A 119619-nucleotide genomic window follows, 5' to 3' on the forward strand; every position below is an offset into this window, starting at 1 on the left:
CATTTGAATTTTAAAAGCGCTTCGATTCTCTTTGTCTAACAAGCGCACTAAAATTGAAGAAGTTCGAAATGTTTTGCGTTCTACTAAGCTGCGGGCTGTGCCGTTGCGAGCGAGAAGGCAATTTTTACGGCTCATCGCCTATGCTCGCGTGATGAGCAAGCGAAATGGGATCGGAGGGTCGACGGCTGGCTAACCCCTTATATCCAACAGCGCGAAACGAAGCGTTTTTAATAAGCTTTAAGTATAAACTCCGAGTAAACGTAAAATAAAGTTTATATCGTTAAATTATCCGACACTAAATTAGTTGTGTTTTGGTAGTGCACTCCGTTAACTCAACATTAGCTGATTAGAACCTTGTGTATATTTCGATCCGTACAAGCAAATCAAACGAAGACTTCTATATTGGCCACCGATTTGATCGACAGTACGTTTTAAAATATTTTGTGGTTCAGTTAAGCTTAGCTGCGAAGGAATTAAGTAAAGCCGATAATTGGACTAACGTTGACTTTTCTCCCCAGAGGAGAAATGAAATATCTTGTTTGTTTATTTCGCGTGAAATAATATAAAGAAACAAAATGATAACTGTGAAGATACGCGAACGGTTTTCAAGGATTTTATCTGTCATTAGCCTGCTTTTAAATATGTTACATGGAAACTAGTCTATGCTCAAAGGGCGTGGATTTAAAATTACTTTCTGACTTGACGAGACAGTAAATAAGTCATCAAAAACTTGTATCACGAAAATCACCACTTATCATTCCAAAAAGAGAACATCATCCGATATCAGACACACTCGATGAAAAACATCGAAAATGATTTTCTACTTAGAAACTGAAGTTTAAATCCAATTTTAAAAGTCGTTTGTTTAATATATTATCATGAATGACCGTTCAAGTATAAACAATTTACTGATTTTCTTAACAGCTAGTGCTGTAACACGTCCAAGTTGACCGCGCTGCCATGAATAAAACTTTCAACAAATTTAATAAGTTAATAAAATATCGAATTACGCCCGTTGTCGACATTATAACATGGCGTATCCTCTCCCACGCACAGATAGAATAAATATGCCCATGGGGTTTAGATGATTGGATCAAAAAGCGTCATCTTCGAAATATAAAACTTAATAATTTAATAGTATCAGTGCGCTTCTAAAGTGTGAAGTAATCTGTTTGTTTGGCTAATGCAATTTGTAGCCAAGCTTCCCCTCTGTGGATTATTATGTCTTTTATAAGTGATTACAGCTTCCGATATGTGATGCACAAACTTGGATGGCCTTTTGGTTGATAACCTTTATGCTCGCTATGTTTTAATTTAATTGGAGGCCTCAATCGTCAACTAAAATATATCATGTGATAAGTAGGCAAGTACTTATTACTTACAAATTACTTATGGGAGGATCAAAAATTTGTAAAAGATTGTGCTGTACAATATCATCATGCATTTTTTATAATGCGCAATATAAATTTAATAAACATAGCGCTATATCGCATTTATCAAACTTGAATGTTTAAAGAGTGCAGCTACCTGTGCCAAATAGTTTACTTGATCGAGCGACTTAACGAATAAACAGGGCGGTTTGAGAACCGGTTACAACCAGTATTTTCTTGCGCCGTTGAGAATTGAGAGATTTCCTGTATGGTTTTCAACGTTGCATTCCGCGTGAATAAGCGCGCGAGATGGCTAGCCAATAATCGTCACACATTTTAGAGGAGATTACGCACAATACGGCTTTTGTTCGCTACACTTAATCCCAGTCCTCTCAAAGTTGGCGGTAACCAAAACCACGGAATAGTCTGGTCTCTTTGTGAAATTTTCTTCGAGTTTATTTATAAAAGGAACGCCCATAACTTTATTCCGGCCTAAGGAAACTTGTTTATTCGCTCGATTACGCTTTCGCGATTAACCATGAAAATTTTCTCAAATTGAAATAGCTAGAACCCAAGTCGAGCGAGGGCCAAAAATACAGACAGCACGCGGAAGACATTTTAACACGTTTTGGGCCTGGCTAACTGTGATTTACAAAACAAATCTGCGGGAAGGTTTATCGCTTGATAGTAATGGAAATTCCAAATCGAGTTCGCTGGAGTGCGATTTTATTCCGGCAACCAAAACACAACTTTACATGGAAGCTAATTTCGAGGTATTTCTACTGGGTTTCGCCTAAATTCATTAAAATAAACAAAGTAAAGCTGATTTTACGAGTTTATTTTAGATAGCAAGTCAAGCGATTTTTGGTACATCCGGTATTAGACTAATCCTATTTTGTTGTCACGCAAAAACTTCTTCTTAGTTTTAATTAATTGAAGAAATGTGATGAGATAAAGCGTGGAATGTTTCGGTGTCGGATTATCAACTGAAAAACGGCCAAGACCGCTGATACCAACAAAGACGTTAATACTGTCATTAGGTAAAACGAGTATCGCATCAACACGGGTCACTGATATCAATTTTCACCCATTACGAAGAAAATTCTTAACCCCAGACCAAAATTTTATACTTCAAACCTTGAAGCGATCGGTTATTCAAAGGAATATGACGTAGACGTTCAGCAAGGGGTCAAAAAATATAAAAAAAAATTCAAGTAACCAGACCCTGTGGCTTATGCTAATGCCTGGTGCTAATCCGAATATAGCGTGCAAAGCACTTGTGATGTAATAATGAACTATACGTACATTAAAAACGAGGCCGTCATACGTGGATAAAAAGTTTGCTCCCAATGGCAACAGGTGTAACTCCACTAATCACTTCTTATAACACAAAACACATACCTTCAAAATGGATGAACAATTACTTCACATATTATCACTATATGGCCATTCTATGCTGGGTTAGTATACGGGTATACACACAACATATATACATCAAAAAGTAAAAAAAAAATGCGTCGGCCCGGACGCGGGAGCAATTTTACCCTTCCAGAGGGGAGTTCTATATAATTTGTAAAAAAGGGATAAAAAACGCGACAATCAATGCCGGTGGGACAAAAGAAAAATATCATAATAAGTATTAATATTGTGCCTTACGACTTGCGTATAGACAATGCTAATGGGATAAAAGGTTACAGAGTTATGGTGAGTGGAATCGCCGACCCCAAAGTGTACGACACATGGAAAGTAACGCGAACAGGACAAAATACAAATAAGGGATCGACGAAGTGGCAGTATGCGAGCTATTTACAATGAAAAGAGAGAAAAAACAACGCAAATTGGGAAAACGATAATTTTGGCAATTAGGGAATGCGAGATATCATTCTGTTTTGAACTTTTTAAATGTATCTCAGTGCCTCACATAATATGTAGCTTTGAATTACAATATTTATACTAGCAAAGAAGCAGTTATTGTTCGATCATTTTTGCGAGGTCTAAAATTTGGAAACGCTATAACGTAATAGTGATAATTTAATTTGGTCCTGTTTCGAGCCAGTCACAATTTGCACCATTTTCTCACTCTTTATTTCATTTCCTCCTGCCTTCTATCTTCTTTTATCCTCCTCTGCTCGTTTATTCTGCGACGCGAAGTTCGGGCGCAGATACGATGACGGATCTACCAGTATGGCCATGTGCCAAGTATTCCAACTCGTCGGCGCTGCAAACGCTACTCGGGGTGTTGTAGCGTGGTCCGGGACTAACGCTGTTGTCGGATCGACTGGAGGGTGAATGACACCTGCAAATTATAAAATCAAATTCTAAGTCCATTTGCTAAGTACCACCTAACCTAGCCTAGTATTTAAAAGATAATTTATTCCGATACAACTGAATTGGTATTCGGGAAATGGGGGAAGAGTGAGACAGTAGGTTATTTTGAATTCATACCTCTTTTCTGCATCTTCCGGACTGGAAGGTGGATGATCATTAGCGGCAGATCCACTGCTGGCTGTTTCTGCTGACATCAATTCCCGCTCGCGTTTCTGCTTGCGCCATTTTGCACGACGATTTTTGAACCAAACCTGTAAAACATTCGAATATTATGATATGGAATCTTGGAAGATATAATTGATACGATATAAAAATACAAACGTATTAAAGTTTTTGAGAACTTCGATTACTCTTACAGACATCGGATTTCAGCGACAATTTTATACGTAAGCAACCAATTCGCCCTGTTATTTCCTGCAGCACAAAAATATCAATTAACCCTTATAGCACCTACCTCAACTCGTTCCTCTTTCAAATCCACTTTTTCAGCCAATTGTTCTCTCATGACCACATCGGGGTAATGGGTTTTCTGAAACATGTTTTCGAGGGATTCCAGTTGCTCTTCGGTAAAGATTGTGCGATGACGGCGCTTGCGTTTGGCCGGAAGTCGGTAGAAAAATCCCGGCGGGCCAGCTGGCAGAGGTCCAACTCCAGAAGGAGCAACGTGGCTTCCGGTGGCGGCGGCTGCGGCCGCGGCAAAAGCGTACGGGGAGAGGAAAGTTGCAGGTACAACTGTAAACAGAATAATTTTTGTTTATATACATTAGAATGAAAACCGTATATAACTAATTCACGTTGTTCGTGGCCATGAGCCACGAACGTTGTACGTTTCATAGGCAACTACACTGGGAAATCCCTTTAGTTAAAACACGAACTAAACATTTCAAAAACATGAATACATACATGATTCAAATATCATGTCATTTGAAAGGGATAAAATTTTTTCAATATGAGTTGGCAAAGTCAACACTAAAATCTAAACACTCCAATGGAGGTAAATTTAAGTCAGCAGTATTAAGACAGAGACAATATTTCACAGCGATGGTGCAATTCTATTCGCTTTCGCCTTCTAAAAATGACTCGGACTAAAAGTTATCCCGCGAAAAATGCGAGAATCAGTAGATAAAATTTTGAAGAATCTGAATCTTGAATTGGACTAAAAATGGCGACCGTTCACCACTGATTCTGAAAAAACTTTTTCATTAGATATGATCCACATATCGAAATTTTAATTTAATTATATGGCGATAAGATCAAATCAAAAAATGTATAAAACAACATTAAAAAATTGATATTCGGATAAGCTATCAAATTGTCGATTCCAGCGCCAGACCGCAGAGAGGCGAATGAGATCTTAAATAACGATTTAAGTATTTAAACTTCAATAAACATAGGAAAAAAACGTTTTTTTCGTTGACCGAATGCAATCTTTCGCTAAACCAGACGTAATCAATCCTCAATATGAGAGAAAAACATCCAAAACGGAAACCAAGTTCAATCATCGTTGAAAAACGGCAGACAAGTTTGAAGACCACAACGAGACAAAAAGATTATAAACAAGACTGGGCATGCTTATTCTGATTTATAGTTTATCATTTTGGAACAAAAACTATAACACAAATTTACTTATTTTCAATATTTATTGTGTAATATTTTATATTGATTGCGATTGACTTAAAGTTTGTGAAAATTACAATATATCGCAGGATGAAATCTAGAGTTCAAATCCCATGCCCCACTTCCTCACCCAGGTGTGATAATTGGGTAAGCAATACGGAACGGGGGTAAATTCCGAGCCTTCTAATCTATAGTAGCTCCTTACTCAGCAGTGACGGCTTTTATAGAATCTTGTTGGAAACGAAAGCAGTTCAAATGCGTAGTATAAAAAAGGACTCATAATGTAACGTTACGATTTCTAGCAAGCTAGCGCGTTGGTTGGACTGCGCTTCTAACACGGATCGACAAAAGCATTGTAGCTATAGATTTATGAAAAATTTTAAATTTTGCGAACACTGTCGAAACAATACATTCATTTTTTTTGCTACGTAGTAGAATCAAATATCCTCTGTAAGCACGAAAATTCCCATTGATTATGGTGGAAATATTATGAGCTACCTGAAATTAACCTTTTCCGATATTCGCTTATTTCAATGGTAGTTACTGAGGGTAAATTGAGGAGAAAAATTTCCGTCTTATTGGTATATTCAAATTGCAAGGTTAAGTTTTTCTTTTCCTAGCTAAATTCGATTCTTCATCAGTTTTTATTTATAAAATTAATAAAAGTATTTTCCAAATTTTCATTGTCATTTTTCATTGTCTTATTTCCACAGTCCTCTACATAGACGCTATTTAAATGTATTGTTTATCATACACCCCACCGATGGTCATGTTTAAATGATCATTTCCAATTTTGACATTAACATTGAAGGTAAACTTTTTCAATGATAAAAATATGATTTTATCTTCAGCGTATCTGACGTCATTGGCAGACGACGATCGCCAAATTATACTTCTATTACAAGTAGTTGAGGAAAAATCGTTACGATAAATCCTTCATGCAATCTGGATAATGTCAGGTCACTGAAAGCTCAACTTCTTGCTCAAAAAGTAATGTACTTTTGAGATATAATACCAAGTTTTGGCCATGGATAAAAGACAGAAACAATTTGAAATGTCGCGATTTTAGTACAAGCAGGACAGACTAAAACGACTTTAATTTTAAATATGCCCTTGGAAATCAAATTCGACAACAACTGAATACCCACTCCAGTTTATACTCTTTTTTCAAAACTTAATGCATTAAATAGCGTAATGAAACTTTTAATTGAGTAAGCCCTAATAGTAGTCAATAAGTAACGGATTTTTTTCGGAATTGTTAGATTTTACGGTAACACGCTTCCATACAAACTTCGCTTTCACGTGCAAAAATACGTCATGATGTTCCGGATAAGGCGTTGTCTATTGAATACAATTAGTCCATGTACATAATAGGGTGATTAGCCACGACTTGATTATAATTTTGACAATATGTCCATCTTTAATTTTCGATTACCGAACGATTATCAAATAAATTTTGTAATTAGTATTGTGTAGAAGGGATTGGTGGATCATTTCTATAACAGTCCAATTCATAGCTAGGAATAAACGGTGATTGTACACGCATTTGGGGTCCTTTCTTATTCGGAATTGGAATAAAATAGTATTGTGTTTCATCATCCGGTCGTTTTGAATAATTTTTAATTATCGCTTAATTAGGCCGTGTGAATAAATCGTTTTTCATGTAAATAGTATATACAATAGCAGAAGGATGCAACTATACAATAAAAAAATTAAAATGTCGTCCAATTTCATTGAAAGTTCAACTTTTTTAGCAGACAAGAACATTGCACGGGATCCTATGATTCAGTACACGTTTTATTATTCTGTTAATGATATTAACTAATATAAAATCAATCTCGCATATAGTGAAATGACTCTTTCGACATTGTTCAAAATAGATACTGATTGTAATTTAAGTTTTAGGATGTAATACTAATCAAACTATACCACATAAAAGTTTTGTCTTCATCATTTAAATTTCGATTAACTTTCAACTTTCGATGACTTTCACTTCCATGCTGAGCAATAGTGATATACAGCACGTTATAACAGTAATATTGTTATGTCCGACGCTATTAGCAACTTGGGAAATTTACTGATTTTAGTCCATGCGGAAATGAATTTTTTATGGCTTAATCTTGCGGTAATTCCATTGAAAAAGTCCAATTTGAAACCCGCTTCAAGTCATATTAATAATACCATAATCGAGATAGTTGGTTTTTTGAAAACTGAAAACTAGTTGAATTACCTAGAATCGGTATTACTAATATATTAAAAGCTTTTAATTAGTCAAAACCGAAAATCCTAACAATGCCTCACGCTAACATTTCCATTGTTGATCATGATTTCACAAATACTGATATAATTTCGATCTTAGCTCATCCAAACCTGCTGATGACGGCGTCGGGAATGCCACGATAAGACGAAGCTCTAACTCGGAATAGATTTAGCTCTGGGTAATGGATTTCAACGCGTCTTAAAATGACTTTTATAATACCGCAGGTTCGTTATATTAATTAAACAGTTATATCGTGCTTAGTGTTTATATTTAAGCGTCGTACTGTTACGCTACTGTTAATTCAGAATTTACTCAAACGTCGAGCTGAATTTTGAGCTGACCCCAATGGGTTAATAAAAACGTAATAACACCTGTCAGCTTTACGTTACGCTTATTGAAAATACTTTCAAAAATTTTTATACACAAAAATCATAATCCATCCTTGAAGAATTCTCTTTTATCGCCAAGAATAAGCTTCCGGGTATTGTCATTTGGGGGTAGCAGTGTCACTGGGGGTTGGGATAAAGAACCAAAAGGGCGCCACGGCGTCTACGTGTCACGCTAGATTGCTAATAAGAAGCGGATTGAACCGCGATATCGAAGGAAAAATATCGTGATTTTTTTTTAAATTGGGACCATTTTTAGTTTTAAAAATTGTTGAACAAAGAATCCTTGAAAACATTTTTTTGCGAGTACAGTGCCGTTAAACTAAATTGTTGAGAATAGATCAAAAATGTGTATGATTTTATTACGTTTATAATAGTTATCCAAATAATGACCAAGTATACGCTATAAAAACGCTGATGATAGAGATTAAAATTTAATTTCGGATAAAATAACTTTAAAGTTAGCGAAGTAAGTGAAAGGTATCATCATCTAAATAAATGTCGGTATCTATAAAGTACTCTAAGCACAGTCATTTCCAATAAAAATAAATGAAGTCGGCATTTCGACAAATAAACCAATGATTAAAAAATGCTTCAGAAAAATGTACGGACCAAGCAAGAAACTTGCTTATATTACGTCTATTAACCTACGTTCATGTTTGGCCGAAATATGAAAAACACATCGGAATGAGATTTTGTTATTACGGTTCGTTTCTATATTGAACTTATCTACTATTTACTTAGGGTAGATGGATACGTAAAGTGGACAGCCGTAAGCCCTAAATCGCCCGTAACAGTTCACGAATTAGCTCGCTATCACGGATCCATCAGCGAATGCATTACCGCTCCTTCAATCGAAGATTATATACGAAAAGCAATTTTATTCTATTTAATATTATTTTTTAAAATGGGTTCCGTTCTATTTTAAAACGGATTTCAACATTTTGTTTTGTTTCTGATAGATTGTACATTGAAGATTGTTTAAAGACAGCATCGCCATTATTGTCTGATGATATGCATTCGCGCGATGCTTACAAAATAAAAGCATTTCATTTTGAATATTTATTGTATCCGCCTTGACTTGAATTTTTAAACTAGAGTTATTTTGAGTTTTATTCACACTTAATATTTATGCCGAATCGACAAAACGAAACTGATAAATGCAACAAAACAAAATGGCGGCATGATGTTTTTTTCAAATTAAACGTGTATAACGGAACTCCAGAGAAATAACTTTTAAAAGCGCTTATTATCCACATTACACAGTGTTGTAAACAGTGTGTATTTCATGCATACATTATTAAATAATTTATATATTTTAAACTACAAAAATAAAGCGGTAAATGGGCAAAATATTATTAAATGGTCTTTCCATCCACTTATTCCGCCACAAACTTGTTTTGCGTAAATCGCGTTCCTTTGGTTTTTGAATTAGATCTACGTGTGGTCGAAAATCATCGATCATATTTATATACTACAAATTGGAGTAGAGAAATCGATGTTTTTTCGAAATTTTACAACACGATGTAACGAAACCATTATCAAATGACGTAATGGTTACATATTTCCAAGGTAGTTACACAAAAAAAAAATGAAAAAAAACACGCATAAACTTCTCAAAAAGAAATCGGATTTTTTTTGAAAAACACAACTTGGATAAGATCAAGTTTCATATTACCGAAATACTTAAAAAGATAAATAGAAAAAACATTATGAAAATATTATCATTAAAAAGTTACACAAAAAATTAAAAGTGGAACAGCAATAAATAGGCGGCGAATCACAAAGACGATTTACGTCCATTTTCAGGATTTAGCAAAATGGATTAAGATTAAAAAATAAATTTAATGACGGTATTTACGCTTTTGATCTTTCGCCGCGTTCCCATTCTCTAATAAATTTTCACTTTTTAGCGCTTAGTCAGTTTACAATTCTCACGCAAAAATCTCGTCTTATCGGATAATAAATCAACACTTTTAAGATGTAATCGTCCGGAGAGACTTAAAGTTAGAAGAAAGCCCCGTCACGAAAATTCTTTTCAAATTTTGAAGTGGGAGAAAAAACGAAAACAAAAAAGAAAAGCAAAGAGACAGGTTGAATCAAAAAACGATATTAAATATAAACATGAATGGGCCACATATACAGTAAATACTATTAAAGTAAGTTTACGTGTCTCGCACACTCGAAAAGCCAACTCTGGCTATTGTGAAATAAGTTGCGATCTCGCGATCGGATTTCTTACAATTATAGAGGAGGGTATTATACATGATTTGTTAGAACATAAAGGATCATTTGTTTATACATTTTTATTTGAATGACAGAATCGATTAATTCCTTGTTTACGTTCGCACTATAATTCATTCATTATTATTCCTTCGACCGCTTGTGTGGTATAAACAGTTAATAGATTTTAATAGGATTATACCTAAAACAACTATATATACGTGCAAAATTGCTATGTAAATGAACACACATGAACTAAGCGATAATGAGGCGGGATGTACCTTCAGCAAAAAACCCTGTTCGTAGAATTTTTCACAAAAAAATCAAAATTTACAAAAAAATCGCTTCATTGCACATCTAAAACAGCGTGGGCGGGGAGAAGCGATTTGCTTTCTTTTTTCTTCTTTTATTTTTTAACATCTCCCTCCATGAACCATACAATCAAGGGTATTATTTAACCTCTTAAAGCTCGGAGAAACGGTACTTCGTGATTCAAAATTGTAAACGGATTAAAATGATTCATAAGCTAAGACCAAGTTGCTAAAAAATAGGCACTCAGTTAATAGGTTAAACCGTCGTCTGCTATTTTTCTTTAAAATTTAAATTTCGATAATTTATTATAAAACGACAACGTGTCCTTGACAAATTAAATCGCGAAGTACAAATATACAGAACAAGTTTTCCGACCCGAAGCGCAATTAATTCATTTTACCTCCATCCAAAATATAAAGTTACATAACATATAGTACAAGATTTTAATTTTGTTAAAAATTCAAACTTATAAAAATTATTTTTGCTTAATTTGTGATCATTATAAGACAATAATACTTAAAATCAACAAACACCAGCAAAAATGAATTTCTTTCAAAGAGATTGTGGTTGGCACGAATTTGCCGTGAAGCGCTAAATTTTTTTTCCAAGAAAAATAACCAAAACTTAGAACTAGTTAGACAGCCCGAGGCGAGATTTCTGCTGTGATCAAAACAAAATTTTCATAAATCGCGGAGAAAGCTGGTAGGATTAGAGAGGGTCAAAGTTAAAAATAGCAAAAAATGACTTTATAAAAAATGAATAAAACGATGTTTATCACGGTATGAAATTGTAACCACAGAAAAATAGCAAAAAATGACTGTATGTAAAAAATGAATAAGACGATAATCGTAACTTTATAAATTTGTAACCACAGAAAATAAGATTTATTATTGGCAACTTATTATAACGTAGCGAAACATTCTAATTACTGGGTTTCAAGTTTTTTCTGTGAATCATTATTTACTTTTTCGGTCGTTAATTTAGTTTTTTTTAAACGGAAACCAGGCGTATGTAATACCCAACTCATCTCTCATATACATATAACATTGATAAAATATTCATCATACGACATGATAAAATGAGGTATTTTATATTACGCCATTAATATGTGTGGAAAGGTCTGTCGTCACGTTATCTCACTATGATGTGGTAGAAAGGTATGCGCTCAGTCGATTTATTTATCGTCTCAAGTTTTCCTAACACTTCTTGCGCACAGCGACTGTTATGCGCTCTAGTACATCGGTTGCTCGACAAATAGCGAACATAAGATACTTCTCAAGTTACACGAAACAGTTAATCTTGTTTAAAAGCATCACATTACGCCCATTCAAACATGATTTGTGATAGAACTCAATTTAAAATGGGTAGTCCGTTGTTTGTTATTTGTCTACGAAAAACGTTCAACAAAATTAGAAGCGCTGGCTACGATAAAAAGATAAAACGTTGGTGGAAATTTTGTGAGAACTCATTTTTGTTTAGCTTGCCAATCATCATAGCTAATGTTGTTCAAAGTATTAAATCGTTAACGTGATTCGCCATTTTCATACTTTTCGAAAAAAAAAATAAAACCAAAAAGAAATTTATACGTTTTATACGTGAAATAATTTTTTAATTTGACGATATGTGTAATAATATGATAAAAACTCACCATTTGATGAGTACAATCCTGCTGTGTAAGGATATAAGTAGGAATAGCAGGCTGCAGCGGCTGCTGAACTTTGATAAGGCGCGCAGGCAGCGGCGGCGGCAGCTGTCAGAGTGGCACGCAAGTATGGAGCCATGGGTGCAGTGGTCGCAGCATGGACGACTGGATCCGGGTTCACTATGGTTGGGGCCTGCTTGGCCAGAATGTTGTCAATGCTGAATTGTAGCGACATAACTTTCTTTTTTAATTGGCAGTGTTCGGAGTTGAAAATAATCTTTGGTCGTTTTCGCTGCTACGTTTCACAGTAGAAATTTCAGCTTATTCGAAAATCGGATAAAATACGACAACCAGGTCGACAAAAACAAGACGCCGGGTCTTGAAAATAAAGTTTTTCTTGAATGAGTAAAAAATCGGCTTGAGGGTTGATTTACAACTTTATAAGTTTTCGGCCAGCCGTTGATAATATTCGTCTCAGACGATTGACAATAATGTTCTTCTTTCAAATGTAGAAGTAGAAAATGTAGTTCGAATGATGATACCCGCTGTCAGTGTACCAGCCACTGAACTTAAATCTATGCGGGGAGAGTCCTGCTCTGATAATGTACAAAAAGGGCGAAACGCGCTTCCTTCACTAGCCTGCTATCTTGAGCTCATCTCTTCGTAGAATGAATCCCGTAGCGCGTTCTTCGCATTGAAATCGTCCACGAGGAGAACTCAACGGACCACGAAGCGCAATCGAGCGCAACCGGATAGGGGAGAATTTCTCTCCCGCGTTAGTTGTTTTTGTTCTCGTTGAAAATTTCTCCAATATTTTAGTCAATGAGTATTACATACTCGCGCATGGGACAGTGTTCCTTTACACCGAGAAATCGGCCCATGCTCAACAAGTTATCTTGGACGAAAAGCAATGTGATACGAGAGCACTTCAAATCTTTTTCAACAACTTCCTTGAGGTAGAACTTTCCTAAGTCTTCTGTTTTACATTTTCGTTCAATTTTGACCCAAATTCTGTGCGTCATTAGCAGTTCGCATTCCTTAACTTGCCCAAATATAGTAAACGATCGAACGGGGGCAGTTTTGGGGCTTCATGTGGGTACAAAGTGCGCATATTGATGTGGCCATAAAATAGAAGAAAATAACAAAACTTGTATTTTGATAACCGATTGAAATAAATTATAGTGTGGGCAATAAAGTCAGAAAGACCCACACACAACTTTAGGTATAAATTACATCTATTCTTCGTATACAGTTTTTCAATCATCGTCTGCTAAAAAGTGGACAGGGTCAAAATGTTGCCAAATATAACCCCAAATATAGTCAATAATATGGTCACAAAAAGTGTGTGTTAAAGATGGTATTCTGATCACATTTATTTCATAAGACAAAAATTGATTGTTCTACATTTTATTTCACTAAAATTATCAAGAACCTAGTTTATAATTTGTAATGTTATATAAAAAATTAAGTGCGGCTAACATGTTTTTGAAATAAAATAAAATAATAGGTAAATAAAACAATTTAAACTCGAAGCTTTCCTCTTAAAGCCATCTTTTCTCAAAATGCTTTTTTTATTTCGTTTTTTTAGGATTTACACATATTTGCAAATACGGACAATATGAGAAAACAATGAACAATGATCTTGTTTTATTTTTGTTTGATTTTGTTGTTTCACACAAAAGCAGGAATGTGATTTTAAAAAACCTCTAAATTTAATTTTCAGCTTTATAGTTATAACTAGCAATTTATATGCATTCCTAATCGTTTCCAGACAGAGTAAAGTACAAATTTACATGCAGCTTAACATTATGATTGTCGGTTGCTATGTTAAGCACGGAGCTCCGGTTTAAACTTCTAAAGGTCAAGAATAAGTTTTGTAACAAAATTACTTCTTTATGTTTCAAAATTCAGGAAATCAAGTTAAAATATGTAAGGATTAGTTCATGTCTTGTTTTTTCTTATCTTCCCAACCTGCAATTTTCAGATAATTTGTAAAAGACAATATATAAAGATTATAAGTGAATTCCGGTGTTTATGTTCATTTTAAAAGATTTAAATCAGAAAATGCGGATGCCCACTTGACAGAAACAACTTGGGAACAGCCGTGAAGTGAATTCCTACGTGGTATAGACAAAGCTTTTTGGCCGCAAAGTCTGGCTATCTGCTGTAGTCTAACTAGCGTTTATTGGATTAAATCCATAAGATACAAGTGGATGTACGAAAACGTTACAGGTGCCTAATTCGATAATTAGACCTTTAGTGATCTAAATAATTCGCGATGGCGTTCTAGGCTTGGTTTGAAGCTCACTTGGTAGGTGTGTCAGAATTTTGGAAACGTCAACCTCGTAATTTGGCCACCTCTTGTCAATAACAGGATTCAAACTCTACAAATTACACCTAAATTTTCGTAACTCGATATAGCTCGTCTTGTAACAAGAGAACTATACCTCTAATCCGTGAGATTTGGACCCGAAATTCTTCAAATCCATGCTATTTGATCAGGATGACGTAATTACACTCGAAAAAACAAAACAAAAAAATTCACATAGTATAATAAGATTTCAAACAATTTTCTCATTTTTCTAACCTTTTGCTCTTTGCCAGTATATCGGGCATCTCGCTGAATCAATCAATAAACTACATTTAACATGGGATATTGTCCGGGCGGGAACGGGTTATGTTCTTTGGATCTCAGATCACTCTGAAACTCATTTAACTTTTGTATCATCATTAAATGTATAAGAAGTAATCATTATTTGAGTATAATTTCCTAGATCAAAACGTCGACAATCGTTAACTACCTGAAATTTGTCGAAAATATTTGGATTTGTAATAAAGTGTATAATTTTAATTTGGCATTCGTTCTAATTTTAAATTGTGTTTACTCGTGATATGAAACTCTAATTATACATCTTCAGATTGAATCCCTGTTGTAATCTCCCCACATATACGTAATTTTATTACATCGTAATAAGTAGTAATGAACGAGTAATTTCAACTTCTTATTTGCTTAAGTATAAGTCTCTTCCTTTCCGGACACATTGTTAATATAATTATATATTATATATATTTTGGGATTCTCATGCTTTGTTATATCTAATTTCACAAAATATATATATTATTTCAAATAACAAAACGAGCATACAGATGAAATTGGATCTTTGGATAGTAAAATACATCTAAGCCGTGTCGTTATGCAGTATTATAATGAGATGTAGGCTGTGTAGATTGAACCAAAACAATTTTAAATTCGTGATCACGCGAAGCTCAGCATCAACTATTTTAATTTTGAGTGATACATGTGTAAACAGCTTGAGTGGAATTATAAGTTTTAAATAAATAATTATGAGTTGCATTATGTTCTTACTTGGACCATGGTCCCAACGGGCAAAGACTTAATCAAATTTGCAGGTGTCACTATAGTACAAATAGATATATATAATAGATATAAACAACGATACATTCCAACGAAATTGAATTGCTTGCTATTTTTGAATGTTGCACTAAAGTTGCACCTGTTCTAGTCGATGGTCATAAATTGTCTACCGCATATCATGCATAAATTTTGTTGTATTGCCTCAAATTAATTTCATTATTTCGATGTAACATCATGTTATATACTCATCAATGTGGTAATTTATTGCCAACCACCGTTTATCAGCTTTCATAAATGGCGGGACTTTCTGGTAGATGAAGATATCGTGCGAAGTAATAATATTGCGTGGGTGAATGTTTACGAGATATATCTGCCTATCATCCGCATGTGACATCTTGGTAGTCAATTGTTTTCTGAAAAAGATAGACCTTGGTAAGATTTGCTCATGACTGACAGAGTATTGTGGCATGTGGGACGTTTATATAAGTAATTATAAATTGTTTAGAAATATTGTTAAGCATGAAACTATATTCTTTACATGCAACAATGCTTATGAATGGATTTTGTGTAAAACAGATCTGAGCAACATGGACGCTTCCTCATTCCTCGCTTTTTTATAAGAAGATAATTGTCACAGCTGATATTATTAACTAATTTTGTGAGAAATTAGCCCCGGACCCTTCCCACTTTCCGTGAAAAGGCCATTCTACTCAGCACTGACGTTAAACATCAAAATTCAGTTAATATATCTGTTGGTAAATATTTCTAGTACTGTGTGACTTTGTGATGACGTACTAAGTAAATCCACTGAGCCAATTCAAATTGTCGCGACAGATTGCTGAAACGCGTATCAAACTGTAAATCGCGTGCGTGTGGATAACAATTCCACCCCATATTTTCACAATGAATATAAGAAATAGATAGAAAAAGATAATGTAACATCATTTTACTCATAAGTGGTGATTTGAGATTATGGCACGAGTCAAAACTAGACTATTTCACTAATTTACTCTCATGAGTCAACCCTCGACACAAAAGCTGTGAATCATTTGATAAAGATAAACATTGCTTACACAGAACGCAACTTGAGACTAGGATCATCATTATATTACTAAATGTTGGGGGAAATTCTATCCCAAAGGCTTTATTAAGCGAAAAGAATAAAAAGTGAAAAGTATTGACAATATTGTTAAACAATCCCTTGTTCACTGTTCAGTGAATTTAGATAGAAAGCTGGATATCGAATATTTTGATTTTATCGCCACAAAGTAAATTACAAAACTTCAAAATTTCGTAAATTTTAACAGTATTCAATAGTTTTCAACAGGGAAAAAATCTTGAGATTTTTAAAAGTTATTACGAATATTTGTATTTACGAAATTGAACAAACTTTATTGTAATTTATCATATTTCAATATTGAGAAAAATCAAATTGAATGTATTTCGGTGACTATTTTTTTACAACTGAGAAGAGATCGAAGTTGAAATAATCTTCTTGAAATAAAGGAGGTAGCTATTTCTTATTTGGTCAGGAACTGTTATGAATACCACAGCGTGGGCCACCTGGAATATTTCGCTATTGTATAAATTTACGTATCCATCTCACTTCTCGCAGAATATACTCAAGTGGTACTACCGTATTGTTGAAGTTATTATTCCCAAGCGCAATGATCTGATGGTACTTTCCTAATTTTACGAAAAAAATTAGCTGTTGACTAGACATGAGTTGCAGATGAATCGTGTCTTAGGGCGAACTCTATCAGCAAACCATGCCTCGTCAAATCTACTTAACCATCGTAAACTTCTCATTGTGGGATACCGGAACCTCAGCTATTGTTAGTGTTTGTATTACTAGTAAAAAGCCCTTAAAGTCATAAATAAATAATCGAAAACTAGATCGTAAAATTTAACAGTTCGTTTACCGACAAAACGGGGGCATATGACCACTTGAATTCGCCACTTGACCACTTATACATCCACCAATGAGTTAGTACAACAGGCCTAGATAAACGACACGAAATTATGGTGTGTATTTAGGGTTTTATTGTCAACTTTCTCAAATAATTATTTTCAAATTTTTCTAAATTAATAAATATGGAAAGCAAAAAAGAATCAATTACTTTACTTTCGTTTCTCATATTCGAGACGCCTTTGGATCAAGTTCAAACTTATGAGGAAAAAGGAAGATCCCAATGAAATATTTTTTATTCAGTGTTAAGTAATCATCATTGTATAGCAGGAAGAGTTTATAGTCCCATTGAAATTTTAATAAAATGATAAAGTTATTCAAATTCCAATCACTTCGCAGCGTCAAAAAAGAAAAAAGAAAATCTCGAGCTTGGCCATTGGTGCACTTTCGGATTTTTGTGGACTCTTTTTTAAATACGTGCACCGTCTTACAATTATTACATAAACGCTTATTTAGTATAATTTGATCTGGTCTTGGAGAATTTGTCGATTACGTTATTAAAAGATTTCAAGACTGTTCCCAACTACGAGATGAGACAAAATTCATTCGTTGTCGATTGTTTGGTTTCAAGATCACATCGTGAATATTTGTGATATTTTGGTCATTTGCGTAAAAGATCAGGGTTTGGGTTATCACCTAATTTGCAATTGAACACTTTGGCAAATAAATATCTTGAGACAAACCCAATATAAAATTTGTTTTGCTGATTTAACACGAAATATTCAATGGATATGACGTTTTTACTTTTGTGTGGTCTACAAATCTAGTTATTTTGACGGAACTCGATAAGAAATCTTAGGATAGGAGAGATTTACGAGCAGATAATGGGATAAATCATGCGGTAATTTGCACTAAAGTTTATTTATTTAATTGCTAATGCTGTTTTCGAAGAGAGTGATTCATTCATATTCGAATTACTGCGGCTTTGAGACGTTGGTTCTTGAGATGACTGTTTGAAAAAAATTGGAAGGTGCATACATTTTGGATATGAGAAAAGGACAGTGACTTGTTGGTAAAATTTGAAAAATAATTAGCAATGACGAAGAAAATTAATGAGTTGTCGAAAATTGTTGAATCTTTAGAATATTGTCCATTTTAAAAACCATTTATTGTGCCCAAAATTGACGATTTTTATAATCTGTTGTTTTGGTTCAACCAGATAATTCGTATTTAATATTATAATCTAATTATAATCAGATTAACGGTCAAAACCATAAAAAAGTTCATTAATCAAAAGATTCAGTAAAAGGTTTTGAGTTATAAATTGAGTGTTATTTAAATTTTACTCTTCTTCCTATGATCCGTATATCGTCGAATAGAGCACGCAGTACATCTCCATTTATCATCGTTTAAAAGTTGTCATTTTTAGTCTCTTTATCATTCTCATAATGTATTTTTATATTTTTTCCAGAGAAAATAAGCGTAATTTATTGGTAAATACAATCAATGTCTAACGCTCATAATTCAAATGTTAGTCTTGATTCACAAAAGTACAAGATATGATGTAATGCGGCAAGAAATTTATTGAGCAAATAAGGGTAAAATTCCTCCCGTCAGCGTCCAATAAACTGTCGAACTATCTATCTAATATGCGGAACCCAGGGATGGCTTAGATGGATTTAGACATAACGTTAGAGTGTAAATATGTGATTCTATCTATCATAAAAGAGAAATACATGTGTCTCATGAATATATTATACATAGGCAGTTGTTTGGTAAGTATGATTTGTGAGTAAGATAAACTCTGGTCTGAATTATAAAACTTTATAGACTGTTCAATCGTTTATTATCTGTAATCTTTAGGCTTAGGACTTAATCCGGAAATTCTTTACCTACTTGCACCTGCAGGTTATACGATAGATAATCCGGGCTCCGGATTCGGGCGGCGTAAACCGGATTACATGTTACAAGTTGAGGAAAGAATTTGACCGAATGTCCTTTTTATCGTAGTTAAAATCTTCTGTATAAATTGTTCAAAATAAACAATTGTTTAGTTGATTGATACATTCCGATTCCACGATAAGTACACTCTCAAATTTAAACAAAATTAGATACAAATCATGCTATACTCTTAGATGATATTCTATTGATAGATAAGGGTGGAGGTAAGCAATATCAATACAGCATTTTCTGATTTATTTATTATGTTCGTCATATATGTTTTAAATTGTAATTCGGAAAGCTTGCATTACCTACACGCTTATATCAATGGAATTTAATGTCTTTATGGTAATCTAATTCATTTTAAATATGAATAAATTATGAATTCCCTTTAAATGAAAGTATTTAAAATAATGACCCTGTTATAATTCTATTATCCGGAAATATTGCTCTTGTACTTCGGGCATATTTGTAGCATATGAATAAATAAACTAATGTCTGAACTTTTATTAAATCTCACATATATATATATTACTGTAAGTATCCTTCTTAAACTACTTCCTCGGTAATAATTCAGTATCTTTAGGTTAGTTTAACACAAAACTTAAGGAGATCCTAATCCCTTTCGAATATTTATGTAGATTGTTCATTGATCTACAATTAAATACTAAATTTGATATGTATGAGAAGTTGCTACATTTAATCAAGTACCCTTTTCTTGAAATAAACGGACGGAAATGATGGGAAGGATAGTAAATAAATATTTAGCTGCCGTAGCTTTTAAAATTTTGGGACCAGCAGCATAATTTAAAAACGGTTCCATTACATTTGAACCCACGTACATTTGAACCCATGACAATTGCACCTATGGAATTTTTTTTGTTTCACGGATAGTTAAACCCATACTAACCCTAACCCATGGGTTTTAGCACCCGCATATAGATTGAACCCGTGGATATACGCATGGGTTCAAATGTACGGTCACTTTTAAAAACTTGTGCGAAATGGACGCAAGTCCAAAATTTACAGTAATCACTTTAATATTTTATAATTCAAATACATTTGTCCTTCTTAATTTTATTTACTTGTATGCTGCATGTAATGTCACTTCATCAAAGATTACGGATGCCAGGTTCTCAGTCTTGGAACAGAAAATGATGCCATTCTCCCAATCGCTACTTTTAGGTTGAATTTTGGTAATGCATCATCAAGTACATAATTCAAATACATTCGTCCTTTTTAGTTTTATTTACTTGTATGCTGCAATGTAATGTCACTTCATCAAAGATTACGGATGCCAGGTTCTCAGTCTTGGAACAGAAAATGATGCCATTCTCCCAATCGCTACTTTATGGGTTGAATTTTGGTAATACTCATTATGTACACTCAAGTATTTTTAATATTTTACAAATCTAGTTTTATTTTTTGAATTTGATTAGGTACATTTATACTATTACACGAGAGATTAGTATAATCGACTCTTGAACTTTCGGTCTGATGCTGTTTTTTCTAAGCACCACTTGACCGAGCAATGACCGTCTTACAGTAAATAGACTAGGAGAAAATCCACCATTTGATGACCATTTTCATATGCAATCAGTCATGAACTAAATCAAGCCCAGCCTCGTAAAATATAATTTTCAACGTAATAAGCAGAGTATTTTTATAACGCAATGAAGAAACGGCGCCAGCCAAATCGGTGTCTTACCAACGTCGTGCTCCCATGTATCCAGTTAGTTATATACTGTGGGGCAAATGGTTAAAGTAAGCATATGGAATGATATTCATGCTAAGTTCTGAATGATAGATGTGTATTTTACAGTATTTATATAATTGTGAGACCGGACGTTTTCGAGTCATTCCTGGAAGCCCGAATTCAAATCCGATACTCTTAGTGAATAAATAACTGATGTAAAACACGGTACGTTTTATCGGCTCAATTAATGTAGTCTGATAACAACATATGTCAACGATCAAAATCATGACAAACCTGATAGCAGCCAATACTCCGAATATCAACCTTTCAATCTCCCTAATTCCCATCATATTACCTCAGGATTTCCCACAACACTATAATAACTGTACGCGTTTGCACGACTCTGAAAAGATGGTAATCTAACCTATATTATCCCGCATACCCACTTCAAGTAGAAATGCACATTCCATCTGGAATAACTTTTTACTCTTTATTAAAATGTAATAATATTGGCAGTGATGTATCAGTGATTAATGGCACCTTTAGGTATCATAATTTAAATGTTTAAAGGCAGTGTGTAAAATTTTCAATATCATAGAAGTTATAAATTTACAGACAATGATTGGCAAACAAAAATTTCGAGGGCAGTTCAATACAGTCTATTGGATTCAAGTTACGGTATTTTTTCGAGTATAGAGAGTAGTAATAGGACGATCGAACGAGCTCCATTAGATGCCGATTTTTTATACCAATAACGTAACAAAAAACTCGGCGTGTGTTCCAATGATAAAGGCGTTATGACAAAACCATTACATAAGCAAATATTAATATGGCCAAGAAAACACCCAAGTGATGTATTTCCTTAATCTTAACTTTCAAATGCGAATGCTGCTAGTTTTGATTTCGAAGATTGGCTGGAGATGGTATCAGTTTTTCTCATTTTGGTATTTGGAAGATCACAAACGCCATTTTCAATATCCTGTGTGTTTTCGTTCTCTTCGTCTTGGTCGTCGTCGAGTTTCCGTTTCGCTCCGGTAGTGGCCGGAGTCGATGAATCACCACCAGATTTAGCTTTTTCATTCCATTCCTGAAAAGAACAACGGTTTGAAATACGTACACATAGAAAACTGTCTCAGACTGAGTGTATCACTGAGTGAAATCTCGGAGATTGAGACCAAAGACACGAGTTAGCATTCGATGGTTGGAAGCGTCTTCCGCAGCGCCGGTTATTTGTGATTTCAAAAAAAATTTGACAACTTGAAGAAGAACTAAATTTTTGACCATTTTTTGGGGAGATTTTCTAAATGGAAGGTCACGCGCACTCATTCAGAAGTTAAGCGGATTCATCTCTGAGCAAAGTTAAACAAGAACAAAGAAAGTATATAGGCCAGTGGTACGGTACGTTAGGTGTTACACAAGAGCAATTTGGGTTCTTATCGTTGACTCACGCAAAAAGCTATGCAACTGACAATATGCAATGTTGAAATATTTGCAAATATATCGCCGATAAAGAGTGTGTAATGACTAGTTTCACGAATAGATCACAATATGTTTTACTAGTTTCGTAATGCCATTATGCCACGATACATAAATATTAAGCTCAATATTGGAAGTGGTAATATCCGCTAAACGTCCACAAATACTGCGAAAATTCGAAAATTGCGGCATCCTAACGCATCAAATTCCTGTAATTTTTATAAAGAAAGTATCAACATTGCGTGACTAGCATCAACAAAATGCCTTGAACACAGTTCATCGATTCCAAAATGAACGTTCAAAAAAAATTTCATGAAACATAATCCTTTATATTTTCCACTTCAATATCCGGTGTTTGCTTGTTAGTTCGTGTAAAATTACCATAATGGAGTTGGTCTACCAGGCACGGTTCATGAATAAATCATGTCTGAATAGTCGCAAATAAGCATTTGAAAAATTTGACACAATACAATGTAATAACTGACACAAAGACCAAACAAGTTTCGCATTAAAAGTATTGTTGTAACGCAGGAACAACATGGACAATTTTCGCATAAACCAGAATAAAATTGTTGAAATTGCTTTGCGTTTACAGCTTTTGGTGCCAAATTGTCGAACTACAAACGATTTAATAACAATTGAACGAAAAGCGATTACCGATTGAAATTGAGCTTAGGTAATAAAATCGACATTCACTGAGTTTATTTCAAATTCTAAATCATTTCATATGATTTACTACATTTATGGAAATAACAACCGGAAATAATCATTGTGACCTATGAACCCAGTCAAATGCATTATGAATACAAGTTAAACCCAAAGGGACCAGATCATCGAAAAGGGTAGAAAATTGCATGATTTTGACAGGCGAGACTTGTGGTATCATTTAAAATGGAATTGAAACAATATAAAGACAGTGCGAGTCCCCTACGTGGATTAGTTTGCGTTAGCATGAGTTCTTGGCAAAATTACACAACCGTTGTATCTTGGACTGTCACTCTAAAAAGACATCGCGTTTGGAATGAATTGCATAGAATGATATTTACAAACACTTTACTTTAACACTTTACGATATTGTATAAGAATTATTTTATAATTAATCGGGATTGCAGTGTGAAAATTATATTAACAAATACAATGCCTGATTTTCAATATAAAATAAGTGATATAAGATGTTTTTGTTCTCATACCATATATTTGTACGGACTTTCATTTTCCTATTTGTTTTTCCATGCTTTATTAAATCTAATTTGAAAAAAACTTAAAAAAAATATTGTTCAAGTTGCGAAATTTGGATTGAGAACTTAATGTTGTAAAAAAAATTTCAAACCAATAATATCAATGTTATTTCGTCCAATTTAGCTAAAAACATTGCTGATTCGCTGATTCTATTTTCAGTTAAAACAACCAATAAATGCTTATTTCCAATGTCATTTTTGAACACGTAGACCTGCGTCATAATACTCCTAAAAATCAAAAAATAACTTGTTTCGAAAATTTTATAATATCCGGAATATTAAAATTAACCCTGTATTAACAAAATTTTACAAATCGCATTAAAGTACGTTTCAGAGCGGTTAACGGGTCACGGCGTTCAGCAATTCTATCCAGAACGAGACTGCGAGTGAGAAAATCGACGCGGGACGCTTTTAATGTGGCTGTAAACTGATTTTGCGATAAAGTTAGTCTAATCCGGTATCGGCGCGAGTCTTTGATACCTTTCTGGGCAAACAAAATGATCGAAGTTTGTCCGGACCTCAAGCGTAGATCAGTCGATAATATTGGCGATATTAATACCATTAATCCTATTACATTCAGATTTAGTCCGTGTGAATCTTACTCAGTCCCAAACTGTTTCTTTAGTTAGATTATACATGGCCTTAGAAACTTACGCTTCGCAAAAAGCGATTTATAACTAGATTACCAATTTTATCATCGAAATACGAGACTCAATAAATCTTTTAAGCGTAAGATTTTTATAAAGATATAACTGAAACGCAGACAATAAACATTGTTTAAATCATCTCTGAGAATAGATTCATACATTGAAGTATTTTTATAATTCTATTTCTAGCTTTGTTATTTTTAATGTCTACGAAGATTGAATGCAAATTTTAGTCAACACTTAAATACGACTGAACATAAAAATGTAACTGTTCTTATGATGGATATTACACAATTTTCGAAATTTCTAAATATAATTTGACCAAAGTCGGGTTTATCTGTCTGGTGATGTTGAAAATGAATGTTATAGATCTGGAGCTAACACATTGGTAATCGCAGAGATCCATAGAAAATTACATATTCACCAAGGGTGAGGGCTGAGGATACACATAATCGTGCAGGCCAGTGAAAATATGCCAATCAAAAGATGTGAAACATTAATCTGACGCGGAAAACCCGAATATCATCACTGAAACACACTCATTATATGATTATATTATGACTGTACATATGATTATATACATATATTAATACAGAATCTCGGTTTCAAATGTGAACTTGCGGAACCTCTGGACGGTTGATTGAATCCGATTGAAAACCACTGGTGTAGGCTAAGTGGTAAGGTAGATTTTAAACTTCAGTATTTACCCAAATTTATATAAACAAACATACATACTAGTCTAAGAAAGCCTTGTTCGAGCGCCGCTATAAAAACACACAGTTTTGACAAAGCTGCCACAGCAGTCAGTATTTTTTTTACAAGTACGATATTACAAAAAATAAAATAAAATTATAGGATAGGATTTTTCATATTTTTCACAGAAACGACGGTTTAATCATATGACAGCGTATAGCGTCTTGTTCGGTTACGATTCCATGTCGGGTATGGGAATCATTAATCAGTAATTTGTTCAGATGTATGGACTTGACGGTGTGGAGTAAGCCGTAATCGATGAGACTCTACGGCGGCAAGTCCAGCAATCGTCTCTCACTGGGTTAATCAAGGTGGCAATGGCAAGCGTATTCCTAACGCTTAGCAAGATGCGCCAACTACCAACCGCACTCCCGTGTGTCCTATCGGATAATCTAATTATGAATGATGACAGAGAATATAATGGAGGAACTGGAATTCTTATTATTCTTGGACGATCTCGTTATGTTTTTTTCGTAATATGCGCAAAAAATCGACATTGCAAATAGTCATAAACCAAATTATAATGCTTTATAAATAAACAGGCTATCATTATGAGAAAATAAAGCCCATTATCGATGAATTGATTTAGTATACCTATAGTTAAATTCAGAATTATCTGTAAATCGAATGTGTTTTGAATATGATTAGTACATCTGCACTGTATCATCTCGACTCTGAAATGACTGACAGTTCTGATTACAATAGTATTTATTATGACCCTCTATCGTACAAAAGGACATTTAGGGATGTTCTAAAAGAAACCGAATGGTCAAACTGATTTGGTATTCAGTATACTGAATAACATAAATTTTAACTTGAGCCCTAATTTATTTTGAAGACTTATCATTGGGAAATTATTGCATCACAGTCAGAACAAACTGTCTTGGATTACATTCTGAAAACTTTTGAAAATATATAACAATAAATCATTGTAGTAAAGAATTTTCTGAATAATCAAATTCAAACCGCCGAATATAAATATACACATTTTTTAATGACTTCTTGTTGGAGACGGCCCAATTTAGAATATGCTCGATGTTTCATGGTCGAGAATATCATTGCTGACTGACGATATCGTAGATTATTCAATTTTGGCAATCTGTGGGGATATATATTTGCAACTACCGTAATATTAATATGTACTAATAAAAACGTCAAGTACATCCATTGCACATGGGAGACAAGGATCTCCAGACATCTGTATAGTCATCAGTATTAGATGCTCGGATAAGGTGAAAAAAATAGGTAAGGTCTCGACACACACCCTTGTGGTGTTCCATTCTGAAAGTATGTTACAAGTGTCATCAGTAGTAGATGCTCGAATAAGGTAAAAAGAAAAGAGTTGAGAACCTAAAACACATCCTTGTGGTGATCAATTCTGAATGTATGCTACTAGTTTCAAAGTGTACCTTTATCTCTTCAGCAGAAAGTTTCCTGAAATCCTGAATTGCAATTTTTCTTATTTCAACTCCATCCAAACCAGGATTAGCTTCAGATATTTTTTGTCTTACTTCAGACACAAATAACTGGACCCCTGAGGTGCATTCATTTCTGTCAGAATGAAAAAGTAATTTTTCAAACCACTAATTGGTTTGCATTGCAGATCCACATGCAATAGGTTAGAAAAAATAAGAAAGATAAAAAATTTGTTTAAGTTTCAGAACTTTTTTTTATATATGTGCGAATTAATTATAAATATAGTTAAACTATGTACAGTGAACTTTTGGCAAAAATTGTTGAAGAATAAACCTACACTTCGAGCAAATTTCCTACAAAGTCTTTGCTCAGAAATAGAAGTCTACGTCAGACCAACTTGAATTAACCCTATCGCTGTTTGAATATTTATACAAAGTTTTCTTTTCCCCATATTCAATAAAAGATATTTTATCAATTTATGTTCAGGAGAATTCACTCAAATCAAAGCCACACGCACTCATTGTGGAACAAAGCAAACCTGCCTTTGGGCAAAGTCAGGGGCGACCACAGAAATGATAAGAGCTACTAAAACCATATAGCAAATATTGCAATATGTATAAATGTTTTATGATTTCTTGTCAGAAATGATTGAACTTACCTAACATCCTTCAGTATCTGCTTACTAACCGCAGATTGCTGTTCATCATTATCATCATCAACATTTTGCTGTCTGATGTTTGTTGATGATTGCTGCTGTTTTTTACCTTTTGGTGTTGATGTAAGTTGAAATTTTGAGCCAGTGGCACCAAACAATGTCTGAAATAAAGAAGAAGATGTGTACGATTAGAATCATCGTGATTTTATTCAAAAATATCTTTCATTATCCAACATTTATTATTTTAATAAAGACAAAAAATTAATTTACCCTCGTGGAACAGACCCATTTCAGAATATACTTGATTTTTCATATTCGAAAAGATTATTTGAAAATATGTTCGGAATAATCAATTATACGATTTTGATCTTCCCTGGGTGTAAAGTTGTTTAAAATATGTTAAAATAAATTATGACTGATGAAGTACAATGTTGATGTGTTTAAGTTGGATCAAAACTTTTCTTGAATTTTTTTCAATTGATTAGGATGACAAATAATTCAGGTTACAATATGGCAATATTTTTATCTCACAGAGAAGACAAGACGATGACAAATTGCTTAATAAATTACTGTAACGGGAAAATGACCCTACCTGTTGTTTCTTTTCATTTTTCAATGCCGGCTTCTTAGATAAACTGTGTGATTTTGCAATTACACCCCGTAATTTTTGTGAAACTGATGTTTTCTTTGAAATATTGTCCAGAACACTTGCACTACTGGAAGATGATCCACTAGTAGATTGTAGATTGGCAGTGAGAGTAGTCCTTTTCTGTAAAATAAGGAATTTATCTGACATTCTTGTTAAATTGAATTGCTTCTTTATGGACAAAAATCTTGTTGCATTACTTTGATGCGTACCAGACAACCTAGGGTATTTTAAACCCAGATTACAAATCGGAAAAAATTATGGGATATAAGATATTCGTGTAGCGATAAACACAATTGCTCAAAATCTGGGTATTTGTAGATCCAAATCTAGAATATTCTGTCAGAGAAAGATGCAATGTGTGAATATGATATATCCGAATATATATTAGCCACTTTAATATATATGGTGTTGGTAGCAAAATACATATTATTTAATTTGGTTCTATAGTTAAGAATTCACATTAAAACTGACCTTGAATGGATTTCTTGAACTACCAGATAACTTGATAGCAGGTTGAGATTGAGCTGTTGATTTTGTATTTCTTCCTAGATCTGGTGAATCTGTGGAATAGTGGTAACGTTATGCATGCATGGGATTGGACCGGGAACTTTCAATTCCGTCCAGTATGAGAAGGTCACAACCACGACCCCATAAAGTAATCGATTATTGTTGCTGTCAAGTTTCAGTAACATTTGAATTCTCTCAAATTTGTGATGATTAGCCTTTACTCATTTAATATTCCCCAAAATACCAGATTAATTAAAATTTTCATGAATTACAATTGGTCTTTCTTCTCATTATTGCTTTTTCAAAAATCTCTTAAGCTCTGCACATGGCAAGGATTGAACAAGTGCAATGATGAATTAGTTTATCCAAGCCAGATAATTTAAAAACTATATAAGTGAGCTATAAAACACAAGCTGAGTGGATATTAGCTTTAATATATACATTTAGCGTTTGAATTCACAAATTAAAAATATTACAAAGAAATAGGTGCTATTTAAGCTGGTATATAATCATAGTTTAGCAACCCTTCAATACAGGAGGCCGGATACAAATAACTGGGTTAAACCATGGGCCGCACCTTAACTAAACGTAGGCTTTCTAGTGGTTGCAGCCACAAAATTGATCTTATGACATGCGTTGTTCGCTTCACACAAGCTAGCTGTTAAGGCATTGAACTAAATTAAAAACTCATTTCGCAGGCCGCACACCATTCAAAATTGGCACTTCTCCACAGGCCACAAAATTTTTCCTCGCAGGCCGCAGGTTGCACACTCCTGGTTTAAAGTAATAACCACCAAATATAATTTAATAAAACAGAAATTACAGTAATTAAAAAATCAAAAATAAAAGTTTTCCTCATTTTCTCGAAACAGCTTTTTAAAGTTTATCCCTTTAGCGGTAAAAGCTCTGCCTGAGCAACAGAAAAAAACCTCATAATTTGCAAGTGCATATTCAGGTTTGTGAGGTGGTAGACTAAACTTTATATACTTTTCAAATGGGTGGAAGAGCTTACCATCCAAATCACCATTTTGTATAATAACATCTGCTTCACTATCACTCTGTTCATTTTCTTCTGCATCAGACTCCTGTCTTTGATTTTTCTTCTTCTGTAAACTTAGTCTTTTATGTTCTGCCCATTCCGTGTTTGAATGACTGTATCTGTTATTCAAAGATTAAAATAGGTTGTTTCTATTGGTTTGGGTTGAAAACTATTTGAAAAGCATATTTTTATACAAAAAGTGCCTACAATTTTAAAATGAAAACCATATTTCTACCAGGCATGTCCAAAATGAATCGAATGTGAATTCAAATTAGTTCAAAATAGTAAATTCCTGATTTGAAAATAATATGGACAATTTCATCTATATCGGTTGTTCAAACAATACATATGAAACGTTCACCAAATACCAAAGTATTGTTATTACAATTTTTCTGATCCATAAAAGAACAGAAAAAATTATTAACACATATTTTCTGTTGAATATTCCTTGATTTAGAATAAGTTCCATATCTGAAAACAATTTTCTAAATATATTCATAATACTAATTTTTTTATTTGGGACATCTGTAAATAACAAACATGCGCTAAAACCATTGAATATCCACGAAAGTGATCAATTTTAATTTGCGAATCACTTATTCGTCAAAGTAAGGAACCTAAATCTGACAGCAAGAATACAGAAAGTAATTTACACAAACACACTCTAAAAATGTTTATACCCTGCTTGTAGATCGGCTTTAAAATCATTGGGATTCTCAGATTCATCATCATCATCATCATCTTCATCATTGTTCTGCATCTTCATAATAGCTTCCATCTCCTCCTGTTGTTTTTCTTGGGCAACCTACAGCGAAGTAGTAGCAGGGTTATTATGCAAAATATACCACAATGGTAAATAAATAGGCCACAAAAAAAAATTTAGTGAACATAAACAACAGGTCTATCGAGACTGAGAGATACAGAAAACAAATTGAAAATTTGAATCGATTTCAATTAATTAAAAATTCTTTATTTTTGAACGAATTAAAAATTGCATCATATATCTGAGATAAGTAAAAATAGAGATCCACATTGCCTTGAACATGACCGCTTTAAAATGTAGTTCAATATTTCATAATCAAAAATATTATTTAAACGCATGTATTCAAAAAGGTATATTGTCCATTTTCGGCGATCTCTGTATCCTTCTCTACCCAAAATAAGATAATAGGTAATGCAGCCATTTAAAACATCAAATATTCAGGCTTTCAGTCAAAATCAAAATTTTCATTTCACAAAACAGTAAATTTCATCATTTCATACTTTGAAAACACCCTAGTTCTATATTTTGCCTTTTCTTATAGGTATCATACACATACATTAAAGTAGACACCATTTTGAATAGTTTGTATGAAAAATTTTACCTCTTGTAACTTCTGAGCAAGAACCATACGTTTTAAACGAGATGCATATTTGATAGCAAGATTAACAGAAGAAGATGAAGGCAACAATTCACAAACTTCCCGAGCTCTTGATTCTCGTTCCAACTTACAAGCAAGCTACAGAATAAGAACAGGATAAGAAACTTAAAAGATAGAAAAATGTAACATATTAGGTAGGGCTGGACATTCCGAATTGAATAGTATATTATTCGAATCGCTTCAGACGTGAACATTGAATCGCCACCATCTTGTTTGAATGAATTACATATTCGATTCGATTTTGAAATCATCAGTTATTCGAAAATGCCCAGTCCTAATATCATGAAATATAGCTAGCATAAATGCACATTAGTGATGAGAATCAGGGGTTTCGCTTATAACATTCACTAGAGAGTAGCAATCTTGCAGTGGGTTTATGTAAGAGGGCATAGGCACTTTGAAATGAATGCTTAATTACTCAAATCAGGATTTTTACAATAATTCTTGGTCAGCCCATAGTCATCGATCTGTTTTTACATGATAAAATTCTCAGTGATAGAGTTTTTGAGCTAAATCAGACACAAATATATTTACACACTGCATTTATGGGCAAACCAGATTTTATGTTATTTTATATGAAAAAGGGAGTGACAAATAAATTAGCTTACATTTATTTATCTGTATAAAATAGTTCACTACCAATTGTCATTTTGGTATAGATAGAAATAGATGATGATTTACAAATTGCATTAGGAAGAAAACACTATGACCTATAAAATGTAAACGAAAAGGGGGAGGGAGTGCAAGATTGCAAAGTCAACGAGGTCGACCGACTACTCTATTCTTATACAAGGTTCAAATATACATTTTCATGAAAACATCTCATTTCTAATTAATCCATGAGCCTTATTCCATGGTGAACAAATAGCATAAACAATAGACCCAATTGTGAAGAGGCCATCGACAGTTTAGCAAATTTGAATTTCCAAAAATTAGGCAAATAAACCTTCAGATTAGTGTGATGGTTGATGCAGAACATTATACCCCATATATCCATTATGATTAGAGGTTTAAATAAATTTTATACAAATCAGAGAAAATTCAACTTACCGCAAACATTTTCATGAGAGTTTGTTGAAGCAAAACCTCTGTTGATTGTTTATATTTGTCATCTGTTTCAAATCCATGGGATTCAAGATATTTGGTATGAGATGAAAACAATCGTGATCTCCAATATTCTTCCTAAAAAAATATGATGATCATTGATTAATTGGTTTATAGTTGCTTTAACTTGGTTTAGTGGTTTAGTTTCATTTCCTTAACATCATGATCACAGCTCATGATAGGCTGAACCAAAACTCCCGATCTCCGAAGAATCCACTAAAATAAAACTAACCTCAAATTTAGCTTTTTCAGATTCTGGCTCACACAATGGTAGTTTGTACTGAAGTATGCTTGGGAATGGTCTTGGTAAAGTTGCAGGATATGTGGATCCTTTGCACATTATTGCTCGTAATTCTTGAGGATTTTCATGAAGTCCAATCACCCAATAATGATCGTGTCGACTTTTGGTCTGTGAAAAAAAAAAAATAATTTATGACGAAATATATAGCTAAGGGGTAACCTAATAAGTATAAGGATTTACATATTCATCCCGAGGCAGAGGAAAGACGATAAGACGGCTTAATAATCATATGACAAACAAAGCCTCTCGTCCGATTACCAGGCCATGTCGGGTATAGGATTATCTAGCCAGTTACTTTTTACCCGATGCATGGACTTGATTGAAAAGTATTTGACTTATTGGTAATAATTGGAAATTGTTTAAAAAAAGAAAAGAGACATAGGCCAGGCTAAAAATTTAGAATGTGCGAGGGTATGAAAATGAGTGCTCGAACAAAAGTCGTACTAGTCCTATGTTATAACTATAATAAACATCATCTAGTCAGGAAAAAGCTAGTTAGGCATCTTTGCTGATGAAGAAAAGCCTTTCTCTTTCTATAGCTGAGTGGTCAAAGCAATACATCTGAGCTCTAGCAACTATGTTTAACCAAAATTTGTCACTTTGCTTCTCACAGAACCAGAAGCCCTTGTAACCATTTTATTTCAAAAATCTTCATATAATATTAAATAAATATATCCACAAAACAGAACTCACCAGCTTATTTAGGTTAGATACAGGGATCCAAGTGTTGGAAAAACTTCTGTTCATGATCCGTACAACTCCTGATGTATCAACAGTAACTGGAGTTCCCTCAGCAGAAAAGCCGATCCATTGAAGTGATGATTTTTTACTGATTGGTAGAGGATCACCAGTAATTATTTTCTTAGAACGATTTGCTCCTGTGCCAAGTCCAACTTCAATTAACATGTATCCAAGACATTGGTTGCCATTGAAACCTGTGTGTTAGAATTCAAATTTATTTGTGGTGGTTGATTATATGTGCTAACAGTTGGAAGAGAATTGACAAAGAAGTTTCAAGTGACCAAGGTTTATCCCTGTGACAGAGATGTCAATAGTTGGCGGTTGACACAGCACTTGTTGAAATAGCTAAGTGAATTCCACAAAGCGAGGATTCTTTGAACATTGAAATATTATTTACTGGTGAGTATCCATAATGTAATACTAATATGGATGAGAACTATAATCTGCAACACACACAACAACAAAAAATAGCTTATAACAGGTGCCTGAGTAGCTGTAATTGTGATAAAAAAAATTCAATGCATAGGAAGTTTATTTTTAATGAATTTGTAACATATTACTAAACACCCAAAAAATTTTATTTAGATAGTTCATACATCTGAAAAAATAACATTTATATAGCTATTTTTTTTAGGTATTTTACAAAATGCTCACCTTGTGAAATATGATATGCAATCAATAACTGGTCAGTGTGTGCAGACATTGAGACAACAGGTCCAGGTATACTGAACAAGAACCTTTGCATTCCAGCAAGAGAAAACATTCTTACTAATCTGGCATCTGTACATACTGCAACCCAGCTCTCTCCTGAAAATAAAAAGGATAGAAATCATCATGTATGCCTAAATTGTTACCCACATGTGGTAAAGGGGCCATTGCAGAAGAACTAAAGTTTGGAACTAGTAGGGTACGGCGATGTGGCTCATTCTGCTAAGCGTCAGGAATAGGCTCGCTACTGCACCACTGATTAACCTGCGTGGGTCCGCTAGTACAAATAAATATGTGCAAGAGGTTTGCAGGGCTCATCGCCGCCTTAGGTTGGTTCACGAAACCGCTGGTCGGTTATGGCTTCCTCCACCATCAAGTTCATGTGTCTGAAACAAGTAACTGGCTAACATATCCCATTCCAAACATGCTTCCTCAACCATCAAGTCCATGCGCCTGGCTAAGTAATCCCATTCCACACATGGACTGGTAACCGGATAAGGGGCCATGCGTAGCCATATGATCAAGCAGCCTTATCGGTTTTTCTTGCCATGCGATAAATATGTAAATCCTATCATATGATAAAAGCTAATCTTACAACATATAGCGCGCACATCTGTATCAACTATAAATAGAGAGTAGGGTTGTCTTCTACTGGTAACTGGATAATTTAATCAGTTAATAGGTGCTATAAGATAGAAAAAATTAAAATGGCTCAAATCGCTACTATAGGTGATACAGTTGAAAGATTATTGCGAACTAGTAAACCTAACGAATCAGTTTGTTTTATGGCAATATATATTTCAATGTGTGAAAATTCTATATGAACTGTAAAACTGTATATGATACATGAAATGCAGAAAGACATGCATTTTTGTATCAGGTAAAGACAGAGTGTGCCTCATCTGATCTATGATTTATATGCAGATTATGTTTTTTAAACTCGCCTATTGTTAATGCTTTAATATCTTCATCATCAGGCATTTCAACAGACCATTCTTTATTTCCTTCCCAAGATGAATAGTAAATGCAAGTTAATTTGCTGAAATAGAAAATATTATTAAATTTGAAACTCTTGATATTCATTGACTCACTACATCAACCAGTAACAGTTCTGCTGAAACATTTTACGGGAGTCTATATTAAAGATGAAGCTATTGCTTCAGCTATGAGCATCAAATTGCTATTTTGTACCTTGCCCAAGTGAGGCCAATTTTGTTTATATTATTAATGGGTTTGATAATAAGAAATCGAGTTCACTTATTGAACATGCATCACAAAATAAGCGACAATAATTTAAAATTACACCGAGAATAAACAAGAGAGCAATGCTCAAATATAAGGACACGAAAGCCAAAACGAAGTTGTATCAAATCTTTCACAGTACCAGTAGTCTGACCACCAGATCACTGAGATATGATCACAGTAAATTTTGATGACGTTATCACGTAAAACTTTGGAAGTCAAAAACGAATTCCATACAGCTACCAGACATTTTTGAAATAAATAGAAGCCTACTAGCAACAACAAGCTTTAACCACTGAAAATTTCAAAGCAATTGATCAAGTAGATGAAGAAAAAAGCGATTTTTTCATAACAACAACATAATAACAAACCAATCGCAGGTAACAATAATCCCCCCAAAAAATCCCACACATGTAGATTAAAGTAAAACAGAAGACCACATGAAATCTCAGTCCAGAGAAATGAGAAATTATATTTTGATACAAACCTAGGTATATCATCAGTAGATTCAGCAGCAAGAGCAATAGCGTTCATGGATAAATCAGCCATTGTATTGAGGTATCCTCCACCTGGTGCTTCGTTATTGATATGTAAAGCATAATGATGTTGTTTGTCATGAAACTCGATATCGATCGCACATTCCATATCATCAGTATATGATCGAATTGTTCCAACTGAATTCCAAACCTAAAAATATTATTACGAAAGTAAATTAGTTAAAATTTTACTGGTTCAAAAACAATTTTTCAGAGTATGTGATAGTTGAGACTAGGACTGAGGAGTCTGAGGAAATTTACAATCGACTCTTAACTTGAAGATTCCTCCCCGACTTAAAAGACTTCTCACTCCTCCTGACTCGAAAGGCTTAGACTCCTAACTTGAAAGAAATTTGACTCAGACTCCAGGAAAGACTTCTAACTTGAAAGACTTAGTCTCCTGAATTGAAAGACTCAAGACTCCTAACTTGAAAGAAATTGTCTTAGACACCAGGTTAAAAGGTAGGTTTTTGACTTCGAGAAATAAAACTTTGCGTATGAAGGCCTTTTTCAATAGACTGCTAAGAATGCTTATATGTATATTTTTTGAGTCTACTTGAAATTCATACTCTGACTCCGTGGTATTCAAAATTTCGACTATGGCGACGGGAAATTCAAAATTTTCAACGCAACGAGTCTAAAACAGGACTCCAGCTCTAGCATGAATCCACAGAACCCGTTGGAAGCATCGACTTCACCTTCTGCATTAGTTGAAAACATTTGTACTTCATAGGGCCAAACAAAATTAAGTCAATATAAATGGCTAGTCCAATTTTTGTTAGACTTTCACAAAATAAATCCTTCACTCAATTTAGCTAGTGGTCTAGTAGATTGAGGGTCATTGGTAAGGCTATATGGAATAAAAAAATAAGTCGGCCCTTCAATAAACTCTCAGTTGCTACTTATATTAGTGACTGTTTGCTGTTGCTGCATGTCATATACAATATAAAAACATACACAGAAAACACAACATAATCCTACGACCTACAGCATCAGGAAGTAATTGACATGTATATGCAACCTACCATAAACCTGTGAGACAAATACACTGGAGTAGCACTGGGTTGAAATGCTGGCTGCATTGCAGTAGGAGCAGGTCCTTTGTATGCCGCAGGTTTCGCGTCATTCGATTCACCTGGCTCATCTCCCAAAAGATGTGACACTGACGAACCAGCATCATCATTATTGTCAAGAAGAGGTTTCATTGGTTGTTGTATGACTGGTGGTGCTAGATCATCGTCATCTGCTGCGAATAAGTCGTTTGTACTTGGAATATCTGTAAATGATTTACAATGATAAGTAGAAGTATTGCTTAAAAAATACTGTGGTTTTCAACAGAGGGTGAATGTACTCCTTGTAACATTGTTGGGAATGAGATATTTTTTTTTATGCCATATATTATGTTATGGCATTTTTAAATCGATTTACTCCCTGTATCCTGGAATTGACATTTATGAGACCTGTAGCGATTACCGGTAAGTTTTGCTTTAAGAAAAGTTTGTGACAGGGGTAAATTTTTTTTTTTTCAATTCGCAATAGGGTAAACGAGAAAAACGGGGGATGAGAAATCTTATTTTGAGAAATTAAAAATATGACTACTAATATTCAACATAAAAATATACAATAAGCTTCTTTATTATGAAGAATGAAACTTAAACTGGTGAAAAGTGAATAGAATTTTTATTGTGAGAAAGCCAGCACTAAGAAAAGTCAAATTGAAATATGAAAATAATATTATTATCTATAATCCATTCCTAACGTGATAGCATGTACTCTAATTTCCTTTCAAAATAATTCTTCAAATATTGTTTACCAATCACTGAGCAGAAACCCATAATAAGATTTCTCGGTGAGGCCCTATTACATCACAATTCATCATATCATGGCAATAAAAAATGATATGAATGCTAATGCAAACAATAGTACGAGAGTATAAAGTGCATACAGATGTACGTCATCATATAATGTATGGAGAAACGTATAGCTAGTTCACAGGTAGGCAAGCGATTATCATAATTGAAGACTTCCGTTTGGTTGTTAAAATACTGTGGAGAACAGAATAACCCATGAATGAATCATCAGTTTAAATAAGCTAGTTACATCATTTAACTATCACAAACGGGCCAAACTAAATCAAACAAAATACTACACCAAATCCATTCCTAATTATTGATTTGACCACGCACAGACAGATTAATATATAACCAAGCATGATCATGTTTTTGAATCTTTACTATTTCATCGGCCATACTTGTTAGCAAAAACATGACTATACATCACCAACACTGACAAGAAACAGGAAATAGACATGCAACTACAATAAAAGGGTCTATATTCACAGTAAACAATGAGACATGAAGTGCTATAGACAATAGATAGAATAATGAGTAATGAACTCAGGAAATACATGGGGTTAATCATACCAAAGGCCTTCCCACAACTATTATCAACATGAGTTTACCTGGTGGCACTCATGAACTATTATTAATGTTAACATTATAATAACAACACCGTAGTTAAGAATTAATGAGTGGATTGAACCTTTCAGTAGAAATCGAGCAATTAATATCATATCCATAATAAACATATTGCCATATCATACCAGTCATTCAACTATTAAGATGATTGGCTTTTAATACAAATGAAAAGGGAAATTTGCATATGTGCATGCAAAGCAACCACACCACAGACACCCAAATATTGAATAGCATTGAAAAGAATTCTATTGAATTGAATACGGTGAGTAATACTCCAATAAAAATGACACAAGGTTCATGTATCGGTACCCATATGGAAAGGCCTTAGAGCACACAGTTTACTACAGAGATCTGCAAATAAGCAATATTGGAGATTGCCAAGCATTGTGAGATATAAGTTTTCATTTAGGTAAAATAAAACAGGAAATTTTCGTTTAAATATTGATTCGCACATACGGTCCAAAAAAAGTAATACCCTACTAACGGCTGAAGTACTGAAAACGACAAAGTGATACATACGAAAATCTGAAGGATCATTTTCCTTTACATCATTAGTATCCATCTCATCATCACTTATTAGATTTTCACTTCTTTTCTTATTTTTTGAAGATGTGATATCGTCCTGTATTCAAAAATGACAACAGATCAACTTAAGGTAGGAGAAATTCTAACAAACAATTATTGAATTTTTTCCTAGAACCCATACACAAGCAACTAAAAGGCCCATTCTGGAAAATTTGCAATTACTGTAGCATAACAATGACCACAATTTTTATAGGAGATTATTTTTTACATATTATTAACTTATACCTACCTACGTGACACCAATGAAACTTTATTTGCGGATACATGGTGAAAATCAATTTTTATTGGGTTACTATCATTTGATTATAAAAACCAATTCCAAATAGCAATAATGAATTATATTTATTAGATAAATATTACACCACAAGAGAACGTAATAGGTGGCCAGTGACAGTAAATATGCTAAGGCATTAGAAAGTGTTATTGAGAAATTCACACTAGTGCAATATATTAATAAAATTTATTAATTTATAATCACTCAATTGGTTCTTAGAAATGATCTGAATGCAATAGAAACTAAACTTTGCTGGCAAGTAAATTCTAGTGAAACCCTAAATAAATAAGAATGAATAAGTTTTGCCAAAAAATCTTCATAACGACATGATAATGAATAGCAACAAGTTGAAACATGTCAAAGCATGTTAAAACTCAATATTTTCACTGTAAATACTAGCTATCACTCTACCAACTAAATTTTTAGCCAATGCACCTCAGCATGTAGATTGAACAATATCTGGATTGATTTAATGAGTTGCAATATTGAAAAGCTTGAAATCTTGAATTGAATTTTTTTTCAAATGAGAGTAAATGAAAAAGAGCGAGTTACTAATCTACATATTTTAATACATAAATGAACACAATATGTTTATACCTTAACAGAGTCACTTTCAGCGGCTGCATCATCTAGAAAATCATTCAAATCGCCGTCTTCATTCTCAAATAAGGCATCGAGATCATCAGGTACTGAATTCTAATAAGCAAATATTGATAAAATGTCAACAACGACATAGATTGAATACTAATGTTTGTTCATTACAACATATCAAAAAAAAAAATCAGAATATTTTCCATAATTTATTATGACTTAATATGAATTCTATGATCCTAAAACTGAAACAAAACATTTGGGCATTTGGTATTGATAATGGCATTGAAAAACATCAATACTTAGATGTGAAACTATAGTAAATAAAAATCCTTGCGTTATTCAAATGATATCATAAGATTGAATAACTTCAATTTACCAAAAATTCAAATTAATAAATTTTGAGAAAGATTTAAAAAAATTAGTAATAAAAAGATGTATCCTCTGCCAATGAATATGAAATAAATATATATATATATACAAATTGCGTATGCAAGTAACTTTATATTTATTATTAAGATAGACCGTGGTTTCTCAAACGGGGGCTTCAGTCTCCTAAAGGGGTCACAAAGCAGTTGTTTGTGGGTCACAAGCAAAGACTTCACCAAATATCAATTGCGATGAATAGGCTGATTTAATTTTTTTTTTTATTTAAATTAACTACGATTTGTTTCATTCTTTGACATTATTTACACTCTCCTACCTGTTTGTTGTCATTTTATTATTATATACGGCAAATAAAACAACTATTGGAAACCCGTTAAAACTAAGTTTTACGTGGAAGATCAGAGGGCACAGAGTGCTGAGAGTCTTTGGAGGGGGCCACGGATTGTTAAAGTTGGAAAACCACTGAGATACATGGAAATAGATGGGCATTATACATAGTGAAGGATAGTGTGTCACATTCTATCATTATGAGAATCAAAGTATCTAAATGTTGTCTTAACCTGATTTGTTTTGACTTCAGACGGGACTGCATTTTTCAGAAGTCCAACTTGACCACGTACGTCAGCAATAGCTAGTGTATTATTCTCTTTCGGGTCCCAAACCAAACAACAAATAGATGTCCTTAGGGCATGTTGTACTCTGAAGAAATGATATTTTTAACTATGATAAAATACAGGGGGAAACATGTAATCCATCTGATGATAAAAATAGCAATAGTATAAAATTTGATAATGATCTAAAAGTAATATTTGCGTAATATCGTGCACCATTTACCACAGTAGTTTGTCGTGTAATAAAGCCCTCCAGTCAATAATAATTACATCACAACATTCACAAGTTCGACACACATTAAGAAAAACTTTTTTCAGATTTTTAAATAGTCTCAGCATGTTGAAATGTATTTGGATTAAATAATAAATATATTTTCTAACCTCTTATTAAGTTAATAGAGATATACAATTTATGAAGAGCATATTTACGAAAGGAGAAAGGCCTTGCAGTTCAGGATAACAAATTTTTTGCTTCATTCATGTCATTGCAACCAGAAACTACTAAAATCAGAAACAACAGGAGGGAAACCACATTAAAATAGACATTACCGAATAAATTTTCCAAAAGATATTTTTAAACAAGTTTGCTCCAAAAAATACGATAATATAGGCTATGAAGAAAAACGTCAATTTAAGTATTTCCTTATTTTCTTCTACCAAGATATCTTCTTTTTTTATTTATATTTGAGATTGCTAACGGATTTGTTGATGACAACAAAATTTTCAGTTTCAATCGAAAATTACAGAAATCTATTGATTATCTCAGTCTCAATACACTTGTAGCACCTTATTGATTTAAGGAATTGAGAATGTTATGTTTATTATAACTGAGTAATAATATCTGGGTTCTTATCACAGGAAAAATGAAAAATATGTCAATAAATAGGCATGTACTAAGAATTCTAAATTCCAGGGATTTTATAGTTGTTATTGAGTCAATGTTCTAATTAGGAATGTTATGTTTATTATAAGCAATAACATTTGGGTTATTATCACTGGAAAATCAAAAAAATTTGTCAATAAATAGGCATGTACTAACAATTCCAGGGATTTTATAGCACCTTATTGAGTCAATGCTCTAATTAGAATGCTATGTTTAATATAAGCAATAATACTTGGGTTCTTATCACTGGTAATATAAAATAGGTATGTACTAAGAACATCATTTTCCAGGGATTTGATATTTTTTGACAAATTGGAAATATAAAATTCAAATTTTGTGATCTATGTGGTAAAATATTGATTTATGAGCAATTTTAATCAGTAGGCCTATGCAAAAATTTCACTATATGCATATATATGTGAACATAGAACAATTTACTGAAGTCAGTGGTATTCAAACTGTGCGTCAGAATCATCTACCATAGTTCACTGTGCCCATTTCTAAAAAATTACTTCATATATGCTCCCTTTCAGAACCTGACGTATAATCATCAAATCTGTTAACATTACATTAAAATAGACATTAATTATGATCACCAATGCTAATAAAAATCAGCTCATTTATTGCATTGATCAAATGTGCATACTTATGAAACTTTCCCTTACCAAATTTATCGAGGTAAATAAAGTCAGGGACCACAATGCAGGCATTACCTGCCAAAGAAAACAAATTTATCAAACAAATAATGCTTTATGAGTATGAATGTCATCATTGTGCAATGTTGTCTTCTAACAAAGCCAGTCCAAACCAATAAATAGTTGGCATATTTTCCCGTTTTCCGGTTGCACGTTAGTTTGTATGAACCCCAAGGCAGTTTAGAGGCACAGCCGATATAATACGTAAATACTATAAAACAAAGCTCAAAATAAATAGTTTGCATTTTCAGTCATAAATATGCTACATATATGGACTTGTCAATTTTTAACAAGGCAAAAAGAGACAAAGTAACACACATACCTATCCCAGTTTCAACCGGTTAAGATATGCAAATTGACACTTAAAATCTGACTTCCGCACTTTCTCTCCCTTGTTTGTATATAAAATAGCGATCTTGGTTTGTAATCTTGTCTCATATATTGTGGTAAAGGCAGTACAACATAAAGAACCGTAATAAAAGCAGAGCTACTAAACTAATTGGCGGATTATGTGGTTTATAAAAAATTTCCCAAATATGTAAACTGGCCAATTCTTAACCAAACATGATCTGATAAGGAAAAAAAAAATTCAAAAATCAAACTTAATGACATTCTTTTTGTTATAAGAATTTAAATATGATTTTTACGAATTCGGAAATACTGCATTTTCCGAATTACAGGGTGCTTATTGAATCCAGTTACAATCGAAACTATGTTATGAAGTCAATTTTCAGTATAAATTAACCAGGCTTGTTTTATTTTCATGTTTATCCAAGTTTTTTCCCATTATTCAATACACCTTATACCCATCATTAGTTGCACAAAGAACATGACCAATCTATTTACCAAGAAAATTTACTAACATTACGGAAAAATTATATAATTTGTTTGCAATTGGCACGTATCAACATTATTTTATCTACGAGTAAGTAAGACAATAAGAAATATCAAAACAAGTTTCAACGAGAAATGTGCAATACCTGAGTATTTAAATATCAACAATAGGATAGAATATTCATCTATTATCAAGTAACGATTTTCCTATTAGAAGAGATACAATTCAAACATAACAACATGTATGGCATACATATTCCATTCCCATTTCAATTTGACAAATTTCCAGACAGATAAAATAATATATACTATTCAATTAAATTCAATTTCTTGGCCTATTTATGAATCACACCAAACAATGAAAAATTACATCAGAAACTGAAAAAGCCAATTGCGTGGGACGTCACGCTTCATTACATTCACGAGTTCGATACGGCATAAGTACGTCAGGTGATTTTCATTCTACATTCCTAAAATAAACTTGACAAAATAATGCCATATCGTCGATGTCTCTTATTGATATCTACAGAAATCTCATTGTTGTTACCTTGACGTCATAAACAAAAGGTAAAGTGGTTGTTATATTGATATAACTGGCCATGCATGAAACAAATATAAAACTGTTCTATCTATACAATGAGCTTTTGTTCTTAATTGCTATTATAAGTTGGTAGTCAATCTCATTGTTCAAGGAAATCCATCTCTAATTAATATTATTACCTTGTAAATTTTTTAAGCTATCACAGTGCGATTCATCTTCAATTTGTGATTGACATAGTAATAATTATTGTACTAAATACTAATTAACCTATGATAAGATAGTTCAATTGGAAATGGAGGCGCTATAAATTTTGACATGATCTGTGGAGATTATCAGTGGGCTGCAGAATATTTTATTTTTGGCATGACAAAAGTTTGATATTATTTTTTGGTTGATAAGCAATAGAACGGTAACAGATAAACCCTTGTTTATCCATAATGATGTATAGAGCATACATGTTGGTGTAGTAGACCAGTGGTTGATGTGCTGGACTCGCAGTAACTATGCTGCGAAATTCTCAGATGCAAATCGCATGCCCACCCGCTCACTCATTCCCAGGGAATATAAACAAGGTAGGCAAATAGGGGCTTTCCAAAATATACCAGCAGTGACCAATGAGTAGTTGCTTGCACAGAAGTGATGTGTCAATGAAGCATCATATTAAAATAAATATAGGATGCAAGTCATATTCAAAAACTATTGTTGCAGAATTTTTCAATTAAAATAGAATGAACCTTATATAGACCAAGCTAAAACAAAGCATATGATATACTGGCATTTTAATATACAGTTCAGTTGCTACTTCAGTGAGGCAGAAACCTATACTTCTAGTCATAGTAATACATTATGAATCCCTTAGCAATGAGACGTACATGTTGAAGTTATAAAAAATTTATATTAGTCATTTACATTCACAACCAAACATTTTTGCAAATCAAAGCCAGGCTTATACGGTATACTATAGGCTTAATAGAAACTGCATAACGTAATGAAGAGGGATATAGGATAACAGTTTCTATTATGGAAATTTTGGTGGGAATTTCATGTTTATAATTACGTCATTGACACCGTGTTTTAAATTTGTTAGCTCAAGGTGATGATCACCTGTTAAAATAAGCAAATAACGTCATTTCAGAAAATATTCAATTTGGTATTACATACTAGACTAGACAACGTTGCAATCATGAATGAAACTAATCTAATCCATGGTCCTGATAATCAATATTTAAAATGTATTCAACAGTCCAATAAACGTCAATAACATCATCAAAGAGGAAACGAAAATCGTGGCTTCATTTAACAAGGTACAGGTTTGGAATAAAATTTGTACTAAAAAAATAAATCGAAATATGATAGAAACACATCGTCAAACTTATAAATAGGTGCTTTGCAGATATTCAAAGTAATTTGAGGAAGTTTGAAAATAAAAATGAGAAAATAAAAACTGTAAAATTGACTGTGAGATGCTAATTACTGATCACCGTAAATTTGTTGGTAGATTAATTATAAACCTGATCACAATATGAATGTAGTCCTATTGACACCACGCAAGCCACAGTATCTACTATCAAACATGAAATTAAATTATGAATAATTTAGCCTTCCTGGTATCACAACATGGTTTGATGACAACAAACAACGCAATATCTTGATGGCATGCTAAAATATTTCATATATAGAATTTATAGAAAAGGTGATATGCAAATAGCATAACTGACATCATGACTAAACTTTACATACCATAAATAGAAAAAGCATGATTTTGTTACTCTCCTAATCCCTAACAGAAAATTCGATAATTAATTAGGAAAACAAAACAATGCTTGGAAAGTAAAAGTTCAAATCAATTGTGTGCCATAGAGCTATGTCTATTTGGCACGTTCCAAAGATGGCCCACACTAAACTGTAAATAGATATTACACATTTGGATAAAGATCAATTATCTTCAGGAACAAGAGCAATACACAAAAACCATTCGTAATGGTTCTCACTACTTCTCTATATCAAAATATCCTCTACTTTTACCTTATCGTTAATATAATAAGTAACAATATTAATTTAATGTCTAACACTAGTATAATGGAACATCCATGTTAGTTTTGGGCTTTTGAGCAAGCGAAAAATTAATCACAAAAAAACTATTTTTTATTAGAATATATAAGGTGGTGTTATTGTATAGTATTAGTGACCACTATAAATGTTTTCAAACTTCTTTTGCCTACATGACAGACAGTGGTAAATCTGTCGAAATCTGTGCAACTATTATTATTACACATTCCAAATAAATTGAAATGACGTATTGTCGAATAAATGTTCATTTCAATCATTGCACCATCGATTCAAGAAAATAAGGGAATACCCATTCATGACACAACAAAATTGAGAAATCTGATATGTATTTTGTATTCCAATGTTTTGGTATTGTCATGTGAGGCACAATTCTATCTATGTAAGACAAATGATAATTTATGACAGGGATATTGTTTGCACATAGCTATACAAATACAAATATTTATGATCAAATTGAAGGACGGATGTTATTATTTAGAGCTACCAAGCATTGAATTTGAAATAATCAATGAGGAGGATTTCTTATGAGTGAAAATTAGGGGTGGGCAAAATCGAACATTTTTTTCAAATCGAATAATTAGAATATTTTTACTGAATACCGAATAGTCTGGTAACAAATATTTTTTATACAAAACCTTTGGAAACCCTGAAATAGGGAATTGAAATGATATGTTAGACGCAAAATGAAAGCAAATAACACCACAACGAATTCTCAAATTTGTCGTTTCTATCTGTTAGCGACTGCCGTGGGTGAATTCTCGCGCAATTCAAGATAGATTCAGAGACACATGAGTTCCGTATCCAAGCAGGTCACATGGTACTGGATGTTCGAATAGTAAAATGCCATTCGAATCGTTATTCGTTATTTGAATATTTTGCCCAGCTCTAGTGGATATACAGAACAATGTTCCCAAACACCATAACAAATTAACCCATAAATTGAATCAAAAACAAAACAACTTAGGAAGTAGGAATTAGGAAGTATGAGATACAGATTAGTAATTTGGCTAAACTACACATGCTAGCTATGTCTGGCTGCAGTCGCATGCTGTTTCAGTAATAATAAAATAAAACAGATAATCTAGCACGAAGATACAATCATTCTCTATGTAGTAACTTCTTAAATGCAAACGATGATTGTCTAGTTTAGAGAAAAAAAGTGTTCGAAACAATTGAGTGCATACACATCGAAAATTTTCCCACAACCTAATTCTTGAAAGGGAAAAACAATCATCTTCATATAAATAACTCACGTCTGCAAGCAATCTTGTGTTTCAGCATCCCATACACAAATCCATCCATCAACAGTGGCTGCTGCCAGGAATCTTCCACATGGAGAAAACGCACAACAGTTGAAAGGCTGGATAAAGGAGAAAATGCGTATCATTAAGTTTCTAAATTAGGAAATATAAATAGGTTCATTATTGAGAAGCAAAGTCATAATATAGGATCAATATTATCATTGAATAGAAATTCTAATGCGCCTCCACATCAATATTACTAACTGGCCGTAGAGGAATAAACCTAATTGGATTAGTCTTGTTGACCGACTGTAGAAAAGGAGTAAAACTAATTAGAGTAGCCACACATGACAATTCACAAAGATGATAGAATCACAGGCATCTAATACATATACAATTCATATTGAGGATAAAAAAAAATTTTGGACACAAAGGACGCACAATGATACTGGTATAGGGTCTTAGCTGAGCGCCAAGTTTGCCAAAATATCAGTGGACAGAAGTGACTAAATAAAGAGTTCCCATATTGCATAAAAAGTGTTCCCATAAATTAACATGAAAAAAAAAAAATTAACAGCCTTCTAACGTCTTCAACTTGAAATCTAACCGTCCATTTGATTCAACTAAACAATCCATAGGTCCACTTCATGTACAACAAGATTAACAAAACGTTTTCAAAATCTCACTTTTGTTGGGCGTGTGTAAACTTGCTTTGAGCAAGTTCTATGTGTATGTAAGAATACAATGACCAACCTTATTCGTTAAAGCTGTTTTAAATGAATGTATAACTGTCCATGTTCCTCTAGAAAAAACCTTAATTTCATTGTCACTTGGTACTGCTATGTCTTCACCAGTAGCAGGTCGCCATGACATTCTGCATTAGAAAACAAGGAATACACATGATTTTATAGAGTTTCCAAGCGTTGATAATTATAAAAACATCTATGGTATAACATTATTAATAGTTTCTAGAAAATGCCCTGTTCGTTGAAGTATTATATATATTATAACCTGGTATGGTGTATACTTCCTTGTTTACAACTGAAGATTGTAACATTAAAAAAAATAACTACCTGAAATATGCAAAAGAGGATATGCCATGCAGGAAATATAATCTTCTTTTATTATTTTGATATTAATTCTATATACATGCACATTGACTTGGGAACTTATTCTATTTAAAAAAATGACTTCAAATTAAGGAATATAAAATATTGAAGATGGTGAAATTGAAAATCCAAACCTGCATAACGAAGAAGAATTACAAACATCATTGGATGGCTTTATGACTTTGACTGTTTCAATACAATCCTAAAATAAATTAACAAACGACATTATATTTTATATAAAATGTACATTTTGCAATGGAATTCAAACTGTAGAGGAAAGGCATATTGCAAAAATGTATTTATGTTTTTTGCGCTCATAAAGACCCATTCAACAATACTCTTGTAGACTCCAGCATATTGATTCAGAATAAAATTTCCAAAGTCTTGAATCATGAATATAAAAATAGATGTTATCATGACAGCAAAAAGAATTCACATGAGTGGAAATTTTACAGAAATCATCAAATATTTTTCTGAAAAATAACACGCAATAAATATATTTGATTATGATACAAAATCTTCACCATGTCAGCAAGAACAATTATTATATACAGATGATTAAACTAATAATATATGTCAATATCCATAGATAATTCAGAGTAAAACGAATAATATTGTACATGGAATAATATGTAGCCACCCAGTACCATGAACTGTTTGCTTATCGAACCGTCTATGTAAATAATACCATAGCAATAATGCTTCCGCACACAATTTAGCAAGCACCACACACATTGTCAAATTAAAATTACAAAGCTATATAGGGCTACTCATAATAAAACATGAACCTCAATTGCATCAATCTCGGAATAATAGCTGATGATAAATTTTTTTTTTGGAAACAGGCGGTGTTTTATGCACAAAGAAAAATTCTAAATTTGAAGTTGCATACGAAAAGATGGAATTAGATTGCTATTTAGTATCAAGCAATTTTGTCATATTGAACTGTAAAGCGTATGTAGAAAAAGTAGCATTTATCCCCATTCTTTCACAAAATTGAAGATATTTATGATACGATTTACCGTGAACGTGAAGCTCACAACTTGACTTTTAGTAACTGGTTTCCTCACTCGGAGTGAGTGGTAATAATTTTGCTTAGAGCAACATAAAAAAACGATAAAAATCGAAGTGACAAAAATATTACCAACCGTGTCTGACATATTCCACAACCGAAAATCTCCATCACAGCTTACAGTTGCCTGGAAATATCAAATTGCATTTTTGTTGGTTCAATTTGTGATTTGCATATTACGACCTATTAACTATGTTTAATTGAGCAAATAAATTTACCAAATATTCATCCAGAGGGTCGGCTGCAACACTTAAAATTGGTGCTTTGTGCCCATTGAAAACCTGCTGATCGCTTGTTTCAAGATCAATTGCTTTTGCAGTGAAATCACTAAAATATAATATGTTTTGATGAGAAATATGCCAAAGCAAATACAAGATAGCAAAAAAATTAGAATTTGAACACACACGTTTTTATCAGGTGTTTTCAAGGACCTGCACAAGCATATACTGACTAAGTATTAAGATTCTATTATTTTGGAACATCGGAATTATGCTGGTCCAGCATTGCCTAGTTGCAATTTATCACACACGGGTGGGGTGGTACATATAAGGCTTGGAAAGCAAATATCTTTAAACAGCAATGCCAATGTAGTTGGCTCCACTGACCACTAGGCCATGGCCTCAGCTTAGGACATATTAGAAAACTTTATTTCTAAGCATTCACTTATTAAGAGCACAATATGAATAATCTGGATTATTTGCAGCCAAATTTTTGGTTGTGAAAATAAATGAAAAATCAAATCAATTTGCACCTTGATCCAGCTACAATGGTGTTTTGAGACTCCGACAATGCCATATGTGTGGCATTTCCTGTGAACCTGAGCAGAATTCCATCAGGTGATCCATCAGACAGATTGTATTTGTCAACACTATTGTTATCCGCTGCAGCATAGATTATTTCTCCCTAAATGAGATATAAAACAATGCATTTATTGATAAAGGGTCAGACAGGGTCATTCACTGTTGCATATAATATAATCAAAACTGTCTGACGTCATATACATATTGGTTACAGATGATAAAAATCTTTCAGGTATAAGAAATCATCTCAAAATTATAGGTACAAATTACCTTAAATTTAAACCGAAAGTCTTTATTAATATAATATCATTCTAAGAAATAAAATAATGCAATTTGTACAAGCTACTTAAATTTCGTTGTGGTATAGGTTTGAGAAGCCTGTATTACTCAAAAGCTCGAAGAGAGAATTGGGCAAAGCAAAAGCCAATATTTCACAGTAAATTCAACAGAGTCCTTATTAACATGCTCATAGAACATTTTTACACAGCTACAATGATGTACATTATATTGTGCAAGGAAAATTGAACTCGAAGATGATATAATACCTTAGCAGTAAGTGCATGAACTACTTCTCCAACTTTAATCGATTTTGGATTTTGATTGTCTTCAAAATCATTCCATATCTTCACTTCACCATCTGAACCAGATGTGAAAATAGTGCTGTAACGGTAAAATTAAACATTACATTGAGTTATGGCAAACAGTGGTAAAATACATGACGAATATGTTACTCAGTTTTATTAAAAATAAATTTAGAAAAATCACATGGAAAATACCACAGCTACTTGAAAACAAATTTACCCGAAATATACCTCCTACACACACAAAAAATAAAACAAAAAATTTGTATACCACAATGGAACAATGATTCATGCTAAATTTTAGGAATCAAATTAACAGCTACTCAGTGGATGCCAAACAATCGTGGCCGATCTCAACTCAAATAATTTTAGAACATAGTACACTGTACGTAAAATGTTTTGTTAGTGGGCAGCAAGGCTCTTGAATCACTTAGAATAGTTAAGCATTATATACATAGGGAACCGCCAACGCATACACATAGAAAAAGAATTAGTTACCGGTAGATCCAATAACCGAATTGATAAATTATAATGAGCTTGGTTTATTTTACAAAAAGCTTACTTTCCACTGATATCATAACAAATCTCTGTGTGTCCTTCTGTATGAGCATATTTAACAGTTAAGTTGTTTTGTGCCATTGTTTCTTCAAATTCTCTCAAACAGAACCAGTAGTTGATATATTCCGAATGTGTGAGCTTTCAAAATCACATTATTATAGTGCTAATGTCACTCTGCATTAAAACACAATAAACAGCAAAAATAAGCATAACTAATATAATCTATGACAGAAAATCCAATTATTGTAAATAATAGACCACATGCATTGTACAACAATGGCAAAAATATTATTAATTCGGGATATTTCACACAACCCAAAAAACAATTAAACATGATTAAATGTACATACAGCCATACATAATTCAAAGATAAGCCATCAATTATGATACACGAAAGTATCTGAGAAACATTATTATCCCCAGGTGATGATCGGTTTATGATACCAAAAATTTAATGGAAATGAAAAATTTTGAATATTTTTTTCAGCTAATGAAGGCAATATTGAGTGTGAATGGATAGGTCGTAGATATGAGATAAACTAATTTGCAACCTTACTGAAAATATGACTTCAAAAGCAATTTAAATATAATTGAATGCACATAGATAATGAGAAAACTCCACAAACGTATCATACCAACTATGAATGAGCTGTATAAAAAAATTATTCACTGGGACATAGTACTCTGTAAAGTTACATTTTCATGATAGATAAATTAATCATCATAAAATACTTAAAACACACTTATATTAAAGATTACTGTACATGTCAATAAGAACAACCATAAGTCTTTTACATATTAATAATCACAATGAATTATATTCACTAAAGAAAAGCAACAGCATGAAAACAACTCAAGCTTCAAAGTTATTGGCTTATTGCTGACCACTAACTTTTCATCGCTTCAAAATATTACATGCAAAAGAAATTTGGCTGAATATTCTACTTCTTCAATAGAAACGGTTGATTACAGAAGCATTAGAAGTCTATAATTGAAAGCAAAAATATTTATTTGAATATATATTTGTGGTTGGAAAGGCTTACTAATCTCTGTAACAAGACTTCAAAATATAGATTATTACAAAGGGACTGTGTTTTTCTGACAATTATCAAATGGTGTGAGAACCTACCGGTATATGCTCTGAATATGAACTGAATGCTGATGAGAAAAATGAATAAAAAACCAACAATGAAAAGCCTTGGCCATTGAGTTCAATTTCAATAAGGATGGTGTTTTACAGATCGGTAATTAGTAAATTGGGAAATATACGATTTTTCTATGACAAAGATAAGATTTCTCACTTAAAGTGTTATACAGTTTTTTTTTTTCGACAATTCCACAGAAAAAAAGTACTAAAATACCTAGATAAAATCATTAAATTACACCAAACTAATATTTGAAACAAATTTTCAACTATGAATAAACCACCTAAAATAACCTAAACCATCCATTTCATACAGAAACATCTAAATCAAAACAACTTAATTGAATTCATAATGCAAATAAGAAGCGAATATGGTTGAACAAGCAATTTCAAACAAAATCAGAATGATGAAAAAACAATAGAATTGAAGCCCCTGATTTTAGAAAGTTGCTCGGAAAAAGATTATAACTTGTCATTTAGAGATTATGAGTATTTATATTTGTTGACAACAATTTGTTTTCACACCTCAACACAGTGCAAATTAACTTGATGAATTCTTTGGTCATTGAAATGTTGTGGAATGCAAAAGACTATTTACTAGTTATAATATGAACTAATCCACTAATTATACTATATTGATAAAATCTTATAAGTACGGCTGGGCATTTTCGAATACCTGATGATTTCAGAATCGAATCGAATATTTTTTTCGAATCTAATCTCGAATACTTGGGAGTCAATGGGAGGTATGTAATTATATGCTACTTTTTTATTGTAATTGGTCCTGTCAACAAATGTATTACTGAAAACATTATTAAATCGCTAAGACTGATTGCGGAGGGGTTCACACACAATGAAAAACACTTATTTATCGATACCTCACTAAGAGAAAAAAAAGGGAAATTAACCTCAACCATCGGCGGAAAGAAAAAAAGAAGTTGGCGGCGATTCAAGATTTTGCTCTGTACCTATTCGAATAATTACTATTCAAATCAATTCGACTATTCGATTCGGAGTGCCCAGCCCTACTTATAAGCTAATAACAATATTAGAACATAGAACTAAAAATGACTAAATTACAATGCAATACCAGTGCAGTTTGCCAATTTACCAAGGCACATGGTTTGGGGATAGAAGTTGAAACAAATAAAGAAAGCAAATTACACTTTAGAAACTAAATGACACACTTTTATGTTCACTTGTATATTCAGCCTTGTTAGTAAACTCAATTACTCAAATTAAATACAAAAAATGTGAACGACACAATTTTTTCCAAAGAAAACAAATCGAAAAGTCATTTCTAATTATTAGGAATGAAAACGACAAATATGATGACTAGATACAGTGCTATCAGCACTATATATATCATTCTTTTGATTCCTGTCTCTTTTTACGCTTTTTTAACAATTTATTGTTAACGTTATCAAGAGTTTTGATTTGCTTGACTTGGTCATAGTCAACCCTCATTGTGGCTAGTGCATTCGCCATTTCATCCTGTACTTCTGTCCATTGATCCTCTTCCTCTCTCAACACTCTGGCTGAGTAGAGGGGAGTCTGAGGTACATTCTCTCCACCCTTTACCCATTCTTCTTTCATAAACTCGGAAATCGATAATCTTTTGTCTGGGTCAGTTGTGAGTAGCTTGCGAATAACGTCTTTGGCATTATCAGAGACTGCGCTCCATTCTGGATCTGGAAATGCATATTGCCCACTTCTTATTCGCTTTTTCATGCCTGGAGAAATCGCCAATCCCCGATAGCTGTAGAATGGTGGGAAACCACATAATAATATGTACATTATTACACCGAGTGACCACATGTCACATGACTTGTCGTAATTTTCATGACTAAGAACTTCAGGGGCAACATAATATGGGGTGTAACAAGGTGTTGCAAGTGAATTTGCAGCATTCACTCGTTTTGCAAAACCAAAGTCAGTCAATTTTAATACTCCGTTTGCCCGGGATGAATAAAGAAGATTCTCAGGTTTTACATCTCTGTGTGCAACTGCATTATCATGTAAAAATTTGATGGCCGCCCCTATGTCATGCATGATGTCGGCAGCTTCCCTCTCTGTAAAAGCAGTTTCTGCTCTGTCCTGAATACGACTGAACAGCTCTCCACCCAACATGCATTCCATTATTATCACAAGACATTTCTTATCCCGAAAAATATTCTCATAAACGTCTACAATTTGTACAATGTGCCGACAAACTGAAGCTTCGTAATGAATTTCAACTTCCCTTCTGGCTTTGGGAGAATCTTGTAGAATTTTTAAAGCTCGTTTTTGGCCAGTCTTCCTGTTTTTACATGCAAGGACTTTGCCGTTTATCCCTAAACCTAAAATTTCCTGCGCCAAAACTTGATAGTCTTTATCTAAGGAATACTTCTTTATTACGAGCGGCTCTCTGTTTTGACCAGACATGGTCAAGTAAATCTCCGTTATCAAAATGTAAAACTTCAAAATAATCGCCCGCGAAAACGAAGCAACGCAGACAACAAACACGGTCGAACGAGAACAACAGTGGTGTGATCAGACGATTACGAAGGAGGCGGGTCGTCTGCAAATAATATAGAATTACTCAGGCATGAACGAAATAGAGCGGGAGACCTCAACGTTACTTTATTCAACGAGTAACGACTTGATCAGAAGATGGCTAAAATTGAGTGAGTAACTTTATTCTGAGTTCTCTGTTTTTAAACAACATATATACTTGAAATGGCAGAAAAAGAATTGCCAACTTAGAATGCAACGTAAGACTACAATATGCGCGTTCGCATATCTTACGAACAAATGCGCGACGGTGTGGCTCATCGTGCCAAGCGTTAAGAATACGCTCGCCACCGCACCTCTAATTACTCTGCGTGGTTTCGCAGGTTCGAATCCCATGCAGGATGGTTGTGTGCGAGAGGATTGCTGGACTCCTCCCTAGGGTGGTTCACGTAACCGCTGGTCGGTTACGGCTTCCTCCACCATCAAGTCCATGCATCCGAAAAACGAGTAACCAACTAATCCCATACCCGACATGGAATGGTAACCGGACGAGAGGCCGTGGTTCGCCATAAGGATTAGCCGTCTTATCGGCTTTCTCTCCCGCGGAATAAATATGTAAAATCCTATCCTAACAAAAACTAAGAGGTCACAGACGCTCGAATAAAAGTTGAAAAACTCGAAACTGTCTCCTTTTATAGGCAGGGGGTTCCCAAACTTTTTCAGCTTGCGTCACACTAATAACAAGATTAAAAAGTCGGGGCACACTTATTACAAATCAGTTTTATTAAATCCCTTATCCGAAAATATTATGCGTTGCGGCAGTAACTTGAGATTGAAACAATCGTGGGTCAATTGTAACAAGTCTTTATTGTTTTTAGCCTTTTATCTTTGTCAGCGCATAAAATTTATATTTGCAAAATCATGGAAATGCAAACGGAAAAAATATGTTCAGTAGTAGTATATATTTACGGTTGTACTATATCGTAAATATATGACTATATATATTGCAAGGGTGGCCAACACTCCGATCGCAATCGCCACGTCTCGAGGAGTCGAATGCGTCTGATGTTGAGTAAATTTGCCAAAATTCCAATCAAGCAAAGAATCGGACTTGAAGAAAATTGTAAATCAGATACCAAAGTTTGAGCATTTATGTAACATTTATGGTTTGAGATAATTCAATATTTGCTGTTTAGATAATACATGGAAACTCTTCAAGTTTTTTGCAGGAATTGAAATCACAGGAAAAATTAGACAGGCCCTAGGACAGGTATATTCACTGAACTGGATATTACATCACCTGTCGGTGGACAGAATAATAAATCTTTATACAGGGTGATACAAAAAACAGAATCCATACAATATGTTCCACTGAATTCCGTTTTTTGGGTGTCACCCTATATATATGTGTGGTACCGAACTACACCCGTTGCTGATTGCAATGTAATAAAGTTCATGTTGCAGTGTTGATTATTGTAAAAAGAATCTCGGGAATTTTGTGAAAATTCGCGGCACATTTCAGGACATTGGCGGCATACTAGTGTGCCGCGGCACACAGTTTGGGAAACCCTGGCGTAGAGTCCCATTTCAAAAGACATACTATATATAAAAAAATTACCTATTTACTTACTAGTTCCCCGAAAATAAGACTGGGTCTCATTTCAATTTTCTTCCGAAAAATAACAGTAGGGCTTGTTTTTGGGGTATGCCATATATTTTCATTTATTAAAAACAGAATAACAAACTAGGGAATTTCGAATATACAAAATATGAAAAATGGATATTCATTTACTTATAAATAACACATTTTTATTCAAAATAACTGCAAAACATCGATTATCAATCATTTAAAACGTGAAGAAGAGATTTCTTGCTATTGACTCGGTCAAAAATAAAATTACGTTATTGACTAGGTCTTATTTTAAAGGGAGGGCTTATATTAAAATTATATTTGAAATTCAGCCTAGGTCTTATTTTCAGGGTAGTTCTTATTTTCAGGGAAACACGGTAGCAATATATTGAATATTTCCACGCAAAAAATATATGGAAATACTCATTTTGTGATAAAGAAGGTTACCGTATTATTACAAAACATTATTTTCGTAAAGCGATAATAAAAAAAAATACCAAATACTATCTTCTCAAAGTGTCTTTCCGCAAATTGGAGGCACAGTTCTTACAACTTCATGGCGGCTCCTGTCACGAACTAACTGCGGCGTCTCTTGCCTTGGTTTTATGGCCCTATTACAGGTATATTCACAAAGGCATGTACCAAATTTCAGTTCATCATGCGGAATTATATCTACTTAAACCTCGAACCTAACCCCAAATCCATCAAAACTGTATCCATATGGAAAATGTTCTAACTTACACAAAGTTTTTCACCATCTGGGTCAGTCCTGCCATTACAGCCTACATGCCTTGGTTCATGGCAGCACAATTTTACCATATTTTACCCATCATGATTTTCAATTTGCTGCCGTGGTTCCATTGATTTGTGGCAGTCGAGAAGTCAGCCGCCATGGTTTGACCATAGCGGCCATGGTTTGACCATAGCGGCCATGGTTTGGAAAACCCGCCCATCAAATAAACCCGCCATGGTTTTGCGGCAGCTTCAGACGCCACAAAATACGCAAAACTGCACTCGGCGAATTGGTTGTTAACTTGTCTGCTTGTAAACTGGTCGTAAGTTGGGTTGTTGTGTTGATATTATCTTACTGCTGTACTGTATTAGTTAACTGCTGAACGAAATAGAAGCCAGGAGCTCTGTCTGCGTAAATTGTCCTCATCACTCGATGTCACTGAACTTCTTAATTAAATTTGTATTTATGGTGTTGATGGGATTTTATAATTTTTCATGGATCAGAAATATGTAAGTATGGCACTAATTCTGGTATTAAAAGATAAAAAAAAATCACAACACACTCATTGCAACACCACTGCACTAAGTTTTGAAATTATCATTGATTAGTGGCACCAGTCTTACTTCACTTTTTTATTCAAATTTCTGTCGGAGCAAAAAATAAAAATATGTTGAGTCTTATTTCATACGAGTCATGAAGATACAAATAAAAATATAATTTTGTTGACATTAAAACCATTGAATAAGACTTGTAAGGAAATATCGTTTATTAGGTATTTCTGTATTTACCGACAGTGAATAATTTTCTGAACTTAAGAAAATTTATGCTATATTCAATCTAACTAAACACAACTGCTTTCCTATTTATTCGGAAAGTAATGTGAATCTCCTTAGAAATCTTAATATCGAACACCAAGGAAATATATGACATCTCACTGCTCATCAACAACTGAACAAAATTACGAAATCAACGAAGTTTTGTGTATATGGGTACTAGTTTCTTGTCTGCTGGCAGGCAGAAGGATGTACATTTTTGTTTTATTCATGTTTATAATATTCAATACCTTTTCTGATTATAGTTAGCATAGTACTTCGGTTTTTTTTTCACCCTGCTTGTTTGTGAAAATTTAATGAGAAAATATTTATACCCAGATACAAAATTTTCTCCAATTTCGACATATTAACAAATACAATTATTTTCAGCGGCTGATGTGTGAGAGTTGGGTTGAAAAGCGACCAGAAGTAAGCCAAGTCACCGAGTATGGGACAGCGTCCAGAAAACAAAGCATTAAATGGAAAACCAGGTTTGAGTCTTTGTATTTATACAAGACTTGTTACATTGCAATGTCCAGAGTCGGTGCGTGGCGCATCATGTTAAGCGTTAGGAATATGCTTGCTATCACACCCCCTGATTACACTGAGTTGGTTTGCAGGTTCAAATCCCATCGAGATAATTACATGCGAGAGGGTTGCTATCTTAAATTTTGAAAACATAGGTCAAACATAGGTTGAACTTTCTATATTGCACACCTTTTTGACTAATTTTAGAGAAATAACCCCACACTTTTTCTTAACTATCATTATCACATTCTGCATGAAACATAAATTTCATATTTTAGATATGCAATGCTTGTTGTCTCTTGTGAAACTCGATCAAGTGAATTAAAGTTTTATCAGAAGAAACCAAGGTCATGCACTGAAATCACAGATGGTAAGACAATACTAGCGAGTTCAACAAAAGAGAAAACTTTCACAGGCCAATGCTCTTATTTCCTTTAATAAGCTTCTAATCTACATGTAGCTTTCAATCTACATATTCATTGCTTTCAAAGAACCTGTAGTTGGGAGAGCTTCTCCATGACACTTCATTTTTGTTTCAAGCATTGCTATTAGCAATTCATATATTCATTTTATCAAGGCAAAATTATCATTTAATGTTCAACAATAATTTTAGAACTCAAAGAATTCACGTTTGGCACTGGCCTGTCCCTTCTTGAATAATCAATATTCAGCTTAAAATAGGAAATAATTTTCTGATATTTTTTTTTGTCAATTGCAGATGTTATAAGACTCAAACCATGGCAGTATATTGTTGATATACCTAGCTGGATTGTTGATAAAGGTAGATCCCATGTATTGAGGTTGAGATTATTACCAGAAAGCATTGTCCCGGGCCAACATTTCCGCTTACAAATCGCTTATCAATCTGCAGAAGAAGCAACAGCATGGATGCGATGTATACAGGTTTGTATCGGTTATTATTCTTTCTACCACATCTCTTAGATTTGAATTGTAGCTTCGTACTTATGAGTGACTTCTTTTCTAGAGCCTCATTCTGAGGGAAGATCTGAGACTTTTTTGAGAGGATAATGAAAGTTTCACACATCTGATGATCATTATGTCATTTACATACTCGTTTTCTTATTTTTAAATTAAATTTTACATATTTTAAAGATTTTTAGTTTCTATTCAATATGACTTTACAGAGTTGTATGCAAGAACCTAACAATACAATATTGTGCAATATTTTATGAAATAGATTATAGCTGTTTAGTAGCGTGCGATTTCAACATAGATGAGAAAATGGAAATAAAACATATGTAGCCTACACATTAATATAATAAATATAGCAGTAGTGGTCTTTTATGATAAGTCAATTTTTATGCAGAAAATTTTTACTTTAATTCACAGGATTAAAATTGCCAATCAATTTTTGCATGATTTTTTTGCAATGTTTTCTTATTGAATTCACAGAACCAGACAAAGTTAACTTCAGGCATACAAGGCCATAGTTTTGGATTAGTGGCAGAAGAATGTTCTGCTACTGCTAGGATTGGTGTGGCTGGAAAACATTGTTTGTTATTTGTCAGTCCTGAGAAAGTTATACTAGCTCACAAGGTAGGTGTTTAAATAGCATTGAAATATTTGAAAAATGACAAATTTTTGTTTTATTTTTTTGAAGTAAGAAAAAGTGAAAATAAATTTGTTCAAAAAGTTCATGCTAAATTAGGTTGATAATATTGATATAAGAAGTAAATGAATCTAATTTTCAGCGAGATTAATATATTTGTTGTAATTGTTAGGTTATAAGCATAAATGAGATCCGGCATAACTTCACTATGTTAGCAATACATTACATGGGAATAAGACATGCAATGCCCAAGAGCCGTATAATATAATATTAGATAACACTTTGTTTTGCTCCACAATAATTTCTCAATTTTAAACATTTTTCATGAACTTTTTCAGACTGACAGATCTGTGGTTTGTGTTTGGCCTTTTGAAACAATAAGAAGTTATGCATCTGATGACGATAGGAGGTATTTAGCTTTATAATGATTGTGCTGAAATTATTATATTGATATTTGTGAAATAGTAGATATAATTCTCTTATGGTTTTTCAGTCATTGTATAATATAAGCTGTTGAGTCAAGCAGTTATTCAGTTTGTATCCCAACCAATTTCATGTTCATGGTAACAACTTAACCTTATACAAAATATACCATTTATTCACAAAACTAATTTTTATCATTTTTTTAGGCTAGTGATAGAAGCTGGCAGATGCGCTCCACTTGGTGATGGTGTGTATTCATTTCGTACAAGAGAAAATGATGATAATGTGATTTTTGATCTATTCGATCATTACACAAGCCAGCCTATGGACGAGGTAAGATTGTTTTATCATTACATTTTTGGTAAACTTGTAGCTTGTCTTTTTGGAATAGTTGGTTATTCTAGAATTTTCAAATGTTTCCTCCTGTCAACGAACTTCTGATTTCAATAAAAAAATGATGAATTTTTCAAAGAAAATTAATTTTTCAAATCTGAAGGGTAGTTTGAAATGGAAAATAAATGTTTTAATGTCAGAATGGAGGCACAGCGTTAGATTTATCGATGATGGCAATGCAGGGTAAAATCCTGGTTTCAAATCCCATGCTTACCAGTAGGCAATGTCAATCTGGTAAATTTCCAAACTATTAGTCGCTCTTCAATTAGCAGTGATTGTTTGTACAGTTTTATACATCATGTGAAAAAAATAAAGGGGAAATTCACTGACTAACATAATATGGCTCTGCATTTATACAATTCTGCATCTTAATATCAATGTTGAGTATGCTTATTTTTTCAGGTGAAAACACTAAAGAACAAAGTGAAAAGAAACAAATCAAATGCAACATTATCAGATCAAACTATATCATCTCCAGTAACAGTTCATCCATCTGCCAGTTCTTCTGGAAAAAGCAGGTTTTACTATATTTAACACAGATATCGCTCAAGCTTGCTTGCTTAAGATATGACCTTGGGTTTTATATTTTTATATTTATTTATTTTTGATGAATTTGTTACAAACATGAATGAAAATTTTATTAGCAGGTCTATAACGAAAATGTATATATTTGTTGACGTACTATATATTTTTTTTAATTTGATGTATTTATTTTTCTTGCATTCTGAATAAGGCTCTGGACAAGCAGTGACTGCTAGGTATGGTGCAGTTTGAAAGTACGAGAAACCGGTTCGCCATTGCCTACCCAGTTTCCCCCTGGGTGAGGTGTTGTGCATGGGATTGGAACTTGAGATTTTGACCTGTAATGCCATCATAGTTCAATCTAGCGCTGTAACCGCTATGTCGCCTTGGTTTGATGTAACTATATAATCACAGTTTACTTTTTTATATTTTCAGAAGTAAAGTGAAACAAACACCATCACCGAGGTCTGAGCCAGAAGTGATTCCATTACTAACAACATGGTCAGATAACAGCACACCTGAGTACGGTGCTGTCCCTCCAGAAAAACCATTTCTCCCAGAAAACCGCAAAATTCTTCCTTTTGCACTCACAAAATCTACATCCGAGTTACGAGATAAACACTCAATTGCTCATCCACAATCAGGACGCCCTGTTAGCTATGCTGAAATAGTTGAAACTGCCATAAGTCGCAGAAAAGGGGAAAATGGTGAAAACAACAGAAGTAGTGTATTACAAGGATGTGACGATCTTGATTTGATTCTCCAGAGCTTAGAAGGCCCAAATAGTCCGAAAATCGATAATTCAGTCTCTGAAGCTTGTTATGATCAACCAGCAACAAGTGAGGTTTTGGAAAAGAGAATGTCTGAAATTGTGGACATTCCAAACACAAATTTGACAGCAAAACTTGAACTGGCATATGAAGTAAATACTTTAAAATCTGATATTTTACTTGACGATTTGGAGCAGTATCACATGTCAGAGGAAAACACTACATCCGATCGACAAGATCTGATTCCTGAAAAGACAAAGTCTTCACTAAGCGAACAGAAAATGCAGAAACCAAAAGTTGCCCCAAAACCACCGTCTGTGAAAATACCAAAATCTGTTATCCATAGCTTTTCTACAAAGAGCTCGGAACCGTTGCCTGATAAACCATTCCCTCCATATGCTAAAATAGACCAAGACAAAAAACGAAAAAGTGGGATTGCTTAACTTGTACATGCTGCATCATTTTCAAAGGGGAATAGTTATTCTTTTTATATAGATTTTGTCAAACAAAATTCCACATTCACACAACTGAAATTGCATTCCATAAAATAACAATTACGGTACTGTTTATTACCTTCACTGTTAGCTGATGAAAATTCATATTTATTTGGCTAAAAAATAACTGAAAACACCGCTTTAGAGCCACTGTGTATGTGTACAAAGGATTGCCTGATCATCATTAATTCACTACATTATTGACAAATAATATGATGTGCCTTTAGGTATGATAGTATAAATAAGTTGTGTGCTATTTAGCAGTGTTCTTCAGCCTTTTTTCATCATAACCCACTTGGCATGGCCAAATTTTTGGCGACCTTTTGGAACTAAAATTTGATAATACAAAGAATAGAAAAAAAAGAAAAATTGACACTATTTTTAATAAGACCGATGTGTTACATATTCTCGCACAAAAGATCGAATCTCGGCTCTATTATGGTGTTGGTAGGTCTTGGTACTGGTTCCTAACCATTAAAATTGATTGATATTTTTTTTTAAAATAAGTTAATGTCGAAAAAGGTTTTAACGCGACTTCCAGTTTGAAGAGCCCTGTTCTGTTCTATAGTATGCTTTTGCAGCAAATCATTCGACCAGTATTAAGTGAACATTAATTTTATTTATATTGAATCCCCTGTTGTGTGGGTTTGGTTGCTGTATTTATGGACAGACAATTGGACCAAAATTTTTTATCAGCCTTGCTTTATTTGACCAAATGATTTTTGTGTATCTTATCTATATTACAAATACAATGCAGTATACTGTAATTATTATTCATATTTTTATCTTTTGATCCGAATATTGCTATTTTTATAACAATCATTCCAATATTTTCTATAAAGTATTTTACACAAATCATTCAATATGGTGCTATTCATTGATTGAAATCATTCTTTAAGTGCTTTAAAGTTTCTAGCCTTAGGCTTTTTTGGCGCATGATTTATCAGCTTGAAATTTAATTATACATTTGTAATTTGATGATTGTTTACCTCTTGTATTTCTGTATCACAGCAATGCCACAGTATTATTGCCTTAAGAATATTGATTCGTTTTTTCCATGTGTTGTTGTATATGACTATACTTATATCCTAAAAATGCATCTTGATCAGCCATATTTGAAATATAAAATTACATTTGTATTGTGTTTTGTGGCCGATTGGAGCACAAGATAATTAGAATGAATCTAGCAAACAATAAAAGATTGCAAGGTTGAAACTGATTAAGGGGTTGGCCTGTGATTAATGCACTGGTCATATGAATCTCGGATGAAGTTGAGAATCTAGTGACCCAAGCATATGGCCTCTACTAACTGTTCCAGGGATTCAGTGATATTGTTCGTCAACGCTAGAACATTTTCAACAAAGTTTACATTGCATTATCAGTAACAAGCCGGTTCATGGTTTGCACTGTAGGATGTTTTCATTTCTGTTGAACTGTTTAGGGCCAAGATTTTGATCTATTTATTCATCTTTGTTGCCCCTCGGCGTTGTAGGAAACCTCAGAGGTCATACCAAGAGTTGTGGTTCGCGTAACAGGCACCGCCCATCACATACCCTGTAAAAAAGGCCTATTTTCAACTAGCCATAAACCCAAAACAATTGCTAAAAGCTGCCTCCATGCCACATTGTTTACATTATTAACCAATATAGCAGTATTGACATTTTCAGGAAATGAGGCTATTATGCCTAGTAATAATTGTCCATCTGGTATGTGTGATACAGTCGAATTCATCCATAACTGACTAGCGGTCAACTGTATACACTACCAGTTAATTGTATTGAATTTTTTACCTGAATTATTCCATGATGTATCGGGCATATTTATCTCGCCATCAACCTGGCCTCTTTATTGGTGCGACAAGCAAGCGTGATTTTCTGTTTTCACAATAAAACCACATTTAACATGGTGAAATGAGATCCGTAGATTTTTATTTAAAACACTTAAAATATCGAGCCTCTCTTAATTGGTTACCATGGCCGAGATTGGGAATACTAGGATACCCCAAAGAGTTGACTGGTATATTTCCCCGACAAAATACCACAAATCATTTCAACATATATGGTGAATTTATTTTCATGATATATATAGAATTTCAACCATTAATGAACGTACGCTGGTACATAGTATAATAATAAACAAAAATGGGCGAAATACATTGTCCTACTGAAACTCAGAATAAATTTCTCTAAATAAAAATAATAATCAATAAATTAGTGTAGTTGCGGCAGTAGCAGTTAAAGCATGGTGGTCACTTCAAAACAACAATGAATAATTAATAATCTAATCTAACGTTTGATGGGCAGTGACCAGAGTGTATGTTGTTAAACCTGCTGCAATAAGTTGCACTGAAATTAATCGTATGTCCTCACAATACCAATAAACCAGAAAAAAATTGAAGAGCAGAGTTTGCTGCTTGCCACAGAACAGTTCAATATAGACCAGTCCATCCACATATTCTGATCATATTTTTTGAAGTATTAGTAATAAGTGACCCAGAAAATTTATCTCTGATAAAAGTATTATTATTTTTTCAACAGAATCATTTTTGTAACAAAAAAATCAATATCATATTCCTATTCAATGTATTCACAAATAATTTGCACATTTTTGAAATTATCCCCTAAATAGGAAATAGCTCCAACATATAATTCTGAGTTGGCCATATACACAAATTTTGATATTTTGGGTCAACAAAGGAAAAAATGGAGTTTTTAGAGATATCAAAAGAGTACAACAACCATTATGCTGAAATCAAAGGTATTCAGTTCTTTTAATAAGAATCAAAGAATGGTTATGTTTTGAGATACGCCGATTGATTTTTTTGTGAATGTGTGGTGTTGTAGCAAATAATGACCAAACAGTTGAAGAATATAAAGATGGCTGAATCGTGAGCTGTTTGAAATTATTGGACATTTTTTCTATATATGTAGTTTCCATAAAGCAGTGGTCCCCAACCTTTTATGGCTCGTGGCCCCTTTTGGAGGCTTTAGCACTCATGGCCCTCCTTGGCTCGTGGCCCCTTTTGGGGGCTTTAGCAATCATGGCCCCCCTGTTTGTCATTACAACAGCATCTATAGTGTTTTCACTGGTAGACTCCAAATTCCATTGTGTTCAATTAATTCATGCTCAACAAAGTGAAAACATGCAGTGAAATAACCTTACATTGAAACTGGGGAAAACGGTGAGCTTTCTTGTAAAGGGAAAAGTGAAATCTGTTACATGCCCAGCATTGTGGAATCGCTGCCATAAAGTATTATTAGAAATTTATTCAATTCTTTGTCCGAGCTAATTATCATGTTGTGTTTCGACCAGAGTTGTACGAGATTCTGTGCACAATGGAGATCAAATAATATACTAATGGAACTTTCGGATAACGCGCAAAAATATTTACACAATTTGCGCACTGCGCAATTTTAAATGCGATCAAAAAATTAGCATTACAAAAATATGTGGCGCAACATCATATATATGAATCTCAAAAAAAGAGAAAAACAAAACAAAAACGCGAAGCTATAAAAAAATGAAACGAAACACCTATATACAATGCATCATTCACCCAGTAATCACATTTCAACCATAATTGGTCACGTCAGAACACTCTCAAAGACAAAATTGACTTTGCCAAATCATATGTGACCAGCTATTGTGATCCCTTCCTCTAAACCAGGGGTCGGCAAACTTTTGTCGCTCGCAGGCCAAAATTAAGGGTTGCAAGTCATTGGCGGGCTGCACATATTTTTAGAAAGTTGAAAACCGAACGGATGATACTTTTTATAATAAAAATTAAGCAGTGATATATCTTTTGAATAGAATATATATTTATTTCCCCATTGCATTGCATCTCAAAAAATTTCATTTGAATATTTTCGACGCCATTGAAACCTTTGCACTCAGCATCAACTTTTCTGCGTTTCGTTGCCATTTGTCTAATTATAATTAAATTATAGGCTAATTAAACGAGTAATTGTGAATTATATACTTGTTAGATTATAATATTTTAGTCTACACGTGTCTCACAATAAATTCTGTTACGGGAAGAATATAATCATCATAGCAGCTGTTTTGTTACTATTATTCAGTGAAGCGTCGCGGGTCGAATTATATTACTCTGGGCGGATCCGGCCCGTGGGCCATAGTTTGCTGACCCCTGCTTTAAACTATTTCTAATGAGGTGATCGATATAAATTTACATACTGTGAGTTGAAGCATAAAAGTCCAGCTTCGGGTGGCATATGTAAACACTTCTGGTGTATGAGAAAAAATAACATAAAAATTCACCAACGAATTTCAATACAGATTGGATACACAAATGTGTATACACATGGCATTCTTGTATAACTACTCAATAATGATACCATTTGAATAAATGGCGCTCCATTTTGTTCGCCTATTTTACATGAAGTTGTGTAAAGGGAATGAAACCTATGGGTAGGGGGATATTCACTTGGCTAACATAGACTGCTCCCGAACTAGTAATAGAACTGGAATAAAGAAAATCAGAATAAAACGATGGCCTAATCCTAACCGAGTACACACACTACGGGTGTACCAAATAAATTAATTAGGTTATATTCCACTATAATAAATTAATTAAGCATTGTTTTATGAAAAACTTTTCAACCAGCTTATCAGCTTTTGTGGCAGCTGAATTTTTTAATCAAATAAATAAATCATGCCCATCTTTAATTGAATCTCCCTTAGAGACCGGCTTAATTCTAACTGAAATAGAATAGTTTCTTCCTTCAAATTAGGTTTCTTGAATTACACCACATTATCCCACCTTTAAGACTTCATGGTAAGAAATCAATGTAACACCAAAATAGCATTAATCTTGGTGAACCTGAAAGCTTCTTTAGGGATTAGAAGTGACAGAAATCAATACGTCAAAGACACTATGCCTAGATTTATCGATGTGTTAAATGTTAATTGCCAATACCAGATGGCAATTCTGCTAATAGGTTAGTAACACTGCCAAGGGAATTGTCTAATAACAAGATAATTTTCTCATCTAGAACCACATAGATTAAAAAAAAGAAGAAGATAACCTGTTTCAGAATTTAAGAATATCACCTATATCACCTATCACATAATCAATGGATGGATAGAACAGGCAGCTAATCAAATTTTAAAATTTGGTATTTCTATATCCAAATAGATTCAATTTTTCCAGATTCTGTTTTGCAATGAATTTCAAAGTAAATTCCCGATTTCAATATACCAGTGACATCAATGAAAAAAATTCTATGAAAACACAACAATTTTAATGAACCTAATTCGTGACTAGGAGGTTCTAACTTCCAAGTAAGGAATTTTTCAGCCGTTAATAGCTCATTTAGACTATTTTGCTGACAGAGGTATGAAATATACAATATTAATAAGGACGAAGATGCTTAGAAGAACTTAAACTTATTTAGACAAATTCACAATATCTTCAATGGCTTCTTCCAATGGAGCCTCTATATAAAAAATCATAAAGACATATTTAAAAACGATAGGTCTTTGAGATAAAAAGTAATCGACACCATAATGATAAACATAGTGATAGGTCTCGAGTGATAATAATAAGTGACACCTTTGCCGCAATTACAAAGTCTTCTAAATTTGTGCAACATTAGTAATAATAATATTGATATTCGCCACAAACTCACATTATGACACAACAATCAGGTTTAGTTTTACGGATAACTAAAGTGTCATCATTTACGATGTTTTCAGTTGGCATTAACCCATAAGGATGTGATCCGGGTATTGTCTTCAATTTTGTGTGACTGGTCGTGCCATTTTCAACCCATTTTTTCCTGATGGTTGAACTTGTGGGGGAAGTTTTACTCCCCCCCTTTCGTCGAAAAATGTTGTCCGTTGAAAGATGTGGAAAAAAAGTCATTCTAATGCGTCCCATTTTCGTTGGTGTCGGCGGGTTACTCTCTTCTATATATTTATTGAAGTTGCCTTGGATACTATCTGCAGAAGTAGAACTGGAAGTACGCTTTTTGTGTTTGAAATATTTCATGTTTTGCCCGTGTCGCGATAACGAACCATTTACGGATTCTTCCACTTCGTCCATTGGCGATAAAATCAATTCGTTAACTGGATCGACGGCGTATTTACTTGTGCTGCAAGTCGACGATGCTAAACTAATATTACTCCTTTTTATATTTGATTCTTTCATTTCCGTAGCTAAATAAGTAACTGGTTCAATTGATGCCATTTGGGACTCTGGAATGCATGGCTGTATAGAAACAACTGGTTGCACCAAAGCGGGAATACATTGTCGTTTACGACTTGGACCGTGAGTAATATAAGGTCCGCAAGATGAGGCGCGAGGGTTGTTTAAATTATTTCGTACGTAGCAACATGGCCTTGGTAACGAAGTTGATCTACTTTGTCGTTTATTTGGTTTCAACTTTGAACCGCGACCATGTATACGTTCTTGAGTGACATTTCCTTCACTGTGAGGTCGATGCAATGAACATGGACTGCTGCTGAGTAAACGAGAGCTTGCGTTGCTTGGAACAATGATCGATAACGAGCCAATAGAAGAAGAAGATGAAGAGTTAGGAATACCAGTGTGCCTGAGGTTATTCCAACGAAGTACGAGTCCTGTGTCCGACATAGTTGATCTGCTGTTTTTCCTTACGCGATGTCCTGATAACATTCTACCACGGCGAAAACCGAGACTTAAGCTTGAGCTGCTGCTGCGTGCACTGCTGGTTTGACTACTGTTGTAATTTGACTGGTTCGATTCCGCACTTTTGCTTCTTTTTTCAGGGATGTTGCAAATGTGATTGCAGGGTTGAGGTTGTTGCTTTTTTCCATTCCTACCTCGGAAATTATTGAGAACGTTATCATTTGATGAGCTGCTTAATGGAATTAATATATTCGGAGTGATACACCTAAAAAAAGCTCTTTCCTGTATAATTTCAGCACATGATGAATTATTGAAGTTGATATTATCAGGTTCGCTTGGTTGTACTTCGTTACCGTTATGCTGAGTGCCGCTAGTACTTCCCTGATTCGCATTATTATTCGATTCGTCATTTTCATTGGAGCTCAAACCAGCAGGTCCACTGTTTCTTCTAGCTCCCCATGTATTACCACGACCACCAGATCCACTTCCATCCCTATCTCCGCTAGAGTCACGTCGTCTTCGATGTAGACTACCCAAAACAGCATGAAGATTCGTTCGACTTGTTCTCCTGCTCTCACTGTCGTCATCGCTCGTCTCTGATCCACTAGACTTATGACTTCCCCTCCTCCTGCCTCGTCCTGAAAAAAAAAACATTTGTCAGATGAAATAAGGCAATTCTGCAATTTTATGTTCTAGAAAACAAGGCTGTTGAATCAGAGCCTGAATCGTTTTTTAATATTGAAGTCTGAAGTCAAAGTTATTAATGGGATAAAAAAGCATTGAGTTGAATAACCAATCTCAAAATACAATTAAGAAAGCCTGCAAATGCCAAGGTTTTGTGGTCAAAATTTGGATTTTTTGGATTTAGGAGTCAAAATTTGGGAGTTCGAGTCGGCAATTAGAAGTTGGAATTCGTTGTTTTGTGATAGAAAGCATTATCATTGTCAATGGATACCTGCATTTTTTCAAGTCACCAAATGTACAATTTAGATATATCCTAGTGGGAGATATTGGACTAAATAAGCGATGAGGAGTGGATTAAAATAAACTGATATTTCATCGTAATAACAAAACAAATTTCACCGAATTTCATATATCATAAAGTACATGCACCAACATGGCGGACACCGGAGCGTTTTATGTGTACCATGTTAGGGTTGGACCATAATTTTATTTCAGTTTTCCTTGTTTTAGTTCTATTACGTCTTCCAAGTGACTCCCGTAGAATTTGTACCTGAAATTATGGCTTAACCCTGACCTGGTACACATAAGATTGTGTCCATCATTTTGGTGCACATACTTCTGGAGTACCAAAATATGATTTATCAAGATTTCTTAAGATTCATGTAAGCAACAATAAACTATAGTGTTCATAATATGCTATACATAATTTCTAAAATAATATGTGGCAAATTTTATATAGTAAAGGTAGAAAAATGGGATTTTCAGCATAGAAAGCAAAGTATCGCTTTCAGCACCTCAAGTTACTTAGCAGAACATGAAGAGGTGCTTGAAAACAAAAGCTTTGGTGAGTAGCCATAATGAGACATCATTATTAAGGTTATTTAGGCATTTTAAAAATCTCAAGTAGAATACTTCATGAAGCTGAGGTCTTAGTATGAAACCACTAAAAAGCCTAAAAAATGTACAAGTTCACTTTTATAGTTTACTCGTAATTATAATATAAATATACTTATAAAAGGACAGCAGTTTGTTATCCTGTGTTTAAAAATAAAGACAGCAGTTTGTATTCTTTATCGTTTTTTTTTGCTTCAAAAATAATACGTCTTGAACATCACAACATGTTCCATCAATTTCAAGTTTGGATTGGTGATTGAATTGGAATGAACTATATTTTTATTTTCAATATTACGATAGGTATTTCATTTATTTATGTAAAATTTAGTCGGTTTCCCAAACTGGGTCCTCGCCTCCTTTAGGAGTCGCAAGAAAAAGCCTTTGTTAGCTTCCTTTGGCAATGACCGCACCAATTTAAAGTCAAATACTGTAATGCATTTAATTTTTTGCCCTCAGTGCATTAAATATTTTATTTTCATTTACTGGTTTTATTATTAAGCATTGTAAATAATATAACTAAAATAAAAATATAAACAAAAAATTTTTTTCTATTGTAACGCAGGGCTCACTGGATGAGAAATTTGAAAGGTAATTGATCACCGTCCTAGGCTGTGAAGATGCCAAGTCTACTGTCCACTGTAGCTTTTTATTGATTGATTGGCGGATTACAGAACAATATTTTAAATTCAACAAATGAAATATTCAACTAAAACCTCAACCAATTACAACTTCTTTAAATTCACTATTTTAATTTCACGTTTTATCCTGACAGTGAAAATGTTACTTGCGATTAATCTCAATAATCTAAATATGATGATAAATTTCCATTCATGGTTTTGAATGATAGTAAGCAAGTATCGTGGTTTAAAATGTCAGATAAAGCATGTCGAACATGATAGTGGCTTTTGCCTGATTGTTTTCTATTAATTATTCATCGTATACATTATCTACGTTCATGAAAAATAAAAAGACAAGAGGGCAAATGCAAGAACCCAGGTCAATTAAATCGATTAATAAAAATGACCGTCTTCGATCAGTTACCTTTATCGGAATATTCATTAGAGTAAAAATGTTTTAGGTAAAGAAATATTACTAACAATTCCAAGAAATATCACATTGTTTGGTATCTGTATGAAAAACGAGAGTGCAATGCCCAATCTATGACACGAAGGTCAAATGACTAACATGGACAATATGGTTCCATCGAAATTCCAGCCAAATGTTAAAAGAATTGCACTGAATGGCATATGAAGGTCCATAAATTATGAAACCGGTGACTGGTGAAAATATTGCCAAGTAGGACATAGAGAAATTTGAAAATATTCTGTTGGTCCACTTGTCCAATAAGAGTCAAGCATTAAAACCCCCAATATGATAAAATATTGTGACTCATTATCAGTTCAAATACTTTTATTCTGGAAATATTTTATAGTAAATAAATCAAATTAATTTATTGCAATAGTGTTTGAACTCTACTAATTAACATCAGTTTATAAGTAAAACAGTATTGAATTACATTTTTAGTTACTTGAGACACAACAGGGAAATTAGGAATTCTGTAACCCTTGTTTTTATTTAGCATCAGACATTTACGGGCAAATCATGAAAAATATGTTTGTTTATTTATGGACTATTATTGGAGCATGCCATAGGTAATACTATAGGGTTTAAAAACAAAAATGGTCCTTTGAAACTGCTAAGTCCTAACTCTGAATTTGAGTAAGGCATGATTTATTGTCACTTCTTCACAATGGATTTTATCAAAAAAATCTTTATAAACAAAATTTGATATAATTTTTGGCTTACCATATTATGAATGTATATTTTCAGTCAATAATCATATTTTGCTTCACAAATTTCCCAAAAAATCATACAGTCAATGAAATTTCGTCAACCAAAAATTTAGCATTGCAATTTATTGGCAATATTTTCAATATTGTTTATACAAGTTGTTAAAAAAACACTTGTTTCAAACAAATTTACCAAGTATAGAAGATTTGAACTCAAAAAGTAAAATATGGCATTCCAGATTACATATATACCTAATGTAATATGGTAACCTAATACCATTGTATTGCAACAGTTCCCAGTATTAGACAACTATATAACATATCTTAAATGAAAAGAGTATGACATAAACGGCGGAGTCAAATTACAATAATAGCTCAACAATTACGTAGATCGGTTTATAAAAAGCACATGTTGCACGTGTGTCATGTGTGGATCAACACATACACCTACGCTTCTCGTCAGCAAATCTAATGCCATGCCATTTATCGACCTTATTAAGTAAATTGCTGAACAGAGATTAATGCAAAATAATTTTCACAGTTCCCCTTGAGGCAAGGTTAAAGAGCTGATATATGGGTGTGCAATTTATTTCGGTGTAATTCTCATTATTTGATCTGTACTAAATAAAGATCATAAATATAAACATATTGATTTTGAATTTATCATTATCGTTTTAAACAGATAGAATCTTAACACATTTGAAAAACCAATATCAAATTTCAAACTGCTTCAGATTTGGATATTATCAAGAATTACAAAAAGCGAATCATTTACTAATGGGGATCCATTCTGAAAAAAAGATACTTGGTGAAATAAACATTGAAAGAGAAAACATGAAGCTCTTTGCTGTTTATCAATTATTTTTAAAATGTGAAACATGAAATTTCATTGGGCGTCCTGAAAACTCATTTAATTAATTTTTCAAATTAAGTGTTTTGCAACATTCTTAAACTAAAATTTCTTTAAATATATAATAATGTGGGTAGTGGGCATCCCAGATTACTATATTATATAACTTTATTATTCACTTTATCCTAACCCGATAAAATTATTCACGAATTTCTGTGTAAATTATTCAACCCCCAAAGGGTAGTGTTGGCACCAGTTTGTATAATGAAGAAATTCGTCATTGATCATTCATAAATTCTTTGCAAATTAGGAATTGATTAAAATAATAAGCAATTAAAATTTGGTATATTTTTGTATTAGGGAGAAAACAATAGAATAAAATAAAATTTCAATTTTTTCATACTTTTTTTTGATCAGAAAGAGGACAGAATATCATTTCCATACACACAATTCAAATTGAGATTTTTGCTCTTATCATAATACATATAGTTACACTAAGTTACAACATGCTTTATTGAATGCTTGGTGCAGTTTGCATTGTATTTAATTTAATAATATGATTCTGTACTTTTGTTTTACTAAACTTTTGACTTTAGATCGTTCAAGCATACTTGTGAGTAAGGTCACATACCAGATGTGCAAACACTGTTAAATCAGCCAAAAACAATATTCTTTCAGTGGTTCGTGTAGTTAGATTAATAATACTCATTCTAGATATAAAATAAAGCGAGTAAATTATACTCTTTTTAATTAAAATTATATTAGAGGGCTTCATTTAATATTGAATTAACAAAATAGAAACCTATTTAAAGTTTATCTGCAGTTACACTTTTCTGTGACGCCAAATTACTGCCTTATGAATATAAAATATTTGTACAAATTTCTATGTTGAACATTTGCACAATTTAAGAAATAGAAAAATTTAATATTATTTAAAAAATATTTAATTAATATTCAAAAGTAAGTAATTCATAGAATATATATTGAATCAAAATGGCGAATAGGTTTTGACAATTTCTGGTTCAGTGACAGGCCAAAGCCTAATAATCTACTAAAGTTGGTTTAGTCTAAATTGGTTATCCTAACAAGGAAGGAATAGGTGTCTATATAATGGTTTTGAATTTGTTAATGCAGGAAAGTTAATGTAAACAATGTTCTGCAAACAATTTGTTCTGTATTTTTTACAACTTTTGGATGATAAACGTTATAGGTTAGACTTAAATTGCTGAAAATATTAGTTTTTATATGATGAAAATATTCTGAATTATTCCTAAAATTGAGACTTATCATCATCAAATACAAATAATTTCAATTGTTTCCTGTTATCGCTCAAGTAGCGGGATTAGGGACTTCACTTGCTTAAAAAAATTTTTTTTATATGATGAAAATATTCCCGAACTATTACTAAAATCGAGACTTAACGTTATCGAATAGAAATAATTTCAATCGTTTCCCTGTTATCGATTAGGTAGCGGGATTAGGCTACATTTTAATTTCAGAATTTCATTTACATCAAAGGCAAATTTCAATTTCAAGTTTGGGAGAAAAGCGAAACCCCAAGGGATCAACCAAGTGTGAAATTCAATAATACCATTTGTATTTTCAATCTGAAACTTCTACTGACATATTTAAGCAATGTGCGCTAGGTCACGTTCTAGTTCACTGATCAGTAATAATAGAAGGATTAAAATCACTTTACCTTACCTTGTGTGTAGATGTATTTATAGACATTGCGGACAATCATTGTCATGATTGTATTTATTGTCATTAAGATTTACTACTCGTACAAATACTTAGGTCAACATATTGTCAATGGTAAGACTGATGGATTAATAAGAATTTTATATAAACAATGAGATATAATAATAAGATGATAATGATGATAGATAGAACCACATACAGATTTTAAACAGTATTCCAAACGATATATACCGTAAGTATTCATTTCTGAATATTTTGACTAATTTTTTTACATTTAAAATGTTTTACTTGCGTTAACGAACTATAACTGAACTATGTATGTCTGAAAAAGTCTGACCTTGGTCAGACGAAATGTTACAGAAATATAATTGTGTTAGTGTGCAGCAATACTCTTGAATCACTGAGGACAAAATGTTTTAATTTTGATTAATCTGAATGTATTAATATGCAGTTACAAATGTCATACATGAAAATTCATGATTTCACAAAAATATCACGTTTTTAGTAAAAAAATTTAAAAACCCATAAATTAAAATTTTCTAAATATTACTGGTAACTGAAAAATGCTTTCCAAATTTTGTATGAATCAAAGTGACCTTCTTAGTTTATAAAGTCAGTTATTAAAAAAAAATTCTTTGAACCAAAACACACCTGTAAAGCTGGCAATTTCAGTATGTAAGTTGTTTTAAAATCAAATTTTTCAAATAAAGAAATAAGTTCACTACTAAGAATTATTGACTATTAGAAAAATCGGAATGATCTTAAAAATTACATAGATTGCAAGCAATTTGGTTCAAATTACATTTTAATACTATATAAATAAGTTCATGCTGGGCCAAACATAGGTGTGTTTCAGACCCGTTTTATATCACATTCGATATTAAAACAATCGATATAACAAAATCATTACCGAATTCTTTTAAAACATAGTCATGTCTGCTTTGCCAATATTGAAGGCCATTTTGTGTTACAAAAACTAACAGCAAATAATTACTTTAAGCTGTGCTTGAATTCAATTGTGGCGTAACATAATTTGATTTGTAACCTTAGGCAAGTTCAAATGAGTTTAAGTTTAAAATTGGGGTCCATTAGTAGTAAACTAATAATTATTCTACCGTGAAATGTTAGACCTGATCTATGTCTAAAAATAGTAATATTTATCTGTGGTAATAGCTGGTTATCTATAATTATCTATGCTGACATTTCCTATCTTAATATCAAATCGAGAACGAATTATTATAATGTGAAAGGTTAATGGCCAAACACTTTTACTCTCTTTTTCATCAAAGATACTGAATGTACTTCCTAAAGAAGTTTTACCTTTTTCTTGAGAAATTCAAAATCTCAAAGCAAGGCCATGTGTACTCACTCTAATTGAGTAAAATTGACTGATCTCTGATTGAAATTACGAGATACTACCGAGTCATTTTGATATTAAAATTATTGAGAGAATTTTACTGTTATAAGTATTTTATTTGTTACATCATTTTTTGAAAAAAATATATTATGGTATTTTATTAGGAATGCTAGTATTTAAAATTGTTTTAAAAAAAAAAACGATTTTCATGCAATTAATGCTACTAAAAAAGTGTTATAAGAATCAAAATAGTAAAGTTATTAATTTTCCATTTTACAATCAAATCATTGCTGTAAATCGACCATTAGTCTGAGTGAATTCTAAAACACTAAACAATTGAGGATCTTTATCTAATGGTTATGATAAATAAACTTGCATCAGAAATAAAATATTTATTCACAAAATGAGGCTTTCATGGATTATATTTTTGATTATTCAATTACAAAGGTCCCAGTTGAATGCAAATTAGATTGTTGAAAGGCAAAAAGGTATCAAAAGTGCCGTTGACATTTCAGAATCGTGTAGCTCTGACAACCGAAATCGACCACATTATTAAATTGGAGAGAAAATTTGAAATTCAATTTCATTGAAATATTATACAGTCGATTCATGTTTGGTTATTTTAGATGCTTCAACGTACGAATAGTGAATAATTTAACATCTGCTTGAAAATATGCAATGGAATGTTGACATTTGGATTTGCTAACAAGAAGTGGATAGTGACAACCAAGAAATGATCCCTTGCAAAACTGGATAATTGATAATAATATATTGAAATTGCGCACATTCAAACAGCCTGTAAGTCTTTGTAATGGGTATTCATTTTCATAACTTAAACTGTTCTATCATTCAGCAAATAATGATACCGGTATATGCCAATTTTACTGCATGAATGACGGCGAAAAAAATTTAAGAATATGGTTTTCGAAAAGGAAAATTTTTGATTCAACCAATTTCATTTGATCTTAAATATACTTCGCCTTCTTAGCAGGTAATGATATCAAGATAAACTGTTTCTAAAAATTCTGTAACCCTCTGCACATATTCCGTAACAATTTTACATGATTAGAAGTGTTCCACTTTATTGAAATAAAACAGAAGAATTTATGATAAAATATTAGGTCCCATAGGATTCGAGATAAAATTTAAAAAAAAAATCAAAACGATATCCTTCCTTCGACTTCGTCTTTAATAAGTAGCAAAACATTGAAATTGATTGGTCCAATAGTTATATAAGAAAGATTTTTTCTCAGTGAAAACAATAAGAAGGATTTAACAAAACGGTCAATGGCTTCATTTTGTGTCCAAGAATAGCCAATTAATGATATTCAGATCAAAGCAAATATTGGAATAGAGGAAAAACATTCAACATTTAACACAAAAAAATCCAAATATGAACCACTTTGCCAGCCATGATGGCAATTTGTCAATATTTATAAATTGAATTTTCAATGATGTATGTATTGACTAGTCTGAAATGGCTGGTTTGTACCAGACTTATTTTTTTAAGTTTGGTTTTATGTTTAGAATTACAATTTACAACGACAGTAGAACAAAAATTTGTTTGTAACCATCAAAAATGTTTTTTTTTATTGGTGACTTCTACGAAACTAGGCAAGAGTTATAATGAAACTATTTGATTTTGTCAACCATTAAGGACATTCCATATTTTACAATGTTTTTTTTAGAAAAGACATAATATTCCTTTAAGTAGAGAAAGATACATTCTAACACAACTGACTTTTTCCGATATATCTTTCTTAAGCAAACTTTTTGAAGGCATTCTTTTGTTTACATAGAGAAGGAACGTCAGCACTCGAAAAATATTATAATTGAAAATGTGTGTACCGGCGTCGTCGATGAATGCTCGTTTATTTTAATTGACACATCAATCTTACATTGCGTGCCAGATAGTAGAAACAGTGAACGCACACAACAACATATGTGATAAAAACGTCACACTTACATTAGTAAGACGGTAGCCAATTATATCAAACTTACTTCGAAATAACAACCCTTGTATAATAAGTAAACATCATGATTTACAGAATTTTAACTTAACTGGTAAATAAAATAAAATTAATGATGTAAGATTGAAATAAATGTGGTCATTGAGATGTAGTTTGATTTGATTGAATTTTATATGTTTAAAGATATTTATTCAATATATAAGAAATTGAAAGAGTGCATATTGGAGGTGGTGCATATTGGAGTGAAGTGAATTCTACACAAGGTGTAAAAATATTGAACTCTCATATTAACTTTGGATTATAACACACAAATACTTGATATCGTAATGAGACATTGAATAATTTTAGTTCTTGTTATCTGTGGAAGACAGATAGAATTGTAATAAGCAATGATTTGCCCCCAATTGCCCTGAATTCACAACTAAGAGTAATTTGGGAGCCACAAAAGTTCAGCTCTGAAATTGCAATTTTTAATCAAAAATGCCCTCTTTCCAGATATTATCAATTTGGTATTCAGTCAGTTTACAGCGAATGCAGCATGGTCTATGTTGCTTTAAAATTCAATTATGACAAAATGTGATTGATCAACTAACATCGGGCTGTACAGTAGTAAACTCGGTACCAAAATAACATGATTGATCAGCGGTATTTTAGACGCATGGAAAAGGTCAAAAGCTCATGTGCGTAATTTGCAGAATAGCGTGGCGATTTTGAACCCAAAGAGTGACAGTTCAAAGGCTTTGCACGCCCCTCAGTCATTTGATGAATTTTATACAAGTTAAAATAGTTGGCCTTTTCGTAATATAGATTTGAAGATTATACCATCTTCGGATAGAAATATTTTATATATTGCTCATTATACATAAAATAAATTCCAAAATATGTAAAATTAAAAAAAAAAACTATAATGACAGGTTGCAAAACATTTTGAACATGATCGGAATTTAGATTTAGTTGCCTGCGCAGAAGTTACCTCCGATAATAACCATATTTGAGAACAACTTGAACCAAAATTCAATAGTAATCATAATCTAATCTACAAATACAGAAAACTGAACAATGTTCATTGATTTCTATCGAAAGAACCATTGCGAAAAGGTGGGCCCATAATGACAAGACAATAGTAACCTATATAAATAATTCTCTTTTGGCAATATAGATAAACAAATAACATATTACAGCATCATCATATTATGGTAATTGAATCGATTCGCTGAAATTATTCAATCAATAGCAAGCTTATTATTACATATTTAAAAGGGGTAATTAATATTCAACTACAATTTGATACACGATAGAATTTATATTTTTATATAATACTTAATACAATATATCAATGTAATAACATTTTGCATTGACTGACCTGTTCTAGTGAATGTAGACTGTGCATCCATATGTAATTCTGGAACGACATCTTCTGAACTTGGTCTGTCTTCGACATCGAAAACCTCCGATTCAATCATCTCTGCATCACGATGAGATAAATCGTGTTGTGTAGGTCTGAAACATAAGAAATATTATTGCTTCTATGTCGACCAAATGGATAAGCCACGTTTTTCCTTTATATAGTCATGCTATATTTCCATTCATGTTCATTTTAATTTTTGTTTACTATGCATTTAATGCTATAAACGTTGTTTTTGCTCCTGTACATAGGGAGGCAAGGCTTTACTGGGAAATATGCAATATCGTTGAGATAAAAGAAATAAAAATAGAAAAGAATGTACATATTCAATAACTTTTAATTGTATTTAATATTCTATATTTTAATTGTGTCTATTGTAAAGGAGAATTATGTTATATTACGCGTTAAAATTAGTATATATTCTAGTCTAAAATATAATCAATGGATTACTTTTCTGTAGTTGTGTGCCTTCTTCTTTGAGGTTGTTTGTTGTTTTGCCTGAGATGAGAAGCTGCAGCATTATTTGCTGATAAATCTGTAGTTTCTGATTCATTTTCTTCACAAATTTCATTCAATACCGGTGCACTCTTCCGTTTTTTCAACTGTTTCCTGTTGCCTTTTGTTTGCAATGTAGTCCGTTGCAAGCTGCTTTAATGTATTAGAAACACAATATCACAATGGGGAACAGGATAGAATTTTTCATATTTATGTTGGGGGAGGGAAAAGGGTACTCCCGTAGTATGTGCAACAAGATGGCGGACCCCGGAACGTAGTATGTGTATCGGGTTGGGCCATAATTTCAGGTACAAATACTACGGGAGTCACTTGGCTAGTCCCCGAACTCAAAATAGAACTAAAATAAGGAAAATTGGAATAAAATTATGGCCTAACCCTAACCCGGTACACATACTATGTTCAGGTGTCCCCAATCTTGTTGCACATACTACAGGAGCGCCGAGAAAAGAGCCTTTCGTGTGACATATCCCAAATAAATTGGAAAGAAAATACCGAATAATATATATTATTTACTAATATTGTGTATTGAACTTTCTCCTTATCTAAATCCTACTCTGAATATGTATGTAGCTGAGGATGCTTAAACAAGATGGTATAAGTTGACCCCAAAAAAACAGAACCCAGGACATTCGGAAGTTTGGAACATAACATAGCGAAAACATAACTTTTGTGCAAACTGTCCTTGATTACAGAAACTTTTGGGTACAATCATACACAAACAGAAATAGAAGTTCAACAAGTGATGAATACAACAAGGTGCTTCATTTTCTCAGAAGTAACTAAGGAATGTATGGGTTCTGCCATTTAGAGTCACCCTGTATTAGAGGAATAAATATGAATCAATACCGAAAACCTTATTATATAATAATATACCACATGTTACAATAGGATTCAAAATGTTTTTCTCACTGTGCTACTAGTTGTACAGGGTTGATAATTCTTGCACAAGTTATGTCTTCATCTTCTTGCTTTCCTAATGCAAAATCGTCCTCATCATCTGTAGTATTTTGAGATCGACTTCGCTCTTCTTCCTCAATTAGCATATCCATGCCGCCTTTCGCGACACTGAAGCCATGCCGCGGTGTGATGGTAAGATGCTCTCTTGGGAAAGGAGGACTCATCTTCTTATCTCCTTTATTGTGAAGATGTGAGTGACTTGGAAAGTAGAGACTTGAGTTGGACGAGGCAGGAGAAGAATCTTCCGCAATGTCACTCTCGCTGTGAGTGGCAAGACAGGGCGCGTGTACTGTCGTTTGAAATTGTGGTAAAAATGCTTGGAGAGGGGGAGAGGAAGCTCGAGCATTATTATTAGATTTAGGTGTAGGTAACATTTCAGCGTTCTGAGGTAGAAATAGATTGTTATTGCTCACTGATGGTGGTATGTGTACCGGCACCTCTTTGTCGGATTTTAGATCCATGTAATTTTGTAAATCCAAGCTTCTATGAGCTAATAAATAATAGGTTGAAGTTATGTGGTTGTATTTATCTTCGTTTATCGCTTGTTCAATCTCGGCATGGTCCCCAACAAGTTTTCCTGTTGAAAACACAAAACATCGCTACACCAATAGGTCCAAGCTTGTTCTGTACTAGTTTAAAGAGGCACCAACTATTTATGAAAAAAGGAAAAACATGCATTGTAAAATCTTTTCTTTATTTAATATCGGACAACAGATACAGATATTAAAATAGTTTATTATTCTGTCTTCCGATTTAGAATTTGTTTAAAAATTAAATAACTAAAATAAAAAATTTTTAAATGAAATCACACAGGACATAAATTTAGATTTCATTACAAAAAACGGCCATTTTGAATTTTGTTAATGGTTACAGATATCGCATTGGGGTTATGTGAGACAAACTACCCATCCTACGTCTATGGCTTTGTGGTGGCAGATCCTAACTTATCTATAACACACGGATGCTATAGCACAAATAAAGATGACTATCTGATAAGATTCAATAACCTCGTTACACAAAACATCACAAAAATGCATTTGTGTTTGTGTTAGTATGCGGCAGAAAAACATGCTTTGTTCGATAAGTCCTTGAACAAGACATGAATAATTTTTTATGACTGCAGTCTAACATACCTTCTATCATTCTATCTATAATATGTTCATGCAGATCTTCCGAAATCAAATCTCTTGTGAGAACAGGAGTGGAATCAAAAACATCGTCTTTTAATGTTGTACAATCTTTTAACCATGGATGATTTCTGATATCCTCTAATTTCATTCTCTCGCCAGGCTCCCTGGAACAATAAAAATATTAATAGAATTAACAAAAAACAAAGACTATGGCTTGACCGAATAGTTTCTGATTTTTGATAGAATTTAAAAAAAAATATTGTTGAAAATATAGGAAAATTGTAGAATAAATTAGAAATTAGAAAAACTACTAAATTATAAATCACCGCAATTAAAAAATGAATAATCTTTTGAATATTCCAAATATATTCTAAGATAATATTTTTGAATATGAAATATATAGTATATTAAAAACTGAGACATGTTGATAAGATAACATGTAGAAGCAAATGGATATTCAATGAGTTTGGGTTAAGAAATGCCGAGAAATTAAGATAAATAATAATAAAAGGTTTGGTTGGTTCTTAATTCATAGACTCAACTTAACACTGTGAAACTGATTAGTCACAATTATAATTTTCAGACGAAACCATTCTAATTTATTAGTAAAAATCGACAACTTAAACTATTCAAATATTCGATTTCTTATGTACATCCTTTATTGAACAGTGCAAAAATTCAAGAAGTTTTTAAATAATTTGAATATTTGACTCAAAATCAGTGAATTTAGTAAAGTACAACAGCTGGTATTACATGTTGATATATTGATAATTATAAAAATGGTTACAACCATGTATTAGATATACGGTGAGCATTCACAGTAGTAATTTCAAAAAGACTTGTCTGGATTGAAATTAAATAATAAGGTAACCATAATTAACGCCATTCAACGCAGTAGGTAATCAATATGGAAAACCAATCAGGCCTTCAAAGTTATATATAGAATGAATCGACTAACCTAATTATCATGCTTTTGATAAGATCACCACAATCTTTATTAACATGATCCAATACTTTATATTTACAATCCATAATATTAGTCAATGTTTCGCTGTCATTTGCTTCATTGAATGGGGCTTCGCCACATACGAGCATATATAAAATAACACCTAAAACATACAGGAAAATATATCAATAAAATAGAACATTATATTGCCAATTTCCTAATTTCTACAATAAATTATAGCATATTTCCTATGATAATAAAATATGTTTTAGTATCATCTAAACGGCTTGTTATTGTAAGCATTTCCTCCATAATATGGCTTTGAATTATTAGAATTTAAATTTATTTACACATGACATTTCATTGTAACATAAATATCTATTTTGGAATTTAGGTTAGGACTTTCATATTTATCAAGGTGGAGGAAGGCAGACAAGATCGCCTAACGATATTGCGAATCAATATGTCTGGCTACCTGTCCGTGTCAGGTATGGGAATAGGTAATTATTTATTCATTTCAGATGCATGGATTTAACAGTGGAGGAGGCGGTAAGAGACGAGCAGTTATGTGAACCAAAGTGCCCAAGATAGAGAAGAGAACAACAATTCTCTCACACACACATAACTATACCCATGAAATCAAATCTAAAGACCAGCACAGGGTAATCAGAGGTGTAATGTCAAACATTTTCTTAACACTTAGCATTTTGAGCTGAATGTCAAGTCCGATGATTTTATACGTCACAAATTGTCAATTGATTAGTTATATATAGAGCAGGTATTTAACCAGTGATTAGTTCAAAAATAAATATATTTCTGTCATAAAATAATATGGGATCAAATACTATAAAAGATATTGTTTAACCATACCTAGACTCCAGACATCCACAGCAGGGGCATCGTATTCTTCACCAAGAAGTATTTCTGGTGCAGAATACGCAAGAGAACCACAAGAAGTTGATAATTTTTTTCCAGGGTCATATCGATTACTGAATCCAAAATCTGTGAGTTTAACGAGTCCTTGACTTTCGAAAAAAACTACATTTTCTGGTTTCAAATCTCTGTGAACCACATGCATCTTATGGCAATAGGATATTGCGCAAAGGATCTAAAAACAAATCAAAATAACTTCAAAATCAAAAATAGTGTTTCATTCTCTATTATAGAATTTATGGAATAAATATACCGGTAGAAGATTTGTCGAAAAGAGAACCTACAGTTAGTTAATTCAATTTTAGTCTTATCAATAACAGAACATAGTTATTAATAGGTCGACAGTTACAAGGGGCAGTGACACAAAGTGATTGAAAATTCGTTATTGATAAGTCGACAGTCACAGAGGGCAGTGACATAAAGTGATTGAAAACTTGATGCTTGATGGACATTGAACAAGAACAGATGGGTGTAAATTGAAACAAAATGTATTCCATAGCCATTGATCAATATTTCATTCTGGATGTGACAAATTGGATAGGCTGATAGGCAAAAAACATGCCAGCCCATACACACAAATATAAAATCCATATGCATATCAGTGCTTGTTTTGGTAGTTTTTATTATAGAAGCAAGTGTGTAAAACACCTCACAAAAATATGTATTTCACAATTATGTTGTGTGCATTTATGTATATGTAAAAAAAGAAAAACTATGAACCGAATAATTTAATATATTTTTCAAAAATAAAATAAATTTGCATTTAAAATTGTGGTAAATTTATCATTATTTGCCGTGTGAACATGACAACTCATAGAGCAAGAGAGTTTAAGAGGTACAACAAGAGTAATTTTTTTTTTTTACGAAATTTACCTGTGCAAAATATTCTTTCGCTTGCTCTTCATCGAGTCCTTGATCATGTCGCATGATATAATCATACATATCTCCTCCATCACCAAGTTCTAATATCAGATAAAGCTTTGAAGATGTTTCGATCACTTCATATAATCGTACCTGTTGAAAAAAATCGCAAAATTTAACAAGAATTTGTAATAATATGAGAAAACATGGATACAACTTTTTAAAAACATCACCAGTCAGATGTTCAATTCTATACTGTAGTAAGTATATTTTCATATTTGAATAGTCTTCGGTGTCAGCTATTTTAATAATACCCTATTTATTAAGATATTTTGCAAGACCTACTCAAATGTTCTTTTATATATTTTACATAAGTTAATGTATATTGCTCTTAATAAATCAATATCATGAAATGAAATCAAGAATTTCAATCAAATATATTTATATAACTGATGCTTTGAAAGCAAAATTGCGTTTCGGCGAGAAAGTGAAATTTACATACAAAACACATTTCGCTAAATTTAGGAGATTATGAATTACAAAACATGACGTGTAGATACCAGAAAGAGACATACAGTCTGGCTTTTAATTTCATATATCTTATATGTTATCACAGGACAGGGCTTAACATGGCACAATAATATTGCTATTGCTTTTATACCCGCTATCACAGCATAGGAGACATGACTGACTATACCATCTAAAGAAACAATGATTATTTTGGCAAGAGTTGAAGTGAGTGATCCCCGGTATTGAATGAATAGGCAATGCTATTTTAAACATGATTAGTCAGTAGATATTGGCTGTTTCATTTGAATTCTTTGTGACATCAACACCTTGAAATTTTGAAAGGTACAACAAAATTTGTAGATCATTTTTGAGTAGTATTCAAATTAGTAGGAAATTCCAACATAATATTTCAAAATAATTGTAAATTTATATTTTCTGTTTCATTATTCAACAAATGATAATTTTGATAAGAAAACTTCTGAGACTATAAATAAGGCTGGAGTTATCTGAAACAAAATTTCAAAACTTAATGAGCAAATATCAAAATCCAGAAACTGTATTTTCTTTGTAAAATATCAGAAATAGTGTCTGCTATTTTGAAAGTAAGTTGGCATGATTATGTCAAATTTATCAACTAAAATTAGATATAAACATTGATACTACTGCAAAATGAATGCAATGTCATCATTCAAAATTGAAAAATAAGGTACCAAATTCGAAGACGGTTGACTAATCAGGTAACTTTGACGTAAGAAGCAAGCCATATTTAACAATAAATCTTACACACTGATCAAAGCTGTAGTATGAAAGCATAAGCATTGATTATTATACTCATACTTTGCTTTTAGGTAAAAACAATCTTCATCATTAAATAACCATTATAATATCAAATTGGATGGTTATAGTTGTGTATCAAAAATGTTTATATATATACGAGATTAAAAATAAAAATTCCTCTAAAATTACAGGTAACAATCAATCATCAGATATCACAAAGCAGGTAGTTTTTCTTTAGCTCACAATTGGTAAACCATTACAATTTATTGTAAAATTACTAATCGGCATGAAGTAGGTGTGTTATGGGTGTGACACATATAATTTTCTTTCATTTAAATAGCCTAAAGGCTAAACCAGACTTATCCATTGAAGCATTCGATCAATATCTGACTTCAGTTAAGAGTCACCATGCAAAAGTTGAATACGTCATCATGAAGGTGACTACAGTGGTTTCAGACGAAGAGTACACCCAAATATAATTCCATGGTACATTTGTATAAATTATTTTGCTTTGATTAATAGGCAAATTGTTTCTAAATCGAATGAAATTCTCAACTCATAAATCATAATTACCATGAATGAAGTATGATAGTAATGCTGATAATATCTACGAGGTGAATTTTGTCACATTATATAGTAGTCTAAAATGTGAAGTATTCGATAATGATAAAATACACATAAGTGAATATGATATTCTTGGTGATATTAGAAAAATAGTATAAAACAATTCAAACTAAAATTCACCACTAAAATGACGGCCAAACCAGGGTATTCCATCCAAACTTGCACCAAATTATAGAAATAATTTCCCCTGGTAGTACATCATGAAAAATACAACCTAGATAAAATTTATTGTGCGTGTTTATAGTGTTTTAAAATTGTGAAACTAAAATTTCATATGAACTTAAAATTTATCTATGAATGCAAAGTCAACCAAGTAAGATATTAAATATTTCTTGTTTTAATTTCTGCAGCAATCAGGATATGGTCAATTATCAGCCAAAATGTGACTATTGGCAAAATCCAATTTAAACACAATAGTAAGTACCGTGATGAAAATTCGAATGTGGTGAACAATTTTTTAGAAAAAGTATATTTGATAATTAGATGCAATGTATAAAGATTTATAAGAGGGTACATCATAGGATAGGCTAACCTTCCATTAACTTTGGACTGAACAGATCAATTCTTAACACATTTTTCTTTCATCACCAATTAAATATAAAAATGATATACTGGTACTATGTAATATGTATAACAAGCAAAAATTGCAGGCAAGTAGGGGCACACTAATAGCTTTGCACCGTGAACAAAAAGGTATTTAGGATTGAAAGACCTGACTGTTTTGCTTAGTAATGCTTGCTTTTGTGGGTTAATCAGAACTAGTTGTAACGATAGCCGCATCGAAGCAGAAGAAATATTTACCGTAACTGAAACCACACTGTCTTCTTTTATGGATAATACTGTCATTGATTTTGAGACTCATAAAAGTATTCAATTTTTAGTGAGTACTGTTAATAAGTATGAAAAGGTTGCATTGATAGAAGAATATGCCAAAACATGTATAGAAGCCTTACTCAAGCATAGACTTTCCATTACACTCTTATAATAAAATGTACTCACAACATTAGGATGCTGAACAAGTTTCATGCATGTAACTTCATGATAAAGATGATCCTTTGATGTTTGATCCAGAGTGGTTTTATCGATGACTTTAATAGCAACATTTTCACCAGTGAACACATGCTGGGCTAGCCTGACCACTGCGAAATGTCCCCGTCCCAATGTTTTCTTTAGTTCATATAGTCCTGCGAGTTTATGATGACCACCATGATGCGACCATGATTTCTCAGCCATGTTGAGTTTTCACCAAATAAATAATTTGGGCCATTACAGATTAAATCATTCTTAGGATTTATTTACTGGCTGAAAAAGAAACATTTGAACATCAAATTTAGTCAAAACAACAATGAAACACAAACAACTGATAAGGAGAAAGAATAAAAACCAGGCTAATCCTAAAAAATAATTATTATACAAAATATCAACAAATAATACAAAGCTATACAATAGACGTAATGTTTTCATGATTGCCTTGATAGTAAATTCAGGATATTTCTAATCCTTGAGATATTTTTTTGCAGATTGCACTGAGCTCTATATATCTATATATCGACCATAGTATATATTATCTTGCACATGGCAAGAAGCTCTATATAGCTTACATATTTGCAGAAGGCACCAAGATGTATATTGCAACTATAGGACTTTACAAAAAAAGATTTTGACAGGTCAAGACAATAGACATTTAGACAATTCAGCCAGAAACAATTTACCAAATCCAGTATTTCAGTTCAGCATTAAAAAATTGGGAATCAAAAATTCCAGATATAGTAGCTTCATCATGGCTAATAACATGAACATACTATATTGAAATTCATTCAGAAGAACCACAATTGAAAGTAATGCTAAAATGACCTGTACTATATATTAATGAGTTAATCCTGAAATTGAATAAACATGAACTGTGTGTAATAAACATGTATAACCATTAACCTTTCTATAACCGGTACAAAGTGTTAATGAAGCTATAATCTATTATTATAATTTTACACCTACTCGAAAACATCAATAATCTAAACATTCTAGAGGCTAAATGGTTCTCAACCTTTTTTCTTTACAGGGCCATTTTCATTGCACAAAATTTCTGTGGCCCAGTAGCTTTATCATGCAAGGGAAAAATTACAAGAAAAACAGTCGAGAAACAGTGATCTGGAAGATTTTTTGAGAAACAACACGTGTCAAATTTAAATAAAATACAATCTTATGACAAATTAAATGAAAAATCTTATAATAATAACATTCAAAATCATGCTAAAACCCTGTGTAAAATAACATTAACATTCTTTATTAATTCGACGGGTCTGTCCACACAGACTTTTTTTTCCTGTAATATGATAATGGCAAGGCTTGAAAATTTTTCTCTTTTAGAAAATCATCAACTGCTTTAACTGATTCATTGATAACACGCTTCGTTTTATAGTCAAAAGGATCAGTATCTGTTTTATACTTTTCTGATCTTTTAAAATTCCCTTGTATTTCTATAGCTGTACATATCAATCTTTTTTCAAGTCTATCTGAATTGCCAGTCAAGTTCTGAGGCAAAAACTCAGCTATTCGTCTAACTTGCCTCATTGTATCATTAATAAGGTCTTCAAAATAAATAAGAAGTACAGGTTTTTCCTTTGCCTTCTCTAAAAGAACCATAGGCAAGATTTGCCAATGAAGTATTTCTTCCATGACAAACGTATGAAAGTTATCTTCTGTGTAATATACAGAATGCAGACTAGCTTTTCGACTTCCCATTACTACACTCGCATAAGCTGACTTCAATGCATGATAAGGATCTCGGATGATTAATATTATTCTCTCATAAGTTATATCAACTCGATAAATAAAGTTCCTGAACATGGCATAATTCACAGCTGTACGACCAGCAGAAACAGGCATTTTTTCACCAATCATACCATCTTCGTATGCCCCATGTTCCTCACCATGATTGCCTGTATAATACCCTGTAACTACTTCAATAAGGTGACGTAGCCATGTTGTTCCAGAGCCAGCGAAACCAGTAACAGATATCATTTTATCAGCTGGATAGTTATTGAGAAATTTACGATGTGTACATTGGTTATCCCAAGATGATGTTTTATATAAAGGAACAATTCGACCACTTATCAAATTCTTATCATTGCAAAGAATTTTACTTGCAATGATCTCTTCAGCGTGCTCAAACGTAGTGAAAATATAAGAGCATATACATGCACTATATCGTAAAACAGGGATTGCAATTGTGTACTTGAACATTTCACACTGTAATACACATTGTTGTCCTGTCATACCAGTCATATACCACACTGAATTATGATTATGAAGATTATATGGCATTTCTAAGCACCCAATGCGGGAACTTTCCAAAATATTGCTTTTGAAACCATCACCACAAGACTCTGTATATATGTCCAGCTTGTAAATGTGAATGCTACCATCTGACTTACAATTATTAGCAAGTTCTATTGAGCAATCAGTATTACATGTTGAATTAGATACAAATTTATCCAATGTTGTTCCACAGTAACATTGGTTATTTATTAATCCAGAATATTTTGTATATTCCATATAACATTTGTGAAGACATCTTTCATGAGTTATTGGATATTTCAAGTTAGTTTTTGGGTAAGTTGGAATCAACATAAAGCATCCTATATCCTGAACATTACATCTGTTTTTTACATTCAATGGCATCATCGTCTCAGCAATATTCAACCATGTTGGACTATCTTCGGCCCTCACAATCAGGAGTTGAATGAAAAAAACAAGCCAGATTTCAGTTTTCATTTTTCAAATTTTATGAGGCAAGTTTAAATTAAACTATTGTCAAGGAAATAAGTTGATAGAAAATGGGTAAGCAAAATCAAATAAAAACAACAAAAAAGATAGACACAAGTTATAGTCTGGGTAAGAAACAACCAAGAGAAAGTCATGTTTTCTAGCGCATTATAAATTAAATTATTGCTATTAAAATCCTGAAATTTTGTTAAATTACTTCATTTGTCTGTTTGTAGAATTTTGGAACTTCTTATTATCTAACCCCAAACTTAGGATAGGCATGCTAGGCCTATACTGCTATAGGATTAAAAATATCATAGAATTAAGATTGTTTAGTTGTTGCATCTTTCCATAGTGGTGGTAGCACAACGTTATCACTAGAAAATATCAACTAATTATCTTGAACTAATAGCAGTATCTCTAGTTTCAGAGTTTGCAGTTTCATGTCTAACTTAAATCAGTAAATGGAAGAGATTGAGATTAGGGTTCGTGGGCGGCCAACCAGAATTAAATTTGAACCAATACCTTGTTTAAATTATCGTATTCCTCCGTTGTGAGAATCTTGTTTCCGTATTATCGAATCTAAACACTTCAGCACTTACTTCCTTAACATTGCCTTCGTTAATTCAGTAATTTCTGGGAGCCTTTCGCCCTTACCTGTCCACAGCCGGAGACGATATTCCCTTCACTTGCTCAATAGCGCCACCCTGGAACTGCGTGCCAACAGCCAACTTTCTGGTGCTGTGAACTGATTCAACCATATTTACGATACACAACCATATTTGAACACACACAATATTTAAACACACACAATAAACAGAAAATATTGACTCATAGCAATTTACGAGGGGTCGCGACTGAGAGAGGGAGATGGACATATTTGTTCCCACAAGTAACGTGTTGAACCAATCCGAAAAAAATATCCTCATTGGTTGAGGTTGAACTAAAGTGTCCGATGATTACCGAATCGTGCAAGAAGATTGCTGGACTTTCTCGTCGCCGTAGTAGGCCGCGAGCCGAGGCCATGAAAAACGCCTAGAAAGTGAGTTTCGTAGCGAACATCAGGTAACTACCTAAAAATGATTTAAAAATGTTCCTTAAAAATTTAGTAGCAAATATTTCCTTGTTCCCACTTCCAAAAGTTGCACGTTTTACGGAAAAGACGCTTTCAGTACAAGAAATATGTGCTACGATCTGTCCTACATTTTCCTCTACATTTTCGGCAATGAACAATGACTTCTGCATGACGTAACAATTGAATCGAATCAGCTGTTAGCGAGCGGATGAATATTATTTATTACTGCTCGACCTTGCGTTGAGTTGGGCAGCCTTTCCATAGCCCTGTTTAGTTATTATTAGTTAAGTTATGCTAAGACGTTGTTGAAAAATGTATAAGTAAGTTATTAAACACTTGTAGATCCTTACCACGGATATGGGCCGTGAGACGAAGCCTTGAAAACGCCCAGAAAATGAGTTTCGTAGCGCACATCTGATAACTAAATAAATTCTTCAGTTTTGTGCGAAAATGAACATACTGAACGCATTACAGCTTGTTCCACAATCCTGATGCGAAATAGAATATAAGAGATTCCCGGAAATTCAATAACCATAAGTTTACAACACATACATAAGAACTATGCAATTCGAGAGCCCTACAGCACACTAATTGGTCCTAATCTTGCATCAAATCTGACAAATAATTCTATAAATTTTATGAAATATTTAGGCGAACCCCAGAAAAATTCAATTTATCTGGAGCCTATACTAGTATATGAAATTATTTCACTTGTAAACAAAATGGATTCAAGAAAAGCTTCTGGTCCGGACGGCCTGTCTATTCGTTTTCTAAAAATGATGATTCATATCATTAGCAAGAATCTTACAGATATCTTTAATACATGCATGCAGCATGGAGTCTTTCCGCAATGCCTGAAAGTGGCAAAAGTGACGCCTGTGTTTAAATCAGGAGATCCAAGCATAGTAAGCAATTATCGACCAATTTCAGTTCTTCCAGCTGTAGCCAAACTGTTCGAAAAACTATTACACATCAGATTGGCAGAATATCTGGACAAATTTGACATTTTGTCAGATAAACAATTCGGTTTTAGACTTGAACACTCAACAATTCACGCGGTTTTAGACAGTGTTACTCATCTATATATGAATATTGCTGAAAAACAACATTCGGTTAACATTTACGTGGACTTAAAAAAAGCTTTTGATACAATTGATCACTCAATATTACTGCACAAACTTCATCATTATGGTATAAGAGGTAATGCACTGGCGTTGATAAAAAGTTACATAAGTGAACGTATGCAATATGTCAGTTTTGGTAATGTTAGATCTACTTCACAAAATGTTAGTATGGGCGTACCACAAGGTTCTGTTTTGGGGCCTCTATTGTTCACAATCTATGTGAATGATATCCATAATTCCAGTAAATTTTCGACACATCTTTTTGCTGATGACACTTCTTTCAAACTTTCGAGATGTTCCATTCACCAATTAGAAACCGATTGCAATTCTGAGCTCTCAAAGATTGGCAAATGGATGCACTCCAACAAGCTAACTGTGAATCCCCAGAAGACTAAATACATTGTAATTTCTAAGAATGATCGTGCAAGCGTAAATCTATATCTTGATGGTTTTAAGCTGGAAAAAGTAAAAAAAGCTTCTTACTTGGGACTTGAAATTGATTGTTGCTTGAACTGGAGTAGTCACATTGAACTGCTATCAAAAAAGTTAGCACGAGCCGTTGGAACGCTGAGTAAGCTACGTGGATTGGTCTCACAAAAAACTCTTCTACAAATTTATTACAGTCTCTTTTATTCACATATGTCTTATGGTATAATAATATGGGGTTGTTCGGCAAAACAGCATCTGAAAAAGCTCAGTGTACTGCAAAACAGAGCAATTCGCATAATTTCCAATAGCAGTTACAAAGAAAATACAACACCGTACTATTATAAACATAAACTTCTTAAACTTAATGACTTATATCGTTATGAAGTTGCAAAATTTATGTACCGTACGAAACAAAACTGTTCTCCAAATACTTTTATGAATTATTTTCAAAACATAGGTTTAATCCACAATCATGGCACAAGATACTCACAGCACAACCTATTTGTTCCAAGGTCAGACATCAGACTCATCGATTTTGCAAAAATCCATATTGTTCCAAGGTCCGGTTATTTGGAATGAAATTAGTCAGGAAATAAAAGACTGCAGCTCTGCATGTTTCGCCCGCAAACTTTTTAAAAAATATATCGATAGCTACAAGTGACATACTCACACCATCGGTCGCTGTTGGTAGGAGGACAAGAAATTACTGTGTTTTAACCCTACTCCGCCAGTCGCTCTGTGGCCATTTTACATGGGTTATTTAAATTGTCAACCATTAAGCCCTAAATGACTTTTTCATAGCGTGTTTTTAATAGAGTTCTATTCAGTTATATACCGGTATGTTTAAAACACACTCCTAAAATAATATTTTTTTATGCGACAAAATTTCTATTGAACAACCTTGAACTTGCGAGATTTTGTGTCTAGTAGAGGTTAATTAATTTTTATTTCAACGTTTTCTTGTGTTATTTTCCAACAGAACAACACCAAAACCACTATTATAGCAAGAATGGATACTCTAAAATTCACGATTGTATTTACAGAATTTTCAAATTCAAGGCTTCAATTGACAATTTTGATGATGTCATACCTCTAATTATTACTGCACAGTTTATTGTAATTTATTTCCTGTCTGAGTCACTAACGATTTTACATGCCACTCAATGTATCGAACTGGTATTTAAAGCGAAGCTAGAGTCCCTTTTTCGTGAAACATACGACTCTACTATAGAACATTAACTGTAAAAGACCATTATTCCAGTTGGTTAGGCTTGAATTATACTGTGTACATGCCATCCCCCATAGTATGGTTTAAACATATTCAATTGAGTTTTGTTTTTTCTTTTGTTTTTGTTTTCCTCTCTGTTAGTTTTGTTAATTTATTTTCGGTGTATGCTACTTCAGCTCAATTTCGTTTAAAAAATGGTAATTTTATATTTTTTTAAAGGCTGTGACTGACTCGATGACCTAACGGCCGCTTCGTCACAGCCTCGTCACAATGCCTTGGAAATTAATTTTGAAATGTTGTATGTTGTATTTTGATTTTGACATTGTTGACGAAATAAAATACTACTACTACTACTACTACTAACACAAATGTATTCCTGTAATGTTTTGCCTGACCAAAATCGGACTTCCTCAGTCAATCATAATTTATTAGGTAGATTACGAAAAATATGGCATACATGTAACCAACAACAAAAAATACTTTAATTGTGTGACAGGAGTCGCGAGTGACCTCGAAAGCAGCGACACCAACAACGCTGATTCACATTAGCGAATAAATTTTATGTAATAACCACAAGCAGTTTACAACAAGAACAGCATAAAAAGCTACATCCATTTTATAGAAGCTATCAAACGTATTTATTTTTAAGCAATGAAGTCACAAATTGACATCGTGAGCACGAAAACACAAATAAATCAGTTATTTCTCACTTAGAAATTTACCGGAAAAGTCAAGAAAATTAAATGAATGTACAATATGTACATAACGTAGTGAACAGAAATATTACAATTAGTCTTTTTTCAGTTGATGTGGTTATGTATTTGAAGAAAGGCAATACTATTTCTAGAAACAGGACTACGACACTAACAAATGTCCGACAAAAAAACACAAATATACTTATTGAAGCAACTGCAATATCTAATTCACTTTCTTCTGGATTGTTTTCGAAATCCACTATCTCGAAAATCGACTTTTTCTCTATAAGTGTGCTGTGATTTTTGCAGTCAATACAAAAACAAAAATCTGTGCAATTTAAGTTGATTTTGGCACACTTGCATAAATTATTTTGGTTATTTTTCTTACACTTGCAGTTTGCCAACTCAAGAACCGATTTGAGGGCCACATGTTTCTTCAGTGAATCATTGTTGGGTGGGAGAGTATAATCCTTTTGTTTGCCAGTGTTGAATAGACGTGCCCTGGTATCATTCACATTCTTCATATCCTTTTCATACAGTGAACAAACAAATTCCTCAGCTTTATTTATTAATGCCTCGTTAACCTCAAAAGATCTTCATAGTTGAGTAAAAGAACTGAAAACCTCAATGAAGTCTCCAACATGAGTTTGATGGGCAGTTCCAATTGCAGAAAAGTGCTAAAGTATTTCAATATGAATAGCCCATCTAAGCTGTTTGCAATTATTATGATTCTCATATACCTTTACGCTTCAAGACTTCTTGTTTAATTCATTTTATAGCACTGATAGCAGCAGCGATGAGAACCTGCGTTAGGTCGGATTGGTGAAACATTGCCGTTTTCTTTTGTAGTACAGTATCTAAAATGAGGAAGAAAATCATATTTGGTAGAGCATGAGTGTAAAAATACTACTAAATACTAACTAATACCTGGAATACATAATGCATTTTATCTGATGTACTCAATGAGCGTATATATGCTCATTGCATGTACTACAATGTTTGCATAATGCATACCATTACTAGACTATATCTGCACTAAATTTTGATATATCACAGTCTGACATGCCCTATGGCAGTATGAGTATGGAGTATAGACTATATTTTAAAACATCAACTGTCTGTCTACAACTTGATTTCTCACCTCTCAATCATTTCCAATGCTACTTTTCTTTTCACTCCGGCATAACTTATCATTGCTTCCCAGGTTCTTGTCGACTCTATGGATTTAGATTTAGCCTAACCGACATTAGTAAAATTGATTATTTTCTTCTCTTTAACACAACCGTGCATTACAGAAACAGCCATTAATTTCTATTTCCAAATATGCTGTGGTTTATATAGTAGTATAAGTCTGCTGAATAGTCAAGAAGAGTCATTAAATTGATCATAAACATTTCATGCAAGCCAGAAAATATCGTTGTTTGTGACATATTATTCTAGGTCTAGCCTTCCTTGGAGTTACCGCACCGTACCCTATTTAACAACGTCTTATGAGCTAGTGCTCAACTAAAATTGCTATTTATGGTAAGGATATACAAGTGTTTAATATCTTACTTATACTTTTCAACACCTCCTAAGAATAACTGAACTAATAATAACTGAAAAAAACTATGGAAAGGCAAGTCAACGCAAAAGCGAGCAGTAGTAGTACATCTGATATTCATCCGACCACTAGGAATCCACCTACAGCTGACTAATTTTATTATTACGTCATGCAGAAGTCTGCGTTCATTGGCCCATGATACCGGAAAAGCAGAGAAAATAGGACAGATGGTAACACCTATTTATTGTAATGAAAGCGTCTTTTCTGTAAAACGTGCAACTTTTGGAAGTGGGAACAAGGCAATATTTGTTACTAAATTTCTAATGAACATTTTAAGATCATTTTCAGGTAGTTACCTTATGTGCGCTACGAAACTGAAAGATAAATGGCCTCGGCTCGCGGCCTATAGTGTGACTCACGTAAGATGTAACCGCTGGTCGGTTGGCCGTGGTTCGCCATACGATTAAGACGTCTTATTAGTTCGCGCTCCCCCGGGATAAATATGTAAATCTTATTCCATGTTTTTCTATTTTCTCGAACTATCTCGCGGTTTCAACGATTCATTCCCTAAAACTGTATATGTCCCTGATTCCGATAGGTTCGGCAGTTTTCTTGTTAATTTAATGCAACCATTAAAAAAAGATTAAGTTCTGTCCCACAACAAAATAAGTCATTACTTTTTTATATTTACGACATAACTCGTAGTAGTATATATTTACGATATAACAACTCTCGCCATCTTGTCCCTAAGGATGTTGCGTATTTCAGTCCTCAATGTTCGTTCAGGTAATGAGTTTATACGATTTTTTCAGGCCGCTTTCACATCACAGGTATGGGCCATGGGGCGCTTTCACATCACAGGTATGGGGCGCTTTTTCTGCCGAGTTCGTCAATCTTTGTACGAACGGTGTCGATACCTCACTTGGTATTGGTTTTCTGAGATGCTATACAAATTTCATGTACCTATATATATTGCTATGCCCGTGTTCTATTTAACTGGTGATTGCAATGGCAATAGATGCTTTCTCCTCCATTATATTTAAAAACTGTTATGTAATGGGATCATATTGACTTACTAAAATTGGTAGTTTCTAAAATTAACAACTACCTCATAGTGAATGAAACATATATAAAATCATTTTCTATTTATAAACAGACATAATTAAGCATAGAAAAGAGAAGAAAAAATAAAAACATAACAGAATAACCGAGAAATGACACTACGGTCTATGTAATATGTCTGCAGTATAATAGCCAGTAAGTGCATGAAATGCTGAAAACAAATGGAAATGATTATAGCTAATTGATTGTGATCAACGACTCTCCCAATAATATTATTTTCATGCAGTAATATTCTCATCGCATAGTGTGAACTTTAAAAAAGCAGTGACAAAAGCAAAATTATACAAATAACTTATTAAGATATGAAGAAACGTACTGAGCTTAAATCAATGTTAATTTATTATTCTGCTCGTAGACAATTACCGTATCTTTATAGTATACTATGTGCAAGATTAACATAGATATGTAAAACTAAACGAGGCAATAGTAGAAGGGACATCGGGATCATAAAACAATCTGACATAGTGAGAACGAGAAGGAATGAGATATTCTCTTAATATCACATGAGATGTCACATTCTTTTAATACTCATCTGTATATTTCGCTTGATAAGCAGCATTTTCTTGAGCTCGAAGAATAAAGGCTACATGCGGAATGTGTAGTTGTCATTCATTCACAGTATACAGTATATGAATTCGCCTTCACAAAAGACCTTGCCAGTATTTGCGGGAGTTTTGTGCAAGCCGATATCTCGTTAGATCTCTGGTACGAGATTAAGCTTGCATGAAACTCTTAGTTACACAGTGTTTGCTTGAAACTAAAGTATCAGTAGCCTGCCTACTCCTTGATCAAACTTGCATGACGGAAACAAAAAGTAACATGAATCATCGTGAAACGTTAGGTAAAGCATGATTTCCACTCTGGAATTATCATTAGCGCGATATTGTTTTGGGAACGATTTATTTTCAAAACAACAACTAAATATGAATCAATTCAGTATGTAATCAATTAAAGAAATACATTGCTTGACATATATAGGGTGTGATGAGCAGGCCCATGACAAAAAAATTAATGAGGGCCAAAAAAGCTTCTTGAAATGTTAAAGTGCAAAAAAAAGGTTGAATGCTTAATATATCTAATAACAGTCTGTCAATGTTCTTTACTGAAAATCACCAGCTCGAGGTAGCTCAGAATTTTGCTCGTTCGCCACCGAATCCTCTAGCTTCAAACTTTGCTCCTTCCTCATTCTCACTAAGATCACAGTGATTGCTATGAAAACGACACCGACAAACTGAAAAAAGGTGTTGAAAATTACTCATAAATACCGTCTTATTTTCACTATTTTTATTTCTAATATCGTCCAGGGTCGGGAAATGCATATTTTGTGTTTGCGAAAACTTGATGTTCTCAAAATATACATCCATTTCAATTTAGCAGACATTTTGTTTCATTGGTAATTGATAACATTGTTTGTTCTAGATTCGAATTCGGTGTGTTCACGACTTGCCTGTCAGTGATCAGTGCCACCGATCTGTAAAGGCTGTTACAACAAATGAACTACAAAACTTCTCATTAATTTTACCTTCTCTGCAGCCATGAGCATTGTTACGTTCCGTGACATGTGACGTCTCAAATACGCTCTGCAAGTTCCCGTTTCACCGCATTCTGTACTCGATACTAAACATGCACTATCGAGAGCTTGGGCAAACAGCAAACGACCAAGTAGTCTTCCGAAGATAATGTGTGTAACTTTCTGAGAAGTTAAAAATAAAAAAATCTGTTAATAATGACACGGAGACTTATTTTGGACCTTCTAACGGGTTCAAGATCATCTTTGATTATTAGTTTTTAAATACCACTCTATCAGGATGTCATAGATAAATAGAATGATTAATATTGAAATTAAAAGTGTATTTGTTTTAGCAGTTTCTTAGGGATAGTCAACCACTCTTCTCGTGCATGAATGAATAAGCAATTGGGATTTCTAAAGCAACGAGAATAAAACGAATCCTTCATTTTTATTCATTCATTATTTGATTAAATCTGTACAGAATGCAGTGCAAGAACATTATGTTGGAGTATTTTTATGGCGCAATTTATTAAGCAATGACAATCTTCGTAATCGCGTTGCGTTCAGGTTAAAAATTATCGGGTGTCACTATTCTCAGTGATTCTGTGTTTTCCTGTCATTTATGAGATTCTATTGTGCCCATGGCAACTTGAGTTTGGTTTCTCATAATAGGGTATTTTTTCATACGTAAATTTAAGCATAAAGTGCAAACCTACCTGAATACTGAACGCCAATGTTCTCTCGTCAAATCTAACAGAACGTATTGTAGCTTGTTCTCCTGGTATTACAGTGAGATATCCAGCAAGAAAACTTACACCCACAATGATTAATATTGCGTTTAAGTTTGTGCATGAATTATGAGGACATTTATCTGCAGAAACATCAGCTAGGTTGAAGTCATTTAGACACCGACAGTTGACAAAGTGCTGTAAAAAAAACACAATCTTTGTACTTGTATGTTTCAATTTCAGCTGCATATGGGAATGCAGAATAAACGTCTATAGACCTCGTAGCAACCACTGTGATAAATGAACTCAAAACAATAATATGCTTGAAGTTGTATAAAAGAGCACTAAAAACTATACTATTAGTAAAAATTCAAACTCGGATGAAGTCAATAGCATCAGTCTTATTCAACCTTCCCCAAAAAGATTAAGCAACGGAATTTATAAATTAATATATTTATATATATGTATATATACCGTCAATATCGGCTCATACCAGAACCGTGTTGCAAAGCCTGACGAAATGCATGCACCCCATATAATTTTAAGTTCAAAGTTTTTCAAGTTTTGGTATTTGTATTGGCTTTATATTCATGTACTTCTACAGATTACTCCCCACAGTTGAGACCTTACCGTTTCATTCGTTTGATCCATACACCCTGCATGACAAGGTGAAAAGTATGTTACTCCGTTATCGTCACAGACGGGGTTAAATCGATCAGTGTTACATTGACAACCAGAATTGCATGATGTTAATATCGACATTTCCACAGTACTAGAATTCTGCTTATGAGGTATAACAGTGGCTCCAACAAATTCTGATTTGAAATTTAAAAAGGATATTCTATTACAAAAGTCCATGCTCCCGTAGTTGTCAGAAGATTCTCATATTGAACAGTTAAAACACTAATAGTGTAACAGTCAAATGCGCAATTTTCCTCTAATTTAAAGTATGATATCTCAATGAATGTAAAGCCAAGTCGACAAACAAATCTAACATCTTGTGCTGATAGGACAAAAGTGACTTTTGCAAAGGTATCGCTCATAAAATCAGAGAAATTTCAATAATCGGGATTCATCGGTTACGGCGGAAAAAACTACCTTTTTCTGTACATTGCATGTACAATCCAAAAACGAAAGCAAATGATACGATACTGCATGCCAATATGAATTGAAGTATCCCACGTAATTTGAGTTGAAACTTGGTCACTACCAGTCCACCAATAACATAACCTATGACAGTAGTTGCTATTGCCAAAGCACCTGTAAATACACAAAATATATAAAACTTGAATATTTTCTCTACAATTCATTTCAGTAATATAAAAGATAATTGAACAAATATATAACGAGAATATCGGTCGGAGACCAAAAACTTATCGATCGAAACTGCGGTTTCGAATCATGACTCTATAGTGACACCGCGTGTCCCATCACTAATTAATTATTAACTCGCTAATTATACGACATAATTCATCCAAAATCGATAGGCTTCTGGTCCGAAATATGATGAATGCACATGCAAAATTTGGAGCAGATTCAACCTCGCCTTTTTGAGATATCGCGTTCATCTAACAGACATACAGACAGACAAATACCTATCAACATACTTACCGATCTTAAGATCGATAAGTAATGACACGTTTGATCTGAAATATACCAAGACGTCAAAAGATTTATCCCTTCTAACTTAGCGATTTTTAAAATATTCGTTTAGAAGACGCGATCGAATCGTACAGAACTTTAGGACTTGACAAGTAGCCTAGCTACAGTGGCGCCTATGTATCGGGATAAGTTGCATTCAATTTCTGATTTGCAAAGTTGATACCCACGAAACAAAGCCCATGTTATTACTTATCGATCTTAAGATCGGTAAGTATATTGATAGGTATTTGTATGTATGTCTGTGTGTGTGTGTGTGTGTCTGTTAGATGAACGCGATATCTCACGAACGCGTGGTTGAATCTGCTCCAAATTTTGCATGTGCATGCACCTTACCTCGGACCAGACGCCTATCGATTTTGGGTTAATTATGTCGTATAATTAGCGAGTTATTAACTAATTACCGATCTAAGATCGATAAGTCTTCGGTCTCCGACCGATATTCTCGTTTCATTTTCAGTTCCTTTTTGTTTTGTTTTTCACAAAGATTTGATTACCAATGTCTTTCGACTGCTGGTAACTTTAATGTAAAAGAGGCATTGATCAACGTACTAATTGCATCGTGTATCGTATAAAAAAAATTAATGGAAGTCAACACCTAATGTATTACTTTATTTTGTCAGAATTTTGCATTCAATGTCAGGATGATTTCAGATTAATGAAAGGCAAAAGCATAAAATATTAGTTTATAAAAAAACTTTTGGAACCTACCAAGATAGTAAGCAGATGTTGTTTCCGGTAATCCAAGAAGTTCTACGCCAAGTTTAATCGAATATGTCATAAATCCAAATATAAGTGCTTGGTGTACCATGGTCGCTATTGTTATGCAAATGAACATTTTGTTTGTTGCTAAAGCTAACAATCTAAGAAAAGAAAAGATACTTTCCTATAAAATTGAGTATATAATGTGGTATGTTAAATTCCTATGCAAAATAATTAGTTTCAAATTGGATTGATCTGATCATGAAAACTTCTGCTCGGCCCAGACATTGCCACGCATCAACTTTTAATATATGCCAGTTGATGTTTAGTTAGACCAAGTCTTTTGATTAATTATTCTAAAACGCAAAAAAAGGTAATTATCACTGAAATCTAGTTCGACTGCGACTCGGAGGTCTGGTTCAAAATTTCTTTCTTTAATTAACTTTGTATAATCCAATTATTTTATAAAAATACAAACACGTTCCACAATGTCATTGTAAAAAAAACATTAAAAAGAATCGGGAAATCCAGTATCTTGCCTTCTTCCCAATCGTATATCATCTTTCTTATTTGTGCTTTTATCTTGGCGTTGTTCTCTGTTTTTCCTAACATCATCCGTGTTCGGCAAATACTTTGGAAGCAACATTACAGGAAGAGAGAAAATCAATAATCCTATGCCTGCTGCAATGTATCCGATCCACCATGCCCCAACCCAAAGAGAACTTGACGTGTCGATGGGAATACTGAAATATGACATGTTTTATGTTTAATTATGATAAAAAAAAACAGACAAGAAAGTGTATTTGAATATAGCACTTATTTTATCGTTGCGAAAGTTTGCGAGCGAGTCAAATATGTGAATTGACCATGGTACAATCGTATTCAGCTCATTTAACACATCAGCGAAAATTTCAAGTATGCCATGCAGAAAATATAATACGTCCATAATTCTGGAATAATAAACTGGTTAATTAACTGTTCCATACCCCAATTGGACCGGCTATTTCACAAGAAACCATGGTACGCCATACAATTACACAGTATTATCGGATATTCTCTTTCCCAAAATAAGAACGATTTTATCGAAAATACTGGAGAAAAATACGATACCGTTTGTCAATCCCAGTGACAATGGTATTTTGAACTAGACTGTATTATTGCAAAACATTTGATATATACAGTGTTTATGGGGCCGTGTCAAACAAATACATAATGTTCGTATAGCCCAGTGGTTCTCAAACTTTTCTAAAAAATTATGCATAATGGTCGCCTTGCAATTTTTCTGGTGACTCGCGGTCCACTAAAAAAATGAAAGCAAATAGCAACGCGGTATATCAAGCATTCGTCTATTGAATGACATTAAAATAGTTTAATGAGATGGGTGCGCCTTCTTGGCTCTCACTAGTTCTTCTACCTTGGGTTCTGTTTTGGATAATGCAACTCTCATATCGTGTCTCACGTCCATTCTGTTTCAACATTTTGTTATAATAGCGTGTAACGTAGGAAAAGCTACTGCACATTCGTAAGTTGTTGCAAATGGTATGAGGATTTTTAGTGTCATTGTGATAGTACGGTGCCACTGTGGTCTTTCTTTTCCTCCAGAACTTATCACAGCAAAACCGAATCATTATATCTAAATTTATTTTTTATTGTCGGGGGGATGGCTTCGGGCATTTTTAAATTACCCCGAGAAAATTTACAATCAGATGCACACGCCTTCCATATAGGCTCTGATTTACGGTACTTGCCACGTTCAAGAACGTTGGTTACGTAATAATGTCTTCGGTGGAGCCAGTCGTGCTTTGGATAAACACTGTAAAAGCATGACATCAAAATTTTACTTCAAATCAAAGTGCGAGGTTGAAGTTGTCTCGCGGTCCCCCTAAAATCGCTTCGCGGACCCCCAAGCGACCGCGGACCCCAGTTTGAGAACCAATGGTATAGCCTAACCAAATTGAAGTTTATATATAAATCCATATTTTATACTCCGAGGCATAATATTCTGGAGCAAGCATTCGTGCACAGAATTCATTAGGTGATATTTTGCAACGATATTTACCTTTTATTTGGAATTGTGAACAATTCTAACGTGAGTCCTCCAAGAAGATAACCAAATGCAGGACCGAAAGCTCCGAGGGCAGCATAAATACCTGAAGTCAATAAAGCATAACTTTATGAGGATATGATTCAACATAGTGTGTGAGTTCATATCGATTTCATAGCCAAAAAGAGCAAACACAAATTGTAATTATTCTGAATTAAAATACGTACATAATTACAGCACGGAATTTATGAAGTAATAGACACGTGTTTGATTCCCTACATCCAAATCATTTTCGTGATAGATAATACTAATAAACGTACCATTGTATAGTGCAGAATAAACTTGTTTTACATTTTCATCTAAAAATGTTGTTCCCAACACTCCAACGTTCTCGGATCCAATTCCACAGAAAAACATTCCTAACATGAAAATATATCTGAAATGAGAAATGTATTATGTACATAAATTGATCAAATAATCGCCAAAAGGGAGTTCAAAATAGGGTCAGGCTATAAAAAAAAGAAAGAAACAAGAATAAAGAAGTAGAGAGGGTAGAAATGAGGATTATATTGATTTGATACATTAATTGTTCAAACATCGAATTAAAAAATTCTTCCGGGGTACACCCAAAAATATATTGTTGTAAGCGGTCCGAATTCTGAATATTGTTTAAACGCATGTTCAAATAAACTTGAGATTAGACGATGAAGTTGTTAGTGACTTCGTATCATACTGATCGATGAATTTACTTCGATACAACGCGTAATTTCTATAACATCCCTTTGAGTTATTGGCACTGTACAATCATAACACTAGAATTCTACAGTCCTTGGATTTCACTTCATTATTATTATAATATCTGGGGCTGAAATAGCATATTTTTCTCACTCGTTGATCATTTTATATATTCATTTCCCTTACTTGCTATCATAGGTTGGTTTATGTTTATGTGACAAGCAACATTACCAGACCATGTTGAAAAATTGACAGTAAGTTACGGATAGGTATATGGAAACGATAGTTATTGACGACAATTGTAACGATTTTTTTCTCGCACTAAATTTAGCAACAGAAATAGCCCTTCTAAGCAGAATACGCATAGCAAAGTAGCAAATTTCCTGTGGATATAAAACTCGTAGCAAAAATTTCTCCAACGCACGAAATAAACTAAGAAAAATTATTTTATTGATATGCTTTTAAAAAATTTCATAATGCTCGATAAAAATGGCTTGATTCGTTACACCCTTTTCAACTATTCTGACCACCAAAAAAATGTGGATTTTTTCAGTTACCTATAATTCCTAATTGGTGAGTTACTACATTCCACTTCAGTTACGTTGCCGCAATAATTTTTAACTTTCTCTCCAACTGTATACTCTGGTATAATAAAATGTGGCAACAGAAAAATAAAACAGCCAATTCCAGAGACAAAAACCCCTCTTCCCATCCATTGTGCTTTGTGGAGGTTTTCACCGAAAAATCCAGCAGCAATAAGACCAACACATGCGCCCACGTCGATCATCACACCTATGATGCCAGATTCAGTTGTTCTAAGCTGAAATCTGTAAAATGAAACGAAATCTGTCAGTATGAGATTCCGCATGAGAATTTGACCCCTGACCATACATACTTCTTGAAATACTGGAAATTTGAAATTAATTTGTCTATGAGATGAAGCGAAAAGGTCATTTTTTTAATCACTTAAACAACAATCAGTACAACTACAATTTAGCAAAGGTGCATAGGTCATTTCGTGTCCAAGAAGGCAATGCTTTATTTTGAATTCAACGATATGAATTCAAACTCGTTGTTTAAATGAGAAAATATGTGTATATGTGTAAAATATAGATTGTGTGCTAAGCCATTTATTAAAGTAAAGAACCTTTTTTCCACCGTGGTTAATGTGACATGAAAGACTCCATTAACGACTCCATCAGAGAAAATATATGCGACTGCCATGAATGCCAACGCCCATCTTGGGGTCGCAAATTTCTGTAGAAAAGAAATCCTGCACCTGTTAGATAAATATACACATTAATAAAAAAAAGAGCAATGCTCAAATATGGACACAGAGGCCAAATGGCTAACCGCGGTACCACTGTAGCCAATGCGACCGACACATAAATCGGTTATCCTATCATTCAAAGGCTACAAATTGAAATTACCAATCAGGATCAACCACAGTAGCGATTTAAATCGGTACTGGTAAAGCTTAAGCTGAGCACCTGGTTTTCCGAATAAATTGCGAGCAAGCTCGAATGAATGCCAAGTGCACGTACAATATGCGCAAAAAAACATTGGGTGAAATATCGACCTACATAGGACCGCCAGAAAATTTGAAGAAAAATAAAAGTGATAGCTTTTTCTGGTAAGTTTTTCTATCTCTAATTTATGAAAATTTGAATCAAATTAGCTTAGTAGTTATCGAAAAATTCGATGTTTTTACAACAGAAACAAACCAAACAATCTTATAAAACAAGAACAGTAATAAGAACAACATCAATAAATTTGCAAAACAATCCATGGCGCTTCAAAGTACGTGAAGCAATATGGAGGTAGTTAAAAGTGTTTGCCTATTTTACATTAAGCTGTGTAAAGAGACTGAAACCTATGTGCAGGGGCGATATTCACTTGGCTAACACAGAAAGTCCCCGAACTCGTAATAGAACTAAATGTAACGAAATCAAATTATGGCCTAACCCTAACTTGGTACACATACTACGGGAGTACCCAATCTATAGGCCCACTTCATGTCACCTACGAAAGCCATGTCAAATCGAGTGATCACCAAGATCAGGGAAATTTTAATAAACCACATAGTAAGGTCATTTATAAATCTTTCATACTTGACTCTTAATAATCAAAAAGTGGAGTGTTTTTCTATTTTCAATAAAATTACGTATTTTTAAATGAGAATATTTTGACTGTAGTCGAAATAGTATAAAAATATCAATGATCTATATTTTCATGTATTTTAATGTTGCTGTTGTTATTTTTTTAGACAAATTGATTTGAATTTTACATCGATACAAAAATGAATTATTATGATTGTATGACAAAAGCGCATTATGACAGTTATTTGCTGATAAGCAGATTATGTGCAGTGATAATGTTATTAGCTGAAGCAGCGCGACATCTCCGATTTTCGATTACATTACTAAAATATAGAAAGATTGAATTGGGCGTACACGTAAAGCGACGTAGGTTGTTAAATTGTTATAAATTCAAAAAATTCAACTAGATTTATCAGTTAACATATTTGAAATTCTCAATGTTTAAAGAATAAAACAGATTCAATCGTTAATATATCTTGACTATTTTAGCTTGTAATTAAAAATTTTTAATATTATGTGTTAGAGTCATTTACATATGACGGCAATTTGACTAAAGGTGAACGTAATGATGTGACGTATCTTCAACAAATAAACAAATATAATACTGGACAATAAAGTCGTGATCGGCGAAGTCATAAAAGTGTTATTACCTTAATCTATACGGTACATCAATTTTCAAAATAGAAAGTCAAAAGGTCAGTATAAGTTTTGTAGTTCATGCATTATTTATGAATCAAAAGTTATTGCTTTAATTTGATGGAAATACTACTCAGTATTTAAAAATTCAAACACGGCCAAGCAATTATCAGATTTACTTCATCCTTTTATTGAATTTTCACATCGAAATTAGAACATTAAATTATGTCATGTCTCAATAATGCCTTTGCAGGGTTTATAAAACAAAATTGGGGTATATATATCGCTTTTAATGGAGCCACGTTTGTTTGGTATCATGGAACAATGACGAAAATAATTAATAACAATTATCATGTCTTGAGCAAAATAATTATGCAACCAACGATGGAATTCAAGTTGATAATAAATAAAGCACAACCGGTGTTAGCAAAACGATGTAATTTGCTGACGTTTTGTAATTTGCCGACGTGGAATTCAAGTTGCTTCTGATTCTTTATTACGGGGTTTCGGAACTTAATATGATTACCTCATCAAATTTACTAAAATTATTCGAAACTCACATACCTTTTCCCACTTGACGTGAGTTGAATTCCACAAGAAATATCATCTATGGAATAAGAGTCGGTGTGAGAATCCACTGGTTTTTCATCCATTACTCTGAATTCTTCAGTTGCCATTTCATTTACTTTGACCTCCACCGCCATGATAATACTACAACTAAAACTATGCTGGTCAAGTTTATTTCTGTGCAATATACCGCCTTTGATTTGAATATTTCTGCTCTGTAAATAACAAAAAGTTAAAACTAATACCCTGAACTCTATTTATTAATTTCTTTCACGCCTTTTCTACAAACAAGGTTTTTTGTCAGCCAGGTATACCTGAGAATCTACAATTCTTGGAAATACGTGAATATTACACGGGCGACATTGCATGTTGGGTGAGGTGATTGGGGGTGAGTTCGGGATCTAAAATCCGACGTCAAAAATTTGGCGCTCCGGAAGTGTGTGTACCAATATGAAGGTAAATAATTTTGTTCACCTACTTCACATCAAGTTGTGTAAAGGAACTGATTACTATGGGTAGAGGGTATATTCGCTTGTCTAACACAGACAGTCCCCGAACTCGTAATAGAACTAAATTAAGGAAAATCGGAGTAAAATTATGACCTAACCCTCTTTGGTACACACACTACGGGAGTACCACAAATTTGATCCAACTTCAGGTACCATGCCATCGTGCTCACTTTAGCGATACAGATATTTAGCTTTCCTTCCGTACACTTTCACATTTCATTTTTCGCCTAATATTGGCTAAAAATGTTCACATATTAAAACTTTTTATTATTTCAAACATAAACTTTGAATTTAGCACTTTCTGTTTTTGCACCATATTCGGACACCATCAGTCAGGCTGCTTCCCCAGACTGCATAAAGCTCTGCCTCTGAAAATTCGTAACTTTCAAAACCCACAATCGAGTTTTTTCATATACCACTCACTTTAATTGCGGCTTTCAGTTGTCTAATTATTGGTCATTTATTCTCTAAAACATGCATAATTGTTGAAAAAAATTGTAAGCCACGCCGTGGAATGAATCAGTTCAACTATTTTCTATAGGTTCCAGACATCAATATGAAGCCAACGCATTGAAAAAAAAATGCCGCATATTTTTGTTAGTTATGCAAATTATCAAAAACATTGATGACGTCGACTAATAGTCGCGATTGATTAATTAAATAGTACGTTAAATACTAACACTATTCTTCCCCATAACCTTTTAATATAAATATTATTTATAAGTCACGTATAGACATTACCAGAAGTCTTCTATTTTTACATGTAGGGCGGATTACGTAGGCACTTTCGTAAAAGCCACAATATGTCAAATGTGTTTGACGGTTTTTATTTTTTACAAGAGCTTCAGATCCAACCTTAAGCTTCAGATCCATTTTTAAACTCCTGTTATATTGTACACAGTTAGTTCAAAATTGCAATTTGCAATATATAGTGTTGTTGAATAATGAAATCGGGACAATAAAATAACAATAATACAACATCTCTACTCTTTTTCCAATATATATATTTAAACTAAAAATAAGATAATGTGTAATTCAAATCGGTTATTAAACCGTTTCTATGGGAATAAGATGTGGTAATTAATTTATACCTGAAGATAAAACAAATCGAAATTATTAGTAGTGAACCCTAATTTACAAATTCTTTTTATACCTTCTATTCTGCCGTTTCGTGATGGAAATCGTTTACAAAATAAGATCGAAATTACCCACGTTTGCACGAATAGGCTGAATCATGCAAGGTAATCGTCATTGTATGTAATGAATGACCTTTGTTCTGATTACCTAGAAATCTAGATTAGCGCATTGAGTCGCGTCGTAGTTAAAATAAAAAAAAACTAATACAGTGGAACAACAACAACCTTACACTTCACTGCTTCTTCTTAGCTGCTTATAAGCATTTGACCTTTGTGTCCACATATTTGTCGACCGAGCTCATGTTTAGATTTATTTTCTAATGTCTGATTGAAGTTTATCTTGGTTATAACACAAATAGCGTCACGTTTAGCGATGTCGAATCTCTCTATGAAAACAATCTCGCCAATCTTCATGACGACACACACTAAATCTTCTACAACGTTATGTCAGTGCAGTCAATGCAGATGACGTAGAATTGATCAGTTTACACTTATACATTATCCAGCTTGAATGACGTAGATTATTTGTATGCACCAAAACCGTGATTAGGTCTATATCAATGCCCTTTAGGTCCACATCACACATAAATACAGAACCATAAAAGTTCGTTGAAATAGGTTTACGAACTCACATTACACGGTAATGGTCAGGTAAGTAATCTACATGCAATTGTGGTCTACAGAAACTTACATATGTAATCGGTATTCGTTGGTTTATATACTAAATTAACCGCCGAGTATCAGAAGTAAAATGGAAAGTGTATAACTTATATCAGGAAGATTTGTATATAAAAACAATAATATTCAAAATTTGTTAGTCGATCTTTGCATCTAAAGGCAGGCAGACGGGCATGATTGAATTACCTAACGTAGTTTGCCCCTGTTAGAAATAGCCTGTTATTTACAACACGAGATTGGTGAGAATGCTTATTAGCGGTTGTATACATTGAGCTGAGCCGTTGAACAAAGCTTAATATTCATTTTGTCACAGATTATGATTAATCTTAATTTTATTATTGATCAATTCACAAATACAGTTTTTTGTCTTTATATTTCACAAATGGCTCCATTATACAAGGTGGATGGTGGATAATTCCAAATTCCTTGGTTGAATCCTCTTGTCTTATGGGCACGCAAAACGACGTTTGTGTATGATGCATCTGACTCTGAGTATGGATAACCAGGCCACCATAGCTCTTTTAGTAGAGATGTAGTTTTTCCGGATGTTAGAAGAAGTTGATCATTCTATAAAACAAAAATAATCGATTTACATCTTGTAGTTATATGAGGTAAATTGGCAAAGCCATAATTCGAACTTCTTATTTAATTTAAATCGAATTACTTTCTCATACAATTTTAACAGTTAATTAACAGTTCTACTTTGATGAGAATAAACCAATGAATGAAAGCGCTCCCAGGCTATGATGAAATATCGCCATCGAGACAGCAGAAGTGAATCTACAAACAAATAAACATAATCATAGCAGAGCATTTGCAGCATACTGCATTGCAGTCAGACTTTTATAGTTAGGGAATGTAAAAAAAATTGAAGCTATGCTAACTGGCATAAACTGGCCATTATCTTTTACCGCCTATATGGTGTGCATATTTTCCGATCCAATCTAATTTTTTGTCTTGGTACCTCATATTTCATTCCAGTCAAAACTTCGTACCATGACCGGACATCAGGAATTATCGATCGCAGATACGTTTCCAGCATATAGTAGTGTACAGCGTCATAAATATTTGCTAATTTGTTATTGCAAAGATATTCTGCGTTGCTGAACGAAATGTTGGGTATGATGTATGCAAACACTCGAAAGCATTTTGCGTTGTAAGTGACGTCGCAATTTCCTAAAAACGAAATAATTTTAATAAAAATGATTTGATTGAAGTTAACCGCTATACGAGATGTTCTGGATTTTTTTCTATAAAGCACTGCATTCCTAAACCTCACCTCAACCTTAACTAGATAAATGATTACTAAGTTAATTATTTTGTGGGTTGGCGGGGAGCTTTGAACAATAGATCCTATGTTCTAGGTTACTAACTAATAATGTAGATACGACACAACAATCTGTCAAAGGAAATGTGAAAACATCGATTCCAGGTTGATACGCAGATGAGCGTATATTTTATCCTTGATTAATATTTGTCTGATCTCAAAAGAACACCCAATACCCACTTTTCGCCCGTACTTGCCTTTATAAAAATTACTAATCTATTATTGGAATGTTCCTTCGGTGATCAAGCAAAAATAGAAATATATTGTATATACATAATAGTACTTGCGTGAAAAGTAGTACTCGCTATTTTTCTGTATGTTCAACATAGCATTTCAAAATATCGAATTAAATATACGGTTATTGTACTTAGGTTGTTATGGCTACCATGATGGTCAGACCTTTAGTCGTTGTATCTTTATTTGATGTAATTGTAGTCATATCATCATCGGTAGTATTTTGTTTACCAGTGACATTGAAACTTTCGTTACCTGCAACGAGAATAGTTTCATAGATTTATTTTAATTTTTGGCGGTCTCTCATAGTTCGAGAAACTAAATAATGAAATAGACTAATCGCATGAAAAGCATTAAAAGTTTTTTATTGTTAAGAGCGTTTTTATCTCCGGTTTGTAATGATGTAAGCTACTTTATTCTGATTTAAATAACAAATCTTTTTTCTATTTGAACTCCCTTTACAGGGTTTATTTGAAGTTTGTTGTATAATATTCCTATATTTCTAATTCAGGCCAAAACACTTTTTTTCGTTTGTGTAATCACATCCTTCAGTTGTTCAAAAATGCTCACCAAAGATATTGAAATGTCATACATCAGAATCGATTTTGCTGGTCTTAAAGTGAACCATAGCTCACATAATGATAATAGAATTTCCATCGCTATTAATCAAAATTCAGGTAATTAAATTTTGGTACCCAAGTACTTTTATCCGAACAAATTTTTCAAGAAAAAATGATTTAATTATAGAACCAACTCTTGCTCGGTCGAAGCGCCAGACTAGCGTTTTCTAAAATGTCCATAAACGATATTTCTTTATTCGTTGCAACAAAAGAAGACAATTGTTAAACTTTGAAAAAAATATCAAATCAGATAAAACTTACTTAGTGTTGAAGATTTATTAATTTTTTCAAAAGAGTTTTTCAGATCCTGATTTTCTTTGGTTAAATATGCAACTTGTTGTTCCAAAATATGCAGTCTCGAAACTACATTCTGATTATCTGTAATTTAAAATGGATACTTCATGTATTGTTGTAGTTTGTTTCGATAATTAGGAAGATTAGAAATTATTTCAAAACATTTTGTATTTAATCTTCTCACTTTCATATTATCAACTATTTATCAAAAGAATTTTTTTTATTGGAAGGCTTTAATATAATTCTTACATCTAACAGAAATAAAACTCGGAATCATGTCAGGTTATACAAAATATTTCAATATTTAAGTATTCTAGCGCACTCATCACACGTATTAAATATATAAATCAAATACAATTGATAAGGAAGTATTGGACCTCCTGAAGTATGCGCACCAAGATGGCGCACAACCTGAACTCAGGTTGTGTACCAGGTTAGGGTTCAGGTTATGCGACATCCTGGTGCGCATCCTTCAGGAGTACCGAAGTATTTTACAACAGAGCTTACGTTGTATTACGATTTTAACGATACATTACCTCTCGAGGTTTCAGTTTTGCTGTATCTCATTTTCAATTTCAAATCAATCACATCTGAATATAAAATATGTTAAAAATCATTGACAGGATCTCTGCAATTTAGTTCGATTGCGAAATGAATGATAGCTTTCATACCCTTTTTGGCTTCTTCTTGTTTTGCATTTAATTTCTTCACCTCTGCTTTTAATTGTCTGATTTCTATTTTAAAAAATAATTAGAATTGATACTGTCCAAACCAAAAAAGATTTCCGCACTACCTACATTCAAATATTTGTGCATGTTAATATACATACTTTTAATGTAATACATCATTTGGTACGTAAATAATTTTGAGGTGAAACAGGAACTTTTTAAATTTGGATATGCTCTTCTGGAAGTACGAAGTATACCTATGGATTCTTGGACTTTTTGCAATATTGTTGTTATTGATGTGCAAAAAATTATCTTTTTCGAAACTGTGGGATCAGTCGATTTAAATTGGTTAATATATAGTGATTTAGAACTCCGCCATCGTACAAAAGTTACAATACACTCGACAAACACATGACAAATTCGGGAGAATTGACAAAACTTCATATGAGATTTAAAAAATAGACAAAAATGTACTACCAGGACAATTTTATCTTGTGACACAAAACATAAATGAAAAACATGAGACTGTCTAATCAGGCTATATCATTGGGAGCATTGTAATATTGCATAAATATACGTTAAGATAAATATTATAAGATACTGTCTAATCGTACATTAATCATTGTTGACACACATGTAGAAACAGTTTAGATTTTTAGTACGTGAGAATGGAAGAAATTAAATGAATTGTTTGTCGGCGAACGCACGCATAAACTCATAAATAAAGCATTTTAATTAAGTAAAATGCCTGATATTTTGTTATAACTACTGTTCACAATCTTTGAGAATAGTCATTTCCATCTGTCCTATGTTTTGAGCTTCAAGTTATAAAGTTGTTATATCCTTCAACAACAAAAAATATACCTTTTTGGTTTACGTGTATAGAGTTTAGATGTGGCGCTATGTTGGGACTGTTATTAGAATGGCATGTAATCGGGAATTCTTTTCTTCTCAGATATTGTTCGATATCAAAACCAGTCTCATTCCAATCCGAAGTAATAGGATCGCAACTACTGAACTGACATCCTGGCTTGGCAGTGCAATGTAGAACTTCTTTGCCATCACATAAGGTGTTAATGACCATCACAAGCAAGTTCAAAAGAACAACTTCATTATGTCTAAGCATAGTCTGACAAACTGAAAAAAATGGCATTTCATGATTCACTACAATATAAACCTGGTCAAGCTACGTGCGGTGCTTATCGTTTTTCATGTTAATGCGTCAATGAATTTTCAGATTTCTGCCTATTCTATTTAATAACTTGTCTGCTAAAGCTATTTTGCTTGGTGAATATAATGGCTCAATTATCCATGTCAATTATTTTCACTGCATCATATGCAGCGAATTGACAATGCATGAGAAGTAGTAGCCCGAAGCCATTTATACAACTTAAACTTCTGCTTGAATTTTCTAAGTGAAAGTAATGCTACGTATAATGGAAAATCCTCCAAAAGAGCTTAATATTAACAATCAATTGGAGTATTAACATAAGCATGCATACTACTTTGAAGCATTGAAAAGCGGAGGTTATATTTGGTGCTTGTAATATTGTCTTATTTTTCTACTCGAGTCTCTATTGCAAGATGATTTTTAAGCTTAGACCTTGATCTGATCTAAATTACAACTCTGATGTAATTTGGAAGCGGTGAATTTTTTGGTCTGAAAAAGCATATATATACATCATAATTTTATATTGTTGGTTACTAGTGAACGTCTTTGCTCGTGACTGGCCCCTATGGAGCCGCTTCGAGGCCCCCATCGTGAGGCCAAGTCCACTCTACGTATCCCTGGTCTGGTGCATCGTCAAATCTCAATCCATTCAAAAAAAAAATGATCAAATCTGTTAAAGTCAACGTCGATGGAACTATAAATGGCTATAGCCATCATATATTCAGTCGCGTTACCATAACCATAACCGAATCGCGTAAGTCATTTTTAGCAGTTTTGAGAAAAACGTAAAAAACTTCCTAATGATATTGCTATCCATTGAGAGTCAATAATTTGCCATAGTTCAATTTTTTGATTGTGGCCGGATTTAAGTTAATCTGTATGACGCAGTCATGTGACGTCATAATGGAGCACTGTGACTTAGGCAGAAATGTGTCTATGACTTGGGGACATACGCATTTTTGCAACTTGACTATATCGCCGGAGAATAGGAGAACAGGAATATTCACAATTTTGAGTTTTGAGAAAAACGCAAAAAACAATTTGGAATTTTTTTATTTTTGAATTTCTAGATATTCACACTTAGTAAAGACCTGAGCTCTGGTTATTTTAATGTGGATGTGAATATCTTTGTAATCAATAATTTTTGGCACTTCAGCTTCAATTCTTTCCTGCTTTTTTAACCCAATAATGAACTTTGGTCCATTCTGTTCTCAACAACTTCTGAATTTTTTTGTATGGGATGCAAGGTAAAACAAGGTAACTTAGGCCTAAGTTGCAATGAAGAAATTTTTAGGGATGTAAGTTTCAGACATTTCATTTCTGATGTTCATGCCCATCATATTGGAACTTGGAACTATCTTTTTTTCAGTATTTCGGGGTTTTGAGCCATGCTCTATAAGGTGGTGGTCTTGAAATTCTGAATTTCATAATATTAAAAATTTCAGCTGGACTTCTGTTCAGGCCCATTCTGTTCTTAACTTCTACAGTCCTAAGTCCAGCTAAAATTTTTATTATTGAGAAATTCAGGATTTCAAGACCACCACCTTGTAGAGCATGGCTCAAAATCCCAAAATATTGAAAAAAGTGAATTTTGCAATAATGTGACTAAGGCCCCTCTGTTCTCATCCGGCGATATGCACCAGTCCTGAAAACCAAACCATTCAAAAACGAATGTCATTCTTAGTATCTACAATGTCTAATCCCCAAAATAGCTAACCTGTTTCAATTACATTATTTTTTATGCTTAAAAATATATATTTCATCAATATAACACGCTCTGCACACCCACCGAAATAAGACTAAGATTAAATATAAAGAATAAAACAGCAATGTAGTAGCCAACCAAGGTGAATTGGACTCAGACAGTGAATATCAAAAGTGCACGCCTTCCTATACTGTAGTATAAATTCAATTTAATAAGCGCTAAACTAGAATCTGAAATGCAAAAACTCGAAAATCCTTTGCCGAGATTATTTTGCATTTGTGACGTCACAATAGTTCTGCGTTAACACTGATAATTCATTATGACGAAACAATTGAACAAATTTGCATGTTATACAAAATCTCAATTTTATGGGTTTTGGATCTCTTAAAATAAAATCTGAATTAACAGACAGGGGAGCAGCATTACATAAATACCTATTTTATAATAAAAAAAACTCAAAACCGCCAAAAATGACTTACGCAATTCGGTTATTAGCGTGACCATATTGAACAAATCAAATCTGTACATTTGAAGCAAATAACTGGTTAACTGATCGCATACCCAACATGGATTGGTAACCGGGCGGGATGCCATAGTTCGACGTATGACGAAGTCACCTTATTGGCATTCCTCCCAATATTAACTCCCAAGAAAATATAAACGCCAACATACGGTTAGTTTTCTCACTTTTATTTCGATGTCAAAAAGAATTTATTCTACAAAAGATGTACCAATAATACACACATACGATTAGTTTTACAAAAAGGATGTGTTTTCAATATCGTCTTCTCTCGATCTAAATTGAATTGAAAGCGCATAAATAAAATGATGACTAACTAATCATTACCATCTGTGCTTTACCTTGTACGTGAAAATCCTCCAAATACCAACCACAATGAAACAAATACCAATATTCCAACCATCATCGCATAAAATGTAATAGGTAAAATTGTATCAATATACAGTGTTTCCACTTTGTCATCTGTAAACAAATGCATAGGCAAATTACAATAGTAAATATTTGAATCTATGTCGAAGCAGAATTTTGAATGAGCTCAGTAGCAGGAATCCAAATATACAAGCCTTGACCCGTAAGATAAATTTAAACTATCTCACCAATGAAAGAGCGTTAATTATTGTTGACAACAAATTATACTGTTCCTGCTTTAAACAAAACGATTTTAAAGGATGTTATTAGCTGCCTTTCATTACTGATTCAGTGCCCAAATCCGAACATAATACAACACGGATTGAAGTTTTATCACTTGGTTTACATGCCCAACTGCCCCATTTACTCGACAAAAACATATATATAATTTACTATAACTTCACTTACTTTCAGTCTCCATCTCCCACATTGTTATTGTCGCGTTCAAAGTCATCTTATTATCGCTCCTAATTAACATGGTTTTACAGATTGCAGGTTGCGCTTCGTCGACTGCACAGAACAAGTTGTGCTTTGTTTATCAAAATCGACCATCTTCGGGTAGTTTGCCTGATGCACCGTTCCAAATCGCCTAATTAGCAGCAATCACACGCTTTTTCCAATTACATAATTACAATCACAATTCACAACACTCCATTCTGAAGGTAATCATAAGATATAATTATGTCAGTTTTATTCTCGCCTGTACAGAAATTATGGTGCGATTGAAACTTTAACAAGCCTACAAATCTGTCTATTTGTCTGCAAATATTTTATCTTTCATTATAATTAGATCAACGAGTCGTAACCAGTGATGAGCTGGAAAAATCGTAACAACCGGAACGCACCAAATTCGTGAAAATGTAATATATATTTACAACACGAAGTTACCAGTAATTTTGTCTGTCGTAAGATAGAGCCGAAGAACTACAATGAAATATAAAAAAATTATCTAAATCATGACTGTTCAAAATTGAAAGAATATTCATACTAATTCAATGCAAATGTTATTATTAGAAAGGTATTGGATGAATTTTTACGGGGTCAAAGGTTGGCGAAACATCCATTACACGTCACTGCTGTGCGCTAATTATTTGCCAGCTGTAATGCAAAAAGAATTATGATGCAACAAAGCATCAATTAATATCTAAGTTTCCCGCAGAAACTAGACTTTTCGAATCATAATTTCATTTTAACAACAGGAACGCAAACGCAATAAAATGTCCAACAACCGGAACGCCGTTCCGGTGCGTTCCAGCTACAGCTCACCACTGGTCGTACTTATACTGCATATTATCTTTTGATCATAGTAGGCAAAATTGAGCCCGTGAATGCATTAGATATTTGTTAATTTTAAATATTACATATCTCAGGTAAATTTATCATTTTGCAGAAGTATATGCCAATCACCGAAAAATGATTTTGTGACTACGCTACAGCTGAAGAAGTTATTGCAAAGTACGCCACTTCGGTCAACGACATATTCAGATGTATTGGCGTACTAGCCAATTTTTCATGGAAATGCTCATTCGGGACATGGGATTGGTTTGCAACTCGTGATGTATTGGCGTACTAGCCAATTTTTCATGGAAATGCTCATTCGGGACATAGGATTGGTTTGCAACTCGTAGAGCAGCTTGGGGGATAGATCTATTCAAACTAGACTTTGGCGCCCAATTTGTATCTTAGTATTCTACGATAAAAGTGTGTGATTTCGACAAACAGCGGTATGAATCTTCAGACATGTAAATCCTAAAATAACCTTTACAAACTCGTATTTATTTTTGATATTTGTAAATTATGGAATCCAAAACTTTACAGTTCAAGATTATTCTTCACGACTA

General features: G+C 33.3%; 8 protein-coding genes and 1 long non-coding RNA gene across 13 annotated transcripts; 1 reads left to right on the top strand and 8 right to left on the bottom strand.

The window, feature by feature from the left end:
- Positions 1-3490: 3490 nt before the first annotated feature.
- On the bottom strand, positions 3491-12809 carry LOC120325939 (uncharacterized). The gene is made up of 4 exons (XM_039392126.2): positions 12145-12809; positions 4153-4430; positions 3816-3949; positions 3491-3666 (listed from the first exon to the last, which is right to left on the bottom strand). The coding sequence occupies exons 1-4, from the start codon at positions 12371-12373 to the stop codon at positions 3504-3506; spliced, it is 804 nt and encodes a 267-aa protein (XP_039248060.1). The 5' UTR covers positions 12374-12809; the 3' UTR covers positions 3491-3503.
- Positions 12810-21529: 8720 nt separating this feature from the next.
- Positions 21530-50941, bottom strand: LOC120326858 (WD repeat and HMG-box DNA-binding protein 1-like). Its single transcript, XM_039393212.2, has 26 exons — positions 50807-50941; positions 50209-50323; positions 49615-49766; positions 49082-49190; positions 48940-48990; positions 47926-47993; positions 47436-47556; positions 46695-46801; positions 40368-40506; positions 39427-39525; positions 38490-38592; positions 36519-36769; positions 35445-35644; positions 34660-34754; positions 33662-33814; positions 32960-33201; positions 32198-32374; positions 31912-32043; positions 30805-30939; positions 30121-30245; positions 29414-29559; positions 28366-28454; positions 27838-28014; positions 27249-27406; positions 26584-26725; positions 21530-22147 (listed from the first exon to the last, which is right to left on the bottom strand). The coding sequence occupies exons 1-26, from the start codon at positions 50881-50883 to the stop codon at positions 21929-21931; spliced, it is 3582 nt and encodes a 1193-aa protein (XP_039249146.2). The 5' UTR covers positions 50884-50941; the 3' UTR covers positions 21530-21928.
- Positions 50942-50975: 34 nt separating this feature from the next.
- On the bottom strand, positions 50976-54502 carry LOC120326860 (MAP kinase-activated protein kinase 2-like). Its single transcript, XM_039393213.2, has one exon. It carries the CDS (start codon positions 54368-54370, stop codon positions 53312-53314), a length of 1059 nt encoding a protein of 352 aa, XP_039249147.1. The 5' UTR covers positions 54371-54502; the 3' UTR covers positions 50976-53311.
- Positions 54503-57000: 2498 nt separating this feature from the next.
- LOC120326374 (uncharacterized) lies at positions 57001-63458 on the top strand. 2 transcript variants are annotated; one of them, XM_039392646.2, is made up of 9 exons: positions 57001-57311; positions 58005-58105; positions 58421-58512; positions 58861-59045; positions 59556-59699; positions 60051-60121; positions 60342-60468; positions 60931-61046; positions 61489-63458. In XM_039392646.2, the coding sequence occupies exons 1-9, from the start codon at positions 57297-57299 to the stop codon at positions 62261-62263; spliced, it is 1626 nt and encodes a 541-aa protein (XP_039248580.2). In that variant the 5' UTR covers positions 57001-57296; the 3' UTR covers positions 62264-63458. The 2 variants fall into 2 exon arrangements, with proteins under 2 accessions (XP_039248580.2, XP_039248579.2); XM_039392645.2 differs by having other exon boundaries at positions 57004-57311; positions 61486-63458.
- Positions 63459-66047: 2589 nt separating this feature from the next.
- LOC120327312 (uncharacterized) lies at positions 66048-88149 on the bottom strand. 2 transcript variants are annotated; one of them, XM_039393772.2, is made up of 9 exons: positions 87847-88149; positions 84949-85089; positions 84013-84250; positions 83155-83305; positions 82200-82360; positions 81019-81643; positions 80044-80238; positions 79552-79688; positions 66048-69580 (listed from the first exon to the last, which is right to left on the bottom strand). In XM_039393772.2, exons 1-9 carry the CDS (start codon positions 88078-88080, stop codon positions 67959-67961), a joined length of 3504 nt encoding a protein of 1167 aa, XP_039249706.2. In that variant the 5' UTR covers positions 88081-88149; the 3' UTR covers positions 66048-67958. The 2 variants fall into 2 exon arrangements, with proteins under 2 accessions (XP_039249706.2, XP_039249705.2); XM_039393771.2 differs by having other exon boundaries at positions 80044-80241.
- LOC120327313 (sialate:O-sulfotransferase 1-like) lies at positions 88150-91289 on the bottom strand. Its single transcript, XM_078112201.1, has 2 exons — positions 91138-91289; positions 88150-90654 (listed from the first exon to the last, which is right to left on the bottom strand). The coding sequence occupies exon 2, from the start codon at positions 90619-90621 to the stop codon at positions 89134-89136; it is 1488 nt and encodes a 495-aa protein (XP_077968327.1). The 5' UTR covers positions 90622-90654; positions 91138-91289; the 3' UTR covers positions 88150-89133.
- A 7214-nt stretch (positions 91290-98503) lies between these two features.
- On the bottom strand, positions 98504-108713 carry LOC120326140 (solute carrier organic anion transporter family member 4A1-like). 2 transcript variants are annotated; one of them, XM_039392378.2, is made up of 12 exons: positions 108506-108713; positions 106354-106485; positions 105764-106033; positions 104792-104907; positions 104487-104577; positions 102967-103170; positions 102437-102588; positions 101165-101326; positions 100697-100881; positions 100055-100264; positions 99351-99521; positions 98509-99059 (listed from the first exon to the last, which is right to left on the bottom strand). In XM_039392378.2, exons 1-12 carry the CDS (start codon positions 108643-108645, stop codon positions 98928-98930), a joined length of 1965 nt encoding a protein of 654 aa, XP_039248312.2. In that variant the 5' UTR covers positions 108646-108713; the 3' UTR covers positions 98509-98927. The 2 variants fall into 2 exon arrangements, with proteins under 2 accessions (XP_039248313.2, XP_039248312.2); XM_039392379.2 differs by lacking the exon at positions 106354-106485 and having other exon boundaries at positions 98504-99059.
- A 2432-nt stretch (positions 108714-111145) lies between these two features.
- LOC144421897 (uncharacterized) lies at positions 111146-115131 on the bottom strand. 2 transcript variants are annotated; one of them, XM_078111429.1, is made up of 7 exons: positions 114839-115130; positions 113978-114040; positions 113843-113896; positions 113274-113390; positions 112558-112647; positions 111796-112007; positions 111146-111398 (listed from the first exon to the last, which is right to left on the bottom strand). In XM_078111429.1, exons 1-7 carry the CDS (start codon positions 115125-115127, stop codon positions 111201-111203), a joined length of 1023 nt encoding a protein of 340 aa, XP_077967555.1. In that variant the 5' UTR covers positions 115128-115130; the 3' UTR covers positions 111146-111200. The 2 variants fall into 2 exon arrangements, with proteins under 2 accessions (XP_077967555.1, XP_077967556.1); XM_078111430.1 differs by lacking the exon at positions 112558-112647 and having other exon boundaries at positions 114839-115131.
- A 2388-nt stretch (positions 115132-117519) lies between these two features.
- On the bottom strand, positions 117520-118331 carry LOC144422211 (uncharacterized). Its single transcript, XR_013475210.1, has 3 exons — positions 118187-118331; positions 117712-117832; positions 117520-117646 (listed from the first exon to the last, which is right to left on the bottom strand). It is a non-coding gene; the product is annotated as an uncharacterized LOC144422211 (long non-coding RNA).
- Positions 118332-119619: the final 1288 nt, after the last annotated feature.

The sequence above is a fragment of the Styela clava genome, chromosome 4 (assembly GCF_964204865.1).
Source record: "Styela clava chromosome 4, kaStyClav1.hap1.2, whole genome shotgun sequence".
Taxonomy (NCBI): Eukaryota; Metazoa; Chordata; class Ascidiacea; order Stolidobranchia; family Styelidae; genus Styela; species Styela clava.

Coding starts and splice junctions, on each gene's coding strand:
- LOC120326140 (XM_039392378.2), bottom strand. CDS start 108,645: ATGGCGGTGGAGGTCAAAGTAAATGAAATGGCAACTGAAGAATTCAGA. Junction 100,265..100,696: donor TGGATCAAACGAATGAAACG/GTAAGGTCTCAA, acceptor TTTTTTTTACAG/CACTTTGTCAACTGTCGGTG. Junction 99,522..100,054: donor CATTGGCGTTCAGTATTCAG/GTAGGTTTGCAC, acceptor TTAACTTCTCAG/AAAGTTACACACATTATCTT.
- LOC120326374 (XM_039392645.2), top strand. Junction 58,513..58,860: donor ATGCACTGAAATCACAGATG/GTAAGACAATAC, acceptor TGTCAATTGCAG/ATGTTATAAGACTCAAACCA. Junction 61,047..61,485: donor AGTTCTTCTGGAAAAAGCAG/GTTTTACTATAT, acceptor TTATATTTTCAG/AAGTAAAGTGAAACAAACAC.
- LOC144421897 (XM_078111429.1), bottom strand. CDS start 115,127: ATGCCATTTTTTTCAGTTTGTCAGACTATGCTTAGACATAATGAAGTT. Junction 114,041..114,838: donor TATACACGTAAACCAAAAAG/GTATATTTTTTG, acceptor TTTTTAAAATAG/AAATCAGACAATTAAAAGCA. Junction 113,391..113,842: donor CAAAACTGAAACCTCGAGAG/GTAATGTATCGT, acceptor TTTAAATTACAG/ATAATCAGAATGTAGTTTCG.
- LOC120327312 (XM_039393771.2), bottom strand. CDS start 88,080: ATGGCTGAGAAATCATGGTCGCATCATGGTGGTCATCATAAACTCGCA. Junction 85,090..87,846: donor TTGTTCAGCATCCTAATGTT/GTGAGTACATTT, acceptor TTTTTTCAACAG/GTACGATTATATGAAGTGAT. Junction 80,242..81,018: donor CCTGTACAACTAGTAGCACA/GTGAGAAAAACA, acceptor AATACATTAAAG/CAGCTTGCAACGGACTACAT.
- LOC120327313 (XM_078112201.1), bottom strand. CDS start 90,621: ATGAAAACTGAAATCTGGCTTGTTTTTTTCATTCAACTCCTGATTGTG.
- LOC120326858 (XM_039393212.2), bottom strand. CDS start 50,883: ATGGCACAAAACAACTTAACTGTTAAATATGCTCATACAGAAGGACAC. Junction 34,755..35,444: donor TCTACTGATGATATACCTAG/GTTTGTATCAAA, acceptor TTTCTATTTCAG/CAAATTAACTTGCATTTACT. Junction 32,044..32,197: donor CTGAAAAAGCTAAATTTGAG/GTTAGTTTTATT, acceptor ATATTTTTTTAG/GAAGAATATTGGAGATCACG.
- LOC120326860 (XM_039393213.2), bottom strand. CDS start 54,370: ATGTCTGGTCAAAACAGAGAGCCGCTCGTAATAAAGAAGTATTCCTTA.
- LOC120325939 (XM_039392126.2), bottom strand. CDS start 12,373: ATGTCGCTACAATTCAGCATTGACAACATTCTGGCCAAGCAGGCCCCA. Junction 3,950..4,152: donor TGAAAGAGGAACGAGTTGAG/GTAGGTGCTATA, acceptor AATGTTTTACAG/GTTTGGTTCAAAAATCGTCG. Junction 3,667..3,815: donor CCGGAAGATGCAGAAAAGAG/GTATGAATTCAA, acceptor TATAATTTGCAG/GTGTCATTCACCCTCCAGTC.